We start from the raw sequence: 118,962 nt of genomic DNA, 5'->3' as shown, positions 1-118,962 counted from the left end.
GATGGGCACTCATAGGCGGCACTGATGGACACACATAGGCGGCACTGATGGGCACACATAGGCGGCACTAATGGGCACACATAGGCGGCACTGATGGGCACTCATGGGCGGCACTGGGCACTCATAGGCAGCACAGATGGGCACTCATGGGCCGCACTTATGGGTGGCACTGATGGATACTTATGGGTGGCACAGATGGGCACTGGGCATGGATGGGCACTGGGGTGGCACTGATGGACACTGGGGTGGCAGCACTGATTTACTCATATTGCCAGTCAGTGCCCATTTGTGGGCACTGATTGGCATCTTTTTTTTTTTTTTTTAATGCTTTTTTCTTTTATTTTTCAGACTTTTTTTTTGCCCACCCTGGTGGTCCAGGGTGGGCTTCCCTGGTGGTCCATGTGGCGATCCAAGGGGGGGGCTGCGCTGATAAACAATCAGCGTGAACCCCCCCTGTCAGGAGAGCCGCCGATCGGCTCTCCTATACTCGCGTCTGTCAGACGCGAGTGAGGAAGAGCCATCAACGGCTCTTCCTGTTTACATCGTGATCAGCCGTGATTCGACACGGCTGATCACGTGGTAAAGAGTCTCCGTGAGCGACTCTTTACCGAGATCGGAGATGCAGGGTGTCAGACTGACACCCCGCATCACCGATCGCTGCGCGCCCCCACGGGCGCGCGCGGCATGAAATCCTGCAGGACGTCCATGGACGTCCTGTCAGGATTGTGTAACCACTTCCCGGACGTAAATCGGCCATAGGCCGGGCGGGAAGTGGTTAAAGAAACTCAGTCTTGGTGGGAGATGGACATTTTCAGTTTGTGTGTCTTCCTTTCAAGGCTCTCCACCCTGCTCTGGGTCGCCAGTCTAGATGACCTACTAGTTCAAAAGGGGTTCTTCTGGCCAGCCTGAGTAGTTTTGGCCGGATAGGAGGTGTCAAGACAGTTGAAGCAGACCAGACTATTCATCATTACGGAGGCCCAGTTCAATGCTCAAGCAAGTCCTTTTTTCCGCCTTCTTAGAATGGACCTAGCAGTGATCCGTTTCCCAATGCAAGGGTTTTGATGATGTCTTGCATCAGTATCAGGGCTCAAGTCCTGCGGGGACGCGTGGGAACGGAGTTCCTGCACTTTTGTTCACAGCAGGAACGCAGTTCCCTTTGCAGGACTGGAGAAGCCGAGCCAATCCTTCACTAAGCGGCGATGCCCAGCTTGTGTCACTGTCAGGGGCAGGCAAACCTTAGTAATCCTTTATGTTACTGGCCGCTTCCTGTATATGGATCCATCAGGTAGTGTGCGGGTATTCTGTCACTTCCTCGATGCCGCAATGTCTCCTGCAAGCTTTTATCATTGTTCCCAGGAGACATTGCGGAGGTCTGCCGCAAGTTGTCGCGGGATTTAGAAAGAACTTGCTTAAAAAAAACATGCGGTTTAGTAATTATGCATATGAGCGTGTCATTTTTTTTTTGGTGGGGGAGGGGATCTTGGGTGGGAGTTCCCACACTTTTTTCCCCAGGACTTGACCCCTGATCAGTATGCTATCCTGGGCACACTGGATTCTCTGGACATTCCAAAGGATTTCCTTTTGCAATGCAGAAGGCAGCACTTAAAGCGGAGGTTCACCCTAAAATAATTATATACCATTACATCCAGCATACTTCCGACATCTACAGTATGCTGTTTTTTTTTTTTTGCAGTACATACCGTTTTATTGTTGTTTTCCTCCCGGGTTCTGGCTCCCGCGGGAGTGGGCGTTTCTATCCAGAGGTTAGATCATTGACGTCTGGTGAAAAACTTCCCCTGGCGCATAAGGCACATCGCCAGTTTTCCGTAACTAGCCGACCTGCGAGTCGGCTCTATACAGCGCCTGCGCCCGCCGTGTAGAGCTGACTGCGCAGGCGCCATATAGAGCCGTCTCGCTGGTCGGCCAGTTACGAAAAACTGGTGACACGCCTTATGCGCCAGGCAAAGTTTTTCACCAGACGTCAATCATCTAACCTCTGAGTAGGAACGCCCACTCCCGCGTAACCCGGAAGCCGGGGAGAAAATAACAATAAAACGGTATGTACGGCAAAAAAAAAAAACAGCATACTGTAGATGTCGGAAGTATGCTGGATGTAATGGTATATAGATGTTTTTTAGGATGAACCTCCGCTTTAAGCTGATTTAAAGTGCTTCTCCTCAGATGCGCAGGAGCCTCTGGTGATGGGTGATGTCAGGGCATCCTCACTCAATCCTGTCCGATTGATTGTACTGGGCTATTGTCACCACTGATGCCAGTGAAACCCACGCGGTCACAGCCAGAAGATGCGTTTCGAGGCACTCCCGTGTGTGCCCTGGTGCATTTTGAGGCACTCCTGTGTGTGCCCTGATGCGTTTTGAGGCACTTCAGTGGGTTTCGTTTATTTGCGGTCCCTGGTTTATATTTGATGCAGTTACAGGCACTCTGGTGTATTTTTAGTTTATTTGATGTCTCTGGTTTATATTTGATGCAGTTACAGGCACTCTGGTGTGTTTTTGATGGGGTTTAGAGGCACTCTGGTGTATTTGTGGTGCTCTCTGGTGTACTTTTGATGCGTTTAGAGGCACTCTGGTGTACTTTTGATGCATTTCAAAGGCACTCCCGTGTGTCGCCCGATGCGTTTCGAGGCACTCTGGTGTACTTTTGATGTGTTTCGAGGCACTCCTGTGTGTCGCCCGATGCGTTTCGAGGCACTCCCGTGTGTCGGCCGATGTGTCGCCTGATACAAGTACTTGGGAAATGCTTGGTATCAGTACCGATACTAGCATCGATATGGGGACATCCCTAATTTTCAGGCAAGGAAGCTGCCATCTTGGCCTATGTTTAATCTTCAACTGCCATGATGCTGCACATGTGATCAGTTATAACACCAGCCATTGGATGGTTTGACAGTTTGGTTGAGAGCACAACTGGCATGCCGGAAATGTAATTGCTTTTTGAAACTGTTAAATCGATGGGTTTACTTCCGCTTTAAATATTTGATAACATTTTCCGTTATCCCAAAAGAAAACTGAATGCGGTTTTTAAGGTGTGAGCCGGAGTTGAGCTTCAATTTGCTAGTGTATTTGAATCTGCTAGTATGTAACACTCCACTCTCCCCTGAATGAGAATGCTGCTGTGCAAAGGTGCTCCCTGTTTTCATTCATCCAGAGTGGGGACACTCTCTGTGTTACTGGCCAGATCACCAGGTGAAAACAGAGCGAAAAAGCCTGATAAGAGAAAACGAATGCACCCACCACCATCTAGTGATTGGTAAGCTGCAATATATTAGATTTTTAGTTTTGGGCTAAATACTACTTTCAGGATGCAATCTTTCTGGGATCATTTAGATCTCTTTTTAAAGGCTTTATACATTTTTGAAATTTGTTAAAAACCACATTACAGTGAAACCTCGGATTGCGAGCAACACAGTTAACGAGCGTTTCACAATACGAGCACTGTTTAAAAAAAAATCCTGACTCGGTTTGCGAGTGTAAACGAGCAGGATTCAAGCCACAGCGGTGTTTAGTACTGCATTTTGGCCTGAGGTGGCGGGCGCCGGAGCCGAGCAGAGCCGTTCAGAAAAACTTAATTCCCGAGCCTTTCTGAGGTTTTCCGAGTTCAGCCGAGGTGTCCCCGAGCCTTTCCGAGTATTTCCGAGGAACTCCGGCACCCCCCACCACTAGGCCACATGCGGTATTGCGTGCTATAGAAGTCAATGCGGAACAAATTAGTTTCCATTGACTTCTTTAGGGAAACTCGCTTTGATATGCAAGTACTTTGGATTGCGAGAGTTCTCCTGGAACGGATTATGCTCATAATCCAAGGTTCCACTGTATTATACAAAAGTTACAAGGAGGAGCAATGAAATATTACTATTAAAAAATGCAACTACTTTTTCTTGACATACTGGATGAGTAGTGGCTATTGTAAACAATTGGGTTATAAGGATCGTAAAAACACTTTTCCTCAAAGAAGGGATTTTAAGTGGACCACAAACAGTGATGTATGAAAAAAGTTACAATTTTATTGACGTATACAAAGAGCTAATACGTAAAGAAAGAACAGACACAGAAGTGATTTAGATAAAAAAACAAACACATATAATTGGGGATATATAAAAACCATCCAGGATGGTCTGTCGTTTGACAGCTTTTGGGCTTCTGTTCTTAGCTGGTTTTTATATATCCCCAATTATATGTGTTTGTTTTTATCTAAATCACTTCTGTGTTTGATGTTTCAATATGTATTAGCTCTTTGTATATGTCAATAACATTTTTACTTTTTTTATACATCACGGTTTGTGGTCCACTTAAAATCCCTTCTTTGAGGAAAAGTGTTTTTACTATATGTATACGAGATGGGATCCGCAAACAGTATAGTCGAATAACTCAGGTAAAAAACCCTCTTTCAGGTTATAAAGATAGAAATCGGGACAGTAATTGGAGTAATTGAGATGAGAAGTCCAAGTACAGTCCTCTCCTCCAATAAAGGTTCTTTTATACTAACTGCCCATACCGGAGAAGCAATTAAATACATCAGTTAATGAAAAACAACTATTTTTCTTGACACACTTGTATAGTAATAGTAATTGAGCTTAAATGTATTGGACTAATTAACCAGGGGGTAAGAAGTCCAGGCACATTTGCCATAACTGTGAGAATGAGATTCCCACTGAAATGTCCATATACTCGTGATCAAAGGTATTAAAGAGGAAGTAAACCCATAAACAAAAATGAAAAAAAAAACATGCAAGACAAAGGCATAATGAGCTAGTATGCATTTTTTTTACATAGTTTGCGTAAGTCGTTCGCGAATAGGGCTGGACGTAATTTATGTTCACGTCGAAACCAATACGTCGTTGCGGCGTACTTGGGAGCAATGCACACTGGGATATGTACACGGACGGCAAATGCGCCGTTCATAAAACACGTCAATCACGTCAGGTCATCATACATTAACATAAAACACGCCCCCCCTTCCACATTTGAATTAGGCGGGCTTACGCCGGCCCATTTACTCTACGCCGCCGCAACTTACGGAGCAAGTGCTTTGTGAATAATGCACTTGCCCGTCTAAGTTGCGGAGGCGTAGCGTAAATAACATATGCTACGCCCACACAAAGATACGCTGCCCTTACTGAATCTAGCCCAGTCTCTACATCAGATTCCGGAGTGGAGACGAGCTCCCTCTCCAGTAAAGAGTTAAACCTTTCTTGTGGAAATTCCCTAAAATTTCTGAAGGAACAGTCCTTCATTATAGAGGTGGAAATTTTTTCCTGTAATAAGTAAAAACTAGTAAATGACACAGCACAATGGTCTGTCCATGGAATAGTCAAAGTGGCCTTGAAATTAAGACTTATTTCTCTAAAGAGAATCAAGTCTAAAGCATGGCCAGACTGATGGGTGGGCCACGTTGTTAAAAACAGTCCCAATCTCTCACTTCCTTGGTACTGTGGTCTTCAGACCAAATGTTAAAATCGCCTAAAAAGATTGCGGGGTGGGGTCTACAAAGTGTATTCATAGCCCACTCCCAAAATTTAACCAGACTAGCAGTTTTCAAATTAGGGCAGATATACACTACATGAAGGTCCAGGAGGACCTTGTCAACACCTAAAAATTGGATCGAGAAGTTCCACCCTTTGGGCTGCTTTTGCTGATTTCGTGTTAGTAAAAGACGATTTGCGCTTTTCAGTCTGTTACAGCGATGAATGTGCTTACTCCATTACAAACGCTCGTTTTACCAGAACGAGCGCTCCCATCTCATAACTTGCTTCTTTTTTTCACGTCGTTAAAGCCCACACACGACAATTTTTTACAACTTTAAAAACAACAACGTTAAAAACGTTGTGAAAAATTAGAGCATCTTCGAAATTTTTAATGGCCATTTGTTGTATCGTGAAAAATGCTCTGGAGCCCACACACAATCGTTTTTAATGACATAAAAAAAAACGTAATTTACAACCCGAAAAACGGTCGTGTGTACGCGGCATTACAGTATGCTGCGAGCCCTGGTACCCTATTGGTGATGTGAATATATTTCTACATGCAGTGAGATGTTCCATTTAGTGCTGAACTGTCTGAGGAACCTCTTCCAATAAGATGTCTGTAAGCAGGTTGTGTCTATGTTAGTTCAGTAAGTTAGCAGCTGGCCCAAGCTGGGGGAAAGGGTTAAAGCAGAAGTCCTGCGAAAAATATATATTAAAAGCCAGCAGCTACAAATAGTGCAGCTGCTGACTTTTAATAAATGGACACTTACCTGTCCAGCGTGCCTGTGATGATGTTGGCAGCAGAAGACGAACGATCGCTCGTCTCTCTGCTGCCCCGCCGCCATCCTCTGTGAGGGAATCAGGAAGTGAAGCTGAGTAGAGCGGCTCGTTCCCAGTGGTCCCCGCTGTCTCCTGGGACCAGTGTGTTTCCCAGAAAGCAGCGAGGAGGGAGTGGAGTGACTCCCGTGGGAGTCTCTCCCTGGAAGTGGGTGCAAGTACCTGTATTATACAGGTATCTGCACCCCCCCCTCCCCCCTGAAAGGTGCCAAATGTGACACCGGAGGGGGGGGGGTAGGGTTCCGAAAAAGCAGAAATTAAATTTTTGGGTGGAACTCCGCTTTAAGTTATGTGTGTTCGGTTCCTGAACTTTTTGGTCCCAGCCAGCCCACCTATAAAAAGGGGAAAGTCGGGGGGCGTGTCTAACTGCCGAGGGAGAAGGACATACTCTGGGCGAGCTCCACGAACCCAGCCTAAATCCGCACCCATCGGACTCCTAAATTTAAAATCCTCCACCGAGCATCCGCCATTTTGCGGCCTACGGACCTACCGCGACTTGCTGTTAAGCCCCACCTTCGGATTGCCCCGGAAAGCCCCCGGCCCACATCGGATCCCTGACCGATCGATCGTAGATGCGATCGGGCTCCTATCTAGCCTCCTGCCTGCTCCCGATAGGCCCCGTTCTCAGTTGGACGGCCGCCATCTTGCGGCCTACGGATTCTCCACGGTTTCCTGCTGCCTCCCCCGCCTCCGGATTGCGCTGAAACCTGCCCAGCCTTTACCAGAACTCTGGCCGATCGATCCCAGACGCATCCAGGATCCTGCCCAGTTCCCAGCTAGCTCCCGATCGGCTCCCCTTCACACAAAGCAGCTGCCATCTTGAGGCCTAAGCTGGACTACCTGCCTCCTGATACACCCGGGACGCTCCAGGACTTCTGATAATCAGGTACACCTGCCTTCCCCCGATCCCTTCCACGGCTGGCTGCATACACGCCCGCAACCACTATCCACTGCAGCTCTCGGCGCAGTCATAATACCTCTTGACCCCTGACATATTAGCTCCCCAGGGCATAGAGACTTGCCTGATTCGGCCCGGGGTCCCCATTACTGAGACTTGTATAAAACGGTGCTCGAGTACCCGAGATGACCGCATGATTTGAAAATTCTGGCACACTGAGGACACTAAGCTAGTTTATTGGGGCCTTTTGACTCGAAAATGGGCAGAACACACAGAAGTACCTCAACCCCTCGATCCGTGACTGATCCCGGAACCCAGCTTGGCTCCAACATTCCGGAGATGTTCCGGACCCGGGCCTCGACACACAATGCAGAATCACTGGCCTCCCAGGCTTCACATAATCCGCACACCCTAACCCCGTCATCGTCTGCTGGATCGATTGTAGAGGGCGGAAGAGCGGCGGCTCCAAGCCTGCTTGATTTACAAAGAGACCTGCAATCGGTGGCCCTGGATATCAAACACACCCTGACGACCGCGATAGCCGACTTGAAGACCGACCTGCAGACGATAAACGTCCGCCTGAAAGATGTGGAGGAAGACACACATCTCCAAGCTGCGGCGATCAGGCAAGTCCAAAAGACATATGACATGCACCTTCCCCATATGTTTGAACTACATAGACATGTAGAAGATTTGGACAATCGGGGCCGCAGACACAATATAAGAGTAAGGGGTCTCCCCGAAGGAATTGAACAGGCTTCCCTAACACAGACAGTTTGCGCCATTTTTAATGACCTGCTTGAAAGGCCTGCAGAGACACCGATTGAGATGGAGAGAATTCATCGTGCTCTGCGACCCCCTCCTAGGGACACTGAACCTCCCAGAGACATAGTGTGCTGCATTGTAAACTTTCCCTTGAAAGAGGAAATTCTCAGAAAGGCCAGGGTCAGGGGACGGATCCTGTACAATGGCGCTGACATAAAGCTGTTCCAGGACTTATCACAGATAACCCTGCAAACCAGACGCACCTTGCGCCCTCTGCTGGACGTGTTGCGAGCACGCAACATTCCCTACAGATGGAAGTTCCCGTTTTGCCTATCAGCCACCGCTAGAGGGCGCACCGCTCTACTTCGCACGCCGGAAGATCTGGCAAACTTCTGTGAACAACTTGACATCCCGCCTGTTGACATACCGGACTGGTACTCGTTCTACTTCCCAACGGAACCATGGAAGCCGACCTCGCATGCGTCGTCACCTAAAGCGCAACGACAGAGATCCAGACGCCGCAGACTTGATCCCACCTCCCCAGGTGACCGCCCTTCTCGTCGAGATCAACCCTTACATCCGCTGGGCCATGCTGATACTCCCCGCAGAGGGGACCGAGACATGTGAGTGCCCTTACAGATGTTCGGAGATTCATGGATCAGTAAGTTAAGACATCTCCTCCTCGACATCCACCTGCTCTGAGAGGAATAGGGGAAGGGGAGAGAAATCCCCCTCCTTTTTTTTTTTTTTCTCTCTCTTTCCCCTTCCCCACTTGAGTTCATGTCCCCGCCTGCATCCCGCCATGTTGGCTAAGTACGTTCTTATGATGCACTGACAGTATTCCAGCCCTCCACCATGCTCCTAGTTTTTTTTTTTTTTTTTTTTAAATTGGCTAATATTCTTAGGACTGTGTCTCCTACAAAGTTCGGGCCCATCGCCCTGTTGTTTAAAGTTTTGTTCAGCCTAAATGATTTACTGTCTTGCAGTGTGGAATGATGCTCTCCCACCCTTCCCCACACCCCCCCCCCCTTTTTTTTTTTTTTTTTTTTTAGGGGGGAGGGGGAGGATGTTCATGGGTTACTTGATAGACCTTGTGACCAACCTGCCAACTTACATGTACCCTCTACATACTTCTGATGCTCTGACCTGGGCCTAAGCTAGGATGATGCTGACCCTTTTTGACCCTCGATTATGCGGGCTTGATTAACACGTGTCTTGTTCTGTTGCTCTAAGGCAGGGATATGCAATTAGCGGACCTCCAGCTGTTGCAAAACTACAAGTCCCATCATGCTTCTGCCTCTGAGTGTTATGCTTGTGGCTGTCAGAATCTTGCTATGCCTCATGGGATTTGTAGTTCTGCAACATCTGGAGGTCCGCTAATTGCATATCCCTGCTCTAAGGTATAGGCAACAGCTAACATAATGTCCCCTTTGTCGGGCTGCTGATATGAAACTCTGCTGACTCGCCCGGCGTTGGCCCCAGGTTCGGAGCATCGGAACAAATAGAATGTCCAATACGGCAGGGGGTCAGAGAAGTGTTAGGCATCGGCCTTGCAGCCTTAATGCTTCCGAGTTATCCTTTGCCTCTTGCATTAACCTAGCTTCTACGCAGACACTGGACGGGAACCATGACATCATATGGGGTGTGTATCTAGCCATGACCCCTCCGGGTCTTGTTGTCACAATACCGAAAATGTTAGTCTGGGCCTCCTTGTCAGGAATGCACAGTTACGCCCCCTTGTGTCTCCCCCTCCCATCCCTTCCTCTCCCTTCCCCCTCCACCTTCCCTCTCCCCTCCCCCTCTTCAAACACTTTTGTTTAAGCTTGGTTCGAGTACACTGGGAAAAAAATTATTACTCACTGTTTATTCATGTGATGTAGGATATGATTTGATGTCGTGTTAGGATAATTATGCCTTACCTGTTTATTTCTATGCTTTGTTAACTGATCTATGATCTCCATAGAATATTGATCACTGTCATTCCGTTTTGGGCCGTCCCTCTAATCCCCCGCCCTTGTATGCAACATATCTTTGTTGACCGCTTCGCCCATCTTAAGTTACTGAAATCCCCCCCAATACAACCAGGACACTTCCTGATTTGTGCTCCATAGCATACTGCTCGATTGTTGCAACTCTTCATTCTCGTTATGTCCTCATTTGTGCCGACCCGTATGTTCCCCCTCCAGGTTTACAAACCCCACACAGCTGTTCAGCAGGACTGCAGCTGACACTCCGGACTTTCCCCTCACGTCCATTGTTTAGTCACCCTCTAGGTATCTCGGTTATCCGTGCAATTACCTCCGGTACTTTTTCTTTTCCATTGGCCGAGTGGCCTCCCCCTCCGTGATCTAACCCCCTTAGGTCCCCCCTCCTTGATTCGCACTTCCTTTACACATCCTCGTACCTCAAACTTTACACCCCCTTCTCTTCCCCCGATACACTTGCCTTCCCTTCGTCCTATTTTCCTCTCACCACTTCCCCCCCCTTCCTTACTCCTCCACTCCTCCCTTGCTTACTCCCCCCCCTTTTTTTTTTTTTTTTTTCTTCTTCTCCTTTTCCCTTTTTCTCTCTCTGGAGGCCGCTCCTCCTCGCACTCAGGCTCGCTCGTCGATCGCCTCATTGACCCCAGAGAGGGTTTACTCCCTTACTTCACCCAAAACGTCTAGACCCTAGTGTCCTATCACCCGAACCAGTCGAATGGACAAATCAAAACATCTCTATCTCAAATGCCTCTCGCTAAACGTTAAGGGCCTAAACGTTCCAGAAAAAAGATCTCAGGTTTTAGCCGCGTTGACTAAGCATGGGGCGCACTTCCTGCTACTCCAGGAAACTCACTTTAGATCGGACGCCATTCCTAAACTGGCGAACCACGTTTATAAGCAAGCACTACATTCCACGAACCCAGTCTCCAAAACCAAGGGCGTCTCCATCCTTATCTCTAAGCATGCTGATTTCCAACTACGTGACACTTTGATCGACCCTGACGGCAGATACATTTTCCTTAAAGGCACATACGCATCCAAGCCAATCACCCTGGCCAATATCTATTGTCCAAATGAACACCAAGTTACCTTCTTCAGGAAAATGAGTGACCTCCTCTCTACCTTTCAGGAAGGTCTGTTACTCCTGGGTGGGGACTTTAACACCCCACTGAACCCGACCCTGGATACCTCTTCCGGAATCTCTGCACTCCCATACCGTGCGATCCGGCAGATCAAACTGCAACTACAGGCCTTGACACTTCACGACACCTGGCGTACCTTGTTTCCGCAAGACAAGGATTATACCTTCTTTTCCCCCCCACATCAGAAGTACTCGAGGATCGATTACTTCTTTGTCTCTCAAACCGACCTCTCGTTCTTATCTCAGGCCACTATTGAACCAATGTACTTATCCGACCACCATCCCATAACCGTAACACTTGTTTTCCCTGAGGTGAACAAATCTACTAAATCGTGGCGCCTAAATCCCTCCCTGTTGAAAGACCCAGCAACGATTGAGCAGATCAGATCCCATATCCAACTCTACTTCCAGGAAAACTCCAACCCGGAGATCACGCCAGTTACACTCTGGGAAGCGCATAAATGCGTTCTCCGGGGTAAACTTATTGCCCTGGCGTCAGCCGCCAAGAAACAGAGTCAGGAACTTATCAGGACACTGGTTCATACTATTAACAAATTGGAAGCCTCGCACAAACAGTCAACCTCGCAAACTGTCAACAGGACTTGACACAAGCTAGATGTACTCTCCTAGATGAACTAGGGAAACGCACAAGAAGACGTTACGTCTTGCAGCAAAAAGTGTTCTACGAACACGGCAACAAAAGCGGCAGAATGCTGGCACGCACGATACAGAACGCTAAACTCGCTTCCAGGATTCACCAAATCCGAGACAAACATGGTGCACTCCTCTCTAGAAATGAAGAAATAGCGGGACACTTCGAGGAGTTTTACTCGACCCTCTATAATTTACCCCGTGATGACTCGGAAAACACGGGGGCGACCGGACGAACAGCCCGGATGCGTGAATTCCTAGCTGAGTACTGTCCCAAACCCATTTCTTCTCAACAAGCTGAGGCCTTGGAAATCCCCTTGTCCAAAGCAGAATTGCATCTAGCCATAAAGCAAATGAAAGTGGGTAAGTGCCCGGGCCCAGACGGTCTCCCTTTAATATACTACAAGTCTTTCCGAGATACTTTATCCCCTGAGATGCTTAACATGTTTAACTCGTTGTCAAACCCGAACGCCCATCCAGGTAGGCTTTTAGAAGCACACGTGACAGTTATCCCTAAGGAGGGCAAAGATCCTCTATCGGCCTCTAGCTACAGGCCAATCTCTCTACTCAACGTAGACATTAAATTATTTGCAAAAATTTTGGCCAATAGGCTGCTCCCCCTCATTCCTGGCTTAGTAACTTTGGACCAAGTAGGCTTTGTTCCTGGCAGAGAAGCTAGGGACAACTCCATACGCGCTCTGAACATACAGCACTGGCTACGTGCCTCGGGCTCCAAGGGATTTTTCCTATCCCTGGATGCTGAGAAGGCGTTTGACAGGGTGGCCTGGGACTATATGCGGGAGGTATTAAAAGGTATTGGTCTCATGCCCCGCATGGCTACGTATATCAACGCCCTATATTCCAATCCCTCGGCAAGGGTGAAGACCAATGGCCTCCTGTCAAACGCCTTCTCTATCGGTAATGGAACACGGCAGGGCTGCCCCTTATCCCCCCTGATATTTGTTTTGACGCTGGAACCCCTCTTGAACAGACTGCGTAGCAACCCGGACATTAGGGGTGTGCCCATTGCAGGCAAAGAATTCAAGGTAGCCGCTTTCGCGGATGACATTCTGCTATCCCTACAGGCCCCCAGAATCTCCCTGCCCAATCTATTAAAAGACATACACCAATTTGGAGAACTCTCGAACCTAAAAATAAATTACTCTAAGTCGCACGCTTTAAATGTCTCTCTGCCCCCACAGGAAGTTACTCACTGCCAGGAATCTTTCCCGTTTCAGTGGAAGGAGACTGCAATCACTTACCTTGGAATTCGGATCGCCAGAAAAATGGAAGACCTTTATAACTTGAACTTCTTGGCGGCGCTCTCTAGGGCTCAGAAAGACCTGAAAGACTGGGCCAACCTGAATATTTCTTGGTTTGGCCGGGCGGCTTTGATCAAAATGATAGTGCTTCCCCGATTACTATATCTGATGCAGTCAATCCCTATCCATCTCCCTCCCTCCTTCTTTGCGTCTTATAGGAGAGCATGTACAGCTTTCCTGTGGAACGACAAACCTCCACGCATCAAATACTCACGTCTCACTCTTCCCAAAGATCTGGGTGGAATTGGCCTACCAGATCTCCACAGATATTACCTCGCATGCCACTTGACAAGAATTGTGGACTGGAAGATACACCATTTGGAGAAAGCTTGGGTCACCTTAGAGAGACACTTTGTTCATACACCCACACACGTACTCCCTTGGTTACCAACCCGTCACTGGCCCCAGTCACTTAAAGCCCACCCGCTGATATACCCCTCCCTTGCAGCCTTCAATAAAGCAGTCGCTCAGTATAAGATCTCCTCACACTTAAGTCCGTTGACGCCCTTGAGAGGGAATCCGGACTTCTCTCCAGGAGACTCTACATTCCTCCGAGAGGAATGGCAACACGCAGACATTCTAGCGAAACACTTTTTCCAAAAAGGCAACATCCGTTCTTACGAGGACTTGGTGGCCGATTCACGTACTCAGACCTTTCCCTTTTGGTCTTACAGACAACTGAGACACTACCTTACGACCAAAACCCCGACCACGACGTGGTCTAGGCAACCTACCTCGTTTGAAGCCTTGTGCTTACGCCCTCCACCACAAAGACATCTCATTTCTTTCCTCTACGCTCTCCTCCAGGTAGATCCCCTTCCCCTGGTGTCTAAACGACTGCACGAGTCCTGGGAGAGGGACCTAAAACTAACTCTTGATGATGAAGACTGGGGAAACATCTATACTCTTGCTCATAAAGGTTCCATGAATGTGGCGATCCAAGAGAATGGATACAAAATTGTGACCAAATGGTACAGGACCCCTTCACGCTTACACAAATTTTCGCCTGACATCCCGAATATTTGCTGGAGGTGCAATGATGATGTGGGATCGATGATTCACATCTGGTGGGAGTGTAGGTCCGTCCAGCCTTTCTGGGCCGAGGTACACTCCATCATTAAAAGCGTTACCACGTATGAGTTGGACTACAGCCCGGCACAGTACCTCCTCCATCACACAACCCTCTCTAAACGTGAATATCTCAAATCTTTAGCCATGCACATGGTTAACGCGGCTAGGCTCTGCATACCAACACATTGGCGCTCATCGGCCACACCCACCATTAGGGAATGGCTGTCCAGAGTAGCAAAAATAGCTGAATTAGAGGAGTTAATCGCTATCTCTCAGGAACGGCTACAAACTTTCACACAAACCTGGGCTTGTTGGACCCATTTCACATTCTCTGACCGCTATAAATCCCATTTCCCCACCTAAAACGTGATTCACCCCACGGTTTTGTGAAATCGCTTTACGTTATATACCCCTCTCCCAGGCTGCTATATCTGGAAATGTTGCGACGGAGGAGTGGCCCCCTCCCATTCCGTTCTTTCCCCCCCCTCCTTTGTTCTTTCCCATCCACACATCCCTTTTTTTTTTTTTTTTTTTTATTATTTTTTTTCTTTCTCTTCTCTTCTCCCCTCTTTCCCCTCTCCCTCTTTCTTTCTCCCTGTCCTCTCCTTTCTGCTCTAGTCCCTGTCCTCTCCTTTCTTTTCTAGTCCACCACCCCATCCCTGGAATTCGTTCCCAGTCTGGCAGTGGACTCGTGTCCAACTTGCTGTCCCACTCTGACCACCCGTTCATTCAGGACTTGCACGTTTACCTACCCCTATCCATCCCTGCTGCATCTCTAAGTCAGATATGGGTAGACTAACCTTCTTCTCCTACAATGGGACAACTTTTGCAACATCCGGGGCAGCTCTGCCCTACGTAAACTATATGTCAGATGTACTCCGTGTTTTGTTTTCTAGGTCCCTTTTGCTTCCTAATGTTCTTTTCTGTTTATTTTATGCTTCAATGTTATGTCTGATGCATATATTGTTACGGGTTTGTCAATGAAGCCCTCTATATATCTGTCTTGAAACTATGCAATTTGACAAACGTTTGTATTGTATCCTTGATTTTGCCTTAATAAAAACCTTTTGTGGAAAAAAAAAAAAAGGGGGAAAGTCTCAGGTCAAGGGTTCGTTGGTTGGTTCTGTTCCTGCTTGTGGCTAGTGGTAACGGGATGGGACTGCTAAGTCTTTTAGTTTGTTTTCTAAAGGCACCAGGATTTTTAGAAGACATCCAAGTCATGAAGAACACCAGCATGTACTATCACCTCATGGAGGTATGCCTGGGCAGCCACACAACTGTAGTTAGGGTTATGAAACAGACATTGTTCATATTGAACTGCAATGTTGAAGTTTCAGCAGTAAAGTTATATTAACTGTTCTTGGCCGGGTCTGAACTTATTCAAAGGGGTGCATGTGGGTTCTGGCGTATCTAAAGAACTAGGGTCTGTATAGCACAATTGGGTATGAAGTAACACCACTATGAAAAGAGGTAACTTGACAAGACAAGAAGTAGGAGTGTAGTTGCTATGAGTAACTAAATACAAGTTCAAGACACAAAGCAACCACGAGTCCCTCGGCCATCCGGGATTCTCCCTCCTGATTGGCTAAAACACAGCTCCCGCGGCTGTCAATCAAAGTCAGATAGTCAACCAGGGGACACACGGAGCTGCAGCTCGGCTCAGGTGCCCCCATAGCAAGCTTCTTGCTGTGGGGGCAGGAGGGAGGGGCCAGGAGCAGCGAAGAGGGACCCGAGAAGAGGATACAGGCTGCTCTGTGCAAAACCAACTGCAACAGGGCAGGTAAGTATAACGTGTTTGTTATTTAAGAAAACAAAAAAAAAACAAGAGAGAGACTTTACAATCATTTTATGGGGAAAAATAACTTATAATTTTAGAACCACTTTAAGCCAAATACAACAAACTGGCATTTGAATGAAACAAACCTGTAGTGTGTAAAAAAAATATATATAAAAGCGATGGATTCTGCCTCTTTTCTCTTAGCTGGAACCTCCAAATTTGCAAAGGACTGTTGCCAGCTCTGGCACCATCTCTGCAATTGCTGAACATACTGTATTTGCAGGTTGAGTTCCCCAGGCTCATGGAACAAATGGAAAGATACATATTTATATTTGCAGGCAAAGCATATGTTAGACTTTCTACACACTACAGGTTCCATAAACTCTGCAGGAATTGCAGTGTGCTGTAGTGGAGGGCTTTCCTGCGCTACACTGTTGATGAACTACAGGCACTTATGAGGACCCAGATGCAAGAAGCCATTTTAGTCTGATGGACACACTGTTAGACCCCCATACACGCTATTAGATTTTCTGCAGACTTTTGTTTTCAGATTTACCAAAACTATCAGACAGGCCCTTACTCTACATGGTTTTGGTAAATCTGAAGACAAAATCTGCAGAAAATAGTGTATATGGTTTACTGTGCAGATTTAAAATGTGAAGGACAATTTTAAAAGCTGAATATACCTCTCGCTTTACCATCCTTCTCTTCTAATCAAATCAGTCTGTCCTAGGACTCCAATTCCTTTTTGGGACTATTGAAGACAAAGGGGTTGATTTACTAAAGGCAACCCAAGGGTTCCATGACACCATGGTTGAGAAATCCTGCTCTAGTCTCTTACGCTGAGCATGTGGGTAACCACTATGGCCTTGTACAGTTTCCGCGGACATGTCCGACCGTGTGTAGGGCCTAGCGGACAGTTTTCCAGGCCTAGCGGACAGGTTTCCAGCGGACAAAAGTTTCTTAGCATGCTAAGAAACTTGTCCGGTGGAAACCTGTCCGTCGGACATGTCCGATGGTTAGTACACCTAACCATCGGACCGAAATCCCCCGCATGCAAGTGATTCGACGCATGCGTGGAAGCATTGAACTTCCTGGTTCGCGCACGTCGCCGCGTCATCGTTGTCGCCGCATTTTCTGTCCGCTGGGAATTTGGTCTGATGGTGTGTACACACATCAGACCAAATACTCCCAGCAGACATGTCCGATGAAAACGGTCCGCGGACCGTTTTCATCGGACATGTCTGATCGTGTGTACAGGGCCTAAGGCATTGGAAGGAGCAGTGTGGGATTTCTGCAGAACTGAATATCAGTGGGTCATGGTGAGAAGACATTTACAAAGACTTTGTCCAGAATGAACAGACACAGCTTCTCTTTAACAGCACTCCCGATTTTATCTTCCTCCTAAAAATGTACAGTTCACAAACATAAGTATCATTGAAGTATGTAATCCTAATTCTTCCAAATGTAATACAGTGCCTTGAAAAAGTATTCCTTGAAATTTTCCACATTTTGTCATGTTATAACCAAGATTATAAATGTATTTTATTTACATTTTTTGTAATAGACCAACACAAAGTGGCACATAATTGTGAAGTGGAAAGAAAATGATAAACGGTTTTCAAAAAATGTTTTACAAATAAATATGTGAAAAGTGTGGCGTGCATTTGTATTCAGCCCCCCTGAGTCATCACTTTGTAGAACCTCCTTTCTCTGCAATTACAGCTGCAAGTCTTTTTGGGGATGTCTCTACCAGCTTTGCACATCTAGGAGTAAAATTGTTTCCCATTCTTTTTTGCAAAATAGCTCAAGCTCTGTCAGATTGGATGAAGGGTCTGTGAAGAGCAATTTTCAAGTCTTGCCAGTTGCCACATAATCTCAATTGGATTAATTTCTGGACTTTAACCACTTGCTTACTGGGCACATATACCCCCCTCCTGCCCAGGTGAAATTTCAGCTTCCGGCACTCCGTCGCTTTAACTGACAATTGCGCGGTCGTGCGATGTGGCTCCCAAACAAAATTGACGTTCTTTTTTTCCCCACAAATAGAGCTTTCTTTTGGTGGTATTTGATCACCTCTGCGTTTTTTATTTTTTTTTCGCTATAAACAAAAATAGAGCGACAGTTTTGAAAAAAAAAAAAATTTTTTTTTACTTGTTGCTATAATAAATAGCCCAATTTTTTAAAAACATAATTTTTTTCTCAGACTAGGCCGATACGTATTCTACATATTTTTGGTAAAAAAAATAAATTGCAATAAGCGACTGGTTTGCGCAAAAGTTATAGCGCCTACAAAATAGGGGACAGACTTATTATTTTTTTTACTAGTAATGGCGGCGATCTGCGATTTTTTTTATTGGGACTGCGACATTATGGCGGACACGTCGGACACTTTTGACACATTTTTGGCACCATTCACATTTATACTGCGATCAGTGCTATAAATATGCACTAGTTACTGTATAAATGTGACTGGCATTGAAGGGGTTAACACTAGGGGGTGAGGGAGGGGTTAAATGTGTACCCTGCATAGTGTTACTAACTGTGGGGGAAGGGGGCTGACTGGGGGAGGTGACCGATCTGTGTCCCTATGTACAAGAGACACAGATCGGTCTCCTCTCTCCCTGACAGGAAGTGGATCTGTGTGTTTACACACACAGATTCATGTCCTTGTCTGTGTAACCGCCGATCGCGGGTGCCTGGCGGCCATCGCGGCCGCCAGGCACGCGCAAAGGCATCTCAGTGATGCGGCGGGCACGTGCGTACCCCCCAGTGGCCAGGGGGAGTGGATGCCGTAAATCTATGCAATGGGACACAGATGGCGAAAAAAAAAAACAATAAATCTGACAGAGGTTATAACCCTCCCTTATTCTATCCAAAATGAAAAAAAAAGTTTTGCATATAGTTCTACTTTAAAGGGTCACTAAAGGAATTTTTTTTTTTTTTTTTGCTGAAATGACTGTTTACAGGGTATAGAGACATAATAGTTAACTGATTCCTTTTAAAAATGATTAGAAATAGATAAAAACCAATCATATAATGTGCCTGCAGTTTAGTTTCGTTTTTGCTGTTGTTTCCTGGTTCTCTGATGTACAGAGCCAGAGAGCCAATAGATGGCAGTGAAGGTTTTGAAAAACGAAACTGGATTGGTGCTGACACACAGTAATCACACCTCCTTGATTAGTCACCACAGTGAGAAATCTCCCAGTACTGTGGTGATCAGGAAACAGACAACCAGGAAGTGTCCAGAACAGAGAGGAATTACAGCAACATCAAAGCAAAAACAAACAACAAGGACATGAAACCAGGACTGCAGTAAGGTAAAGGAAGCTATTTAGCTAAAAACAAAAAATCCTTTAGTGACCCTTTAATCTTATTAGCCATTCAAATAACATTGGCAGTGTTCTGATAGCTCCATTAGTTGTAAAATATGATGACTAGAGCAGGCTAAATATCGTGTATTATGCATTAGGCCCCTTTCACATTGGGACGTTTTTCATGCGGTACAGCGCTAAAAATAGCGCTGCTATACCGCATGAAAAATCATGCCCTGTACTCTTCAATGTGAAAGCCCGAAGGCTTTCACATCGAAGCAATGCGCTAGCAGGAACGCTCCAAAAGTCCTGCTAGCCGCATCTTTACCGCGGTATAGGAGCGGTGTGTTCACCGCTCCTATACCGCGCCTTCCCATTGAAATCAATGGGAAAGCGTGGTAATACCGCCGCAACGCGGGCGGTATTAACCCTTTTTCGGCCGCTAGCGGGGGTTAAAACCTCACCGCTAGCGCCCGAATATCGCGGTAAACACGATGGTATAGCCGCGCTACAAATAGTGCGGCTATACCGTCACCGCGGCGGACGCTTCAGTGTGAAGCCAGCCTTACTGAGAAATTATTTTTTATAGATATGAGCAATATAAGTTATGGTATGAGGAAAACTATGAGCTCTACGTTTCATGAAGGAAATAGTGTCAGAATAGGAATAAAACAGCTTTGTGTATTGAGCCCATTTGCTGTGAGTCAAAAGCAATTCATTCCTTGACATGTTCCGGTTGACAGGTCAAACTTGTCCCTCCTGTGAAATGATGCAATGGCTTATTTTGTACTGTAACCTTACAAGGCTCTGCATGTGATACAACCCCTGGCAAAAAGTATAGAATCACCACTCTTCAATGATTTAATTGTGTAAAAAAATGAAATAATCACAGACATGCCGCAAAACTTTTTTTATTCATTCCAACCTACTGGCTTTAAAGTGGAGGTTCACCCAAAAAAACAAGTATCTAACATTACATTCAGTATACCTCAAACATGTACAGTAGGCCGTTTTTTTTTGGGGGCGGGGTGTACATACGGTATTGTCTGTATTTTCCTCCCGGCTTCCGGGTACTTGCTCCCGCGGGACTGGGCGTTCCTGTGCAGTGCCGCAATGGCATCTGGGACTTCCCCCATATGATTGACGTGCCTGAGAAAAACTCCCACCGGCGGATAAGGCGCGTCACAACTTTCCGAAAGTAGCCGAACCGCGAGTCGGCTCTATACGGCGCCTGCGCAGTCAGCTCTACACGGCTCCTAGTCGGTGCGCAGGCGCCGTATAGAGCCGACTCGTGGTTCGGCTACTTTCGGAAAGTCGTGACGCGCCTTATCCGCCGGGGAGAGTTTTTCTCAGGCACGTCAATCATATGGGCGAAGTCCCAGATGACATTGCGGCACTGCACAGGAACGCCCAGTCCCGCGGGAGCGAGTACCCGGAAGCCGGGAGGAAAATACCGATAATACCCTATGTACACCCCCCCAAAAAAAAACGGCATACTGTACATGTTTGAGGTATTCTGAATGTAATGTTAGATACTTGTTTTTTGGGTGAACCTCCGCTTTAAGAAACACTTAAAAAAAGAAAAAAGAAAGAATACTATAGAAAAACAATAATGGACCGTAGATGACTTGATGAAAGTGAGTTTTTTTAGTGATGAATTACGAATATGCATTGGGCAGGGTGATGATGCTGGAACTTTTGTTGGGTGCCGTTCCAATGAAATGTATGAAGACAACTGCCTGAAGAAAACATGCAAATTTCCACAATCATTGATGATATAGGGTTGCATGTCAGGTAAAGATACCTGATGATATGGGATGGGATGGGAGATGATAGTCATTAAATCTTCAATAAATGCACAAGTTTATATTGAGATTTTGGACACTTTACTTATTCAATTGAAAGGATGTTTGGTGATGAGGACACAATTTTTCAGGATGTAATCTAATGCAGATGTTTGTTTTAGAACTGCAATGTACATGGTGATTCCATAATATTTTCCTCAGAATTGAGTGATTCCATATTTTTTTCCTCTGCTTGATCTGCAAAAACAGATGCACCTGACTACAGTTTTATTTTTTTTATTTTGTTTAACTTTTTTTTAAACCGGGGGTTCCGGGAATGATTTTTTATTTTTTTTTGCAAGCTAAAATTAATCACATTAAATAGTCCCTAAAACATATATTAATAGCTCCCCAATCGTTCCAGAAATCATTGCAAACACTTGCCTTATATCCTCCAGCTCATGTTGTGGCCGTATCCATCATAAGTGTGGGCATGTGAAGCCCAGTTCCAGGGAGAGGTGCATGCTGGATGCACAGTATGCGGAGAGACTCCTGAGAAATGAGTGTCATCATTTCCCAGGAGGAAATGGGGTCTTAGGACCAAGAACTAGGCAGATTTAAAAATCTGCCTAGTAACAGCCAGATATAATTTAGATTTTATTTTTTTATTATTATTTTTTTACATTAAAGGGTTTGTAAAGATAAAGTTTTTTTCACCTTAATGCATTCTATGTATTAAGGTGAAAAAACATCTGTGTATTAGCGCCCCCCCCCCCCCCCTTTACTTACCTAACCCTTCGAAAATCCCTCGCCGTGAACGCGCAGGCTTCTGGGCTGTCTTCCCGGCTCATTCATTGGTTGATTGAAAGCAGCGCAGCCATTGGCTTGCGCTGCTGTCAATCACATCCAATGACGCAGCACGCCGGGGGGCAGGGCCGAGTGATACAGTGAGCAGCGATGGCTGCCGACTGCATCACGGGAGCACGCCCGCAACAACTCATCACCATGTGAGCTCGCTCGCATTAAGCTGTTGAGTCCTTGTGGGGAGGAGCCGAGACAGCCGCCGAGGGACCCCAGAAGACCAGGTTAGGGGCCACTCTGTGCAAAACGATCTGCACAGTAGAGGTAAGTATAAGATGTTTGTTATTTAAAAAAAATACCTTTAGTGATCCTTTAAAGGCAAGCTGTTAATAGAAAGTTCATTTTTAGGGTGGAACTCCGCTTTAAAGCCAGATGGTTGGAATGGAAAATGGAAAAAGTTTTGAGGCATGTCTGTCATTAGTTTTTATTCTATGCAATTAAAACATACAATTGAATGAACATTTTCCTTGAGTGGTGATTCCATACTTTTTGCCAGGGGTTGTAGTCCCAAACTAAAGAGTCTTGCATATCTGCTCAGTGATTTTAATATTATTCAACCCATATACATTCCTCTTTTTTTTTTATACTGAATAAGAATATTAAAGTAGTTGTAAACCCTCACATATACCCAGTGAATAGCCTCAGATGGTACACAGAGATAAAAAAAAAATCCTCCTATATAGGTTTAAAGGAGTTGTAAAGCAAAAAGTTTTTTCACCTTAATGCATTCTATGCATTAAGGTGAAAAAACTTTAGAGTATACCGCCCCCCCCCCCCCTGGCCCCCCGTTATACTTACCTGACCCCTCGAAAGTCCTGCGCTCGGTCCCGACATCCTCTTTGCCGCTCAACCTGGCCGCTGATTGGCTAGAGCGGATGGATTGAAAGCAGCACAGCCATTGGCTGGTGCTGCTGTCAATCACATCCAGTGATGTGGCAAGCCTGGGTGATACAGTGAGCGGCTATGGCCGCTCGCTGTATCACGGGAGCATGCCCGCAAGGACTACACACAATGCGAGCTCTCTCGCATTAATGTGTGTAGTTCTTGCGGGAGGACCAGAGACAGCCGCCGAGGGACCCCAGAAGATGTGGATCGGGGCCACTCTTTGCAAAACGAGCTGCACAGTGGAGGTAGTATAACATGTTTGTTATTTATTTTCATTTTTTTATGTTTTCATTTACAACCCCTTTAACTTGTTAATCTGTGGTCTTCTTTTATCTACAACCCTTCAAAAGGGCACAAAAGTGTTAAAATCTTTCTGCATCTGTCAGGAGCACAGAGGGGGCGGAAAGGCTGTAGTTACAGTGTGCGAGAGCTGATTAGAGGAAAGAAATACACCCCCTCCCTCCACACAGCAGGAGAATTGTGTTGTAAATAGACAAGCTGTCAAGAAGGGCAAGCCAGCTCACAAGATGGCGGTAGCGGCGCATCGGGCTGACGCCATTTTGGTGCCGAACTGGGCTATTTTAAGGGACTGATGCCTGGGCTTCTTGCTGTTCGGTCTACAGCGTTTCCTGAGACCCATCTGCCACCTGTTAACCTGTTTGCCTACCCGTTCCTGTGACCTGGCTTGTTCCTGATTAATTCCTGACTTCTGCCTGCCCTGACCTCGGCTTGTTTGTCTACATCTCTGATTCTCCCACTGGTCTGACTGCTGCCCGCCTGTTGCTGACCCGGCCTGAACCACGACTCTGCTTCTGCTTTGATCCTGTACCTGATCCATCTGCCTGTGTATGACCCGGCCTGTCTGGACTTGCTTGTGTCTGTACTACAGAACACCTTCCCCTCTGCTGTTGCCTCCTGCTTCCTGCACCTTGCCTCCAGCTTGTCAGCTGTTCCAGCCTACACCTGCACCACTAACATCTCCCCGGAGTCTCAGAAGTCCAGCTCAACTCCAGCACCAGCGTTCCTGTCAGGCGATTGTGCGACTCTGCACTTTCGAGCTCCCTGTCTGCACTACCAGGGGTTCCGGAGTCAGAGGAGTAAGAGTAGCCGCTCCCTGCATATCGGGCTCTACCACTAGGTACGTGACACAAGCTGTCTGCTGATAACAGAGGAACAAAGCACCAGAGAGAAATGACATCTAGAGCTTTCGAGAGAAACAAGTAAACATTACAGATATATGCGCTTTGCTCAGATTCCTTGACTGAGGTTTACAACCACTGGTCACAGACATCACACAGACATCTCATCTAGTTCAATTGCTGGCCAGGTGGCATGCAGTGATTTTTGGTTTCCAGCACACACCGCCTGCACACCACTGCAACGTGGTGGTACAAACTGGGAGGGTAGGAAGACAAGACATTTTGCCTTCTCAGGCGGTGTAAGTGCGCTGGAATAGCTGCCCAATGCGGTCCCACAGCATCCGGTGTAAACTTAGCCTGATGGTTATTGTACAAATACCTTCACTTTTGCACCCAGTCATGTTATAAGATTGATATTTTATTTATACAGGTACTATATACAGGTATGTATATAGCACAGACAATTTATGCAGAGCTTTACATACTGTACATTCACATTATTATTATAAGCAAGAGGTAAAGCCAGAATGTATTACTGCAAGCACTCTCAACAATTCCTTGTTCATTTTTGTCTACTTTGTTTCTGTTTGGTTAAAAAAGAGAAATACCCTGCTGGCTAGGCACTGGTTCACAAGTGGCGTACTGTAAATATGATCAAGGTCACAGTCCGAAGTTCTGAGTAAATAGAATGTTTCACAGATGACCTAGCAGTACAGATTTGTGTATGTCCAGCCAAAAAAAAAAATATATATATTTTAGAATAGAGTGATAGATTGGATAGAGAAAGGCTAGTACTGCCGTTAGGTCTTTCTCAAAATATTAGTAGAAATCCAAAACTTTCAAATGGTCACTGCCAGCCCCTCTATGATACTCAGTCACACCACACTGTATAAGTCTTTTCTAAAAATGAGGCTTGTAAATACCTATTTAGAGCGATCTTCAGGCCGGTCATGTGACTCGCAGCCGCTTTACAGCTCCGATTCAGGGCTTCTGCAGGAGGGGCTGAGCGGCCATGTGATCTCCCCGGCTGACATCAGAGGCAGATCTCCGCCTCTCCTGCAGAGGCCCTGAATCGGAGCTGAAAAGCGGCTGAGAGTCACATGACCGTCATGAAAATCGCTCTAAATAGGTATTTAAACCCTTGTTTTAAAAAAATACTTATACAGTGTGGTATGCCAGGCTCTAATAGAGGGGCAGCCATTGATACTTGTGCCTTAACAAACACTTTCATTATTTTTTTTAATTACTTTTTACATGTGGTTTAGTGCATGTGAAAATGTGTGTTTGCACATCTACTGTGCATTTCTGTGTGTTTTGGTAAAACACAATTTTGTGTACATTCCCAACATTCAAAGGTGTGAACCAAGCCTTAGGCTCGATTTCCACTAGTGCGACCTGGCACTGCAAAGTCGCATGACAAGTCTTACCCCATGGTTTCCAATGAGTATCGTTCATATCTGTACAACTTTAAAGTAGTCCCTGCACTACTTTGGTCCCACTTTGATGTGACTTGAGGCCCATAGACCTCTAGAATACACAGGCATTGCTTCAAGTCGCATCAAAATCACAGCAAAAATCGCTAAAAAAATCGCACAGCTTTCAGGTCGCAATAATGGAAACCTAGCCTTATAGTAGGCTCACATCAGTGTGCTGTGGTTTAGCCCCAGTGTGATTGTATGTGCGGTTTACCTGTGGTTTTAAGTGCGTTCTCATTGAAGTTTATTAGCCTGTACATTTTCTGAAAGCATATCAAAGATGCAGCAGGGCGGACTTTGATGCACTTTCATGAAAACGTACGGCCTAATAGGATTCAGTGTGAGTGTGCCTAAAACTGCATGTACGGACCTCCCAACTTTTAGGCCTAATTCACACCTATGCATTTTTAGTGCTTTATGTATTTTTCAGATTTGCACTACAGAACGTATTCCATAGGAAACCATGTTAAATGGACTGTAGTGCAAATCGGCACAATGCAAAAAGCATTAAAAATGTGTAGCGGGTATTGCCCTTTTGATGTAATACAAAGACTACTATTGCTGATCATGAAGGATCTCAGATCCCTCCAGTGGCCGAATTGTGTTACAGCCACCTGTTGTTTACATTTTGTTCTGGTACCGCAGTAAATGTTGGGGGGATTGAGTTCAGTAGGAGAAGAGACTCCATTTGCCCTGACCTGTAAGGAACTGCATTACCCAGAGAGCAGCTGGGCAATCCCAAGATGCTTTGCCTTCCGCACCGGCTGGAAAGGGAGGTAATTTAAGGGAGAGGACGTGTTTGGCACGCTCTCTCAGGACCGCCTCTTCAACCCAGGAGGACACTGCCTGGAGTGTCTCCACGGGGAGTAGGCCGCAGTTGAGGCCTACAAATGCCGGGCGGAGCGGCTTTGAGCCAGAGTTTCTACCGGAGCCATCGGACGAGATCCCCGTAATCCTGCGACTTGTCTGAGGAGCGGAGTCTGCTGATCGGCTGGACAGTGTGTCGTAGAGGGACAAGGCCCAAACCGGTTGGGTGAGACGGGCACTTGCCTGAAAGTACTGTTTGTCTTGCGGAAGGGCGGATCGCTGACATCCATGTTGGTAGTTTGACTGCCCAGGAGATTTTACCATTTTGCTTTTGCGTTACTGGAATACAATTTGTTTTTAGCGCGCCACCGCATGCCAACGAACAAGTGCACGAACTGTTAGTTTGAGACTGTTTTGAAGTTTGGCCTGGGAAGCCAGGCCATCCTAATTAGTTATAGCCATAACATCCAAGGACTATCTGTTTAGAGTTATATTCACTATATTGGTTGCATTGCTCGCTGGCAGAGTAATCAGGTCTACTACTTTAATCCGTTATACTAAAACTGTTCTACTGTTTTTTTACCACTACTATTCCTTTATACTGGCTTTTGAAATTTACAACTGCAGCAATTTAGAAATTGGATGAAAGATTTAGAACTGGGAAACGTTTTTTTTAACCACTTACGGACCGCCCGCCGTCGTTATACGTTGCTACTTTGAAGAGGAATACCGTTGTTATGGCAGCAGCTAGCTACCATAACCCCGGTATCTTCTTCAAGAGCAGGCGGTCTGCTTCAAGATAAAAGTGGTCTTTGAGGCAGGTTTGCAGCAAGATCACTTTTATCGGCGAAGGATAGTGCCCTCCCGCCGCCGCTCTGAATGAGTGAGGGGAAGATGGCCCCCATGTCTCCATACCACTGCTGGGCGGAAGCGATATCAAATCGTCACTTCCGCGGCCGCCCAATGCTCTGAACCCTTTTAACTGTCTTAACTCTTTTTTTGGTGGTACTTGATCACCTCTGCGGTTTTTATTTCTTGTGCTATAAACAAAAGAAGAGTGACAAGTTTGAAAAAAAAAACACAATATTTTTTACTTTTTGCTATAATAAATATCAAAGTTTTTTTAGTTTTTTTTAAACATTTTTTCCCTCCATTTTATGCTATTTATTGTTCTACATATTTTTGGTAAAACGTATATTGATTATTTTTTTTTTTTTTTATCGATTAATCGACTAATTTCGATTAATTATAACGCACATACAGATCCAACTACTTTTAGCTGATTTCCTTGCATTGCAACTCTGCATTAGTCAGTGGTAAATGTGGTATACACTATATACAATCACACTAGTTAGTTTCCACAATCCATAAATTAACTTCACAGTTCACACAATTTTTTTTCTTATTAAACTTTAAGAAAAACGTAGAAAGTTAGTTTAACTTTAATTATAAAACTTATCTAGCATATTGACTGTCAGTCACTTTATAGTAGGCAAGTAGGCATCACTTTAGCCAGTCACACAGACATACCAGAGTGTTTACATTTTCTGGAAGCAGACATGATTGCATTTTGTTGACAATATACCCTGAAGAACTGAACAGTCTTTCGCACGGAACAGATGTTGCCAATACACAAAAAATTGTCTGCACAAAACTGTTTAGAACAGGAAAACGATGGTTATTTTTGCCCCCTTCCCCTGATGGAGCCTGATTCATCCTCCTGCTCCATGGATGCAAAGGTACCACAATCCAATGGGTGCAGTTTGCTCGCATCCAGCAGGGTAAGTCTCACTGTCCAGGCTGTCCGGTGACGTCAAGAATTGTGATTGATCAAAAGAATGAAAGATTAATCAAGGAATTAATCTTTAATTTCCCCAGCCCTAGTTTGCACAAAAGTTATAGCGTCTGGCTTGTTATCCTGCCAACGTCATATGACGTCCGGTCAGGATAACAAAACCACTTTGCCAACGTCATTTTGCTATATGGAGGACGGCAAGTGGTTAAAAAAAGTATGTAGGCATAGGACACACCCTGCCACACCCCCTTAAAGGGGTGTTATACAAAAAAAAAAAAGATTAGTTAAACCCACAAGTGCTTTTTTTTTTTTTATCACTACTATTCATTTATACTGGCTTTTGAAATTTACAACTGCAGCAATCTAGAACTTGAATGAAAGATTTAGAACTGGAAAAGTTTTCCTAAAGATAAAAAGTGCATTTTATATATATATATCGTATATACTCGAGTATAAGACGAGTTGTTCAGCACATTTTTTTGTGCTGAAAATGCCCCCCCCCCCCCCTCGGCTTGTTGTACTCAAGTCACATTTTTGCGCCTGATCTCCCGGACTTTGGGGACACCGTACCAAACTTTCCAGCAAACCATGGAACGACGAAAATAGCGTCCAAGCGGATGATTTATTGCATGATCACAACACAAAGAGAGTGCAATGTTTTGGAGCCACGCAGGGCCCCTTCATCAGGCACGGGGCCCTGCATGGCTCCGAAACGTTGCACTCTCTTTGTGTTGTGATCATGCAATAAATCATCCGCTTGGACGCTACTTTCATCGTTCCATGGTGTGCTGGCAAATATCTTAACTGTAACTTGTACCGGTATCCAGCTGGTTGTTGCTACATCACCCGAATCCAAGAGCTCATCCAGGAAAGTGTGCAAATTTTTTTGACCGGGGGACCTACGGCCGGGGAGCACCGATTTTTCAAAGCCGGGCCCCCCTTCCATAGACTCCCTTGTTAAACGGTAATTTCTCTGGTGACTTTGGGGACCCAGTAACGGCCGGTCGTAGGTCCCCTGGACCCGGAACTTGGCACACATGTTTCCCCATTTCTACAAGTGTGCAAAGTTTGTTGTCTGGGGGACCTACGGTTGGGGAGCACCGATTTTTCAAATCTGGGCACCCCTTCCATAGACTCCCATGTTAAACGTCAGTCTAGTCATGGACACAGTGAGGCTTGGGCACAGTAAAGCATGGACACAGTGAGGCATGCACATGGACAAAGTGGGCACAGTGAGGCATGCAGATGGACACCCTAGGCTTATACTCGAGTCAATAAGCTTTCCCATTTTTTTTGTGGTAAAATTAGGTGCCTCGGCTTATATTCGGGTCGGCTTATACTAGAGTATATATGGTACATACCTCCCAACCCGCCCGGATTCTGCAGGAACTTTACGCACAGACTGCATGTTCCCGCAGTCCCGCAAAGGGGTTAATTATCCCGCATAGGAAGGGGCCGAGGCACCCAAATATAAGCCGAGGCACATAATTTTACCACAAAAAAACTGGGAAAACGTATTGACTCGAGTATAAGCCTAGGGTGTGTACCCCCCCGCTCAACAACTATGATCATAACCCCCCCGCTCAACAAGAATGTCCCGCTATGGATTTTTGAAATGTTGGGAGGTATGACGGTATATAGATTAAATATATAGATCAGTCCAAAATAAGGGAGAAATGAGGAGGAAAGAGAGACAGAGGGACTTTGTTCCAAATCAGGGACAGTCCCTCAAAATCAGGGACAGTTGGGCGCTATGCGTGTAAACCGTGCAATCGCTCTGCAGCCAAGCCGCAGAGAAGCAGTGTGAACCCGCTATTATTAGGGATAAGAAAAGAGCGAATAGGTGGGGGTCTGAGGAACAATAGTATGTGTAATTGAAGAGCAGAGCAAAAGAGTGAAGAGAATGTGCAAGGCTGCATTATGGGGACAGGACAGAAGAGATTAGTAGAGATAAAAGTAAACTGGAATAGAAAGGGTATCAGATAGATTGGTGTGTGGAATGTCCGGAGACTGCAGTGAAGGTTTATGGAGGGGAGAGGAGACAGAAAGAGAAGGGTGTAAAGTTAACAGGAGAGAGGAGCGGGGAGATCGCAGCCGACTTACTGCATGATTGTCTATGGAAGGTAGAGAGATGTGCAGACAAGACAGCTAGGTGGGGCTGAGATGAGCCAGGTGACCGGGAAGAAGAACAAGTTGAGGGCAGAAGTGGAGCTGGAAGGAGGGGACTGATTAAAGCCCCTTTCACACTGGGGCGGGAGCCGCGGTGGCGGTATAGCGCCGCTAAAAATAGCGGTGCTATACCGTCGGATTTGCGGCGGTATTTGGCCGCTAGCGGTGCGGTATTAACCCCCGCTAGCGGCCGATAAAGGGTTAATACCGCCCGCAATGCGCCTCTGCAGAGGCGCATTGCGGGCGGTATTGCCGCGGTTTCCCATTGTTTTAAATGTGAAGGAGCGGTGAAGGAGCGGTATACACGTCGTTCCTCTCACCGCTCCAAAGATGCTGCTGGCAGGAGATTTTTTTCTCTCCCGCCAGCGCATCGCCTCAGTGTGAAAGCCCTCGGGCTTTCACATTGAGTAGGCAGTGCAGGAGTTTTTCAGGTGGTATAGCAGCGCTATTTTTAGCGCTCTACTGCTTTAAAAACTCCTCAGTGTGAAAGGGGTCTTATAGTTGTAGTAATGCCGCGTACGCACAACCGTTTTTCCTGTCATGCAAAAAAATGAAGTTTTTCTTGATGTGATTTGTCGTGGTTCCTCTCAAGCCTGCCTTGCATACACATGTTCATGAAAAAAAAAACGCTTGAGCAAAGCGCGGTGACGTACAACGCATACGACGGCACTATAAAGGGGAAGTTTCATTCGGATGGCGCCACTCTTGGGGCTGCTTTTGCTGATCCTCGTGTTAGTAAAAGTTTGGTAAGAGACGATTAGCGCTTTTCAGTCTTCATGCTTTTCAGTCCGCTACAGCGTGACGAATGTGCTATCTCCATTACGAAAACGCTAGTTTTACTAGAACAAGCACTCCCATCTCACACTTGATTCTGAGCATGCACGTTTTTTTCCCCCTCGGTAAAAGCATACACACGAGCAGTTTTCACGACCAGAAAAAGAACGACAGGAAAAACGACGAGAAAAAATAGAGCAGGTTCAAATTTTTTTGCAGGTAGTTTGGTCGTGAAAACCGGTCGTGTGTATGCTCCATAGCAGTTTTCTCGACGAGAAATCAATCATCATGAAAAAATGGTCGTGTATACGCGGCATTAGAAGGAGAGATAAGGCAACGTTGGAGTGGCTGGAAAGGCAATGTTGGGAAATCCGCACATCTATAGTAACATTATAACAGAAAATGATAGTCTCTCCTGTCAGGCTGGCAAGTGGCAGAAGCTCCCTGCGTGCCCCCTCACCACAGCGCCCAGGACACGTGTCCCTTCCGCCCACCCTTTGTCCTGGTGATGCAGGTAAGTGACACACACACACACCTGGCCATTCACATGATGTAAAAGAAAATATGATTCATCAGACCAGGCCATCTTCTTCCATTGCACTGTGGTCCAGTTCTGATGCTCATGTGCCCATTGTAGGCCTTTTTGGCTGTGAATACAGTTTCAGCATGGGAACCGTGATCAGTCTGCAGATACCCAGCCCCATACACACCAAACTGACTGGTACATTTTTTCTGCTTTCAACACATCAACTTCAGGGACAACATGTTTACTTGCTACCTAATATGTCCCGCCCACTTTCAGATGTCATTGTAAGGAGATAATCAATAGGCTGCATTCACATTAGAGCTGCACAATTAATCGTTAAAAAAAATGTGATCTTGATCCAACCCCTCTCACGATCTCTATGCAGAATTTCCTGATTCATTCATATAACAAGTGTAGAGAGTTCTCTGCTCACTCAGCTGTCAAAAGAAAAAAACGGGCAGTCTGTCAAGTTTTAACAACTTTGTCTGAGCTGCTAGATAACTAGAAACATTGTAACTCTTCCTTCTTAGATCAAAGGGATGAACTTCATCTGTTAGGGCCGGTTCACAATGAATGCTGCGATGCGGGAACGCTGCGAATCTGCTGCAGGTTCCCGCATTGCATGTTTCTCGGCGGCAGTTCACACTGCCCTATGCAAACTGCTGGGAGGGTCCTGTGCGAGTTTGATGCGAATTCAGACATATGATTTGTATGGCTGAAATCGCATCGCACAGAGATCGCATGTGATTTGCACTGCAGTACGGTGCAAATCACATCCGAACTCTGACATCGCAGCAGTGTGAACCGGCCCTAAATGAGGGAAGTTTAACCACTTAAGGACCGCCTCCTGCACATTTACGTCGGCAGAATGGCACGGCTGGGCACAGGCACGTACCTGTACGTTGCCTTTGAGAGCCCAGCCGTGGGTCGTGCGCGACCCGGTCCGAAGCTCCGTGACCGCGCCCACGGGACCCCACCGCAATCGGTCACAGGAGCTGAAGAACAGGGAGAGGTGTGCGTAAACACACCTTCCCTGTTCTTCTCTGTGGCAGTGACACTGATCGTCTGTTCCCTGATATAGGGAACAACGATCAGTGACGTCACGCCTACAGCCACACCCCCCTACAGTAAGAATCACTCCCTTAGGGCACACTTAACCCCTTAGCGCCACCTAGTGGTTAACCCCTTCACTGCCATTGTCATTTTCACAGTAATCAGTGCACTTTTATAGCACTTTTCGCTGTGAAAATGACAATGGTGTCAAAAGTGTCCGATGTGTCTGCCATAATGTCGCAGTCACGAAAAAAATTGCCGATCGCCGCCATTAGTAGTAAAAAAAAAATATTAATAAAAATGCCATAAAACTATCCCATATTTTGTAAACGCTATAAATTTTGCGCAAACCAATCGATATACACTTATTGTGTTTTTTTTTTCACAGTGGCACAGTGAGGCTGCAATTGATGTTTTTTTTGGTAGTCAGAGAAGGCAAGCATGGCTCAATAACAGACAAACGTTTAAACATTTGTGTGTTATTGAGCCATGCTTGCCTTCTCTGACTACCAAAAAAAACATCAATTGCAGCCTCACTGTGCCATCACATGCAGCCACTGTGCCCATCAAACGCAGCCACTGTGACCATCAAACGCAGCCACTGTGACCATCAAACGCAGTCACTGTGCCATCAAACGCAGCCACTGTGCCCATCAAACGCAGCCACTGTGCCCATCAAATGCAGCCACTGTGCCATCACATGCAGCCACTGTGCCATCACACGTCGCCACTGTGCCCATCAAACGCAGCCACTGTGCCATCACATGCAGCCACTGTGCCAACACACGTCGCCACTGTGCCCATCAAACGCAGCCACTGTGACCATCACATGCAGCCACTGTGCCAACACACGTCACCACTGTGCCAACACACGTCGTCGCCACTGTGCCCATCAGATATTTTGCTAATTTTTGATTGACGCTTACAAACTGCCTTAACACTGTGCTGCTGTCTTTTTAACAAAATAGTTAAAATGTCTCATGTAATACATACAATTAATTAAAAAAAAATTGAAATAGGTGGAAAGAAAAGTAATTTTCGTTATCGGTTTCGAGTTAATTTTTTTTTCTGAAATTTCCATTTCGGTGCACCCCTAGTTGGAGGGAAGCTTCAGAATGCCAAAGATGTTTTTATTATGATGTGAGCAGACTGAAGTTCCTCTTTAAATATAAAAGTTTTCCTGGAGTTGGGTTATAGAGATGTTATATAATCACATCACCAACCCTAATACAAGTCCTCCCTCCGCACATATAGCACTATTGGTGTGTACGGAGGAGGCGTGTCCTTGGCGCTACACATGTTGTCAGGCCCCGCCTACACACTGGCTCTCGACTCACACCCTGCAGGCGGAGAAATATTTCAGTGGAGTTGTCAGTGTTGTGCTGGAAGATGTCGGAAGATCTGGAGGACTTTGTGAAGGGAAACCCGGAGCTGAACTCGCTCCCGGAGCGGAGTGCGGTGGTGATAGAAGCCCTCGGGCTGCTGAGAAACAGAGTGGAGGAGGACGGCGGTCATTCGTCCAAGGGACTGTCCGATGAGTTCCTGATCCGCTTCCTCCGAGCCCGGGACTTCTGTATAGAGCTGGCGTACAAGGTATGCTGGGAGTCCAATGTGTCCTGTGTATACTGTGCACTGTCATGTGTGTGTATACTGTGCACTGTCATGTGTGTGTATACTGTGCACTGTCATGTGTGTATACTGTGTGTACTGTCATGTGTGTATACTGTGTGTACTGTCATGTGTGTGTGTCTGTGCTGTGTACTGTCATGTTTGTATACTGTGCACTGTCATGTGTGTGTACTGTCTGTATATTGTGTGTGTATACTGTGTTGTGTGTGCTGTGTTGTGTGTATACTGTGTTGTGTGTGTGTGTGTGTATACTGTGCTGTAATCGGTATACTGTGTGCTCAGGGTGGATTGTGTGTACATCTGATCACAGCCACTCTGTGTATGAATCTTCTGTACTGCAATCTACAGGTCTGCTAACCCTGCACCCACCTATATACTACACACACCCCATTATTGTGTATTGGTGGAGTTGGCTGTCTCTGATCTCCCCGTCATACATGATGAGATTACAATCTGGGGACCTTTAGTCAGTGAACTCTTATGAAGAGGTGAGAGTTGTGATAAGACCGGCTGAGGATCAGGACACAATGTTCTGTACCGATGTCCCAGGGGTTGTATATTTTATAGGGGGGTCCTGATGGTTGTATTTTAATAGGACTCAATTGCTTTAAAGTGGTTGTAAACCTGCTGATAAAAAACCTGTAAGATAAAGGCATAATGTGCTAGTATGCGTGGCATACTAGCACATTATGAAGCCCTCTCAGCAGCGCCTGGTCACCGTGGAGAGGGCTAGCATCTCCCGTCCTTTCTTTTAGGATCGCGGGCTCCGGCGCTGCAAGTCACTCATGTGCATCTGTGCAGGAGCCCTCGGTTTCCGGCAAGAAGCTTTGAAGTTCCATCACGGTACGCCGGACCTTCAGAGCACATGCGCGGCTGATGTCAGTAGGGAACAGGTAGGGTGGCGCAAAGATCGATCGGGCATACTCTCTATAAATAATGAGTCCAATATAATAAATAGGGATGCACCGATATATCGGTGCCGATACATATCGGCCGAAAACAGCTGTTTTAGCAAAATGCCCGAAACAACAGCTTAAAAATTGCCGATAATGGGCATCGGGTGCCTGTAACAAAGATGGCCGCTGGGCTGTCACGGCTCCGTCCGAGTGCACTGCACGAGCCAACGAGTGTCACTGCCAAAGTGTCCCTCCTGAGTCCTCCTGACTCGATCGGCTATTAAAAAGTGGCGCCATTACGTAACTGCACATTAGCCGAGCGGATATGAGCTTTTCCGAGCCCGGCGGGCTTCGGGAAAGCTCGTATCCGCTCGGGCCAGGCGGCGAGTGCGCAGTTATTTAATGGTGCCACTCGGCGCCATTTTTGAATAGCCGATCGAGTCAGGAGGACTCAGGAGGGACACTTTGGCAGTGACACTCGTTGGCTCGTGCAGTGCACTCGCCATAGGCGGAGGACGGAGCCGTCATAGCACAGCACAGCCATGTCCAGCTTTAAGGTAATAATGAAGCTGGATGTTGGCAGGAGGTGGTGGGGTCATGAGGTGATAGTGGAAAAGGTAATGGTGGCACCATGGCAGGAGGTGGTGGGGCAGGAGGTGATGGTGGCAAGAGCCGATTGTGGCAGGGGGTGGTGGGTGCAGGAGGGGGTGGTGAGAGCAGGAGGTGATGGCGGCAAGAGCTGGCAGGAGGTGGTGGTGGGAGCAGGAGGTGATGGCGGCAAGAGCTGGCAGGAGGTGATGGTGGTGGGGGCAGGAGGTGATTGTGGGGGTGGTGTTTTAACATACAATTATAAAAAAAAGAAAAGTCATTTTCGGTTTTGGTTTCAGCCTGACATTTTTTATTTTATTTTTATTTCGGTTTTGTTTCGGTTCTGAAATTTCCATTTCGGTGCACCGCTAATAATATATAGGGCAGATGGCCCAGTCTATGAGAGTATGCACTGACGGCAGCTACCATAAAAGCAAAAGCAAGCTCTGAACGACACGATACAGAAAAGCAAGGAGCGCCAGACTAAGTGCAGTATTACAGTATAATTTATTATGACAATACAAACCGCCAAATGGCTACTCACAGGGCAAAGGCACAAATGGGCACATAAGCATACGAGGGTCCATAGTCACTGTAATGCTGCACTTAGTCTGGCGCTCCTTGCTTTTTTCTATTGCCGCTAACGTCAGTGGCTGAATGCAGGGTCAATTTTTTTTATCCTGCTTAAAACTGATGCCAATCCCTTTTTTTTGTTTGTTTGTTGTGTGTGTGTGTGTGTGTGTGTGTGTGTGTGTGTTTGTTTGTTTTTTCCTCTAAAAACAATTGGTTTGTTTACAATTCCCTTTCCGGAAGAAGATCAAGATACTATGTATCTTTCTCTTCATTTCTTCATTCATTCAGAAGGAAATCCAGTGGTTGGCTTCCAGTGACTGATGCCGCTTATGTGTGTGTGTGCAGTCGGTGCAAAGAAGTTTTAAAGAGGAAGTAAACTTCCATGTATTGTTTGTACCTTATAGGTAAGCATATAATAAGGCTTACCTATAGGTCAGTGATGGCGAACCTTGGCACTCAAGATGTTTTGGAACTACATTTCCCATGATGCTCATGCACTTTGCAGTGTAGTGGAGCATCATGGGAAATGTAGTTCCAAAACATCTGGGGTGCCAATGTTCTCCATCACTGTTATAGGTAGTGTAAATATCTCCTAAATGTGCGCAGTTAAAGGGTCACTAAAGGAATTTTTTTTTTAGCTAAATAGCTTCCTTTACCTTGCTGCAGTCCTGGTTTCATGTGCTCATGGTTAGTTTTTGCTCTGATGTTGCTGTAAATCCTCTCTGTTCTGGACACTTCCTGGTTGCCTGTTTCCTGATAACCACAGTACTGGGAGATTTCTCACGGTGGTCACTAATCAAGGAGCTGTGTGTAAAACGAAACTGGATTGGTGCTGAGGAGTTTTAGACAAAGTATCACTGCTCTCTATTGGCTGACTGCCCTCTAGTGGCTCTCTGTACATCAGAGAACCAGGAAACAACAGCAAAAACGAAACTACACTGCAGGCACATTATATGATTGTTTTTTTATCTATTTTTAATCATTTTTAAAGGGAATCAGTTAACTATTATGTCTCTGTGCCCTGTAAACAGTCATTTCAGCTAAAAAATTTTTTTCCTTTAGTGACCCTTTAAGTAGATATTTACTGTATATGCAGCCAATTACGTCATTGGCACATGTGCTCTGAAGCAATGTGCTGTTTCTTCAGAACCCTGTGCCGTGATGGCCAGCTCCCACGCACATCACACGGCTCCGGCCAGTCACACAGCCGGAGTCTGCGGACCCAGAAAGAAGACGGGCAAAGGTGGATGCGGCCTCCAGTGGTGACGGCAAGGGCTTCGTTTGCAGTTAAGTTTAAGTGTAACATAAATTTGCTAAAAAAAAAGGGCTCTTTTAGGCTGGCCATAGATGGTACTTTTTTTTTTCAGGTTAGCCAGCGGCTGATCAATAAAAGAATAAACGGGTTCCTTTTATCCACACATACAAGGTGGATGGAGGAATTCACTCTAATGTATCACTGTATGCTGACAGCAGGACTCTCTCGTACAGGAACAGCCATAGGTGAGTCGAAATGCAGCTGGTCCCTGCTGAACCGGACAAATTTCATTCAATCTATGGCCAGTCCATAACACCCTGCACCACAATTTTCACCCACAGCAGGACCAGGAAATATTCCTTAAAAAAAAAAAAAACAAAGCCAAAAAACACAACGAAGCCAAAAAACACAAACTCGTTATCGCAGGTCAAATGAGATGCATTTTTATATATATTTTTTTTTTATGTACATCATAGTCTGAATAGGCTCATCTAGAGAAGTATGGTTAAAGCATATTGTTGGCCGATGACACAGTCGCTTCAGGGCTCTAGATGGATCCCAACCATATTGTCAGGATACACCCAGCTGGCTCTGGCTCTTGGCACGCGGTTTAGAGCCAAAGCCAGTCACTCCTGTTGCCTCTCAAACCCAGAATTCCAGTGGTGGGGCAGAAAAGGAGAGTGGTGACTGACAGTCACAGCTCTCTTCTTAGAGAATACCAAGAACTGGGCTATCTGTGTCATGTGATTGTTTAGTTCTTAAAGGTGGTGGGGGGCAGCTGAAGCATAAGATCGATGCTGCAGCCTGGAGGTAAGTATGTGTGCTTGTTTTTTAAAGCACCGCAAACTTCTCCTTTTAAAGTGTTTCTAAACTCAGGACCTTGCAATCACTATATCTGGTCTCCCACAGTACACATAACAGTAAAAAAATCTATTATTTTAGTAAATATATGCTGCTAAATACCTTTTCTTGTCAGCAGTATAAAGCAGTCTTGTGACTATCAGTGTCCGGTCGAGCACTCATTAAAGCTTGTAGGAGGAGTTTTCATTCTCCTCTGATTGTCCTATGAGGCTGCATGACCCTTGACCCTCTGTCTGGACACTGCTGATTGGCCCTCTGCTGATCACATGCAATCTCCAAAAATAAAAAACTCTCTAGCAAGGCTCTGTTCTATCAGCAGATGGATTAGGGACAGTAAAAGAAGGAGAGGATCAGAGAGGAAAGGCTCACACAGCCTTTTTTAACACAATGCAGAGGGTTAACCCCTTGGGTTCCATAGTGAGTATAACAAACCTGCTTTACTGCATATACAGACTGATTTTATTTTTGTGGATTTAGTAACACTTTAAGCTCACTTTATATGAGCGGTCAGGGGTCAGTAAAAAAAACTGAAAGGTTGTTGTACATGATACTAGTTGCATGAGTACATATTTCTGGGGGCGTAATGCTTTGCACTTTTAGATGCCAAGTTAGACAGACAGCATCTCCTATGCAAGTAAACTAAAAACATGTGTTGTGTCATAAACAATGCTACAAACAACAATATAAGAGGACTGACAATGCTTGAGGGACAAATCCCAAATGAATAGATGACATCAACATTTAATCCCCAGTTGCACTAATAGCGTTGTACACAATACTTCCAGGAAGCACTGCTCAAGTTTTTGATAAAGGATGGCTCTGGCTCTTATACCGCGCAATTCCTCTCTCACATAAAGAAAAACAAAGAGAATCCATATAGTGAAATACATTCCAAACTGAATTTATAAAAGAAAAAAATGGCATGCACTCACAAGCAGAAATAAAACACAAGAATGGAACAAGCATTTGCCAGTCCTCCAAGTGGTTGTCATGGTGTCACCACTTAAGTTCCTTCCTACATGTTTCCTAGGGTCTATGGAGAAAGACGTCCCATAGGACGAAACACATAGGGCGGAGGTTAAGCAGTGAGATTATTATGCCCGCTTGGAGGACCGGGGGATGCTTGTTCCACTATAGGTTACCCTTTTTGTTGATCTGTCACTGTCAGTATTATCTACCTAGTGACTGAGAAGATGTCTCTCTTTTGAGCACTTTCAGACTTTATTGTAATGGTGGCCATGCCTATTAAATTATGACCCATACATACTGTGCAATGGTTTTTAAATTAAATGAACACTAAAGGTTTGTTTTTTATTAGATCAATTGATTGCTGTAAGCTAGAGCATTTAAATATCACTTACCTCGTTTTTCCGTTTGACCTCCAAAATACAGTAATCCAGGTTTGAAAATGCCATTTCCTGTCTCTCCTCTTCTAGCTTTCCACCAGCATCTGAGCAGTTTTGCATGGTGGAAAGCAGAATGTGCTCACCCCCTCCCTATGACTACAGCCCTGCGTGAAGATGCTCTCTTATCCCTCACAGGCATGGAGGCTATGCCCAATGGGAACTGTAGTTCCCATTAGGCCGTGATGTAGCAAGAATGAATGTGCACCGCAAACCAGGAAGTCAGTGAGAATAACGATTCTGGAGTGACAGAGGTGAAAAAAACAGCTCGATTTCAACAGGCATCAAACTAGTTATAATGCAAAACAATACTTTTTACTTTATCAGCTACTGTCAGACTTTAATTTAAGAGGAAAATATTTTTGTCTTTACAACCCCTTTAAGCTCGCGGGGCACGTTTTACTCACCAATTCGGGAAATCCTTTTAAAAGATCTGGATTGGCACCCATAAGATTCTACTTCAGACATGGTTCAATCAGCAATATGCTGCGTATTTAGTTTTCTGTATACCCTTCCAGGCGCAGGGCCTGCGGAGTGCTTGGCAATAGTAAGGCAAATTTGCTATGGACTTTTTTTTTTTCGGAATGAGACCAAAGCACATGACTCCTTGGTATAGAATTCTGTATAATACATTACACACAAGGACTGTGAAACCAGAGACGGCATGTGATGTGTAATCTTACACCTCGTTACAGCGTAGAATACTGAGATTGCCAAAAACAAGGCAGCGTATTTTGTAAAATGCGGTTTTGGTTCCTGAATCACTTTTACAATAATGATCCCACTATTAATGGAACATCATGTGGTATTGACATTCCTTTGTGCTTTTATTTGGACAGAAATTCAGATGTTGTAACCTCTAAACTGTGATTTGTCGGTTCCAGCGTATGGCAGTCAGTGGGGGAAAAGTATTTGGGTCATTCTGTGCACAATGTTCACTGACTGCCAGCATGCCACACTATCCCTGCAGAATCAGAAGGGTGGATTTAGGCTCCATTCACACTTATACGACTTGTCATGTGACTTTGGACTTTAAAGTCACATGACAAGTCACTCCCACATGTTTCCCTATGATAACTGTTCATATCTGTGCAACTTCAAGTGGCAGCGACTTCAAAGTAGTTCCTGCACTATTGTGGTCTCACTTTTATGCAACTTGGGGTCCATGGACCTCAATGTAAACCCTCAAAAGTTGCATGAATATTATATGCGATTTAGGTGCAACTTTTGAAAAGAATGAACCAACCCCCCCCCACAGCCATCGGTTGGTGAGTGACAAAAATGCATGGTTGAGCGCAAGTCTAAACGAGGCCTAAGAAACGTACAGTATGAGATGCTGCAGGTAAAATTGGGGGCTTTTTGAAAAACTGGAAGAGCTGTAGACCATTATGCCTCATACACACAATCAGTTTTTCCGACAGGAAAACAGTTGAAATTTGTCTTTCATACACACGGTCACTCAAATCTTGGCTGAAATTCCAAACATCAAGAACGCGGTGACGTACGAGCAGCCGAGATCAATGAAGTTCAATAGGCAGTTCGGCTCTTCTGCTTGATTCTGAACATGCTCGTTTTTTTTGCGCGTCGTAATTGCATACAGACGAGCGCGATTTACGATAGGATTTTTTCCTGTCACAAAAATTGAGATCCTGCTCTTAATATTTTCTTGGCAGGAAAACTGACAGAAAAAGTGTGATGGAGCATACACACGGTCGTATTTTTCCTAACAAAAACTTCACATCGCACTTTTCCTGTCAGGAAAACTGATCATGTATACGAGGCATTAGGGATTGGAAGGCTGGTAGGGGCGCAGGGCGACCTCCGTGATTCTGCAGTGAATTTTGAGGATGAATTGTTTCACAGTAACGGAAGACAGTGAGAGCTTGTTTTATAGTACGCTTACTGATTTTTAAGGCCTGATCTACCCAAAGGGGAAGGGGAAGTTCTGCTTTTCTGCCTCTTCCTCTACAACTTTTGGCGCGTTACTTTTTTTTTTTTGGGGGGGGGTGGCAAAGTGGGCACATATATGTGGGGTGAGCAAACCTGCAGGCATTACCTGCGGGATACCAGTTCAGTAAGGAAGTGTCTAAACAGTGCAGTGTTTATTGGTGCTAGTTACTTTTTTTTTTTTTTACAAGTGCTGTACAAAGTTCCAGAAAATGAATAAGGCAAAAAGTCCAAAAACTAAACCCTAGCCGTATCGGGCGCTAACTATACAAATGCAGCCCTTTCTCTAAGGCTGAACAAGCCTACTTCTTGTCAGGGCTTGTATACACAACTTGTTTGCTTTTTTACCAACCTCAGCAGTTCTGACAGGCCTTGTCCATTCCCCAGGTATGAGAGCTCTGTCTGTCTGTCTGTCTCGGGTGAGTATAAATTGACCCAGGGGTGAGGATCAAGACCCAAACTGGACTGGGGATCAGAGATTTCTAAACGTATATGAGAGGAGCCTGGGAGATGTGTAAACCCCCGAACAGGACTTTTCCCGACTTTTGCTCTGCTACACTAGGGTGAAGATCCTCTGTAAGTGTATGCCCGTCTGAGGGCGGTGTTTGCCCACTTGGGGATGCACAGGTGTTCCGTGCTTCCCTATGCAGGCAGCTCCATTCGTGTTTATTGGGATGCATTGGCTACACTGACACATGAGTGCAACTGCATGGGGATCCATCGAACACCTGTATATCCTCATGGGGGCAAGCACTGCCCTCACACGGGAGTGCACTTAAAGTGGTTGTAAAGACTGAAGGCTTTACCTTAATGCATTCTCTGCAAATCTTCTGAATGCAGCCAGGAACACCTCCTTATACTTATACAGGGGGTCCCCGACTTACGAACAAGTTAGGGACTTTTAGGTTTGTTAAGTCGAAAATGTTCGTAAGTCGAAAACCGCATGCACAGAATGGCAATTACGTAATTTTCCGATGTTCCGTCAAATGGCCGTGCATGTGCAGAATGGGATATACATAGTTTTCTGATGTTCCGTCGATTGTGCCCGCCGTCGAAAATGGCTGCACATGCGCAGAATGGCAGATACGTCCCGTTCGTAAGTAGGAGTTGTTCGTAAGTCAGGCGTTCGTAAGTCGGGGACCCCCTGTATATTTCTGAGGCCGATTTTGATTCAGTTATGTGCACCAGAGTAGGGGTTCCCTTCACTCTGTCCCTCCTCATAAGCTTAGAGACAGCATTGGCAACCACTGCTGCCAATCACGGCCAGTGAGGAGGGAGCAAGGGGGAGGGTGGAGACACAGAGTGCGGCTCAGAAGCAAGGCCACACGAGTGTCCCCAGACCAAGAGGCTTGCTATGGTGGGCACTCATAGGGGAAGGGAGGAGCCAGGAGCTCTGGCAGGGGACTCAAGCAGAGTAGGATCTGGGCTGCTCCTGTGTAAAAACATTGCACAGAGCAGGTAAGTAACAGGTTTACACTTTAAGTACACCTGTGTAAATAAGGCCTTAAAGTGGAGTTCCACCCATTTTTTTATGTTTGTCTGTGCTGCATGCTCTTATCTCATAGTGTTCAGAATGGACAATTTGTATTTAATTTGTTGCTTGTAAATACCTTTATTTTGTAGTCCTTCATTACTTCCTCCTCCTTATTTGCCTAGGCTATTTGCAAGGGTTTCTGGGATAGGCATCATGTTTCCCAGTAGTCCTTGCAAACCTGACTGAAACCTATTACATTGCTTGTGCACTGAGCATGTGCGAGATATGCAAAGCTGAAATCCAGGAAGTCATACAGTCTGGCTTCATGATGCCCACACTTAAGATGGCCACGGTCTATTTCTAGATTATAAACTATTTAAATGCTGTAACAACCTAACAAAACGGACCTTAGTTTACAGACTAACTTTACTAGAATACATTAAGCTTGTGTATTACAGGGGTATTTATATTTAACAAGTGAAATTGTGGGTGGAACTCCCCTTTAAGAATAATATAAACTATTTGAATATCCATAGCCTGGATGCAAGTTAACATTGTAGGGAATAATATATAAAACCTGCCAGGAACACCTTCTGACAGTGATGGCGAACCTTGGCACCCCAGATGTTTTGGAACTACTGCCTTATGACATAAAGTAAAATTGTAACAAATACAGTAATTTATATGTAGAACAGGCAGAAATGTGATCTTCTGTAATATCTTATAATGCCAGCCTATCGCTACAAATGTCATCACTATATCTCCGATCATTCAGAAAGCTGCTTGTGTGAAAGGTAGCCATTAAAGTTGTAAAAAATGTTTTTGTACACACGCGTGAATGTAATTTTAAGTATTTTAAATCATTAATTAAATTTTACAGTGCCTTGAAAAAGTATTCCTACCACTTGACATTTTACACATTTTTGTCATGTTTCAACCAAAAACATAAATGTTTTTTATTGGGATTTTATGTGATAGACCAACAAAGTGACATATAATTGTGAAGTAGAAGGAAAATGATAAATGGTTTTCAATATCATTTTTTTTTTTTTTTTTACAAATATGTGAAAAGTGTGGCATGCATTGGTCAGGGTTAGATTATAAAAAATAAATAAAAATATCCTAAGCTTTGAACATCTCAGAGCACTGTTCAATACATCCCAAAATGGGAAGAGTATGGCAGGCCGGGCAAGGAGAACATTAATCAGAGAAGCAACCAAGAGGCCCATGGTAACTCTGGAGGAGCTCCAGAGATCCACAGCTCAGGTAGGGGAATCTGTCCACAGGACAACTATTGGCAGCGTACCAAGAGGGGGGGGGGTGGTCCACCCTGGGTGCCGCACATTAGAGGGGGTGTCAGTCCAGGGGATGTGCAGTGTGAGAGGAGATCGCAGCAGGGCCGTTAAAATGAGCGGGCGCCACCGGAGCTAACCCAGCTTTGTAAGCATCAGAAGTGCATCGGGTCGGCGGGGGGCCCAGCGGTATGGGGGAGGGTGGCCGCCTGTCTCCCCTATTCATCCAATCAGGCAGGCTGTGCCTCGACATTCTTCAATGTCTTCTGAGTCCCGAGGCAGCTGGAGTTGTTGGGCAAAGACTCGTTCACTGGCTGATCCTGGAGGAGAAAGAGGAGAGCACACAGGAGCCACAAGTGTCTGCATCTGCAGCTATGCTGTAAGTAAGCACGTCGTCACTGTACACAGCCCTAGCCTGCCACCATGATGCCCTTTACAGCCCTAGCCTGCCACCATGATGCCTTCTACAGCCCTAGCCTGCCAACGTGATGCCTTCTACAGCCCTAGCCTGCCACCATAATGCCTTCTACAGCCCTAGCCTGCCACCATAATGCCTTCTACAGCCCTAGCCTGCCACCATAATGCCTTCTACAGCCCTAGCCTGCCACCATAATGCCTTCTACAGCCCTAGCCTGCCACTATAATGCATTCTACAGCCCTAGCCTGCCACCATAATGCCTTATACAGCCCTAGCCTGCCACCATAATGCCTTATACAGCCCTAGCCTGCCACCATAATGCCTTATACAGCCCTAGCCTGCCACCATAATGCCTTGTACAGCCCTAGCCTGCCACCATAATGCCTTATACAGCCCTAGCCTGCCAACATAATGCCTTATACAGCCCTAGCCTGCCACCATAATGCCTTATACAGCCCTAGCCTGCCACCATAATGCTTTATACAGCCCTAGCCTGCCAACATAATGCCTCATACAGCCCAAGCCTGCCACCATAATGCCTTATACAGCCCTAGCCTGCCACCATAATAACCTAGCCTGCCCCTATACTTCCCTAGCCTGCCACCATAATACCCTTTACTGTTCTAACCTGCCTCTATAATACCCTATACTGCCCTGATGTTGTAAAGCGCTGCGCAAACTGTTGGCGCTATATAAATCCTGTACTGTATTATAATAATAGCCTGCCACCATAATACACTTTACTGCCCTAATTACCGTCTCTAGTTCATATTTATTTGATTAGCATGTATGTTCTCTTTCACTTCTATATATGAGCTTTTCTGTATTAGCTAAGTTTGCACTACTTATGTACATCAGCCTCAGTGGCATTATATTCATTGGAAATAGCGCAGCACCAACCCCCACTTTATTCTATGGCGTTACGTCCGCTTTTCTGTATTAGCGGATCGGATGAGATCTGATGAAAACAGACATGCTGTTGCTGTCCGATCTCTCCATAGGAATCAGCGGTGCTCTGACAGGCCCCTCCCCGGACATGCCTAAGGCCCTTTCACACGCACGGATCCCGTGAGGATCTGTTCCTTATACATCCGCTTGCTCAGCGGGGATCGCTCCGTTGATCCCGTGCTGAGCCGGCAGATGACAGGGCGGTCCGTGCACAAACTACAGGGACCGCCCTGTCAGATCTCTGCTCTCCTTTATGGCAGGATCGGAAGAACATGGACCGTCTGTCCGTGTTCATCCGATCCGCAGACGAATGGAAAAATAAGATTTTCCTCCATCTGCAGAAACGGAGCATAGCGGAAACCGATGAGATCGGATGTCAGCGATGGATGAAAAACGGACGTACGGTCTGCAAGTGTGATTTTTCTCAGATAAACGCACCTTCCTCTGCATGCCTGAACTAAGGGCAGATGGATTCCAGGAAGTAAATGCTACATGAATCATCTGACCTTACTTAAAATGGTTGCAACCAGAAATGCTAGTGGGTGGTTTTGTGTTTTGTTTTTCAAAGTGATTTCTCAGCATAATACGGCACAGACATGGATGGATGGGTAAGTTTGCGTTGAATGATAAAAATAAATTAAGTTTTGTTTTTGGTTTGTGGTGCTCATATGCAGCATAGTTCTGCTTTAACAGTTTGCCTGGAGTTCAGCTTTAAAGATTTCAGAAGAAAATTCATTCAAGTGTCATGTGTCATGTGGCTATAAAAACCAGTATTGCTGTCAGGAAGCGGCTTAGGATTTCCATAGTATATGAGTTGCATCATACACCCCTGAGCTGTCATTAGGGGAAGTGGTAGGAAATCACGGCATCTCCTCAGCTGTCCGGACACATTTAGGCAACTGTCATATTTCTTCACTTTCAGTTTCAACACTGTGCAGATATTAACCACTTAGGGACCGAGCCTCTTTTTCAGATATGTTGTTTACAAGTTAAACTATTTTTTTTTTTTGCTAGAAAATTACTTAAAATCCCCAAACATTATACTTTTTTTTTTTTTTCTAACACCCTAGATAATAAAATGGCGGTCATTGCAATACTTTGTCACACCGTATTTTAAATAAATAAGATTATATATATATATATATATATATATATATATATATATAATCTTTATATATATATATTTTTGTGTGTGTATGTGTGTGTGTGTGTGTGTATATATATATATATATATATATATATATATATATATATATATATATATATATATATATATATATATATAAAAATTTTGTGAAAGATAATGTTACATTGAGTAAATTGATACCCAACATGTCACGCTTCAAAATTGCGCCCGCTCGTGGAATGGCAACAAACTTTTACCCTTAAAAATCTCCATAGGTGTCGTTTAAAAAATTCTATAGGTTACATGTTTTGAGTTAGAGGAGGTCTAGGCCTAGAATTATTGCTCTCGCTCTAACGATCGCTGCGATACCTCACATGTGTTTTTTTGCGGGCGCTGCTCACGTATGCGTTCGCTTCTGCACACAAGCTCTTATTTATTTATTTATTTTATTTTGACACTGGTTTTTTTTTTTTTTTTTGGGTCACTTTATTTCTATTACAAGGAATGTAAACATCCCTTGTAATAGAAAAAAACGTGTCAGGTCCTCTTAAATATGAGATCTGGGGTCAAAAAAAAACTCATATTTACACTAAAATGCAATAATAATAATAATAAAAAAAAAAAAATGTCCCTTTTTTTTAGAGCTATGGGCAGAAGTGACGTTTTGACAACGCTTCCGCCCTGCTATGGTATGGAGATAGTGGGGGGCCATCTTCCCCCTCACTCGTCTCCATACCCAGCCACAGAGAGGACCCGATCGCCTCTGGTAAGTGGCGGAGGATGCAGGAGGGGGGCCCTCTCCCGCTGCCGATAACTATGAACCTTCGGCGAATTCGCCACAAAGACCACCATTATCGTAAACCGATCCACCGCCTGAAGACGAGGATATCTGAGTTATGGCAGCTAGCTGATGCCATAACAGAGATATCCCTCTTCAAAGTGCCGACGTATATAGTCGTGCGACGGTCCGGAAGTGGTTAACCATATTATATAGTTTCAAGCAACCTGACATTTTTTTTTTTAATAACCAGGTTTCCAGGCTATTTCATGAATATCAAGAACTAAGCATTTGTTCTGATCAGTTTTAGATCTTTTGTTTTTAAAATAAATAATTAAAAATCATAATTTTTAATACTGAAATTCATACCTCCCAACATTGGTGGTGCAACGGATCGTCATTGATCTGGGATCCGAATGGGTCAACATGTTCGGATCGGCACACCACGCGATCCGCGGATTGAGCCCCGCTGCCTCAAGCATAGGAAAGGCCACGGCTTCAGCCTAGCCCTGGCGCGGGGGCCTTATTGGTACACCCAGTGGCGGCCTAGGTGAGCTCCCCTCCCCTAGAGCGGCGCGCTGATGTCATCATCACCCGCCTCAACTGCTCGTGGATCCAGGCGGATGGGTCTGCCTGCTTGTGTTGTTCTATTCTGGTAAGACTAAGCAAGCAGACAAACTTCCTATATACAGTGGGGGAGATGTGGATATATTACAGTGGGGGTGATGTGGATATATTACTTCTGATATCTCTTCTGAGAAATCCTCACTTCCTGTTCTTCTGTGTAACTACACACAGTAATGCAAGGCTTTCTCCCTGGTGTGGAGAAAGTCTCTTGAGGGGGCGAGCAGGCAAGTCAGGACACTCTACTTTGCAGATAGAGAAAGAAGCTGTGTGTTAGTGGGCATCCTGACACTCCTGCTCGCCACCTCCCCCCTCAAGAGGCTTTCTTCACACCAGGGACAAAGCCTTGCATTACGGTGTGTAGTTACAGACAGAAGAACAGGAAGTGAGGATTTCTCAGAAGAAATAAGGACATTTAAAAGCAAAATGGAAGGATGAGGTAAGTGAAGGAGGACTGCACTAAGGTAAAGGAAGCTATTTAGGGAAACATTTTTTAACTTTACAACCCCTTTAAAATAATTTTAAAAGTGTTAATAAACAAAAAGACAAAACGTATGCTTATTAGACTTCTTTTTTTTTTTTTTTTGCTGATCCGAAAAATTATCCGATCCGTGACTCTGATCCGAGGAACGATCCGAACCGTGAGTTTTTTTGATCCGTTGCACCCCTACCCAACATTTTGAGATGGGATTGAGGGACACCTACTAGCAAACATATGTAGGCATCACTTTTCTTTACCTGATCCTGCACTCGCCTGACATATGGCGTTCCCCTATGGCCTGGCAGTGGACTGTCTCTTAGTTCTTAGAAAGTAATAAATAGGAAACCTAACAAGACTGCCAGGCAGATGGCATTTTCTGAAGAGAGGTAGCCTGTATATATCATGTCTCCCACTGAGATTTTACAAAATAGTTGGTAAGTTGTCCATCGGGACAGTGATGCAATACATAGAAGTCTACGGATCTGCAAACTTAAAAGTGGTTCTGAAGTCAAATATTTTTTTTTCTTTAATGCATTCTATGGTAACATTTTACTCTTCCAGTGGCTATAAGCCTTTAGCTGGCCACACATGGATCTAAATTGTCTGGTTCTTGCTAAGGATGAGCTCCAGCGTGTTCGCATAGTACACGTGCAGAGCCCGCCAGGAAGTCTGCACGGCGCTGCGCTAATCACAACCAGGGAGACATTTCCCGATCTCTGCAGCCGAGCATCGGGACATTGTCTCCCTGGCTGTGATTACCGCAGCGCCGTGCAGACTTCCTGGCGGGCTCTGCACGTGTACTACGCGAACACGCTGGAGCTCATCCTTAGTTCTTGCTGAACCGGCCAAGTTTCGATCCATGTATGGCCATTCCCATTCATTAAAAAAGTTGATCTAATCGCCCTCTCGTGAACCAGATTATTTGTAATACACTGATAAAATTTGAATTTTCAATGTCAGAGGAGTCCCTTGGTCAGAAACGACAGGGAGGTACCCCGCATCCACAGTGCAGTTATTTTCGTTCAACCCACTGGCTGAACAAACAAACTGACCCATGTATGGACAATTTTTAACCAAGGATAACAGAACAGGAAAGATCAGATAAAGAGCAGAGACAGTGCAGCATATGTACAGCTGACCGATAAGGAGAAGTTGGGGTCATGGTCACCCTGATGACCTCATGAACTGTGAGCTGTTGCGCAGTTCTTGTAGTTACACTGTATGTCAGAGGACTTGTGAAACACTTTATAGTCACTGTAAAAATTATAGGGGCTTTTCACTCCTGTCAAAATTATTGGAACGTAAAAAGGAACTGCAATAGTTTAAAAAATCAAAATCAAAGTCAGCAGCTACGAAAACTTTAGCCGCTGACTTTTATTGGACACCATCCCAGGAGTTCAGCACTATCTTCATGTGAGCTGAATCTTTGGATCCCCAATGCCACCATCTTGGCTATGGGAGCTGGCTGTGACTTTCTGGTGTTTCACAGCTGGCTCGCCACTGCACATGTGCTGTTAAGCCAGCCATTCACAGATGGAAATTTGGCCAGTTCAGTAGGCACCAAATTTATTTTGATCCATGTATGGACAGGAAAGTTGTACAGAAGTCAATTTTCCCTGCTTGATCAGCACCGCAGACTATAGCCAGCAGCACTGGTCAGTGTCTTCTGATAGTAAGTACGTTCCCCCACTGTGAAATTCAATAGCTCAGTGGTGACGGATTCCACAAATTCAAGTCCTTCTTCCTCCCCCCCCCCCCCCCTTTTTTTTTCCCACCCGCTGGGCTGTTTGAGATTGGTCTGGCAGCCTCCAGGGACATGTAACATGTCTGATGTTGCAAGCAAGGGGAATGGGAGGCCGAATTCCATAATACTCGACTGGGCGAGAATGGCGGAAGTGGGAGCCTACCAAAAACCTACAAAATGTTAGAGGAGGAGAGGCAGATTAGCAGTAATTTTGCTTTCAAATGAAAGTCCGCTTTAGTGTAGGTTCACACAATATATAATGGTAAGTTGCAATATATAGTTTGTTTGTTTGTTTGTTTGTGGCATAGTTCACCTTTACCAAAAAATTACCTATGCAGATGTGTAAGGATTGAGAGACTCAAAACATTTATGGACTTTATGGGCACTTAACCACTTGCCGCCCGCCAATGACATATTGACGTTGTCAAAGTGGTTGTAGAATCCTGACTGGACGTCATATGAACTTTGCGACCTTTTGCCACATTTCAGGCTTCAAACATAAAGATATAAAACTGTAATTTTTTTTTTTTTTGAAGAATCAACAACAAGTGGGACACAATTATGAAGTGGAACGAAATTTATTGGATATTTCAAACCTTTTTAACAAATAAAAAACTGAAAAGTTGGGTGTGCAAAATTATTCAGCCCCCTTAAGTTAATACTTTGTAGCGCCACCTTTTACTGCGATTACAGCTGTAAGTCGCTTGGGGTATGTCTCTATCAGTTTTGCACATCGAGAGACTGAAATTTTTGCCCATTCCTCCTTGCAAAACAGCTCGAGCTCAGTGAGGTTGGATGGAGAGCGTTTGTGAACAGCAGTTTCCAGTTCTTTCCACAGATTCTGGATTGGATTCAGGTCTGGACTTTGACTTGGCCATTCTAACACCTGGATATGTTTATTTGTGAACCATTCCATTGTAGATTTTGCTTTATGTTTTGGATTATTGTCTTGTTGGAAGACAAGTCTCCGTCCCAGTCTCAGGTCTTTTGCAGACTCCATCAGGTTTTCTTCCAGAATGGTCCTGTATTTGGCTCCATCCATCTTCCCATCAATTTTAACCATCTTCCCTGTCCCTGCTGAAGAAAAGCAGGCCCAAACCATGATGCTGCCACCACCATGTTTGACAGTGGGGATGGTGTGTTCAGGGTGATGAGCTGTGTTGCTTTTATGCCAAACATAACGTTTTGCATTGTTGCTAAAAAGTTCGAGTTTGGTTTAATCTGACCAGAGAACCTTCTTCCACATGTTTGGTGTGTCTCCCAGGTGGCTTGTGGCAAACTTTAAACGACACTTTTTATGGATATCTTTAAGAAATGTCTTTCTTCTTGCCACTCTTCCATAAAGGCCAGATTTGTGCAGTATACGACTGATTGTTGTCCTATGGACAGAGTCTCCCACCTCAGCTGTAGATCTCTGCAGTTCATCCAGAGTGATCATGGGCCTCTTGGCTGCATCTCTGATCAGTCTTCTCCTTGTATGAGCTGAAAGTTTAGAGGGACGGCCAGGTCTTCGTAGATTTGCAGTGGTCTGATACTCCTTCCATTTCAATATTATCGCTTGCACAGTGCTCCTTGGGATGTTTAAAGCTTGGGAAGTCTTTTTGTTTCCAAATCCGGCTTTTAACTTCTCCACACGTATCTCGGACCTGCCTGGCGTGTTCCTTGTTCTTCATGATGCTCTCTGCGCTTTAAACGGACCTCTGAGACTATCACAGTGCAGGTGCATTTATACGGAGACTTGATTACACACAGGTGGATTCTATTTATCATCATTAGTCATTTAGGTCAACATTGGATCATTCAGAGATCCTCACTAAACTTCTGGAGAGAGTTTGGTGCACTGAAAGTAAAGGGGCTGAATAATTTTGCACGCCCAATTTTTCATTTTTTTTTATTTTTAAAAAAAGTTTGAAATATCCAATACATTTTATGATTGTGTGACACTTGTTGGTTCTTCAAAAAAAATTACAGTTTTATATCTTTATGTTTGAAGCCTAAAATGTGGCAAAAGGTCGCAAAGTTCAAGGGGGCCGAATACTTTCGCAAGGCACTGTATATCAAAGTAAAAATAATTGATCCAGTGATGCCTCCAAGAACTCCAACGAAAAAGTTCTTGAAGCGTTTTACTAGAATATTGGCTTCTTTAGGACAGATACTGGGTAGGTGCTGGTAAACCTGTGACTCAGGGTATGGGGACACCTCACAAAACGAAACGGACATCCAGAAAGACAACGTTTCATGTATATGTATGCAGTGACAAGTTACACACATATCATGTGGTCTATAGTAGATACCACTTATATAGAACAATCATATAGATTAAGAATATCAGGGTGTAGGTCACACACAGAGGTAAGCTATAAAAGATTCTCACTATCAACGTTTAAAACAAAGTATCAAAAGTACAAAGTATGGCTCCAAAATGACAGTACCAATATGTTGGATAAAAAGTCCCCTCAATTATAAAGATCGATGACATATCTGAGTGAATAAGTATTACACTTATCCCAAATTGTGAGACCCAGGCAGATAGTGCCATGTAAACAAGGGCAAATATATCCCCTTGAACACTACTTCAGTGTGTACAGCTTTCCTCTCCGTGTGTCCTTTTGCTTGAAAAAAGCTAATTGGTGTAGCCACAACACCTAAGAAATTGTATGGTAAGTTGCAATAATATAGATGGTTTGTTCATGAGATTAGATATAATTTAAAAGCCTAGTTCACCTTTACCAAAAAGCTACCTATGCAGATAAGGAACGTCTGTAGCTTTGACCAAAATGTAATAATGCCCCTGCTATAGGTGTTGACCCTTTTTGTAGCTCATGAAGCCTGACTGGAAAACTCCCAGGACATTGCTAAGAGATGCCTAGCTGTTACTGTTCACCTTCACTAACACAGGAGTGAGCGTTTTCTCAAATTCAAGTCCCCCTCACATGCATGTTCTCTTCTGATGCAAGAGCTCTGAGCTCAGAGTTTGAGAATTCACTCCTGTGATGGTAAACAGTCCCAACTGGGCCACTCCTGGGAGTTTTCCAGTCACACTTCATGAGGTACTTAAATGGCTTACACCTAAAGCAAGGGCATTATTCAACTAGTCAGCGCTGCACAGTTTGTTTTATCCACAGACGCCCCTTACCTGCATATTGAAATCTGTATATGTCTTCAGTACCTATTTCCAAAGCATTCAGCTTTTCCGCTATACAATATGTCCTTTCTTCCTTGATGATTGCACTTGTTACATAACCTGTTTGAAATATTAACCTAATCACCGAGATCGAATTAAGACTCTTGTTATACAAGCTGTTGACATGGTGAGTGCACTAGAATGTAGAATGAAACTCCGCAAACAAATGGTTTGGAAATGTGAGTGGCATCATTTATATTTCACAACATGCAATTAGCCTGCTCTTTGAACCGTCTTTAAACCATTAACCAATACAAACATCATATGGGACATAGCTATAGAATGTCCTTCCCAGCTAAAGGTGCCTAAGATGTGTTATCCGTTTTCAATGTCATCAGGCTTTTATGTTCGATCTGATTTTATTGGGTTTTTCATTGTAAACAAAATGTAATAAAGGAAATTTCAAAATAAAGGCAAAAAGTGGGCCGGAGGGTAATCCTTCCTCACTGCCAGATTGATAGAATGTGGTTTCCTAGTTAGATATAATGTTTCAGGAACTCTGGAGAGTGTCCAAATACTGTTCCTGTGGCCCAAATATACATGAAAAGGTCCATTCTATCATACTATGCTGCACTTTGGTTTCCAAACCATTATGAAGTCTAGTTGCACCCCCCCCCCCCCCATTAACAATAGCGGGGATTGTCAGTATTAGGGAATGACAGCTCTAGCTGCTGTAAGGAAGTGGCATAGGTAGAATCAAAATTGGCCTAGGATTTGAGAGATTTGGGATAGAGCAGAAGAATTACCTGAGAACCGCTTCCCTACCTGTGGAATTGCTTTCTTGCTGACTTGCATGCGAGTAGCACCTTGCTCGTCTGGCTAGCGAGGAAGCATTAAGCGTTCCATTACCAGTACTGGAGCTGGTGTTCGTGAATTAAAAAAAAAATCTTGTCAAAAGAAACCATGAAAGCCTATTTGGGCAGTAAAAAATAATTGTCTCTCCTTTCTCAGCTGATAAAGGGTCTAGTTATTTTTTTGGTCTAGAGCAGTGGTTTCCAAACTGCGGTCTGGGGGCCAGATTCGGCCCTTTTGCCTTTGTTTATCCGGTCCAACGGGGCATTATCCTCCTCACTGACACCAATGAAGGGGAACGATTTCTCCCAATGACACCGATGATAGGGCCCAATTACACTAACAATGGGGTCCAATGATGGGACACAATGTCTTCTACTGACACCAACAATGGGGCCTAATAACACTACTGATGGAACAAAGGGCCAAATTCCCAAAAGAGATACGCAGACTTAACTCAAGTTTTCTAAATTTACACGGCGCGTATATTTGCGCACGATCTTCAAAACGAGTTAAGCCCAGATTTCCGTATTTTCAGCCGTACCTAAATTAGTTACACCTGCGCATCCCCGGGCGCTAATTACGCTAGTCTCGCCGCTGTTTTTGATAGGCAAAGATGCAAATGAGGGAGTTAGGGCGATTCTCAAAATTAAGTGTGTGCGCCGTATTTTCCGCCCTGTGCGCACCTGTTAGTTTCCCTGACTAAATTTCCACATTATAAAACCAGCCCTAATTTTACACATGCTGTGGAAGGGTTTGCTGTAGGTAGTGACTAGAGCTTAGAGCTATAGTTGAGAAGGATCTTTGTTGAAAAATGCCAGGGCCAGCTATGATTCTGACGGCACTTGCCGCCTTACAGGCACAAAGGAGGAGGAGGGCACAGAGGAGGAGGATGAGGGCACAGGCGAGAGTTTATCGGCCACGGCGTGATCTTTTGCAAATGCCAGATTATGAGGTGTATGGCAACTACAGGTTTGATAGGGAAGCCATCCTGGAGATCACCCAACTACTTCATGAGGATCTTATCACCCCAACCAGACGCTCCCATGCCCTGACACCTCTACATAAAGTGATGGCAACCCTCCATTTTTTATCCAGTGGCTGGGATGGTGCAGTCGACAATGAGCCGATGTGTCCATCAGGTGGTCCCTGCCATATTGCGGCGCATGACCAACCAGTTTGTGATGCCCACCCAGGAGGAGCAGCGTCTGCAAGCCATGACAGACTTCTACAGCATTGCTGGCTTCCCAAGGACCATCGGGGCGATAGACTGCACCCATGTGGCACTACAGCCCCCCCATGAAACTGAACACCTGTTCAGAAACAGGAAAGGCTGGCATTCGATCAACGTCCAGATGATTGTTGATGCCCATGGCCTCATCTGGCACGTTTGTGCCAAGTTTCCAGGGTCGTGCCACGACAGTTACATTCTACGGCAGACCAAGATCTACCAAGACTTGGAGCAGAATGTGTATGGAGACAGCTGGCTGATTGGTGAGTGACATTGGTGTCAGGTATGCCCCCCCCATGATGCAGACATCACAAGGGGCACATGCATGACTAATATCCTCCTGTCTTTTCCCTTACAGGTGACTCTGGATATGCTTTGGGACCCCACCTGATGACCCCCTTTAGGAACCCCCAAACAGCCGGAGAACGCAAATTCAATGAGGTGCACATCCAGACCCGGTCAATAGTAGAGCGGACATTTGGCCTTCTCAAGTCGAGATTCAGATGCCTTGACAAGACTGGGGGTACACTCTTGTATTCCCCAGACTTTGCCTGCCAAATTATTGGGGCATGTTGCATCCTCCATAATTTTGCTCTGAGAAGGGGCCTGCATGTTGAGATATGTCCTGACCTTTCATGGGGGGGGGTCTGTGCAGGGGACGAAGGAGCCTCCCCTGGTGTCTGTCCTCCTGCTGGCCTTCCCTCCAAGGCAACAGCTATCCTTGTCAGACAGGAAGTAATGTCAGCCGTATTAGCCTGGCCAGCCCGGGTATTGGCCTGCACAGCCCGGGTATTGGCCTGCACAGCCTGGGTGAGGGCAGTCACCTCCTGGGCCACGCCTGTTGTTGCGTATTTCAGGTCCCACAAACACGTGATGACCCCCACTGAGTTGGTGGCCATGTCACCCAGTGACTCCCTCATTGCACCCAGGCTGTGCTCCACCTTGGTCATTGATTTTTTGATTTCAGCCAGACTGCGGTTCTGCCGGGCATTGTCCCTCAACAGACTGACCGGCAGACGCACAAACCCCCCCCTGGTTTCCGGGGTCGGCCTCCTACTTGCCCCTGAGGCTTGTGGCCTTGGAGGAGGGGTTGGAGTGAGCCATGGGTGCTGCTGCATGTTGGAGGAGGGTTGGGAGGGGCCACCCATGATGGTGGCCTGACTGCTGGGCGCCTCTGGGGTTCCCTCAGGGGATGACTCAAAGGTCATATCTTGGCCCATCATGATTTGCTGCCCAATCTCAATATTGTCATCTTCCTCCCCCTCATCCTCCTCCCACTCAACATCCAAATTAGGGGAGTTGTAGGCACTCCCCTCCCATGGCGAATCCTGCCCTTCTTGGGACTCTGCATCAGCCTGTCTTGGGGGTGGTGCAGCAGCCTGCCCTGATGGGCCAGCAACCTCCTGCCCTGATGGGCCAGCAACCTCCTGCCCTGATGGGCCAGCAACCTCCTGCCCTGATGGGGCTGCCACCTCCTGACCTGATGGGGCTGCCACCTCCTGACCTGATGGGGCTGCCACCTCCTGACCTGATGGGGCTGCCACCTCCTGGGCTGATGGGGCTGCCACCTCCTGGGCTGATGACCCAGCAACCTCCTGGGCTGATGGGGCTGCAACCTCCTGGCCATCTGGGGAGGACACAAAACAATCACAGGTTGGTGGATCCACACACTTGGCACATCTTCCCTTCCCCCACCCACACATGCTAATCACCAGATAGAAATTCAAAAAAATTACCTGTCCTCATAAGAGGATCAGAGTCAAAGCCAGGCAGGCCCACCACCTGCTGTGGGTGGAAACACTGGGCCACTGCCCATTCCTCCTCGCTCATCCTGACTGGGCAGGGTCCCCCTCCTCCAGTGCCCCTGGTATGGGCATGCAGCGTTGCCAGCTTGTTCCGGGACACGCTCCTCAAGTCATTGATCTTTTTTTGAACTCCAGCGATGGTCCTGGCTCCCCCCCCCCGCCGCATTGATCCGATCGGTAATATTTTTAAGGATCTCCTTCCTCCTGGCCGGGGTGGTGTTGTGGCTCTCAGGGCCATGGAGAAATCGCCCATATTTAATGACGCCCTGAGCAAGTATATGCTTCTCTGCCACTGTAAAATTTAGCTTCCTGCACTTGGGAGCCATGACAGACAAGACCCAGCAACAGGGAACTCACCCAAAAAACAAACAACAATACACACACACAACAAAGAAAATAAAAACAAGCAAAAAAAAAAAAACAGACAGCTACTATAAATTCAAAAACAAACAGGCAAAAAAGGGAAACAAAAAACAATCACACACCAAAAAAGACACACTTATCAAAAACAAACAGGCAAAAAAGGGAAACAAAAAACAATCACACACCAAAAAAGACACACTTATCAAAAACAAACAGGCAAACAATCAAAACAAAGAACAAATTATCAAAAACAAACACCAACTATACCCTCCAACTCCACAAAAACTTTTCTCACAAACAAATCTTACCAACAAACACTGACAAACGTTCAAAGCAGAAGCAACTTGCTTTAGGAAGGGAACACAGGGAAATACTTTTGCAATAGAAGTGTGTTTGACTGGGGCTATTTAGACACAGGGCGATCCTCAAACTAAGTACGCTTGGCCTTTTACCTATCTCACTGATTGCGATGACCAAAGTTCTGCACATGCGCAGTGAGGTCCAGATTCGCGCACGCATGCGCAGTACGGCCGGCCCTTCATTTGCATGGGGTCACGGCTCATTACAATGAAGCACGCCCACTTCATTCCCACTTGCCATAACCACGCCTTACGCATTGGAACTTAAGTTAAGGATGGCGCAATTTTGTGCGCAAATGCGCTGTGGATACGGTACTTACGACACCAACTTAGGGCGCCGTAACTTAAATGACATAAGTTAGATAATTCTAGATTTTCCTAGCTTGTGACGGAAAATATTGATTATATGAAGACAGGAGGCGAGTATCTTATGCATGATCTTTCTTTATTCATGCTCACAGCAGAAAACAAACTTTAGTAAAAATCTTATAGAAAAAAATGTTTCTTTAAACTGAAAACATCAGAAAAGCTACACCCCCGGCAGCCCTCTAGGCGGGCCTGCCAATCACGGTGTAGTCTAGTCAGTATATAAAGGCCTGTCTCTTTAGGAACTTCCTCTTTCTGTAGGCGAACTGTAATCAAAACCGGATACCAATAACAGGCCGACCTCTAATCCTTGAAACTGGATCTCTGGAACCGCAGACAACCGGTCGACGGGCATCTGGACGCAGTGGAACCTCCATCGCCGCTCTGCGAGGACGAACGGTCCGAATGTTGAAAAACAGGAAAATTATCCCAACAGGAACACCAACAGGGCGTGCTGGAACAATCAGCCACCGGACTGGAAATTGAATAGTTCAATAACCTATAATAAATGAGAAATAATATCGTGAAAGGGACGGGTCGGGAGGGAAGATACTCGCCTCCTGTCTTCATATAATCAATATTTTCCGTCACAAGCTAGGAAAATCTAGAATTATATATCAGACAGGAGGCTCATATCTTATGCAAGTTTAAAGCTATAACAAAGCATACATGAAAAATATATGAGTTATACAATTACAACACTGACATAGATACGTGTTCCTCCGGTCTGAAATAAAACTGACGGAATGTGGTCGCTGAAGACCAATCTGCTGCCAGTAATAGGTCCGACAGGGAGCCACCCGAGGTGATGATCTTAGTAGCCATCGCCCCCCTGGAAGAATGAGCGCCAAATAGGGTCGTGTCAATCCCTGCCATGTCCATGACAGAACGCACCCACCTGGCTAACGTGGCCGAGGAAACTGGAAGGTGAGGCTTAACGTAAGAAATAAGAAGTTGGGAAGAGGACAAGGACCGTAATGGGGCCGTCATAGCCTCATAAGCTTGTAAGCAGCGAACCACACACAGGTGTGGGTGTGATGGGAAGAAAGGATAGAAAACCGATTGAAGGCCGGTCTTAGTCCGGCGGACGACCGAAAACCTCACCCCGTGAGGTGAGAATTGGCGTCTGGCGATGTCCAGAGCTCTGACGTCTGACACTCGTTTGACCGAAATCAGACATAGGAGAACAGTCAGTTTGAATGATAATAATTTCAAAGACAGGGCCTGATTATCGCCCCAGTCTGAGAACATGGACAGAATCTTGGTCACGTCCCAAGTGTGTTGGTACTTGGGTCGTGGAGGTCGTTGGAACCTAACGCCTCTTAATAGGCGACACACCAAAGGATGTCTACCCACCGGTAAAGAGTCAACAGGTGAGTGGTAGGCTGATATAGCCGATCGATATACATTGAGGGAATTGTATGACCTCCCGGATCCATAGGCTTCCGCTAGGTAGTTGACCACTAGGGGCACAGGTGCTTGAATGGGATCAACCTGTCGTTGATCACACCAACGAACCCAGAGTCGCCAAGCTGATCGGTATGCCGATCTAGTCCCGGGGGCCCAGGCCATGGCGAGGAGATTCTTAGCTGCTCCCGAAAGGACGCTGCCCGTAGCGGGCACCCCGAGACTAGCCACGCGAGGAGAGGGAGGGAGTGATCCGTGAGTAACGGATGAAGATCCCCGTTCGGCCCGGTGAGGAGGTGAGGGGAGTGAGGGAGGAGTCTGGGGAGATCCACTGCCATCCCTAGGAGGAGAGGGAACCATGGTTGCGTCGGCCACCACGGGGCGATCAGGACAACCGACGCTTTCAGATGTGTAACGTGAAGGAGAACCCTGAGGATTAGTGAGAAGGGGGGAAACGCATAGTGCGTCCCTGGGGGCCAGGTTTGGCGCAGGGCGTCTATTGCCTGCGCTTCCGGATCTGGTCTCCAGCTGTAAAAGCTCGGGAGCTGACGATTGAGGCGGGACGCGAAGAGGTCTAAGGCAAAGGGACCCCACAGGTGAGTGAGGGCTAGGAATATTGACCGATCCAGTCGCCAATCGCTGGAATCGGACAGGTAACGGGAGTTCCAGTCTGCTACCATATTGGAAACGCCCGGAATATATTCTGCGATCGGAATGATGTTGCGTTCCAGGCAGAAATGCCAGAATTCCTTTGCAAGTTCCGCCAGAATCTTGGATTTGGAGCCCCCCAGGCGATTGACGTATTGGACAGCGGAGACGTTGTCCATGCGAAGCAAGACACAGCAGTTGGACGCGTGAGGTAGAAGACTCCTGATGGCAAAGAAGGCCGCTAAGAGTTCTAACGCGTTGATGTGAAGTAGTGATTCTTCCGCAGACCACGTCCCTCCTGTGGAGGCTGAACCGCACCGAGCTCCCCAGCCATGGCGGCTGGCATCCGACTCCAGAATGAAGTCCGGGTTGGAACTGAATATGGTCTTGCCGTTCCATTCGACGGCATGACGCAGCCACCACCGAAGCTCCCCTATGGCTTCCGCGTCCAAATGGACCTCGTCTGCATAGCGGAGACCCTGGCGGAGGTGAAGAGCTTTGAGCCTCTGAAGGGCTCGGTAATGAAGGGGGGCAGGGAAGATGGCTTGGATAGACGCTGCCAGCAGGCCGACGAGGCGGGCCAGTCCGCGTAAGGACACTCTCCGCTTGTGGAGCACGAGGCTGATCTCCTTGCGTATAGCAAGTAGTTTGGCTTTGGGCAGACGGAGAACCGCTAAGTTGGTGTCTACCAAGAATCCTAAAAACTCCATCTCTTGGGATGGGACAAGGATTGACTTCTCGTGGTTTACGAGAAAACCCAGGTCTTGGAGTAGGGTAACTGTCCAGGATGCGTGTGCGTTTGCTTGGTGGGGGGAGCGTGCCATGATGAGTATGTCGTCTAGGTAGACGATCAGCCTCACCCCTCTGCTCCGCAGGGATGCTATCACAGGTTTGAGTATTTTGGTAAAACACCATGGGGCTGAGGAAAGACTGAAGGGAAGACAAGTGAACTGCCATACCCTGTCCCTCCACAGGAAACGGAGCAAATGTTGGGAGGACGGGTGGATGGGAACCGTAAGGTAAGCATCTTTCAGGTCCACTTTGACTAACCAATCCTCGGGGCGTAAGAGGTCCCTTAAGCAGTGAATGCCCTCCATCTTGAAGTGTCGGTAAACGACATGTTGATTGAGGTTTCTCAAATTTATGACTGGCCGGAAACCCCCGCCCTTTTTTCTGACTAGAAATAGGTTGCTGAGGAAACCCGAGGAGAGTGGGTCCACTTCTATTACCGCTAGTTTGGATTGGAGGTCCCGTAATTCGTTGTCCACTAGAGTGGCGTTTGGGATAGAAAACCGAATGGGGTGCGGAGTTCGGTCCATCACTGGAAGGGCATATAATTCTATTTGATATCCCGCCACAGTATTGAGTATCCACGAGTCTGCTGTAATCGCAGACCAGGCGTGGATAAAATGTTTCAACCTTCCCCCTACAGGTGTGTGGGAAAAATGCAGAGGTGTCGTACTCACCGGAAGATGGTCTGGAACGGGGGTAACCTCTGGCTCCTCGGCCTCTCCATGGACGTCCCCGGGGGGGAAAGAAAGGTGCCGGTTGTGCAACCGGCATAGGGTAGGGCGGCGGAGTCTGGTATTGTGTGGGAGCCCTTTGGTATGGCCTGGAGGAGGAGAACCGGCCGGCAGAGCGGCCTCTATATCTGCCGGCCTTGTGAAAAACCCTATTGTTGGTTTTCTTAAGGGATGTCTGGGCTTTATCCAGACTGGAATAAAGTCCTACCATCTTGTTAATATCCTTTATAAGTGAATCCCCGAACAGCATGCCGTCGGCTGACGGACCTGGTTCAGATTCAGCCAGATGAGAAAGTTGGGGATCAAGTCTCATCAGTATTGATCGTCGACGCTCCATGGAGCATGCAGTGTTCGCTGAACCCAGGAGACAAACCGCTCTCTGGGCCCATCCCCTAAGCTGGGACAAGTCGACAGGTTGTCCAGAGGAGGAAGCCTGTTCGCTAAGATTTAGAATCTTAGTGATGGGACCAAATAGATCTAAGACCCTATCCTGGATCATTTTGAATGATCTTTCTATCCCCTTTTTTGAATATTTCCCACTCTTAGTGAGATATCTCAGGAGTATGGGATCTACTTCTGGGGTGCTTACTACCTTTTTGGTGATACATGGGCGGGGGCATTCCGCGCGTAATTCATTTCTGTTGGCCTTGTCGACTGACCTCCTAGCCCAGTACTCAATGTATTGAGCCACCTCGGGTAGGGGTGTCCAATCACCGGATCGGGGGTGACTGATGGCTTCGGGGTCGAAAAATGGCTCTCCGTGGGAGTCCAACAAAACCTCACCCTGGGGTACAGGGTTGGCGCCGTTCTTAGACGACGAGTGCCCACCGTTCTCATAATCATCATCATCCTCATCTTCTCCAGACTCGTAGGCGTCGGACGCCTCGGACTCCGCGGACGACTCAGGAGAGGAGTCCACAAAGGAGTCCGGTTTTGTCCGCCTGGCGGATCGTTGCCTCTGTAAATTTATCTCCCCGAGGCCCGGGGGTCGTGCAGAGTCTGGGAGAACAGTGGGTCGACAGTCCTGGGATGGTACTGTCTGGGGCATAAGTATTACTTCCCCTGCCGGGGAGTCGTGTGCCACCTCAATGTGGCGGCGCTTCTGAGGCGCCTTACCCTTTTTTAAAATCGGTATGACGGAGGGGACAGCTCCGGACAGATGGGGTATAGGTGGGGTAGACACCACTGAGGCCATGGCAGCCTGAACTGATTGGTTGATCAGTGCTTGTATCTGCGCTGCAGACATAAGGACAGATGTGTCCTGTGGAGGATCTATTAGTCCTACTGGCATGTCCATCAGGGGGAGATCCCTGTCCTCTGACATTATGGGTATAAGAACAGTGAATTTAAATATATTGCAGTGTTACTGTAGATACAGAGCAACAATTCAAATCGGTTGGGAATGCTGGCAGCTAAATATAAGTGCCAGGGCAAATGCTGCAGTAATGTCCCCAGGGAGATTAATGTCCCCAGAATCTAATTGCCAGAATTAATGAATCTATCTAAGAGAGTAATGTCCCCTGCTTCTATCTAGGAGGGGAATTGTAAAGGGGGTTGATAGGGAATAAATTCCCAGAGGTACCGTAGGTCCGCTCCGTGCTCCTCGCCGCTCGTACACCACTGATAGACTTAGTGGAGGCGCGGAGCACGGAGCACGGGGAGGGAGGGCGAAGTCTCGCGAGAGCTCCCGTCCTGAAGCGATAGGACGAGAGGTCGCAACACGCCCCCCTCTCTGCAGGCGCGCGCTGAAGATAGGAGAAGCGCGAGTAAGAAGAAGTGAAGGCGCCGTGGAAAATGGCGCCGAAGTCTCGCGATGTTAGGAACAACACGCGTTGACGAGACGGCTGGAAACCGATCAGAGCGTTCAGAGGAGACGCGCTGACCGGATCTATGGGAAAAACGGTAGCTAGAGCAATATAGGATAAATTACATATATATAAGAATAACGGATATAGATAAGAATAACGATTCTGTAAAGAGAGAGATATATAGGAAGAGGGGAAAAACCCAGCGCCCCGAGGGGCGAATCACTATCACAGAAAATATATATATATATTACTGAAATCAAGATATATATAATGCTGAATCAGTAATGACAATAAAACAATCTGTAGTAATCTACTTATCTGAGTTCTGATCTGTGAGCAGAAAGAAAGAGGAAGTTCCTAAAGAGACAGGCCTTTATATACTGACTAGACTACACCGTGATTGGCAGGCCCGCCTAGAGGGCTGCCGGGGGTGTAGCTTTTCTGATGTTTTCAGTTTAAAGAAACATTTTTTTCTATAAGATTTTTACTAAAGTTTGTTTTCTGCTGTGAGCATGAATAAAGAAAGATCATGCATAAGATATGAGCCTCCTGTCTGATATATAATCCTAAATTTGCACAGCTTTTTGGGAATTTGGCCCAAAATTCCTCCCACTGACCCCAGAGATGTAGGCACATCTAAGATGGCTCCCACTAACACTAATGGGGTATTTATTTTTACCACTGACATCCAGACCTTTTCTACTCCCAATTGCCACAGTCCAGTCCCCCTAAAATCTTACGGACAGTAAACTGGCTGATTTGTTTAGGAAATTTGGAGATCCCTGGTCTAGAACAGTGTTTCCCAACCTTTTTTTTTTTTTTTAGTTACGGCACTCTTTTAAAAGTATTTTCTAGGGTTGTCCCGATACCACTTTTTTAGGACGGAGTACAAGCACCGATACTTTTTTTTCAAATAGTCGCCGATACCGAATACCGATACTTTTTTTAAATGTTAATGTGACCGTTTTCAAACCACAATACAGACTAAGGATATTTTCTTTAGAATTATGAAGAACTGGTACATCATGGTGTGGGGCTGTTTTTTAGCATACGGTACTGGAAAACTACATATCATTGAAGGAGTGATCACTGCCAGTGCCACCTATCAGTGCAGCTCATCGGTGCCAGTGCCCAAAAGTGCAGCTAGCCAGTGCCACCTATCAGTGCCCATTAGTGCATCAGTGCAGGGAGGCAGCTTATTAGTGCATCTCATCAGTGCCACCCAATCAATGCCAGTGCCACCTATCAGTGCCATCCATTTATGAGTGACATTCAATCAATGCCAGTGCCACCTATCAGTGCCATCCAATGGCACTGATAGGTGGCACTGGCATTGATTGGATGGCACTCATAAATGTGGCACTGATGAGATGCACTAATAAGCTGCCTCCCTGCACTGATATAGCACCCCCCCCCAAAAAAAGTTAACCACTTCAGGTTCGTTGCAGCCAGTACTGTACCCACACTTCTTCTGCACAATTAAACATTATCTCATCTGTATGACAGTGACTTCCCCAGCGCTCATGGCTTACTTGCGGTCCTTTCGCAAGGCAATGGAGACTCCTAGGACGCCGGGGACGGCCTCTGGATGACGTCACGCACGCCGCCGGGGGCCGTCAAGCTCCGCCTACAGTCAGTGTCTGTGTTCAGTACTGAAGGGGAGGAGCACACTCAGCCTCGGCGCACTGGCACCGCCCGCGCTACAAGAGGCTGTTTTGTTGTGGATAGCCGCGGCTCTGCTGTGAATCATAGCAGCGGCTCGCGGCCCGTGGTTAAATGTTGTTCACTGCGTCAATTGGGCCTATATCATAATGCAGGCTGCAGCTGCCTGGACGTGTGGATTTATTATATAGCGGTCGTCGGCCGGCCGCCGGGCCCTGGTGAGAGAATTAAGTTTGGGCCTATATTATGATGGGGGCCTGGAGCTGCAGCTCCATCAGCCCCACGGTTAATCCGGCCCTGCCTCTATGCACCTCTCGATGTCACAAAAAAAAAGTATTCTATTTTGGTATCGGGAGTATTTGCGCCAGTACGAGTACTAGTGCAAATACTCGGTAACGGTACCGATACTGGTATCGGTATCGGGACAACCCTAGTATTTTCATTCTTGAGATACCCCAGTCTAAGGCCCCCATGCACTGCTCTGCACTACTTTTTCTCCTGACCGAGCTCTCGCTGTGCTTATGTACAGTTCAGAGCTCCAGGGCTGAGACTGGTAGAGATCCGAACTGTACATCGTCACAGTGGGAGCTTGATCGGTGAACAGTGCAGCCTTTCTCAACCAGGATGCTGCAGCACTCCTGACGACTTCAGATGGCACCCTGGTTGAAAGGCTGGTCTAGAGCATGTAGTTCCAAAACATCTGGGATGCCAAAATTCGCCATCACTGGGCTAGAGTAATGTTTACCTTACTACACAGTCCTGCGATCTTTCTGCCCACTGGTTACAGTTGTGATGGCTGTTCACTCGAGCTATTCTTGTTTTTGTCACAGTTTTGCAGTGCAGGACCAAAGGCAACATTCTATCCTGATGACATAGTTGCTCGTCCTGCATGGTACTTGATGACATAGGAGCACCTGCCCACATTCCAGCTCTGGAGGTCAGAAAACCTCCAATTGTTTGAAAAAGCATGGGTCAAAGTATTTACTCTATTAATTCGGGCTGCAACTAATGATTATTTTCATAATCGATTAGTTGGCCGATTTATTGTTTCGATTAATCGGATAATAGCCTTAAAAAAAAAAAAAATTAGGTCAATTTGTTGTTGGGCAGATTACAAAACACAAATTGCTGCAAAAACACATTACATGCTTTTCTGCAGCTTCTCCATTGAAGTATATTGAACCAAAAAAACAAAATGGCACCGTTTTGCGTTAAAAAGTCCTTGCCCTTTCCAAATTCGCAGCAGCTGAAAAAAAATCATGGATGTGAATGTGTCCCATAGGAAAACATGTTTCTGCAAAAAGCACCAAACAACATAGGTGTGACCCCCGGCCTGAGATGTTTAGTAACATAATGGGGTTAAAAAAACAAAAATAAGTACAAAAAGAGCAAATAATCGGTACTGTAAGGCAGTGGTGCCCAACCTTTTTGACCCCGGGGACCGGCTGCGTTGACAAATTGTGCCAAGGCCCGGGGTTGGGGTTGGCACGCGGGGGGTAAGCGATTTTTCGCGGGCAATTTGTCAGCGCATTATTTCTATTATTACATTGTAGTAATAAATGAAATAGTTCAACTCACCATAATGCAGAATCCATGGAAGCCCCGAGTGTGTCACTCGCCACGTTGCCTGTCACCAGATGCGGAATGTCACTTGCCACATCACCTGCCACACATTCGCAGGGTTCTCGCATTGCAACAGTGTGAACCGCCCCTTATTAAAAGTCCCAGTATAAAAGTATTATCAAAGCCCCAGTACAAAAATATTATTAAGGGGCGGTTCACACTGCTGCGGTGCAGGAACCCTGCGAATCCACTGCGGGTTCCCGCATCGCAGGTTTTCCGGCGGCAGTTCACATTGCCCTATGCGAACTGCTGGGAGTGTCAGTTAAAAGTTAACAACACCCCCAAATCAGTTCGCATAACACAGTGCGATCTGCAAATTTGGGCAGGAATCGGATCGCATGGGTGTGAAAACCCATGCGATCCGTTTCTGCTACGGACAAAAAAAAAATGGTCCTTAAATGTCCGAGTATAATTTTTTTTTATAAATGTCCCAGTATAAAAAAATAAAAATAAATGTCCCAGTATTAAACAATATAAATGTCCCTCAGCAGTGTACTTACACAGCGCGGGAATGTGAGGGGGAGCCGTTTGCGGGAATGCATAGAGCGGGTGGGCGGAGAGATGACGTAATTATCTCTCTCTGTGTAGCGTAGCCTTGCACGTATGTAGGGCTGGACAGCGGCGCGCCTCTGCGTAGCGCAGAGAGATGGCGTCATCTCTCTGCTCGAGCAGCTGAATTTCCAATGGATCTTATAGCGGCGGTATGGCCCGCCAATGTGTCCTGTGCGTTGCGGCCCGGCTGGAGAGGCGGTGTGGCCCGGCTTTGGGCCGCGGACCAGGGGTTGACGACCCCTGCTGTAAGGGGTTAATTTTTATACTGTGGGACAGTAAAAGTAATATTTACAGTTAGCGATTTGCTTTTTTGTACTATATACTATTTTTTTGGGCTGATTTTAGTTTTTTTAACCCCATTATGTTACTGGCCAATTAATCGATTATGAAAATTGTAATCGATTAATTTCATAATCGATTCGTTGACGATTAACTGATTAGTTGATTCGGCCCTACTATTAATAAATTGCCTAGGTAAATGGGTCTAGATCGTTCTTTAGCTGGGGGGGATGGATTTTAATAACTTTTTCTTTGATTTCTTTTATTTTTATTTTCCATCATGCTTATCTACAGCCTCGTTGACACCGGTAAGAGAAAGGAAAATATTCAGACAGGATTTAGTGATCTGTAGGTTATAATTATTTTCAGTACTGATCCCTAATAAGATGACCTACTTTGCAATTTAAGGCTTGAGTTATTTTAAATGACAAGAGAGAACATACACAAATCTTGGAGTATTTCACCAAAAGAGGTAATATTAATTGTGTTGGCTTTTTTATTTTCGAAACTCTTTTACCTAAAGCTCCCTCCAGGCAAACGGCTAAATACACATTTGTAATATGTAGATGGTAGCTTCTCTACCTGTCAAAATATTTGACATCCTGTTTAACCATTCCTGAGCTCTGACACATACAGTTGTGCTCATAAGTTTACATACCCTGGCAGGATTGGATTTCTTTTCAGAGAATATGAATAACACAACTTTTATTTCACTCGTGGCTAGTGTTTGGCTGAAGCCATTTATTAATAAACTATGTTTACTCTTTTTAAATCATAATGACAACAGAAACTACACAGATGTCCCTGATCAAAAGTTTACATACCCTGGTGATTTTGGCCCGATAACATGCACACTAGTTGACGCAAAGTGGTTTGAATGGCTATTAAAGGTAACCATCCTCACCTGTGATCTGTTTTCTTTGAAGTAGTGTGTGTGTGTGTATGTGTATAAAAGGTCAATGAGTTTCTGGACTCCTGACAGACCCTTGCACCTTTCATCCAGTGCTGCACTGACATTTCTGGATTCTGAGTCATGGAGAAATCAAAAGAATTGTCAAAGGATCTGCGGGAAAGGGTAGTTGAATTGTATAAAATGCAGAAGAGATATATAAAAAGATATCCAAAGAATTGTGAATGCCAATCTGCAGTGCAACTCTAATCAAGTAGTGGAAAATGAGGGGCTCTGTTGAAATCAAACCAAATAAAAACCCACAAACTTCAGGTGAAATACAGGACTCTCTGAAAACATGTGGCGTCGCTGTTTTTCAAGATGCACAATAAGGAGGCACTTGAAGAAAGATGGGCTGCATGGTGGAGTCTCCAGAAGAAAGCCATTACTATGCAAATGCCGCAAAGTATCCCACTTACAATACATCGAGACAAGCCTCAAACCTTCTGGCACAAAGTCATTTGGAGTGATGAGACCAAAATTTAGCTTTTTGGCCACAACCATAAACGCTACATTTGGAGAGGAGTCAGCAAGGCCTATGAAGAAAGGTACACCATTCCTACTGTGAAACACAGAGGTGGATCGCTGATGTTTTGGGCATGTGTGAGCTACAAAGGCACAGGGAATTTGGTCAAAATTGATGGCAAGAATGTGTGTGTGAAATTACGGTCACTCCATTTGTTTGTTACTGCACAGCTCACAGCATTCTCCCAGCTTCCCTCCAGATATGTGCTTCCCCCTTCCTGCCACTGGGAGGTGCACGTCTCTCCGGTATATGCAGTTGACCTGGGTTGTACTACAGATCCAGCGGGACACCCGGAAGTGGGCAAAGACACACTGGCGGTGCAAAGGGATAATTTCCGTGTGAACACTGTACAGCCCACCAGGACCATGAGCACCTACCAAACCCTGGGCAGTGTACTTACTGAGGGAATACCCTCCTACCAGAAGAATACAGTACACACTGAAAGATAAAACTGAGTTTACTACCACTTTAAACAGTCCCTGACTATTTTAATCAAGACTTTCTTTAAGGTCGGCTCAAATAAAATGTTGGCTTTCTGTCTTTTTTTTTTTTTTTTTTTCTTCAATATATTTAAAATCGTATGTAATGGAAGAGGGTTTTTTTTTTTTATAAATGATTGTGCTGAGGTTTATACATGTCTGTAGAAGTCTTACTATTGGCAAGCAATGCGTGCCGCATAACTGCTCTCCTTGGGCCACCCAAAGGTGTCCCAGGTCTTTTACAATCCAATAGTATGTATTACAATAAATAAAAAATTGCCGTGCATCGTCTTAAGGGTTTGGGTTTGACTTGAAGAAAAGGTGGCAACTTCAAATGGACCGTGTATGTTAAAGCGCTAAAACCTTCACTTTGTACAAAGGCTCTGCAATCTGGCAGCTCAATGGAAGAGGACATGACTTCTTGTCAGATGGGAGTAATCTCAAATTATGTGATGTGTGAGTTCCTGCAAAAAGATCTATCGCTCCTGAAATCCTTTTTTTTTTTTTTTTGTGGCAATATACGGCATACATTAGTACACAAAACAACGTTTTAAACGCAGTTGGTTTATTTTTTATTTTGCGATGATCATATTTTCACAGCTCTCTAAACATTTCCTAAAATACAGATAAATAATTATGCACCGTAATTTGAGATAAGTGTAGCCTGATTCCTGCGTTATACTGTATGTAAAATATATTGCAATGCACAATACCTTGATTTCTGTTTTTTTTTATTTTTATTACAGTTATTGAAAAACTACCAAAGGTGGAGGAAGGAATGTCCGGAGATTACTGCAGACCTGAAGCCATCTCTTCTCCTTAACCTGTACAATGCTGGCTACCATAGTGTCCTAAGGTCAAGGGATGCGTATGGCAGTAAAGTTCTTATTTACAGGATTGGTAAATGATTTGCTTCCTCTTTTTTTCTTTCTCAGCCCCTTTTGTTTAACAATATGAACTATATGATGAATTGCCAAGAATATAAATACTAGTTGTGTTTTCAACCAGACATGGAAAGTGTTTTTATGTACAACAATCTTGATAGCCAAAGCCCTGTATAAATCCACTTTATTGTACACAAATGTATTTTAGAAACCAATTTCTAAAAAACCTCCACTGTACTTCAAATGGATGTCCAAGTGCTTATTGTATGTAATTTAAACAGAGTATGAACGTTGCAATGGCAAACCTCTATGCCAAATCACAAAAATATTGTGAAAATGTCCATATGAGGATCCTACATTATTGGATACAACACATGCAGTGTCTATATAGACTAGTGTCCATGTGGTTTCATAAACTTGTTGAACCCCCCCATTCACCAAAAAGTCACCATACAGTAGAGCTGCACAGCGTGGGCTGATGATGTTACAGCCTCTGCCAATCCAAGCAGGCTTTGTATCCATTAATAGAATACATCGCTCGTCGTGATTGGCTCCAGCTCCATCAAGAATGAAGAAGAATATGGCTCCAGAAGGAAGAAATATGAAGCGTCGGAAGCCTCGGAAGGGGGGTCGTCTTATTCAGTAATCATACATAAAGGGGTTCTGCGCGAACCAACACAGTGGTAAAAAAGTAAATACTCTAGATATATAAATATATAAATATGGTGAATGTGAACAAAAAGTAAAAGGTGGGATAGTGAGTAATCACACTATGCAAAATAGAATATGTGTAAGTGTAACCTCAAAAAGAAATAATTAAATATATTAATTGATGGTTAAATAGTTGAGCGAAAAGTCCAAAAAGTAGAGGTGATATAAAAATAAAATATGGAAAATAAGGTGAAAAAGTGAGTAAAGAGTGTCCCAATAATGGTGTGCCAAGCTGTCAAATGGTGGTCGCAGTGTAGCTGGGTATCCACTAGGCAAGTTGTTGACAGATGTATAGTTCACTCCCTCACCAGGCTCCCAGAACTCTTACCTCAAACCATAAATTAATATGCATCCAATAGATACTGAATCACCATAGAGATCTTCTCTCTTGTTAATATCAGCTGGGGCGTCTCCTCGGCCAATTCATCAAAACATAAAAACGAGTGCAATGAATAAACATACGAGCGGCGTCTTCAGCGCCGGCTTACGTCACTCCAGGTGTACGCACTGACCAATCCCTACGCGTTACGACACGGGATCACGTGTCTTCATCTGGGGAACCCAGATGAAGACACGTGATCCCGTGTCGTAACGCGTAGGGATTGGTCAGTGCGTACACCTGGAGTGACGTAAGCCGGCGCTGAAGACGCCGCTCGTATGTTTATTCATTGCACTCGTTTTTATGTTTTGATGAATTGGCCGAGGAGACGCCCCAGCTGATATTAACAAGAGAGAAGATCTCTATGGTGATTCAGTATCTATTGGATGCATATTAATTTATGGTTTGAGGTAAGAGTTCTGGGAGCCTGGTGAGGGAGTGAACTATACATCTGTCAACAACTTGCCTAGTGGATACCCAGCTACACTGCGACCACCATTTGACAGCTTGGCACACCATTATTGGGACACTCTTTACTCACTTTTTCACCTTATTTTCCATATTTTATTTTATTTTTATTTTTTGATCACCTCTACTTTTTGGACTTTTCGCTCAACTATTTAACCATCAATTAATATATTTAATTATTTCTTTTTGAGGTTACACTTACACATATTCTATTTTGCATAGTGTGATTACTCACTATCCCACCTTTTACTTTTTGTTCACATTCACCATATTTATATATTTATATATCTAGAGTATTTACTTTTTTACCACTGTGTTGGTTCGCGCAGAACCCCTTTATGTATGATTTCTGATTTGTGTATTGTAAACACTATTAGGTTTTGCAGCACCGTATCTGTTTTGGGTTATCACTGTTTAGGAGTCTATAGTAGCGCGAAGGCTCTTTCTTGATTTCGTCTTATTCAGTGAGTACAGGCAAAAAATCTTAAAGAAACTGTAAAATTAGGGGGTCGCCTTATACACCGGCAAATACGGTGTGAGGGATTAGCTTGTGGGGATCACCTTTTCTGAAATCAGTCTGTAAGCAGGCACTTTCTTTTAAGTCTGGCGGATGCCAGATTTTATTTATAAACGGTTTGCAGATTAAAATAAACAAAACAATAAATTAAATCCTTGCCGTCCGGCGCTAAACTAAACAAACAGGATCTCCTCTCTATACAGTGTGGGGCTAGTCCCTGACACCCACAAAACATGCAGTAAAGCAAACCTTTTCAGTCCAGCACTCAGCGCTCCCCTCACTCAGGTCCCTTCCTGAGTTTCAAGCCAGAGCCCTGTTGTGCTCTCTTCCTGGTCTTTTAAAGTCCAGCTGATTGTGGACTCCAGTGGACCCAAACATCCGGACCGGAACCCTAGCCAGGCCCAGAGGCTGTAAAACCCGGACCGGATTCCGGTTCAGTCCCTCATAATGGAACGTATGCGAGGTGAAATGTACCTATGATCATGTATCGCACCTCGCATACTGTCACAACGGCAAGTAAATTATCAGTTCTGGGGATTTGCCGCTTTCAATTCTCCTGATCATATGAACTGGATTTTTTATAGAACATCGATGAGAAATGTAAGGGATGATATTTCTGTTTTCCATCTGAGAATGCATTTACGTCGAAGTCATAGATCATGAACAAGTATTCAACAATGCAATAGCAACAATAAAGGATGAGATCTGCAGCAAGTAACTGTGCTAGTTTTGTTTTTCTGCCTTGAATTAACATAACTACAATGAAATGGTATTCTTATACTTTTTATTTTTTATTTTTCCTCCAGATAAGTGGGACACAAAGCAATTTACTGCATATGAAGTGTTTCGAGTAAGCTTGATAACCTCTGAGCTTTTAGTAAAAGATGCAGAGACGCAACGGAATGGCATTAAGGCTATATTTGACTTGGAAGGATTTGGACTTGCCCATGCATTTCAAGTCTCCCCAACTTTGGCTAGAAGAATAGCTTCAGTTATGACAGTAAGTTCAAATGTATATAACTGCAAAGTGTAGAGCTATTTCCTATCACTACTGTATGTTATTTGTGCTGGGAGGGCATTAAAGGGTAGTGGTTGCAATAAAACATCTCCTACAATTGGCAGCCTTTTGTTTAACGCCAGTGTAAAAGCAGCCCAGTGTGCGTTGGCAGGTGTGTATGGTACCAATGTCGAGGCAACTAATGTATGAAGCCAGTGTCCAGAAGCAAGGTACACGATGGAGTCTACCTGGTCAGCGATCACCTTTCTTCTTCTGGGGAACTTTCTAGTGTCAGTGGTTATCAAGGATGCCTACCTACACATCCCCAATTTTTTATTTGGTGGCAGGCAATAGCGACAGCAGAGAAAGCAGCTTCTCTCCCCAGTTTTTCAGCACATGTGCATTGGCTGGGTCCCAGAGTGAGGGCGGGCAGTGAGACATTATGTAATCTCTCTGCTGCACAGTGTGAGGGCAGAACTGTGGTGATACAGGGTGGGTGGTGAGGGATAATATTATCTCTTTGGTGTCTCGTCTGCCCGCTCTCTCTTGCCGGCCTGCCGCACTAGTGGCCCAGCTGCCGAGAGGCCACAGATTGGGGGTTGGGGACCCCCTCTTTAAAGGAACAGTATAATGTGCTTTTAATGAGCACAAATTTTAAAGTGCCACTTTTTTTTTGGATAGAGTAAGGTCGGTTATAACCTTACTCTGTGGTGTGTGTGTGTGTGTGTTTTTATTTTTTATTTGTTTTGCAATCTGTGCCCATTGGGGAGATTTCCCTTCACTTCCTGCCACATAGCCAGAAAAGGAAGTGAAAGGAAATCCCTGCAAAATAGCTACTTGCCTACTGCACTATAGCCAAATGATGGCTACAGCACGGTCGTTCAGTTCTGGAACGCCGTCATATGTCGCCTTCTGGTGATCACGACCACTGCTCTGTGATCACAGATTGAGGTAAAGAGCCAATCAGTGGCTCTTTGGATACAGTTGATTACGTGGCAATCAGCTGAACACAGAATCTGGTTATTGGCACTCCTTTCCTCACACTGACAGCATGAAGAGAAGAGGGCCAAAAACCGACTTGTGTAAAAGGTCCCGATTAACAGTGCTGACAATCTGTGCCCACCAGTGCCTCCTCATCAGTGTCACCCATCAGTGCAGCCTCATCAGTGCACATCGGTGAAAAAGAAAAATTACCTGTTTTCAAAATTGTTATACCCATCTCCTTTTTTTTTTTTTTTTTATTCGGTCTTCAGACAAAGTTTTTTGCCTTTTAATTACACTTTGAGTTATAGCAATGTCTATCTTATTTTATTTATTTTTTAATTGTTTGACTTTCATGTTTTCAAATGTGGTACTGTTTGAAGTCCTGTCTGGTGAAATGGTCAGTGTGACAGTAAACAAGAGGATATATCCAGTCTGATGGAGCCGCTGTTCATGTATTGTGACGGCTGCCAGAATGCAATGACTGTGTCAGGAAATTTGTCGATTTATGGTGTATGGAGTGGTTGAGGGATCTCTAATTGTGTATTGGTAGGCCGCTCATCATAGTGTTGCACCAACAGCGAGGTGTGGTAAGGGCATGCCTGGTTTTGGGACTCCAAAGTAGATCAGCAAGTTATGTAAAGGTTATCCAAAATACAAACGCTTAAACAGCCCTCCCAAATCACAAACAAAAAAAATGATTAATTGTGTAATTAGTACAGCGAGCAGAGCTGACCAGAGAAAAAAAAGGATTACCAAGTTATGTAAACGAATCTACATGCTGTAACCTGACTGAAGGTTTACTATTTGGGACGATCCTGTCACCTAAGGGCCTTTCACGTGGGTGTTCAGTCTGGACCTGTCTGTCAGTTTTCACCCGGGCCCAGACTCAACCACAATGTATATCTATGAGCAGGTGGAAACAGACCTTACAGTACATTTGAGTTTATTTATGCTCGCAAAATAAAATAAAAGGTTTGCATCCCTTCCCATTTTTTCAGACATAAACAGATGTTGTCCGTTTACATCTGTTCAATTTAAAAAATAAATAAATTGTAACAGGTGCTATGTTGATATATTTATTTTTAATTTATGGGGTTAGTGTTGTAAATTATTATTATTTTTTTTTTTTGCTATTTTGTTTAAATGTTTCTATTCTTAGTTCTTTTATTCTGTGTGTCTGTTATGCCGCGTACGGATTTTCCATCAGAAAAACTGCGATGAGAGCTTTTCATCGGGAATCCCGGCCGTGTGTATGCTCCATTGCTCCAAGTTCATTTTGTCGGCTCGTCGTAGTCTTTTACGTCACTGCGTTCTTGTTAGTCAAAAGTTCACCCGACTTTTGTGTGACCGTATGTATGCAAGGTAGGCTTGAGAGGAATTCCATTGGGAAAACCATCTGTCTTTTATCCGATGGGAAAACCGCTCTTACTTGCCAACTTGTTATTATCCACAGGATCCCAGAAGGCAGGCAGCGAGCATTCATGATGCAGGCATTTGAAGCTTATTCCTATTTGCTTTCGGGTTCCAATCAGCTGGCTCACGCCTGCGCAGTAATGGCATGGCATCGGCGTGTTTACAGGTTGCCATAACAATGTCGTCATCGGCAGAGTTTCCCACCCCATTGTTAAGGCATCCTGTCAATCGACACAGAACTTCCTGTCTCAAAATACCACGAGATTTCATTGTTGGCCCTCCTTAGGACTTCTGGGATAGATGACACTGATATCCCAGGTGTCCTAGGGAATTGCCTAATGACAGCTAGGACAGAAAGTGCAGACTACACAGAGAAAAATAAGGTATTTGGCAGAAAAAAAAAGAAAAAAAAAAGGATTGTCATTACATACTGTTCTGCGGGTGGGCATTGTCTTGCAATGGTCATGGAAAAATGGCTGGAACTCCGCTTTTAAAGGTGAGCAGTTTCTAGTTTCTGCAGAAAACAGTAAATCTACCAGTGGCTCCATCTTGTGGTCAAATTTTGATATTGCAGGCAAAACATAATATCCTACTGGAGGCAGAACAATGTCTGCTTTTTTGTTTCAACACCATAGATCTAGGTGGCACCAGGGATATCTAGTTTGTTATTTTTTTTTTCTCCCCTTACCATAGATAAATGTAACTTAAAGTGGAACTTCACTCTGAAGGAGAAGTTCTGCTTTATGTCTACCATACCATATTTGGCTTATTAATGGTTTGGTACCACTCTCTCTTCCACTTGGCTAACCTAGGAAGTTTGGCCCTCACTCTTAGCCCGCAGCCTTTTGGGACATGTTGCATGTCTCAGAAGCCTGTGGAACCATTCACCCATGTGTATTGGAAAGCCGACTTTAAAGCTGCAAGGAGTTACAGCCAGATTCCCACAGTAAACATACTGTGGGAACCCGAAGACCGGTGAAGAACTGGGCCAGGTGAGGATAGCACTGGATCCCTGGACAGGTAAGTGTGCTTTTATTAAAAGTCAGCAGCTACAGTATTTATAGCTGCTATATATATATATATATATATATATATATATATATATATATATATATATATATATATATATATATATATATATATATATATATGTGTAGCGCTGACATTCTTGTATATTGATGTGTGTTTGCATACTTTAATACAACGTCTATGGACATTGCTATGTTTAAGTATTTGGAGCCATCTAGTGACCAAATACTGGTAATGCAGAGAGATGTTTTGTTTAGTATTTTGGTTGCCTTGGAGACGAGGAGAGACCCAAATACTGGTAATGCAGAGAGATGTTTGGTTGAGGAAGGCTGAGCTCGGAGAGCTAGAGGACAGTGGCCGGATTGCAGAGACCCGAGAGACACTCATCCGAGCATCGGAGAACCGGATCCATCCAGCGGAGCTGAACAGAGCTGACGGAGAAGAAAGTTGCAGTCACAGGACCCTGAACAAAAGTTACTACCCGGAGCTCCGATCCAGTGGGTGAGCGGGTCACGACCCACAGTTTGCTAAGTTTACACGCAGTTAGACTCATATACAGGCCTCACTGGGATTTATAGTTCCACAGAGGAACTTAAACTGAGAAGGCTTGAGGCCTATCTAATTTGACGTTTCAAGCGATTTTAAAATAGTTGTTGCAGTTACACCAGGAGCATTTTCACTTCAATTTGACTCATCAAAACTGTGGATTACAAATCACTTTAGCTAGCGAAGAAAGAAGATCCAAGACTAAGTACTTTAAGTGAGATCTCACGCATAGCTAATAAAGTAGGGGGAGCTCCCAGGTATAAAATATTTATGTATACTGTTTTCAAATAGCTTATGTTTAAATCAATTGTGCTGTCGTCTTACGTTGGGATGACAGCACAATTACTGTAATCAATTCTTTGCATATTTCACAGTAAAATATATCTCTGGTTAAGTATCCAGTTGTTGTGGCGTACTGTTTTTCTCACTCCAAGTGCAGTCAGTGGATCCTGGGGTTATAATACAGGTATTTTGTATTGTCTTACATTGTATTGTATTGCATTGCATCACAGCTGTGCCAAGGGGATTGAGCCAAGTTAGTGGGGTTTATTGGTAGAGTGCAGGCCCAAATTAAACCAGCAGCTCCTTCGGGGGTCAGTGCTACACGTGGGGGCTCGTCCGGGATTCCTGTCACTCTACAAGCAAGCCCGCCCCTTCACGCTATCATGGACCCCATCAAAGTAGTCCAATGGTGCGAAGCAGAAGGGACACGCTCAGAAGAAAGCGTGGTCATTGAACTTCCATGGAGCGACTGGGGAAAGAAACAAATTAAAGAGGTGGTACAAGCATTGTCCCCGGACAGAAAGGCTTGCGTGGTCGCAGTGAAACCCGATCCTGGGACCGACTGCACCTATGCACTGATAGAGTGGGAACGGGATGTCCCTGAAAACTTCCACGGTGCCAGTATAAAATTGTCCGAAAAGACAGAGTTCCACCTGACACACCCCAGCAAACATGAAGGGCGCTCTCCCAGTCAAAAGCAGTTAGAACCTTTAGACAGGGAGGAAGAGGCTGCTGTTAAATCACTGGCAGAACGACAGCTGGCTGATCTGAAGCGACAGTACTGTAACATACAGGAGAGGTTTCAGGAGACCTCCAGTATGATAGCTGAACGCATTAATGGGTTACGTGTCGTTTTGGAGGACCAGAAAGATGGCCAGATAACGCCCAACACTGGGAAGGTACTGAAGAAACGCACCCAGGGCCGCTTGCAGGAAGTAACCATCCGGAAGGATTTCCACATTGACGGCCAGATAGGAGAAAGAGGGCAGAAGGACAAACTGTCCTACACCAGCCTCCTACACCAAATAGAGTTGGGGCTACAGAAAGGATATCTGGAATCGGAAATTAGAGAGGCTGTAATCCATGCCATCAGCCCAGGTTCAAGTGTTAGGGGCATGTTGGAGAGGAAGAGTGGATTGAACTTGAACCAGCTAAAAAGGATACTGAAAAGCTATTATGAGGAGGAAGATGCCACTGAGCTGTTTCATCGACTGATAAATATGACACAGGATAGTAGAGAGACTCCTCAGAACTTCCTATTTCGGGCCATTGAGCTCAAGGACCGCCTGCTGTTCACATCAAAGGAAGAAGGAAATGGAGAGCATTTTGGAGCCAAGCTAGTTAACCACTTGGGATCCGCCTGCCGTCAATTGACGGCTGCAGTGCGGATCCCAATTTCCAAACTGCCGTCAATTGACGGCCGCCCCTTTGGGCGTTCCCCGCGCGCGCTCCAGAGCGCGCTGCGGGGAAAATCTGTGTTGGCCGTGTCCCTCGGACACAGCCAATTACAGATCGCCGCGAACGGCCAATCAGAGTGGCCGTTCGCGAGGCGATCTGTGCGGCCAATGAGAGAGGATCTCATATGTAAACATATGAGATCATCTCTCATTGCCCTTTTACACAGAGACAGCGGTGCTGTCTCTGGAGAGGAGACCGATCTGTGTCTCTTGTACATAGGGACACAGATCGGTCACCCCCCCAGTCACCCCCCCCTCCACCTACAGTTAGAACACTAAGCAGGGATACATTTAACCCCTTCCTCACCCCCTAATGTTAACCCCTTCAATGCCAGTCACATTTATACTGTAATTAGTGCATATTTATAGCACTGATCGCAGTATAAATGTGAATGGCGCCAAAAATGTGTCCGATGTGTCCGCCATAACGTCGCAGTCCCATTAAAAATCGCAGATCGCCGCCATTTCTAGTAAAAAAAAATAATTAAAAAAAAATAATTCTGTCCCCTATTTTGTAAGCGCTATAACTTTTGCGCAAACCAGTCGCTTATTGCGATTTTTTTTTTTTTTTTTTACCAAAAATATGTAGAAGAATACGTATCGGCCTAAACTGAGAAAAAAAAATGTTTTTTTTTTTTTAAATTGGGATATTTATTATAGCAAGAAGTAAAAAATATTGTATTTTTTTTCAAAATTGTCTCGCTTCTTTGTTTATAGCGCAAAAAATAAAAACCGCACAGGCGATCAAATACCACCAAAAGAAAGCTCTACTTGTGGGGAAAAAAGGACGTCAATTTTGTTTGGGAGCCACGTCGCACGACCGCGCAATTGTTAGTTAAAGCGATGCAGTGCCGAAAGCTGAAATTTCACCTGGGCAGGAGGGGGGTATATGTGCCCAGTAAGCAAGTGGTTAAGAGGAAATTTAGGAGATCTGTGACTACGGGATTGAGGAGTGACTATATCAAGCTACAACTGAAGCAGTATTTGGAAGATCCCTCAACTCCGGATGAGGTCCTCATTGAGAAAGTGAATGAAGCGGATAAAATGGAGATTGAGAGGGACCAAAAACAGGGGAAACTTCAACCTCCTAGCACCACAAGTGCTAAAATACAGCAGATAGGTGTCCCCTCAGACACTCAGGAACTTAATGTATTGGCAACAAGCGTTGAACAGATATCATGGCTTTCACCTATTCACCACCTACCCGTAGGTCAGACTGAACTGGAGAAGCTGTTCCAGACCCAGAAAGAAATACTGGACATGATGACCATGTTGATGACTCGTCTGGTGAAACCCCAGACAGAAGAAGTCCTGCCACTCAAGGCTCCAGAGACTCCTACCATTAACCATCCTATGAAACAAGTAATAAGGCCGAGCAGCGGCCTGTGTTTATGGGAGGAGCCCGGGGAGCCTATATAATCTCCTCGCCTCCCTCCGGGCTCCGTCGGCTTCCTGTCTCAGCACGAGACTTCCGGCGCACTTCGATTGCGTCATCCGTCGCATCCGCGCCATCCAGCCGACACACACCGCCGCAGACAGCGAGACGTTCCTCCGCCCGATCGCGACAAGGTAGGCCTGCTCCCCCAGCACCCGACCCCCTCCCGCACCAGAGGTTTTGCCAGCCATTTCAGTCCCTGCCGCATCCAGTCCACGATCGCTCACATTTCTACCTGTCACCCACATCCAGCTCACCCACTCCTTGTGCTAACCCCAAGCGCTCATTTTTTAAACTGCTGTAATTTCCTCCTGCTTATATCTCCTAATCTTTCCGTTCCAATTGTCCTTCACCCTGTCCACTAAATCTGCAGCTCCCTCTGTCCCCCTTATCTCCTGGTTCCTCTACCCACGTCTTCTAAACCCCCCTGCCCTATCTGTTGTCAATTTGTCTGTCACTCATCTGTCTGCGCAGCATCCCTTCCTCAAACGGCCCCACATGACCAGCCATGAGACACATGTATAACCGCATTGGCTTGTATAGGATGCCCCGATATTTGCAATTGTCTGCTCGGCAGTCGCATTACACGGCACATGCCACACACCTTTCACTGTCACTTTGGCAGCCCATCTACTTGGATCTACTGTGTCCGCTGTAGCCTGCCACATGCCATACATGTGCACATTTTACTCACCAGCTTTCCCTGCTACATGTATTATGTCATTGTAAACTGTGAATTTCTACTGTTGTTGTTCTGTTCATCCGCTTCATAACACGCACTTCTGCATAGCGACATGTGCACGCGGATGAGCATCTCTATCCACCCCTCTCGCTGCACCACTATACATGTGGCACACACGTCATTATTTATCAAGATGTGCACCATTCATCCTCCACTTGCCCCAGAGCAATTCCAGACACGCCCCACTTGCCTCCGAGGCATGCCACCACACAGCCCGCGCTCCTCACACCCACACCAACCGCGGCGACCCCCCCCCCCTGCCAGCAGCGGCCTCACTTCCAGGTCACGCTCCACAGCCCGGCAGTCGCCAACCACGTGGCAAACCACTCTCGCGCTTCTCTCCTAGGACGTCCCCCCCCACTCGCCCAGCTGCAGTACGTCTCGGACGCACACAAACGCCTTCTCAGCTGCAGCTTCACCCCATTCCACACGGCCAAATCCCTGTGGCCCTGTCCCAGTACATGCTCCAGAGCCCGGTAGTCAGTTACAGTGCACCGGTTCATGCCTCTGTCATGGCTCATTTCGGCTACTCGCTCTACCACAAACACACCCCAGCAGTCCACACAGGTCCCCACACACAGTCCTGACCCTAAACATACCCCTCTCTTCTTGGCCCCATTTCAGCGCATGCTCCAGAGATGCGTATCTCTGCCATGGGAATTTCTGTCACTCATTTCCTTGACACACGTCCAGCTCCCAACCCTTGCACGTTCCCGCAGGCAGGCCCGCCTCGAACGTTCCCCAAACAGTGTCACCCCCATTTCAGCACATGCTCCAGAGCCCCCGCGTTGTCAGCCACACCCGCAACGCACCGCTTCAGGCCTCTGTCATGGGACATTTCGGCCACCAGCCGTCGCCGCCTCACCCCCTTCGTCGGTCGCTTACAACATTCGAGCTTGGCTAGCCCCCGTCCTTATATATTGTAATTTCTCCACAGGTCAGTCAACCTCACCAGCTCCTCCCGCATGCCAGATTCAGTCATTTCTACAGGTAAAAAAAAAAAAAAAAAAGGGAATCCCCATCCCCGGCAGGACACGGAAACAACCCGTTTTATCTCACCCCTGCAGGTTCTTGCTCGTCCCACCCCGACCTCCTAGACAAGACTCCGTACCCAGGGCACGATTTACCCTGAGTCATGTCTCAGGACGGCAGCGAAGACCTTTTTGCCCCTTCCTCACCGCCCCCCGCTTCAGAGAGCGGCAGCGCACGCTCCTTCAGGGGATGGACCATCCCCAAGTTAACAGCGGAGTTGAGGCGCAAGCATGTGCCCTTTCTGTCCACAGCCAGGAAGGCAGAACTTTTCAGGCTCCTGTTCCCACCTCCTGCTTCAAACGGCGTCCCGCCAGCCTCACCCGGACCAAGCACCCAGCAAACCTCGCTACTCTCCATATCCGCCGCCGTGTCCCAACTCCACAACATGGTCGCAACACTCTCCACCACTATTACAGACGTACAGACGAGAATGATGCTTCTGGAGGCTCGCCCACCTACAGCTACCCCTGATCCATCCACGCTCACCCCGTCCACAGTACAACCGCAAATACCTCTCCCGCTTACACCCGCAGGCAAGTGCTCCGTAGTCCTCCCAGCCCACTTGGTACCTGCCAACATCAGGAAGGACATCCTGGACGGCAAGGACATCAACCTAGCCTCCCTCCTCATCTCAGTACACGACCTAGCCGAGAACAAGGCCTACGCCTGGGGAGACGTCTCAGTGGTCCTCAAGGCCAAAGACCCAAGGCTTAACCGTAAACTATCGGTCCCGGAATTCGCCTTGGCCTTTGGCATGCTCAGAGACGTCCTATGCTCCGCCTCCCCCAGTAGGAGGGAAGAGCTGGACCTTTATCTCCACACCATAGTGGATCTGGGCTACAAGTACGGAGGGTTTTCATTCTATGACTACCACCGCTCCTTCTCAGCCAAAGCAGCGGCCAGGCTGCTGCAGTTCCAGACAGCTACAGAGTGGAGTCTCATGGACACCGAGCTGTTCTGCCGTCACTTTGCTGGCCTGCGCTCACCATTATGCGCTGTTTGCCAGTCCTCCACTCACACCGCCACCTGGTGCGCCAACACCGCCAGCACCACCTCCAACACTCGCCCGTTCGAACTCCCCTCGACCTCGAGGGCAGCTCCGTGCCTACCGGCCACCCAGCAGACGTCCCAGGCCGACAAGTTCGGGCGCCCAGTACAGACGCTAGGCGGCGCGGCCATCTGCAATAATTTTAACCATGGCTCCTGCAACTTCAGCCAATGCCGTCTGCTCCATGTCTGCCTTACGTGCCATAGAGCGCACCCCAGGACCCTATGCCTAGTCAAGCAACAAAAGAAGACCTGACTAGGCCGCATTAACATCCCCTGGCTGGAACTCTACCTCACCTCCCACCCCACCCCCTCCCTCACCACCTTCCTCGTCCAAGGCTTCACAGAAGGGTTCCACACAGGCCTCATTTCACTACCCCCACACAACGCACGAATGTAGAAACCTGCGCTCAGCCGCCACAGACGAGCAGGCCATAGACCAGCTCTTTTTTTTTTTTTTTTTTTTTCATTCTTTATTTGTCTTTTTTTACCTTATACATATTTGATTATTTAAACAAATCTTTCATATCAAAAAAGTTCCAAGAACCAACATCATTTCTTATTTGTTACTTAATCTTAGTGTACGATACAACTACTATAAAAGTTAAGAATATACATTAATTATCTTATTTGTATGAAGGGAAAGGGAAACACCATCCAGTAGAAAGGGAGAAAAAGAAAAGAAAAAAAAGAAAAAAAGAGAGAAAAAGATAAAATGCTCAGATCATCCCCATTACAGGGAACTGTTCTTATACCTGTTCACGGTGTGGTTGGTACCTAATATTTTGTTCTTAACTTTATATACCTGGGCCCTCCCCCCATTTTTCTCTCTCCTCTGGTGAGGTTTCAAAGCCGGCCCCACCTTTCCTAAATGACACATGTCTGGCTTTATTTTTAAGAGTTATTTTATTTCTACCTCCTCCCAGTTATAATTCTTACCCACTAGAGGGGCAGGTCTTTCTCTTCCAACCAAGGTCTCCACATCTCCTCAAACTCCTTAAGGTTACCTCTTTTTGTATAGACTGCTCTTTCTTTACATATCGTCTCATTTACTGCTCCCACCCATTCCCTTATTGTTGGAGGTGTTGTCGCCTGCCATCTTAACATTATTAATTTCCTTGCTTGGAACAGACATCTCAGTAATACCACTGTGGTGCTTTTCTTCTCGTTCCGTTCCCTTCTATATCCCAGTACACATAGTGTGGCCTCTGCCTCCAGAGGTACACCAAATGTCTCCCCTATGACATCTACTATTCCTTCCCAATAGCGAAACAATTTTGGGCATCGCCACACCATGTGTACTAGGTCTCCAGTCCCCTGGCATCTAGGGCATTTGTCATCAGTTCTTCTCCCAAAGTTGAACAGACGTTTAGGTGTATAGTAGGCTCGATTCACCAGCATCAAATGGGAGACCTTCTGTGGGGGTGAGACCGAAACTTTCGGCCCCATCTCCAAAACCCTCCGCCATTGATCCTGTGTCAATTCCCCCAGATCCTCCTCCCATTTCTCTTTTGTTTTTAGGAGATGCCGGCCCATATTAGCCTTTTTACTCATCTGTTTGTATAATTCCGAGATGAGTCCCTTAGTTGGTCCTACCTTGCCTAGTTCTTGGAGAAGGGGCATTTCACACCACACTAGCGTTTGTGTCCTAAACTGGGCCTCAAGGGCATGCCCCACCTGTATATAAGTGAAAAATGAATATTGAGGTATCTTGAATTCCTCTCTTAAATCCTGAAATTTCCTATATTTATCCTCTTTATATAGTTGTTTCAACCTTTTAATACCGTTTATTTCCCATGCTCTGACCTTTCCTATCTGGAGGACTTCCTTCAGTTTGTTGTTATTCCACAGTGGGGAGAGTTCAGAAAACCCGGTATAGCCCATCAATTTTTTAACCGATTTCCATATTTTGGTTATCATTTTTGTTGTTGGATTCCTATATCTAAAGGAGTCAGCCTCTAGTGCTTCAAAGATAGTGTCGTGAGAGACCCCATTCATCATTATCATCCCGTTAGGGGTACCTCCTCCTGGGATATTACCTCCCCCTATTTGTTGCAGTTGTGCAGATAAATAATAGATCTCGGGTTGGGGCACTGCAAGTCCTCCCTCCCCCACCGGGAGCTGCAGTGTGCGAAGACGTATCCTAGCCTGTCCCCCTTTCCAAATTAACTCCCTAAAGAGAGATTCAATTTTATTGAACCATTTTTTACCAATCCATATTGGGGAATTGTGCATTATGTATAAAAGTTGTGGTTGCCAAATCATTTTGATTAAACTACACCTACCCGCCACTGATAGATGGAGACGTTTCCAAATATAAATTTTTTGTTTGAACTTAGCAAGTAGGGGGATGAGATTTTTATAAATGTATTGATTAGGGTTTTTCGTCACCAATATCCCCAGGTATCTCATTGTATCCACCACTGTTAACTGTGGCAGTCCTCGTATCGCCGTTTCTCCAAGTGGATCTATCGGCAGTAGCTCGGACTTCCCCCCAGTTTATTTCTAGTCCCGAAAAACTCCCAAACTCCTCCACCAAGCTCATTGCTTTTGTCAGAGATTGTTCCGTGTCTCCCAGGAAGAGCAGGATATCGTCGGCATAAAGCGCAATTTTTTCTTCTCCCGTCATTCTCTGGAATCCGGATATCTCAATATTTGACCTAATAGCGATTGCCAGAGGTTCCATCGCAAGGGCGAAGAGCAGGGGTGACAAAGGGCACCCCTGTCTCGTCCCCCTCTCGAGGACAATTTTTTTTGAGATTTCATTATTTATTTTTAACTTAGCACTAGGATTATCATAAAGCATTTTTATCCACCCTGAAAAAATCGGTCCGAACCCAAATTTATCCAGCACCTTCCACATATACCCCCATTCTACGCTGTCGAAGGCTTTGGTCACATCCAGTGACAATACGGCCCTTGCTCCCTCATTCTGTGTTGGGGTTTGTAAGTTTAGAAATGTCCTCCTGATGTTCATACTGGTAGATCTATTAGCTATAAACCCCGTCTGGTCTGGGTGAATTAATTTTGAAATAACCCTGTTAAGCCTTGCTGCCAAGACCTTTGCTATAATTTTAGCGTCAGAGCACAGAAGGGATATAGGTCTATATGCCACAGGGTCCAGTGGATCTTTCCCATCTTTTGGTATAATTATAACCGTTGCTTCCAGCATTGAAGCAGGGAGTTTACCTTCTACCACCGCTCCATTTAATGTTTTTATAAGCTCGGGTAACAATATATCTCCATAATATTTATACATTTCTACTGGGAGCCCATCTGGTCCTGGCGACTTTTGGTTCGCCATACCTGCTACTGCCAACTGTAACTCCCCCAGTGTTATTGGGTTTTCTAGTTCTTCCCTTTCTAATTGGGTTATAAGCGGGATTTCTAGTCTCTCCAGGAAGTCCTCCATTTCTTTCTCCATTCCCCTCTTTTGTGTAGTGTACAATTTTTGATAGTATGCCCAAAAAATCTGCACTATCTCTGAGGTGTCCGAAGTTATCGCGCCACTTGTTAATCTGATGGACCGGACGCCGGAGGAGGAAGAGTTAGATTTTACCACCTGCGCCAGCATCCTTCCAACACCTTCCCCTTCTGCAAATGAGGATTGTCGCAAAAATAGTCGTCTGGTCTCTACTTCCCTTGTAATTACGGATTTATACGCTTGTTGTTTTTCAAGCCATATTTTCTTTCCCTTCGGCGTTGGGTCCCCCACATAGTTATTTTCTGCCTCTAATACCTCTCTACGGGATTTTTCCTCCGCCTCTCTTGCTTTTTTATTAAATTTTGCTATCTGCTGAATCAGGACACCTCGAAGGTACGCCTTCAGGGTGTCCCATAATATCCCAGTGCCCGTGGTGCCTTCATTGATATCTACAAATTCCTTCAGTTTGGGCAGAACTTCATCCGACTTCTTTATTAACTCACACCAGTGTGCATTAATTTTCCAATCTCTCTGAATTTTTTGTCCACCTTGATTTAGGGTAAGAACCATAGGAGAATGATCAGACACTCCTCTTGGCAAATATATTACTTTTCCCACTATCTGTAGTGCTAAATAATTCCCCAGGGCCATATCAATCCTGGAGAGTGTAGAGTGCGTACTTGAGTAACAAGAATATTGTTGAATCCCCTGATTCCTCACTCTCCACAAGTCTAACAGACCAACCTCTTCCAGAAATTGACCCAGGCGGCTATTTTTCATGAGGTCTGGGACCAACGGTATGGGAAACCTATCCACTCTTCGGTCCAAGACCTCATTGAAATCTCCTACCACCAACACCGGTATCTCTTCCTTCCCCATTATAAATTCATTTAATCTGAGCATAATATCAATCCTAAAGGGCGGGGGGACATATATATTTGCTATTATATACATTTTGTTATTTATTATACAATGCAGAAAAATAAATCGACCATATTCGTCTATGCTGACTTGTCTGCAGGAAAATCCCACTCCAGCTCTCACCAGAATACTCACTCCTCTAGAATATGTAGAGTGCACTGAGTGGTACTGGGTAGGGTATTTTTTACTCTGTAGTAGGTAACTTGTATTTTTCATTAGATGGGTTTCCTGCAGACACATCAGCCCTATTCCATGTTTTTCCAGCGTGGCAAAGACTGCAGCCCTTTTTGCTGCAGTTCCCAAGCCTCTAACATTCCATGAGCTTAAGTTTAACATTTTACTTTACATATAGCAACCGAGGATATACCACAGGAGAACAGAGGCATCCATCCCAAAACATAATTTATATAGCTATTCATTACCCTAATTATCTTTGTGTATAAATAGTCCTTACTAATTTTACCGTGTCTATTAGAACTTGTGAACTAACATCCCCCAAAAATGTATGTGCTATTTTAGTGTTGTTTCCATGTAGGTTTTCAAACTTTATTTTCCCATACAAAAATTTATACCCCTTGTGAAATGCTTTGCCATTTTCCCCTTTTCCCATTCCTTTGTGCATTATCATTACCTTCTATACTTTTCTTTGGTTCGTGTTTTATATATATTTTACTTATTGCAGTGAACATTTTTTCCCTGTGTATCATGTACTTATCTTCCCTTCCCCTCCCACCCTTCCTCCCTCCCCTCCCCCTCCCTCCCTTCCCTCCCTTCCCCCCCCCTCCGCACCTACCCAGGTGTTCCCCTAAGGGGTTTCCTATGGCCGTTTCCCATATCATCCTTTCCTCTCTTAACCCACCTTCATTCACTCCCCCCTTCCCCCCCCTCCCCACTTCTCCCACCCCTCCTCATTCACAATCCTCCCTTCTCTATTCAACTCTTGACCAATTCCTCTCATTCGTTTAAGTGTGCACCCTTCCTCCCACCTCCCCCCCCCCTATCCGTGCGAGTTACAAATTAAACCCCTTACTCCTAGCTTCCCCCTCCCTCCTTTAATTGCGTTTCCATCCATAGTGCTGCATCTTCAGGTTTATCAAAAAATAATGTCGTTCCCAGCGCAACCACCCGTAGCCGCGCTGGGTATAATAAAGCATATGGAAGTTTAACCCTCTGCATTTTCCGTTTAACCTCCAGAAACCCCGCCCTCCTCTTCTGTAACTGGGGAGAAAAATCAGGGTAAAATGAAACTTTAGAGCCTTCAAAAAAAACCTCTCCCATTTCTCTACTCTTTCTCAATAGGGACTCTTTATCTCGATAATTCAAAAATTTTAGTAGCATTGATCTTGGACGCCCCCCGGTGGGGGGAGGCTTAAAGGGGACTCTATGTGCTCTTTCTATTGTAAAAGCTTGTGAGAAGCTTTCTCTACCAAATAGTTTTACAAACCAGTTTTCCAAAAATTCTATTGGTCTAGCCCCCTCACATTTCTCCGGTAGCCCCACCAGCCTAACATTGTCCCTCCGGAGTCTATTTTCTATTTCATCCATTTTTTCTTCTAATGTCTCCACTTGGGACTTCATGTTCTTAACATCTTGTTTGAGAGGGTGCATTTCATCTTCCATTTGTGAGATCCTCCCCTCTGCTTCTGATATCCTTTCATTAGTTTTCCTTAATTCCTGTCCCACTGAGACCAGTTCTTCCTTGACACTTTTCATTTGGTCACACAGTTCTCCCAGTGCCTTTTTACATTCATTCACCACTAGGAATACGTCTTTTATTGTGGGAGTATCTTCTGACCTGGGGGTTACTTTTGGATCCATAACTATGGGCGCTGCGCTCTTATTAACTGAAGTTTTACTTGCCACTGCCGCTGTTTGGCCTTGGCTTCGTCTCTCTGTGTTTATTTTGGCAGAGGCCTGGGATATTGAGCCATTTTTAATGGGGGTCTGCTCTGATGAAAGAACATATTTTTCTAATTTGGCTGCTGCTACAGCAGCTACCCCCACCTTGTCTTTTGCTGACCTTAATGCTTGCGGCCCAGACATTATAGAGAGAAAAAAACTTCTGTTTTTTCCCTTTCTTCCCTTTCCTTTAAAGAAGAGAAAGAACAAACAAAAAAGAAAAACAAAATGAATTGACCATTAATGGTCAATCTCCAGCTGATCCTAATCCTGATGAGCAATATATAGTCACATTGAGACCAGTGGTAGATAATAGATCAATAACTCTGTATTTCAAATGTGTAATGAAGAAGTCCCTTTTATCCTCGATACAATATGCAGTATGCGTGCTCTCACTTTACTACACTTTACTTCCTTGTGCAGCTGAATTCGTTTAAATTTAGGATTATAATCAGTCCATACATCAATGCACATCACCGCATAGTACAGCACCATTAATTCATTTAAAGCCAGCGAAAGTCCAGCAACTCATGTAGAGCCTCCATAGATAGCAGTAGAGCTAATTAATGGCGCAGTATTTAATTGTTTGGAAGTGCTAGACAACAAGTCCAAAAGCAGGATGTCACACCAACTGTGTGCCAGGGGTCATAAGTAGTAAGTGATCAATAGCCCTGCTTCACGAGTGTAAAGTGGAAAAGTCTCAGTTTTCCTCAATGCAGTGTACAATGTATATACTCTCACTTCACTTTACTTCATTTTACTTCACTGAGCAGTTACTTCATTAGGCGTATAGCCCAACCATGTCTCAATGCACAGTACAGCACAGCACTATTGGTACATTTGGCATATATCCAGTCCAGACAGCATGCGACAGTACAGGTCCATTCAAGGCACAGTGTAATCCATACGTCACTGTTTGTGCAAGATTTTACTCACTTTTATGCTGTTTTTGCAGGGTTTCCCCACTGCTTCTCCTCCTTTAAACAGGGCTGTGAGGCTTTTAATGTAGCGATACAGGGGGGGAGTGAGTCCTCCTTATTAACCCGTTTCAGCACTGCAGTGTAAGGCAGACCCAATGCACATCACAGCACAGTACAGCACCATTAATTCATTTAAAACCAGCGAAAGTCCAGCAACTCATGTAGAGCCTCCATAGATAGCAGTAAAGCTGATCAATGGCGCAGTATTTAATTGTTTGGAAGTGCTAGACAGCAAGTCCAAAAACAGCATGTCACACCGGCTGTGTGCCAGGGGCCATAAATAGTAAATGATCAATAGCCCTGCTTCACGAGTGTAAAGTGGAGAAGTCTCAGTTTTCCTCAATGCAGTGTAAAATGTATATACTCTCCCTTCACTTTACTTCATTTTACTTCACTGAGCAGTTACTTCATTAGGCATATAGCCAAACCATGTCTCAATGCACAGCACAGCACTATTGGTACATTTGGCATATATCCAGTCCAGACAGCATACCACAGTACAGGTCCGTTCAAAGCACAATGTAATCCATACGTCACTGTTTGTGCAAGATTTTACTCACTTTTATGCTGTTTTTGCAGAATTTCCCCGCTGCTTCTCCTCCTTTAAACAGGGCTGTGAGGCTTTTAATGTAACAATACAGGGGGGGAGTGAGTCCTCCTTATTAACCCGGTTAGCACTGCAGAGTAAGGCAGACCCCCTGGCTATCTCCCGTGTCTCCCCGAGCCTCCAGCAGCCAGGAAACGCCGATCCACGCTGGGACTGACACGGCCGATCACATGGGCTGGTCAGCTGACCACCGTCGTCCAATCACGCGACCGGCTCGTCTGCTGCAGTTACGTCTCCACCCCGGGTCTCCTCCGCTCTCTCCCCGGCTCCAGAGGCTCCCCAGACGGGACGAGTGAAGCAAGCGGGTAAGCAAAAGCCCCCCCCGCAGGGCACAGGACTTCAAAAGCTCCCGACCAGCTGTGCAGGTAAACCGCCTCTGTCAAAAAGGCTATGGTGTAGATACAACGTTGTAGCAAAAAAATAAAATAAAATAAGTTCAGCAGGTATAGGGACCAGACTCCAGCTATTCAGGCAATTTAAGCAGCGCTTCCAGCATGGCCATTTCATATGCCTGTAGGGGGGGAGAGATACATGGGAGGTTTAGGCACACACCTCTCCGCTTCTCACATCTCTGCCTCGCTCACTCTCCACACTCCTCGCTCCACACACCTACATCCGGCCACACCCCTCCCCTCCACCGCCTCTATGGGAATAGACCAGCTCTTACAGACAGAGCTAGAGCGAGGCTTCATCATAGGCCCCTTCACCACACCCCCCTTCAGCACCTGGAGAGTCAGCCCTATTGGGCTTGTCAAGGGCAAGTTTTCAAATAAAACACGTTTAGTTTACGATCTGTCTGCGCCTCATTCTTCCCCCACCCCCAGCCTGAACTCCTTGATCCCCTCGGAGGAGTTCTCCCTAAAATACGCGTCTGTAGACATGGCAATCCAAGCCATAATTAAAACTGGCACGGGCACCTGGCTCTCCAAGGCCGACATCTCAGACGCCTTTAAACTCTTGCCTATCCACCCGTCCCTCTGGTGTTGGCATGGCATGAAATGGAGAGAGTCATACTACTTCGCCACCAAGCTGACGTTTGGCTCCAAGTCTAGTCCCTGGCTCTTCGACACCTTCGCACAGACTCTCACCTGGATTCTCGTGCACCAAGCCCATTGTCAACAAGTCATCCACTACTTGGATGACTTTTTGCTAATTGAACGACCCGACACGCCTCCAGGAGACCTCCAAAAGTTGAGACTCGTCTTCAAAAATCTCAACGTCCCCCTCGCAGAACACAAAGTAGAAGGCCCAGCTCACTCCATTACCTTCCTCGGAGTTAATCTGGATACCACCTCCATGCAAGCCAGCCTCCCCCCCGACAAACTGACCCGCATCAGGGCAGTCCTCCATAGTTTCACCCAAACGCAGGGCTGCACCAGGAAGCAGCTGCAGTCCCTCCTGGGAATGCTAAACTTTGCAGTAAGGATCATCCCTCAGGGCCGATCCTTCGTGTCACGCCTTCTGGTCTTCCTTTCCCATGCACAGGACCCTGATCAGATTCTCAGGTTGGATACCGCAGCCTTAGCGGACCTCTCGATGTGGGAAGAATTTCTCACCAACTGGAACGGTATATCAATGTTTATACCGTCAGTGTCACCCCTTTCCCCACAAGTAGTGACCGACGCCGCAGCCTCCACAGGTTTTGCAGCTATTTTTGGCCACCACTGGTTCGCAGGACCGTGGCCGCCAGAAATACTAGCGATCCCGGGCTTCACCCAGACGTCCTCCTTGTTCGAGTTGTACCCAATCGTAGCAGCCGCCCAACTCTGGGGCCACAGCTGGGCTGGACAAACTGTTACCTTCACCACCGACAACCAGGCCACAGCCGACATTATTAACAAGGGCAGGTCCAGGTCTCTTGTTATAATGTCCTTCCTACGTCGGCTAGTGCAACTGTCCTTGCTACACCAATTCAATGTGCATTGTACCTTCCTCCCCGGCAAGTGTAATCTCGCCGCAGACGCCTTGTCCCGCTTTAATTATGCCTCTTTTTTTCAGCAGAAACCCGCAGCCGATCCATCTTCAGCCCCTATCCCTCCTTGGTCTCAACTGACCCTGGACTGACACAGCACCTACAGCAAGCTACCCAGCTGATCAACCAGTCTCTCTCCCGCAATACCCTCAAAGCCTATCACACGGCTTGGGACACCTTTACCAACTTCTTGACGCGCCACTCCGCTAACACCACCCCGAGTGTCAAGCACGTATTGGCCTTCATCTCCTACTGTCACACTTGCCAGTCCCTTTCATACAACACCATCCGTCTCTACCTGGCTGGCGTCCAGCACTTTCTGGCCTTACACGATCCGGCAAAGCCTTCGCTGTTTACGTCCCACGCAGTCAAAGCTGCCCTACGCGCAGTCCGGAAGCAACAACCAGTTGTCAACGCCAAACGCCTGCCCATTACCAGCACCATATTTAGAGACCTGTCCGCCATCCTCGCCACATCCCCGTTTGGCCTCCTGCCTAGCTTGGTCATACAAGCGGCCATCTACCTAGCGTATTATGGTTTCCTCCGACCCAGCGAGTTTGCCTTCAACAGCCCTGCCGGCCAAGTCCTGCGCAGACGACACTTGGTCCGCCATCAAGACCGCTTCACGCTTCACCTCACTACCACCAAAACACAGCAATCAGGCCCCGGCTTAGACATCGCCATTTACAAGACAGGTAACGCCTGGTGCCCAGTATCCGTGTTGGACCGCCTACTCTTACTTTTGCCAGCCCAATCAGACTCCGCTCCTCTACTCCCTTTTCCGGACAAACCTCTGAACACCAGCCAGTTCATTAAACACGTGAGGATCCTCCTTCGGACTCTGCACCTCAATCCTACCCAGTATTCGGGCCACTCCTTCCGTATCGGAGCAGCCTCAACCGCCTCGCGACACGGGGTCCCCGACCATATCATTAAGAAGCTAGGCAGGTGGAAGTCTGCCTGCTTCGCTAGGTACATTCCTGACCCTCAGGCGGAGATGGCACAAGCCTTCGCCATACTTGCTCACTAATGTTCTGACTCAATAAAACTATAACCCTACCTGAATGTTTTGCCCCCTTATTCTGGCGTACCGTCCATTAGGGCCAGCGCACACTTCAGGTCCATTGTATGTTGTGAGTCCTAGTCAGTCTGTGTCCATGTCCGTGTCGGCCGTAGGGCTCCGACCATAAGTAATAAGGCCGAGCAGCGGCCTGTGTTTATGGGAGGAGCCCGGGGAGCCTATATAATCTCCTCGCCTCCCTCCGGGCTCCGTCGGCTTCCTGTCTCAGCACGAGACTTCCGGCGCACTTCGCCCACCCTCCCCATCCCATTTCACAGGAATTCCCAGGTTCATTCCTCTCCACAACATTTATCATTTAACAGGGTATGCCCCCTTATTCTGGCGTACCGTCCATTAGGGCCAGCGCACACTTCAGGTCCATTGTATGTTGTGAGTCCTAGTCAGTCTGTGTCCATGTCCGTGTCGGCCGTAGGGCTCCGACCATAAACAAAGAGAGTCTGCTTCAAATGTGGAGGAGTAGGACATCTCAGGCGAGTGTGCCCAAGCCCAGTAACTGAAACAAAATCCAAACAACTGGGGGAAAAACTTCAGAGGGCCCCAGTGAAGGAGTCAACTGGGCGCCCGGTTGCAATAGCGAACTCCACACCGACTCATATACCCCTGACCACTGAGGTCACCAACAAGCCAGGATGGAAAAGAGAGAGACCCCCAAAACCAAAGGCGAAGGTACAAGCCACCAGGCAGGTCAAAGGTACTGCAATCAGTGGATTTCCCCCCAAGCTAGTGGGACCCTCCCCAATTGTTCCCATCCAAGTAGAGGGGATTTATACGAAAGCCCTGCTGGACACTGGAGCCCAAGTAACCTTGCTCTACAGGGATTTCTATGACAGACATCTCAAGCACCTGCCATTACAGAAATTGGAGGAACTAGAGATATGGGGATTAGGCACCCAGAACTTCCCATATGATGGTTACCTGCCGGTCAGACTCACCTTCGACCCAAGTACAGCAGGAGAGGCTGAGACTTTCGACACCTTGGCCATAGTGTGCCCTCGTCCCCCAGGGGCTGACAAAAATTCCCTCATCATTGGGACGAACACTGACTTGGTGAGGAGGCTACTTGCACCGCTTGTGCTGCAGAAGGGGACCCTCCCCACTAAAATACATCCAATGTTGGCCCAGACATACCGAGACCTTAGACAGGAGGAAGAGGCTCCTGAAGAGGGAGTGGGAAAAATCTGGCTCCTGGATAGGGAAAAGAGGTTAGTCCAGCCAGGTGAAGTAGTCTGCTTGAGAGCCTCTGTCAAGTTAAGCTGGAAAAAAACAGGTCCTTTCATTGTCCTTGAAAATACAAGCCAGGAAGAAAAAAAGGGGTTAGAACTTATCCCTGAAGTATTGCCCACCAGGGCATTGAAGAGGACTCACGGCAAAGTTCCAGTCAGTGTCCGCAACACAGCAGCTGTGCCAGTGAGGGTGCCAGCCAGACTACTGTTAGGACAGGTCAGCCCAGCAACTCCAGTCACAGCATGTGGTTCGACGGAAGGACCAGCAGCAGAAATCCCTGTAGAAGAATTCTGCCCAAAGAATACGCCTCTTACTCCTGCATGGAGAGAAAGAGCTAAAGCCCAACTTCTGAGATGGAGGGCAGCTTTCTCAAAAAGTGAATTTGATGTGGGTTTGGCAAAGAGTGCCACCCACCGAATTCGACTGGAGGAAGACAAGCCGTTTCGTGAAAGGGTTAGGCGAATCCCATTGGGAGATCTGGAAGATTTGAGGGAACAACTGGCTGAACTCAAGAGTACTGGCATTATCCGGGAGTCCAGGAGTCCTTATGCCTCCCCAATAGTGGTGGTAAGGAAGAAGAATGGGTCCCTACGCCTATGTATCGATTACAGGACCCTGAACCGGAGGACCATTCCTGACCAGTACACCACACCTCGGATAGAGGATGCTCTGCAGAGCCTGTCGGGAGCGAAGTGGTTCAGTGTGCTAGACTTAAAGAGTGGGTATTATCAGATCCCCATGTGCCCTGAAGACAAAGAGAAGACCGCTTTTATCACCCCAGTCGGATTCTTTGAGTTCAACCGGATGCCGCAAGGCCTGTCTGGGGCCCCAGCAACGTTCCAGAGGTTGATGGAAAAAACAGTGGGTGACATGAACCTACTTGAAGTACTAGTTTACCTGGATGACGTCATAGTATTTGGAAGAACGTTGGAAGAGCACGAAGAACGCCTGGAGAAGGTCCTGAAGAGACTTCATGATGAAGGTCTGAAGCTCTCTATGGAAAAATGCCAGTTCTACCAGCCCTCAGTGAATTACCTGGGACACATTGTGTCTGAAGAGGGAGTGGCAACCGATCCCAAGAAGTTAGAAGCTGTCACTTCTTGGCCAAGGCCCACCAACGTGACTGAACTCAGGTCATTCTTAGGCTTCTGTTCGTACTACAGAAGGTTCGTGGAGGGGTTCGCTAAAATAGCCCACCCACTCACTGAGCTCCTGAAGAAACAGGAAGAAGTTAGTGTAAGCCCAGATCAGTCAAGGAAGCCAAAAGAAGGGCCCAGAAGGAAGAAAGAGTCCATCCAGGACCAGTGGACTCCAGGATGTGAGGAAGCCTTCAGACAATTGAAGTGGAGCCTTACCACTGCTCCAGTTTTGGCCTATGCAGACCCTGCCAAACCATACGAGTTGCATGTGGATGCCAGCCGTGACGGACTGGGAGGAGTGCTCTATCAAGAGCATGAAGGGCATCTGCAGCCGATCGCCTATGTGAGCAGAAGTTTGATTCCTGCCGAAAGAAACTATCCGACTCACAAGCTTGAATTTCTGGCTCTGAAGTGGGCAGTGGTAGACAAGTTGAAGGATTACCTTTACGGGCTGAATTCGTGGTAAAGACGGACAACAACCCCCTCACATACCTGCTCACCACTGCAAAGCTGGACGCCACCGGTCACAGGTGGCTAGCTGCTCTCTCGGCATTTACCTTCAGCCTGAAGTACAGACCAGGGGTTGATAATCGAGATGCGGATGCTCTATCAAGAAGGCCTCATGACCCCCGAAATCCATCAGAAGACTGGACTCAACTTACTCCAGAGGGGGTAAGAGCCCTTTGTGAAGGGACAAGTCTACACGGGAGAGGTGGGGCCAGAGCTGAAGAAGTGGGAGTATCCTCAGCGGGAGTACCCAGGTGCTATTGCAACGTCTCCCAGGTTGTACAAGAGGATCTCCCCAAGCTATTCAGAAAGGATCTCAGGAGAGATCAGGAGGAAGATCCACTGTGTGGGCTGGTGCTGAAGGCATTGGAACATCAACAGTCTGATGTGCTGCAGAAGAGCCCCAAGAAGGAAGCCTGGCTGATACTGAAAGAATGGGATCAGTTGCAGTTGCAACAAGGGGTGGTCTACCGAAGGGGCCCCTCTGATGATCCAGAAGCAAAGTGGCAGCTGCTCCTGCCGGAAAAGCACAGAGAGAGGGTACTGATTGCTTTACACGATCATCATGGTCATTTGGGAGCCGAGAGGACTTTCCAACTAGTAAGGGACAGGTTCTACTGGCCTCACATGAGGAAAGAAGTGGAGAGTTACTGTCATTCCTGCCTCAGGTGTATACAACAAAAGACATTGCCCCAGAGGGCTGCCCCAATGGGCCATTTGGAGAGCCAGGGACCAATGGACCTGGTCTGCATAGACTTTCTTTGTTTGGAATCCGATCTGAGTGGGCAGGGGGACATCTTGGTGGTAACAGATCACTTTACCCGTTATGCCCAAGCATTTCCTACTAGAGACCAGCAAGCAACCACAGTAGCAAAGACTCTCGTGGAAAAGTTCTTCGTCCATTATGGCTTGCCTCAACAGATACATTCGGACCAAGGAAGGGACTTTGAGAGCAAATTAATAAAAAGACTGTTGGATCTACTAGGCATACAAAAGTCCAGGACTACTCCTTATCACCCACAAGGGGACCCTCAACCGGAAAGGTTCAACAGGACTCTCCTGAATATGTTGGGGACGTTGACTGCAGAACAGAAACCCCATTGGAGTAAACACATTACTGCACTGGTTCATGCCTACAACAGTACCAAAAGTGACGTCACTGGGTATTCACCTTACAGATTGATGTTCGGCCGTGAAGCCCGATTACCAGTGGACCTGGCTTTTGGTTCCTCCTTGGATCACACATCAGAGACCTCCCATAGAGGGTATGTGGACAGGCTGCGGAGGAGCCTGAAGATAGCTTACGAGCAGGCTCAAGCCACCTCGAACTCCAGAGTCAACAGGAACAAGAGAAACTTTGACCTGAAAGTAAGAGTTCAGGATCTTCAACCAGGTGACCGGGTTTTGCTGAGGAATCTAGGCATCCCAGGCCAGCATAAGTTGGCTGATCGTTGGAGATCACAGCCTTATGTTGTGTGTAGGAAGCTTCCAGGGCTCCCAGTGTATGAAATCAAGCCAGAAGGAAACACTGGGCCAATAAAAACCTGGCATCGGAATCACCTTTTACCTCTCACTGAGGCAGTCAGGATAAGCACAGAGGAGGAATTCCCATCCACATCCACCGATGTGTGTAGGCCAATAACCAGATCTCAGCTTGCACCCTCTACAGATGAAGATGAGGAAGTGGAGATGAGTTGGCTGTGGCCTCCGGAAACTTCAGAAACAGATGCTGATATCTCTTCAGAAGTAGAGGAGGATAATAACGGAACTCTCAGGGCAGAGGCCCCAGAATTTGTGCCGGCAACTCATCTTGCAGAAGAGCCGAGTACTCTTATTTACTCTCCATTTTTAGTCACTGAGAGGAGGGATGACGACATTTGTAAAAAAGGAATGGATACCCCGAAAGTGCAAAGAGAGACATTCGCCCACTACGCAGACTGACTTATGATACATTGGGCGAATGCTCTGAAGCATCTCAGTTTGTCAGCAAAAGAAACCTTGAACTGTCTGGTCCCTCTACTTTTGATTCAGTAAGGGACAACCCCACCTCACCCCTTGGCACATCTGTACCAGACACAGTAGTATCATCTGTGAGTGCACAGGATAGCTCCCCATCATATGACAATTGGTGGGAAGCTCCTCTGTCTGTATTGTATAACCGTATAGAGGCTAAAATGCAGAATAGAGTTAGCAATTTGAACCTCTTTGGAGGACCAAAGAGATAAAGTAGGGGGAGTGTGTAGCGCTGACATTCTTGTATATTGATGTGTGTTTGCATACTTTAATACAACGTCTATGGACATTGCTATGTTTAAGTATTTGGAGCCATCTAGTGACCAAATACTGGTAATGCAGAGAGATGTTTGTTTGAGGGTTTTGGTTGCCTTGGAGACAAGGGGAGACAGGAGTGTAAACAAAAAGCCTTCTGGATGCTGATGTCGAGCTGCTGGGGAGCGAAGGCTGAGCTCGGAGAGCTAGAGGACAGTGGCCGGATTGCAGAGACCGAGAGACACTCATCCGAGCATCGGAGAACCGGATCCATCCAGCGGAGCTGAACAGAGCTGACGGAGAAGAAAGTTGCAGTCACAGGACCCTGAACAAAAGTTACTACCCGGAGCTCCGATCCAGTGGGTGAGCGGGTCACGACCCACAGTTTGCTAAGTTTACACGCAGTTAGACTCATATACAGGCCTCACTGGGATTTATAGTTCCACAGAGGAACTTAAACTGAGAAGGCTTGAGGCCTATCTAATTTGACGTTTCAAGCGATTTTAAAATAGTTGTTGCAGTTACACCAGGAGCATTTTCACTTCAATTTGACTCATCAAAACTGTGGATTACAAATCACTTTAGCTAGCGAAGAAAGAAGATCCAAGACTAAGTACTTTAAGTGAGATCTCACGCATAGCTAATAAAGTAGGGGGAGCTCCCAGGTATAAAATATTTATGTATACTGTTTTCAAATAGCTTATGTTTAAATCAATTGTGCTGTCGTCTTACGTTGGGATGACAGCACAATTACTGTAATCACTTCTTTGCATATTTCACAGTAAAATATATCTCTGGTTAAGTATCCAGTTGTTGTGGCGTACTGTTTTTCTCACTCCAAGTGCAGTCAGTGGATCCTGGGGTTATAATACAGGTATTTTGTATTGTCTTACATTGTATTGTATTGCATTGCATCACAGCTGTGCCAAGGGGATTGAGCCAAGTTAGTGGGGTTTATTGGTAGAGTGCAGGCCCAAATTAAACCAGCAGCTCCTTCGGGGGTCAGTGCTACATATATATATCAGTACAGACCAAAAGTTTGGACAAACCTTCTCATTCAAAGAGTTTTTTTTATTTTCATGACTATGAAAATTGTAGATTTCCACTGAAGGCATCAAAACTATGAAGTAACACATGTGGAAATTATACATAACAAAAAAGTGTGAAACAACTGAAAATATATTTCATATTCTAGGTTCTTTAAAGTAGCCACCTTTTGCTTTGATTACTGCTTTGCACACTCTTGGCATTCTCTTGATAAGCTTCAAGAGGTAGTCACCTGGCGCAGCACCCCATCACTCTCCTTCTTGGTCAAATAGCCCTTACACAGCCTGGAGGTGTGTTTTGGGTCATTGTCCTGCTGAAAAATAAATGATGGTCCAACTAAACGCAAACCGGAAGGAATAGTATGCCGCTGCAAGATGCTGTGGTAGCCATGCTGGTTCAGTATGCCTTCAATTTTGAATAAATCCCCAACAGTGTCTCCAGCAAAGCACCCACACACCATCACACCTCCTCCTCCATGCTTCACGGTGGGAACCAGGCATGTAGAGTCCATCCGTTCACCTTTTCTGCATCGCACAAAGACACGGGGGTTGGAACCAAAGATCTCAAGTTTGGACTCGTCAGACCAAAGCACAGATTTCCACTGGTCTAATGTCCATTCCTTGTGTTCTTTAGCCCAAAACAAGTCTCTTCTGCTTGTTGCCTTTCTTTAGCAGTGGTTTCCTAGCAGATATTCTACCATGAAGGCCTGATTCACACAGTCTCCTCTTAACAGTTCTAGAGATGTGTCTGCTGCAAAAGGTGGCTACTTTGAAGAACCTAGAATATAAAATATATTTTCAGTTGTTTCACACTTTTTTTGTTATGTATAATTCCACATGTGTTCATTCATAGTATTGATGCCTTCAGTGTGAATCTACAATTTTCATAGTCATGAAAATAAAGAAAACTCTTTGAATGAGAAGGTGTTTCCAAACTTTTGGTCTGTACTATATATATAAAACATATATATATATTTTTTTCTAGGGTAAAGATCCTCTTTAACTTGGACAACATTTTAGTTTGTAGTGTAAAACAAAAAATATCTTTTGGTGGTCTTTGGCCAGCACATGGGTACATGGATTTGTGTGTATTATAATTAGAAGTTTTTTAATTATTTTTTTTCAGGACTCTTTCCCTCTTAAAGTTCGTGGAATACACTTCATAAACGAGCCTTTATTCTTCTACCCAGTATATGCCTTAATCAGGCCGTTCCTACCTGACAAGATCAAAGAACGGGTAAGTAATCTAAAATATTTATGTATATATTCACTATGGTTTGGTACCAAAACCTTAAACCATAACTAAACTTCCCGGTGAATGGCTGAGGGTTGAGGCGGTTTGGAGTAGAACTGGCTGAGTTTTCAGCATTCTTGCAGAACTAACCAAAGTGTGTTCAGTTCTTGATAGGAAAGCAGAGGGGCCGGCAAGAACACCAGTGATTTTACATAAAGGAAGCAATACAAAGACAATGGGATACTTTCTCATACAAGTAGAGGTGCATCTCATAAAATTACAATACCATCAAAAAGTTAATTTATTTCAGTAATTCAATTTAAAAAGTGAAACTCAAATATTCAGTATATCCAGAAAATTTTAATATTCCTTGAGACCAATAAAAAGGCAATTTAATACAGAAATGTTGTCTTACTGAAAAGTGTGTCCATGTACAGTATAGTATGCACTCAGCACTTGGTTGGGGCTCATTTTGCATGAATTATTGCATCAATGCGGCGTGGCATGGAGGCAATCAGCCTGTGGCACTGCTGAGATGTTATGGAAGCCCAGGTTTCTTTGATAGCGACCTTTAGCTTGTCTGCATTGTTGGGTCTGGCGTGTCTCATCTTTTTCTTGACAAAACCCCACAGATTCTCTATGGGGTTTAGGTCAGGTGAGTTTGCTGGTCAATCAAGCACAGTGATACCATGATCATTAAACCAGACATTGGTACATTCGGCAGTGTGGGCAGGTGCCAAGTCCTGTTGGAAAATAAAATCAACATCTCCATAAAGCTGGTCAGCCGAGGGAATCGTGAAGTGCTCTAGAATTTCCTGGTAGAAGGCTGCCCTAACTTTGGATTTGATAAAACACAGTGGACCAACACCAGCAGGTGACATGTCTCCCCAAATCATCACTGACTGTGGAAACTTCACACTGGTCCTCATGCAACTTGAATTCTGTGCCTCTCCACTCTCCCCCCAGACTCTGGGACCTTGATTTACAAATAAAATGCAACATTTTCCACAGTTGGTGATGATTTGGGCAACCATGTTATCTGCTGGTGTTGGCCCGCTGTGTTTTATCAAGTCCAAAGTCAGCGCAGCCTTCTACCAGGAAATTCTAGAGCACTTCACACTTCCCTCTGCTGACCAGCTTTATGGAGATGTTGATTTTATTTTCCAACAGGACTTGGCACCCGCCCACACTGCCAAAAACCTGGTTTAATGATCATGGTGTCGCTGTGCTTGATTGGCCAGGAAAACTCACCTGACTTTAAAACCCCATGGAGAATCTGTGGGGTATTGTCAAGAGGAAGATGAGACACCAGAGCCAACAATGCAGATGAGCTGAAGGCCGCTATCAAAGCAACCTGGGCTTCCATAGTAACTCAGCGGTGCCACAGGCTGATCGCCTCCATGCCACGCTGCATTGATGCAGTAATTCATGCAAAAGGAGCCCCGACCAAGTATTGAGTGCATACTATACTGTACATGGACATACTTTTCAGTAAGACCACATTTCTGTATTATAAATCTTTTTTTTATTGGTCCTATGTAATGGTCTAATTTTCTGAGATACTGATTTTTTTTTTCACTAGCTGTAAGCCATAATCATCAAAATTAAAAAGAAATGCTTGAAATATATCACTCTGTGTGTAACATCCTATATAAAATATGAATTTCACTTTTTGAATTGAATTGCTGAAATAAATTAACATTTTGATATTCTAATTTTAATGAGATGCACCTTTAACATGGTACAGCAGGCACATATCAGTAATATGAAATGTTGGGCTTACATATTCTTTAAGGTGGGTATAAACGGCTAGAGCAGCGTCCGGATGAATTTTAACCTGTGTGTGGCCCTATCTGTTTGACAGCAGTCAATCAGTAAGGCTGGAAAACGTTCATCGATTAGTGCTTGCGGACGATGCTCAGTGTATTCCACTAGCGGAGAGTCCCAGAATACAATGATGCAGCAGGGAGAAATCCTCCATCCACCTTGCTTGTGGGGATGGGGTAAATTGGTTTTCACTCTGCATGCTGGACAAGAAGAAAACTAAGTGTGTCCAATCATCACAGCAGCTTCCTTGGCCAAGCAGTTACACCTGCCCTGCTCAGAGTCGCAGCCCCCATCAGTGCTCCCCATCTGCTAGAAATCCCCCAAGTGAACCCACAAATTGGCTTTTTCACAGCCACTTGTTGGGTACCAGGACTTTAAAAGGATAAGTGCACTTATTGTTTTTGCCCTCAGCTACCCGATCCTACCCACCCCTGTTCTCAGATGCATATTTAACCAGATCTGACTTCTGCAGCCTCTGTTGTTTACATCCCAAGCCACAAATCTTCCCTTTCCTGGCCAATCAGGTGCATTACAGCCCCATAGACTTCTTTTGATGCTGTAATTTACCTGTGCCAGGGCTAAATCAACCAATAGGCAACAGTTGTGGTGACTTGTCTGGGGCTAACCTGAAGGAAAGCTAAAGACCTTTATAGGTTTTTCTAACTCTTTACGTAACTTTCAGCACTTTTTGGAGCATCTCCGGTTGAAAAGTTTCATACCAGGGTCATGACTGCAGCCATGGCCCCAATATAACCACTTCAACCAAAGGACATATGGGTATGTGCATTTTGTGTGAAGGGGTTGGACATCATGCGTCGTCATGCCTTTTCCCCCATAAAATCCATCTATTTATAAAAATAAAAGGAACAATGTAATGTAGACCATCGTTCCAATTGGTCACAAGTTCACAAGAAGCCAGAACTTTATTATAAAGCCTGACCAGTTGTTTTGTTCTGTTTTTTTAGATTCATATGCATGGTAGCTATTACATACCAACTCTACACCAGCACTTTTCTGAGAATATCCTACCTCCAGAATATGGTGGAACAGGACCCCCAATCATGGATCTCTGCAAAGAATGGACTGATTGCATCATGGATTCTGAGGATTACCTGCTCAGTATATCGGAGAAAGTATAACTTTCTCTAAATTATGCACTTTGTATATAACAGTCCCTGTGGGGAAATAAGCTAGTTATATATTTACTGTGATTTTTAATTTTTAACCAGCTTAAACTATGGTTATGGAATGGTACGGGAATATAGTAATCCAGCAGCTAATTCAACAGAACAGAGAATTCAGTAACATGTATGTACTGTATATTCCAGGATTACCTGGATGAACATTCTGGGTAGCACCAAATGATCACAAATATTCCTATTCCTTAAGTGGATATATAGGAACAAAAACGCCCATGGGATAGCAGAGATGCCTGTAGGTGGGTGGAGTCTTCAAAAGGACAAGAATGTAGAAATAATATTTCTGAAAAAGTGTAGGCCTCTTTTTTAAAAAAAAAAAAAGGAAAACGATAATTAATTGAGCACCAGTCACGCGACAAGTGACTTCTTCAGATGTGGAGCAAGCTCTATGACAAATAAATTGGGGTAGGTAAAAATTGTATGTTTTTATAAAAAAAAAAAAAATATATATATATATATATATATATATATATATATATATATATATATATATATATAATGTGTATATGTGTATATATGTATGTGTATATATATATATATATATATATATATATATATATATATATATATATATATATATATAAACTGGTAGGGCAGCTCTGAAAGTTTTTGAGAATTGCACTTTTTAACATAAAATGCTATGCATGCTATGCATAAGAAAGGAGATAAATATACACGATTAAAAAAAATGAATAGTAATAATATTAAACTGTTCCAATAGTATAAGGATTTATATTGCTGTTCATGCAAGAGAAAATTAGTCAAACAACTGATAGACGTATAAACTGTAGATATACAAGGTGTGTCCAGAAAGTAATGAGAATAATATTTAAAAAAAAAAATGATTTTTATTGAAACATTTTACAATTGAACATTTGTCTCCTCAACCACTTCAGCCCCGGAAGATTTACCCCCTTAATGACTGGGCCATTTTTTGCGATTCGGCACAACGTTGTTTTAACTGACAATTGTGCGGGCGCGCGACTTTGTACAAAAACAAAATTGACGTCCTTTTTTCCCCACAAATAGAGCTTTCTTTTGGTGGTATTTGATCACCTCTGCTATTTTTTTTATTTTTTGCGCTATAAACAAAAAAAGAGCGGCCATTTTGAAAAAAAATATATATATATTTTTTAATTTTTGCTATAATGAATATCCCCCAAAGTAAAAATAAAAAAACAAATTTCTTTCTCAGTTTAGACCAATATGTATACTTCTACATATTTTTGGTTAAAAAAAGCATCCCTGGAAATCTTCAAGTGGGATGATGTTCAGAGCCTGCCTAGTGGCTCTTTGGAGGTTATCCACACTACCAAAATGGTGTCCTTTCTCATTGAGGGAAAGGGGAGGAATTATTAAGGGCTACTCCAAAATGTTGCCCTATGACACCAATAGTGTCCTTTCTCATGTTCAAATCCTGAGTAACGATTTCATGAACAATTTACTTGGCGTTTCTCGTTTCCTCTGCAATCATGAGCCATCGGTCATGGTTAAGAACAGACCTCACTGCATCCACATTCTGTTCTTTTTGACTGACTGCTCTCTATCAGAATAATTGCAGAGGAAACGGGAATTACTAAGTCAATTGTTTATGAAATTGTGACTCAGGATTTGAACATGAGAAAGAAAAGACACCATTTTGGTAGTGTGGTTAACCTCCAAAGAGCCACTAGGCAGGCTCTGACCACCATCCCACCTGAAGACTTCCAGGAATGCCATGAAGAATGGAAGTATTGCTGGGAGCGTTGTGTACACTCACAAGGTGCATACTTTGAAGGAGACCTTGTTCAATTGAAATAATTTTTAAAATATCATTCTCATTACTTTCTGGACACACCTCCATATATATATTTAAAAGAGGAGAGGTCACCAAGAAAAAGAAAACATATATTTTTTAATAATGCCAAAGATGTAAATGGGGGGGGGGGGGGGAATTAGTAAAGCCTGATAGTCTGTATTATTTAATATGGTTAACTAAGTGGATTAATAATGGGGGTAAGAAAGAGGAGATATTGACCACTCACACAGAAGCCATTCAGCGGCAATAGAGTACATGAGTGGGCAGGATGTGCATGTGATAGCTAATTGTGTGTGTGTGTGTGTCTTTTTTTTTTTTTTTTTTGTGGGGGGGGGGGGTCTGTTACTGAATCACAGTGATCCATAGTAAAAGTGGATTGCTTAATCCAAGACAAAACAATGCAGGAATCGTATACATCAAATAATAAGATCATTTATAAGCAAAAGGGTGTCTGTTGGAATATACAGAAGTTCTAAATCCTATAATATTGGAAGTCACCCCCCAATCTTTTCTTCTCCACCATTTTATGCATTCTTGATCATTTTGACTTGAGTATGTTGTGACGATTTCACGGCTTGTCATTATTTGTACGAGAGGTTGAGGTTAATTGCTTACCGGGTCTTTAGTTAGTACAAAGAACCTCCTTTTACGATGGTCCTTAATTTTCCACTGAGGAAAAAACCTTGATTTAGTTTTTTTAAGGTTGTGGGGATTCTTTTGTTCAGAGATTCTTTTATTTTTAAACCATGACACATAAACAGTATATTGGCACATTAAGAAACAATCTGACAGACCTTTTATGCTTTTTGAGTTCTTGGAACAATGTAACTATGTATTTGACATACCTGGCCGATCAGTGTTGCCAACCGGACAGTTCGTAAAAACGGGCACTTTTTTCCCCCGTTCGTAAATGTCTGTGGTTGCGGAAATGTGCCAGTAAAAATAGCCAAGATCGGTTCGGCTTGAAACTGCGCATGGAGATTGGAGGCAAGGGGTGATGGTGGCTGCGATGGCACCACAGAGGGGGAGATTGGAGGCAGGGGGTGTTAGTGGCACCGCAGAGGGGGATGGTGGCACCACAGGGGTTGTTGGTGGCACCGCAGCGGGGGATGGAGGCAGGGGGTGATTGGAGGCAGGGGGCCTGGGGGAGATTGGAGGCAGGGGGAAATTGTGGCACCGCAGAAAGGGGTGAAGGCAGGGGGTGTTGGTGGCAGAGGGGGATGGAGGCAGGGGGTGATGTGACTAAATAATTTGCCCTTATTATACCAAAAATAACAAAAAAAATATTTGACCTTAATATCTACCTTAAATCACATTGTTATTTGCCTAGCGTACTTGTTTGTAGCCTAAATACTGAAATTTGCACCTAAAAAAAATTATTTTGTAAATTTTGTGAAATGCCAGTAAAAATGTGGCTGCGCCAGTAAATTTCGGGTGTCGTGCCAGTAAATTTCAATCTGGTAGGTTGCCAACACTGTGGCCGATGCCCCTGAAAGGTGGAAATCGCTGAAGTAGACACTGCTACTCCAGTTATCTCCACTTGCTTCCAATTCCCGTGTTGAGTGACCAGCTTGATGAACACAGGAGGTTGGCTGCTCAGTGCGGGCACCATTGAGAGAATGCTTTGTATTTTCTGAATGAATCAAAGCTTTCTCTAACTGGACGAGGTGGAGAGTGTGACATCACCTCCCAAACCAAAGCATTCTCTGAATGGCACCCGTGCCAAGTGTCCGGTCTCCTGTATTAACAATGCAGAAAAGCAGCTGCTCAGTGCAGGACCTGGAAACGAGTGGAGATCACTGAATTGGCATACCTCCCAACTTTTTGAGATGGGAATGAGGGACACCTATCAGTAAAAGTATTCAGGCATAGGACACGCCCCTTGCCACACCTCCTTAAAGGAGAATTGTACGAAAAAACAAGATTGGTTAAACTCACAAGTGCTTTTTTTTACCACTACTACTCCTTTATATTAGGAAAAAAAGAGTTAATTGCGCTAAACCAAACTGTGCACTTGTATCAAACGAACAATTAAGGCATGTGCTAAACATCTGAATTAACACTCTAAAAATAAATACTTATATGTATCGCATGGAGTCAGGGGGCCTGGAGCCGCCTGGCCCTGCTGAGCAATAGTGTGTAAGCCCAGTGATCAATGACACAAATAAATGTGAAAAAACGTGACAACACTAATTGCTGATAAAAATAGACCACAAAAGTGATAAGTGAAGTCCATGAAATCCAAAATGAAAAATAAATAAATTTAGAAATCAATGTGTGATGAGTCCATATAGCAGAGAAGACACCGTGAAAGCTTCAAAAATTGCTGTTGCTAGGCACCAGACGTGAATCCACCACCAATCATGCAGCTGCTTACCAGAAATCAAGGTCCTGCCGGACCACTATCAACATATCTCTCAACCATAGATCTTTAAAGCAGCAGTAGATCCTCCACTTGCGCTAGAATCATGCCGTGCTCAACGATGGATATAAAAAGACAAAACAGAGCTCCACATAGCATAAAATCCGGGTAATTTATTTAAAACAGGAGTAGACAGATATACAACTCACATTTGGGTTGATAAAAACAGCATTTGGCCTGTAACGCCGGCCGGACGTATCCAGGAACAAAGCCACTCGTGGGAGTAATGAAAGGGATGGCGTCCACACGTCACTCACTCCACCCGACGCGTTTCGTGAATAGATCACTTCGAAGTGATCTATTCACGAAACGCGTCGGGTGGAGTGAGTGACGTGTGGACGCCATCCCTTTCATTACTCCCACGAGTGGCTTTGTTCCTGGATACGTCCGGCCGGCGTTACAGGCCAAATGCTGTTTTTATCAACCCAAATGTGAGTTGTATATCTGTCTACTCCTGTTTTAAATAAATTACCCGGATTTTATGCTATGTGGAGCTCTGTTTTGTCTTTTTATATCCATCGTTGAGCACGGCATGATTCTAGCGCAAGTGGAGGATCTACTGCTGCTTTAAAGATCTATGGTTGAGAGATATGTTGATAGTGGTCCGGCAGGACCTTGATTTCTGGTAAGCAGCTGCATGATTGGTGGTGGATTCACGTCTGGTGCCTAGCAACAGCAATTTTTAAAGCTTTCACGGTGTCTTCTCTGCTATATGGACTGATCGCACATTGATTTCTAAATTTATTTATTTTTCATTTTGGATTTCATGGACTTCACTTATCACTTTTGTGGTCTATTTTTATCAGCAATTAGTGTTGTCACGTTTTTTCACATTTATTTGTGTCATTGATCACTGGGCTTACACACTATTGCTCAGCAGGGCCAGGCGGCTCCAGGCCCCCTGACTCCATGCGATACATATAAGTATTTATTTTTAGAGTGTTAATTCAGATGTTTAGCACATGCACTTTGGCACATGCCTTAATTGTTCGTTTGATACAAGTGCACAGTTTGGTTTAGCGCAATTAACTCTTTTTTTCCTGTTATTTACTTTGTTTATACACAATTTAATTGCTGCTTGTCAATCCGATTTTTCAACCTAGCGCAGTTGTTCCCAATTTTACTCCTTTATATTGGCTTTTGGAATTTACAAATGCAGCCATTTAGAAATCAGACGAAAGGTTTAGCGCTGGGAAACACTTTTTTAATAGATAAAAAGTGCTTTTTATAAACAACTATATAGATCAGACCAAAATGAGGGACAACTGAGGAGGCAAGAGGGACAGAGGGACATTGCTCCAAATCAGGGACAGTCCCTAGAAATCAGGTATAGTTGGGAGCTATGAATTGGCGACATCTACTTCAGAGATTTCCAGCTTCCAGTGGCACCGGCTAGGTATGTCGTATACAAGCTGGACCAATGTAACTATGTATAACATGCTGATGCCTGGAATTATTCTTTAAAATATGGCATCCTGTTTTTGAGTTTTTTTTAAATGCTGCCAAAATGTTGTTCGGTTATTCAGAACCACAATTGATGGACAATAGCCATTTAAAGCCGGTGTGTACCTTTTTTAGAAAAGCCATAATACAGTTCAGATAAACTGCCTATTACAATATGTTTTGTATATAAACTGCTGTAGCTGAAAAGGGGTTTCAGTTACTGTAGTGTACTACATGACCATGCCATACATTCCTGAATTAATGAAACAGTTGGACGATTATAATTAGTTAAACTGAGTATTTATTGGTAAGTTGTAATTTTCTGTGCAAGATAATTTCTGTCCTTTTTTTTGCGGTTTAATAATTCTAATGATTATACAGTTGGTTGTTACATTTCTTACTGTAGTTTTCCCTTAAAGAGACCCTATCACCAACCTAAAAGGGCAGAAAAAAAAGTTAATGTTTGTTTTTTACTTTTCAGTGCTTTTCCTTACCAAAAATGTTTTATTCACTTGCCATGTGCCTTATTATTCTCCATGCTGGAGTGCCTTATTACTCTCTGTGCTGTCCTCCATTCCTTCCAGAATCCTATAGAGCAGGGATATGCAATTAGCAGACCTCCAGCTGTTGCAGAACTACAAATCCCATTTGCCATAGCAAGACAACCATGACACCCAGGCCCCGTACACACGAGAGGATCGATCCGCTGAAATTGATCCGCGGACCGGTTTCAGCGGATAGATCCCCTGGTGTGTACGATCCAGCGGATCTTTTTCCACGGATTTATGTCCCCGGGGATGGATTTCCAGCGGATCAAAATTTCTTGACATGCTAAGAGATCGATCCGCTGTAATCCAGTCCAACGGATTGATCCGCTGGTCTGTACAGACTCACCGGATCAATCCGTCCAAATCCATCCCCCGCATGCGTCGTAATGATTCGACGCATGCATGGAAGTCCTTATATCACAGCGTCGCGCACGTCGCCGCGTCATCATGGCGGCGACGGCGCGACACGTCACCGCGGACGGAATTCCGCGGGGATTTTGATCTCATGGTTAGTACAACCATGAGATCAAAATCCGCCAGAGGATCCTAGTACACAAATCCTCTCGTGTGTACTAGGCCCCAGAGGCATGATGGGACTTGTAGTTTTGCATCAGCTGGAGGTCCGCTTATTGCATATCCCTGCTATAGAGTGTCACTTGAGTGACAGCTCTGAGTCTGCTGGGACTGCTGACATCACATCCAACATGGCTACACCTAGCGGCGGACTCTGGCATTTTGGGTGTCTACACTAGGGAGGTGTTTGCATGTATAGAACATGCATAAATTGTGGTAATTGCACACAACATCCTATGCAATTATTTTTGTTGAAATGAATGGTCTGGCAACAGGAACTGTTTGACAAATGCTACAGACCTAAGCAATATGAAGAATTCTACTTTACAGTACCTTCTTTGATCGGATGGCATTTTTTGATCGGTGCTTTATGAGTAGTAACTGGAGCAAATTTTTTTGTAGTTTACAGAGAAAAAAATATTTTTATAGATACATGAAACACTGATGTGAAATCGCATCCAAACACTGTAATATCGCGGTATGTGTGCTATATTGTCCATTTTAAGGTGATAAATTATTTTAAATTAAAGTAATTTTTAAATAAGGAGGGAGTTTTAAATGGGTACACAACATTAGCTAGTGCATGGGTGCAACAAGGATAAGTTCACCTTTTGAATATGGAACACCCGTATTTGGGGTTGTATCTAGCAATCTGTAAATTAACTACCTGAACTCTTCCTCCAGCTTTCCAATTGAAAGTTGAAGAGAACGTGCAGGAGCATGACATTGCACCCAAGATCTGCTGATCGCGGGTGCAATACATTGCAGGCTTCTGTCATAAAAATGTGCAGTTGTAATTTTCTTTTTTTTATTCTGCAAAATATGTGCATTTGTTATTTTTTTGTGAAAAGTGAACTTGGCCTTGAATAAAATGTGAAAGAATTCTCTAATAGAATAATATATTTTCTTATTTAGTGAAGCAATTCTAAGGCAATTGTTGTGTAAAGTGCTATGATTCATAGTAACCACATTTTACTATACTGAAGTCAGACACGTGAATTCATTTCTAATTGTTTGCCATTACTGCACCGAGCACATTGGGCCAGATTCACGTAGGTGAGCGGCGGCGTAACGTATCGTAGATACGTTACACCGCCGCAAGTTTTCATCGCAAGTGCCTGATTCACCAAGCACTTGCGATGAAAACCTACGCCGGCGGCCTCCGGCGCAAGGCGGGCCAATTCAAATGGGCGTGTGCCATTTAAATTAGGCGCGCTCCCGCGCCGGACCTACCGCGCATGCTCCGTTTCCTAACTCCCGCTGTGCTTTGCACGAAGTGATGTCATTTTTTCGAACGGCGACGCGCGTAGCGTAATTCCGTATTCCCGGACGGCTTACGCAAACGACGTTATTTTTTTTAATTTTGACGCGGGAACGACGCCATTCTTTATACAGCAATACGATTGCTGCGTAAAGTTAAGGCACCAAAAAAAACGACTAACTTTGCGACGGGAAACTAGACTAGCGGCGACGTAGCGAACGCGAAAAACCGTTGTGGATCGCCGTAACTCCTAATTTGCATACCCGACGCTGGTTTACGACGCAAACTCCCCCCAGCGGCGGCCGCGGTACTGCATCCTAAGATCCGACAGTGTAAAACAATTACACCTGTCGGATCTTAGGTATATTTATGCGTAACTGATTCTATGAATCAGTCGCATAGATAGAAACAGAGATACGACGGCGTATCAGGAGATACGCCGTCGTATCTCATTTGTGAATCTGGCCCATTGTTCCTTCACTTGTTGACTATGTTCAGTGGTATATGTTGTTGTGTGTACCCATTATTTTATCTGTTTACCATTGGAGCCACTGTCCACTGAAGCTCCCTGCATCTTTAAAACATTGTCAAATTTGAATGAGCTGCTAATGTTCAGTGGATAACACTGTATTGGGCTCCATAGAAGTAATACATTTAGTTTTAAAAAGGCCAATGTTATTAAGTGTACCGATTTTATGAAGGTGATTATATCAACAGGCAAATGGAGATGTAATTGGTTTTATTTTCAATGAACAATGACCTACATATCATTAGCAACTTAGAGAAATATGTGGAATGCTAGTACTGCTCATTCACATATATCTTATTCTGAGACATGATGTCAGCAGGAAAAGTTAGAAAAAGGAAAGGTTTCACTTACTTATGCATCTGTTATTGCTGATTTGTAATGTAATGATGCTGCTAATGTATTTAGAAGTAATATAAATATGCAAGGGCGAAGTTATATTATAAACCTTTTTCATCTCTCTGAAATGTAGAATTCATTTTTAATTACTGTACTGAACCTTTTATAAAACTGTGCTGAAATTTGATAAATTTGTTTAAAAAAATAAATGTTTGCGAATAAAACATAAAAATGCCTCATCCTCTTCTTTAAAGGAATCTATTCACATTTACTGTAAAGCAATCCTGTTGGCAGTGAGCTTTAGGCTGGATTTATACTTTTGTTCTGAAGTAACATTCTTTCAAAACTCAGTTTAACATGTTATACCGCAATATTTGCTTATTTACAGTCTTGCGCTCCTTTGACTATTATCTTTTCACAAAAAGGCACATTGCAAAAATTATTATTCATTTTGAATGATTTATTAATATCTATTAATGTTTTTTTTTGATTTTTTTTTTTTAGATTTAAAAGGGATGTTGTATTAGAGTGTGATTTGTAGTGTATCTTTTTAACATATAATTAGCAATCGCAGGGCCTTAAAAAAAATTATTAAAAATAGTTGGTCATGTGGTTTGAGAAAATCTATGGTTTGGGGGGATCTTTTACAAAATGTGAAAGCTGTGAATGAAAAATTTATAAAGTAAGAGATTGCAAAAATGGTACGGCCACCTGCAATTAAAGGGCCGGTTCACACTAGTCAGATGTCAGAAACTTGGTGGCAGAGCTTTTTTTCTGAGGAAAACAGTCGTGTGTGCTTTTCATCGAGAAAACTGTCGAGGAACAAGTTCTCTTTTTCCTCGATGGGAGTCTCGTCGGGCTGGTTTTCAACGAGAAACACGATCGTGTGTATGCTTAGAAACCCGCGCATGCTCAGAATAAAGTATGAGACGGGAGCGCACCTTCGGTAAAAGTAGCGTTTGTAATGGAGATAGCACATTTGTCACGCTGTAACAGACTGAAAAGTGCAAATCGTCTCTTATCATACTTTTACTTAACGCACAGTAACATGAGATTAGCAAAAGCAGCCCCAAGGGTTGTGCCAGTGGAATCGAACTTCCCCTGCCATTGTATGTGTTGTACATCACCGCGTTTGAGAACGAGGAGATTTGGTCTTGACAGTGTGTACGCAAAGCAAGCTTGTCAAGTTTCTCCACAAGCCTGACAAGGAACTCGTCGAGGAAAACGATGTGTCTTTTCCGACGAGTTCCTCGGTCGTGTGTACGAGGCCTCAGACCTTGCATGTGATTTGCACCGCATTGCTGAGCAGATTACATGTGAATTCGCCCATAAAAACTTCATGGCTGAATTTGCATCGCATTTGGACCAAACTCCTGCAGGACCCTTTTTGCGTTCGCACCAGAATCGGATCGTATGGGTGTTTACACCTATGCCATCCGATTATGCAAATCGCACTGCATTTAGCAAACTGATTGCGGGGTGTTGTTAAGGTTCACACTGAGATGCGGGAGTGAAGCCATGCGATTTCGGCTAAACTCACACAATTTCACTCCCGCTGGTCAGTCCTGCTTTTGGCCACGATTACAGAGACATCTGTGCAGGTTTTCTGCTTAGATTTCAATGTAAATCGCGGGCTGAAATCACAAAAAGTAGTACAGAAACTACTTTTTGAAATCAGTGCAGAGCCACAGATACGGCGTCACACCGATTAGTGCCATTGCCAGCAAATGCTGTCGTTTTGACATGAGATTTGGCTTGTCAAAACGCACCAGTGTGAACCAGGGCTAAAGGGGTTAATTCAGTAAAGATATATTTTAGACTTCTTTTTTTTTTTTTTTGGTGGAAATGCCTAAACCTTATTACAGATTGCTGTAAAACCCAAGACAAATATTTAAACAAAGCAAAGTACCAGTTTAGAGTTAAATGTGGTGGTGTAGGTGGAGTTCCTAATTTAATAGTCATGGAATACATCTGAATGATCAATGCATCCAAACCCACAAGCATGATCAGAACTGCAGAAGTAAAGCGCTACCAATAAGGTACATTTTAACATTTGGTCTTCTTTTAATTTTAAGTTTTTGTTACAAAAGCCCCCATTCTGTTATCTATGAAAGACAAAAAAAAAAAAAACCATGTAGCAAGATTTTTGGTGTGCAGCCCATAGTGTTACTGCAACCTTACCTCTAGATGGCACAATCGGGCATAAAACTAAAAGAAGGCTCGATACAATTCCATGTATGTGCAGTGCGCATGGAAACGCGCACACACTATAGATGTAATGGGTGGATATTTGTTTTTCTTTTACACAACATGCATGAGTTTTACTGCAGTAAAATGGGAATTTTTGCTTAGTCCCAAAAATCTTTAGTGTTTCAGTTCTTTTGATCACATATAAATGTTTTAACATGCCTTTTTACATAAAATACAAATAATAACAGTAAAAACTATTGCATGTTCTACATAGTTACATAGGCCCAGATTCACAAAGACTTACGACGGCGTATCTCCAGATACGCCGTCGTAAGTCCGAAAGAGCGCCGTCATATGTATGCGCCTGATTCCTAGAATCAGTTACGCATACATTCTGCCAAGATACGAGCGGCGTAAGTCTCCTACACCGTCGTATCTTGGGTGCATATTTACACTGGCCGCTAGGTGGCGCTTCCCTTGATTTCCGCGTTGAATATGCAAATAAGCTAGAAATGCCGATTCACGAACGTACGTGCGCCTGTCGCATTTAGTTACGCCGTTTACGTAAGACATACCCAGGCGTAAAGATAAAGCAGGTCTCTAGGTGGCGCAGCCCATGCAAACTATGGACGTCGGAACAAGCGTATCTTGATACGTCGTTTGCGTAAGTCGTACGCGAATAGGGCTGTGCGTAAGTTACGTTCACGTCGTAGGCAGTGTTCGACGTATCTTAGGCATTCTATCCGACGCATGCGCACTGGGATACGTCCACGGACGGCGCATGCGCCGTTCGTTCAAAACGTCATTTACGTGGGGTCATGCTTTATTTACATAAAACACGCCCACCTCTTCACAATTTGAATTAGGCGCGCTTACGCCGGCACATTTACGCTACGCCGCCGTAACTTTGGACGCAAGTGCTTTGTGAATACAGCACTTGCCTCTCTAAGTTGTGGCGGCGTAGCGTAAATACGATACGCTACGCCCGCCCACACTTACGCCGCCCTACGTGAATCTAGGCCATAGTAGGTGAGGTTGAAAAAAAGACAAGTCCATCATGATGATTGGCCAAGCATGCACTATGACCCGCATGCTTGGCCAATCACAGCTTTCAAAAAACAGCCATAATTGGCCAAAGCCAGATCATTCTGCAAGTATTTTCACGTGGTGTAATTACAATTCTTGATATAATTCACAGCAGGGCGTTCCAACGCGCACCAAGACTAAGGCCGCGTACACACGATAGGATCGCCAGAGGAGAACGGTCTGAAGGACCGTTTTCATCAGTCCAAACTGATCGTGTGTAGGCCCCATAGGTTCTTTAACCTTCGGTCAAAAAAATGAGAACTTGCTTTAAAATTGAACTGATGGACGCCTAACCGATAGGTCAAAACCGATCGTTAGTATGCAAAAGCATCGGTTAAAAACCCGCGCATGCTCAGAATCAAGTCGACGCATGCTTGGAAGCCTTGAACTTCGTTTTTTTCAGCATGTCGTTGTGTTTTACGTCACCGCGTTCTGACACGATCGTTTTTTTATGGTGTGTAGGCACGACGGACCATCAGTCAGGTTCATCGGTTAACCGATGAGAACGGTCCTTTGGACCGTTCTCATCGGATGGACCGATCGTGTGTACGCGGCCTAACTGTGAGGGCTTACAGTGTTGTGGCAACACCAACACCTAGGGCCCAGATTTCTGCAGAGTATAGACGGCAGGCCCCTACTTTCAAACATCCAACTTACAAACGGCTCCTACTTGCAAACGGAAGGAGACAACAGGAAGTGAGAGGAAATCTACCCCTAGGAAGGGAAATTCTCTTCTGTAAGAGGTGTCTCCTGTCCACTGATGCTTTATCACCAATCCTTGTTTCACTAAAAAAAAAAACATTTTCAAAAAATCATTTGTCATTGGGACAGAAAGTGAGGTGCAATCTTCTGAACAGATGCGCACAGACAGCAAAACAAATGTTACAGGGGTGATAACCCTTCTCTATGTTTTCCAAAAAGCTTAAAAATAGATTTTTTTTGGCTGGAGCTACACTTTAAAAAAAGTACCAGTTCAAAATTACAAACAGATTCTACTTAACAACAAACCTACAGTCCCTGTCTTGTTTGCACTGCCTGTATACTGCTGTTCAAAGTATATAAGGCCAAAGGGGCAGATAATGACCTGGGGGGAGGGGGGAGAACCCATGCTATTTTTCTCAATGATTTTCATCCATAACCAGACATTACATTAAAGCCGCAAGCAGTTTTAAATGACTTTTTTCTTATAGTCATTTTGTGCAGGGACAGTTCTAAACATGTGCCACTTCACAGGCATACTATAGACACCCAGCAGGTACGATATTTTAAAGGAATTTTTCACTTTAAGCATCACTGCTCCCGAAAAAACGACCGTTTTTTAAAACTTTTTTTTCCATTGATACATGTTCCCTGTAACTTGCATATTAGCCTTTAAAATTAGCACTTTTGAATTCGAACGTTCGAGTCCCATAGACTTCAAT

General features: G+C 45.2%; 1 protein-coding gene across 1 annotated transcript; it reads left to right on the top strand.

Moving 5' to 3' along the window:
- Window positions 1-33,807: 33,807 nt before the first annotated feature.
- Window positions 33,808-105,663, top strand: TTPA (alpha tocopherol transfer protein). The gene is made up of 5 exons (XM_040354269.1): window positions 33,808-34,104; window positions 70,851-71,004; window positions 73,870-74,063; window positions 102,222-102,332; window positions 105,122-105,663. The coding sequence occupies exons 1-5, from the start codon at window positions 33,901-33,903 to the stop codon at window positions 105,293-105,295; spliced, it is 837 nt and encodes a 278-aa protein (XP_040210203.1). The 5' UTR covers window positions 33,808-33,900; the 3' UTR covers window positions 105,296-105,663.
- The last annotated feature ends 13,299 nt before the right edge of the window (window positions 105,664-118,962 follow it).

The sequence above is a fragment of the Rana temporaria genome, chromosome 5 (assembly GCF_905171775.1).
Source record: "Rana temporaria chromosome 5, aRanTem1.1, whole genome shotgun sequence".
In the NCBI taxonomy this organism is placed as follows: Eukaryota; Metazoa; Chordata; class Amphibia; order Anura; family Ranidae; genus Rana; species Rana temporaria.
Note: the sequence above shows the minus strand (reverse complement) of the source record. Positions and strands in the feature narration are given on the sequence as shown.

Bases quoted from the DNA above. Each gene is read 5' to 3' on its own strand.
- TTPA (XM_040354269.1), top strand. From the start codon at position 33,901: ATGTCGGAAGATCTGGAGGACTTTGTGAAGGGAAACCCGGAGCTGAAC. The intron at 74,064-102,221 runs GTAAGTTCAAAT...ATTTTTTTTCAG, and splicing joins GAATAGCTTCAGTTATGACA to GACTCTTTCCCTCTTAAAGT. The intron at 102,333-105,121 runs GTAAGTAATCTA...CTGTTTTTTTAG, and splicing joins CTGACAAGATCAAAGAACGG to ATTCATATGCATGGTAGCTA.